We start from the raw sequence: 111,239 nt of genomic DNA on the forward strand, positions 1-111,239 counted from the left end.
GAGCAACGTGAACCGATCCTGGAGTGGCAGCAATTTGCTTCGACACAGGAACGACCGTCTTGACCAGTCCGTGCTGGTATCCCCATCCACCAGCTCCATAGTTTTCCCATGGAAGTCCCCAAGAGTTAATCTTCACTGGTGCTACCACTTTAGCCAGATTTTGATATCCCCATCCGGCTCCGTAGGTTTCCAATGGTAGACCCCACGATTGGGCTTTATTCGCTACCCCATAATATCCATTCCAGCCATTGTACAGAGACGCTGCTGGCCAAGCAGATGACCACGATTTTGCGTAAGGGTAGGTGGCGATCTGTGGAGTCACTTGCCAAGTTGATGGCCAGGATTTAGCGTATGGATAAGCAGCAAGGCTATGATCGTTCCAACCATTCCAAGAATTCCATCCAGCTGAGTGTGATGGCCAAGAACTGGGTACGTAAGATCCTTGTGTGGTGGCAGCTAGGATAGCGACGATGATTGCGATGAAGCCCTAATTGATAATAAAAAAATGTACTAAACGAAATGTTTTCAATCAATCATTACCTTCATCCTTAGGTTGAATCTAGTGATCAATAGTACGATCGATTGGAGGAGTCCAAATGAACTATGATTGCTAGTGGGAAAATCGAACATATTTATACAATTCGCATTGGATATGTGAACTAGCTACTGTTTGGCCAACGATCGCATTTCCTGATCGATTTTTGGTAGTGAGTTAGACACAAACGAACCTCCGCTCTCCATAGCTCGAATGTAGACAATCATCAATTCATGAATTTTTCATAACAATTTCCTGCGCAAAGCACAAGCAAGAGGATTAGTTTTTCATATTGACAGACGAGACGATGAAACATTTGACACCAATTACATGTGCTATGGTGGCTAAAATATTTTCCGGAAATCAAAACGAGTATAAAGCTAACGGTTTGCAGAAGCTACCGTTATAGTTCTTCTTCAAGCCTTGAAACATCACTAGCAAACGCTTCTAACAATAGAAATGAAGGTACAAGTAGTTATTAAATTGAATTAATGTCGAAAAGTCAAAAAGTCTACATTACAATTTCATAGGTTGTCATCGCTTCCCTGATCGTAACCCTGGCCTTAGCTGCCCAAGGATCCTACATCCCAAATGCATGGCCATCGCAATCTGTTGGATGGAACTCCTGGAATGGATGGAACAACCACGGCAGTGTGGCTACCTATCCATATGCTAAATCATGGCCCGCTGTTTTACAAGCGGCTCCTCTAGCAAATGGATTGAACGGATATTACGATGATGCCGCTCACTCGTGGGGTCTTCCATGGGGATCATATGGAAATGGAGCTTACAGCTGGGGACATCAACAGGAGCTCGTGAAATCCGTTCTTCCGACGAAAGTAAATCCCTGGGGACTGCCATGGGGAACCTACGGATCAGGTGCATATGGATGGGGACATCAGAATCTCGTTAAGACCGTTGATCCTGTGACGAAGCAAATTGCCGTTGTTCCTGAACCATCGTTTGTGGCTCCGCTAGCTGTACAGAAGACGCTTGTATACTAAATCGAACGCAAATTCACTGAATAAAATATCTTCAAACTTAAAGTTCGTCTAATTCTTCTGTTGAACCAATGTTCTGCGAATGGTGCAAATTATTCCATGCAGTCGAAATTTTTTAATAATTTTATTCAAACCCTCTGGATTATTAAATCAAACGGGAACGGAGCCTCACATTTTGAAATCAAAGCTTGTATGATGAACTAGGGTGGCTCTAAGGGGTAGATATCAATGAAAATGGTCATCTTAACTTTTCGCATAAAGTCTCATATAAAATACATATTACATCGGGAAAGTATTCTATGCATTTTTTTTTGTTCAATCGGACATCATTAAAGAGGTGCATCGTTCGAATAATGATTTTGTAATATTCGAAATAATCCAATATTGAAAATCGTAGAAAAAAATTCGACGGAATATGTCCAAAATAACATGAAACATCAACTTCTAGTGTCAAAACAAAAATTTAATACCATTTTAGAAAAAAAAATCAGGGATCCAAATGCATGAATCGCCGTGATCATATGTACAACCAAAAGAGTATGATTTGAAAAAGAAAAAGAAAAGGAAGTGGTAAATACAGTGACACAATCTCATTTTCGTATACCGCTGTGCGGAATGCTTATCTGCATTTTACAAGTAAAAAATTTGTTTCATTTTATTTATGTAGAAACAGTTTACTAGACAGCATAAGGAAGATTCAATAACTATCTTTGTACTACAAATGCTCATTTTTTCACAAAAAATCATAATTCTAAAGATAGTCAAGTATACATATTCGTACAGTACACATAGTTTTTCAAAAATCAATTGAAATTTCTATAATAAATGTTCAATGTGGTACCTTTTGTTTGTAATTACAGTTTTCAATCGTATTGGAATGCTAACCACTAGTTTTTGTGTGCATTCAACTTAAATTTTATCCTTTTCTTCTAAATAGTAGTTTCTAACATCATTCTCATTATAATCCGGATAGTTTTGCAATTTTTATCCAAATAATCCCATTTATTTTTCTAATCAGTTAATAAACGGAATCTGCAGTGGAGAATCCATAACATTTAAACAATTATAAATTCCCTCTAAACGTTTTTTGCACGCCTTGTGCTTTAGGTTATTCTCCTGATCGAATTTCCAATGTCCACCATTTTTTAGTAAAAGTATCGTTTTATGGAAGCTTTGCTTTAAAATTTATTTTAAGATATTCATATTAAAATGCACATTCTGATCCATCATTCCATCAATGAAGACCAAATTTCTAGCACTTCTAGTGGACATATAATACCTCATACAATAATTCCACTGTCCTGCGCTTATCTGCTGTTATAAGACTATTACGTCCAGGTCTGAGGTCGATTTTCTCCACCCAAACAACAGCCATTTGAGTCAAAGATGTTGAATTTAGACTCGTAGACAAAGTTTAACATCTTTCCAATATTCCAATAAAGTTGTTTAGTGTATAAAAATCAACTCTTTGTTCTTCTCATTGATGAACAGCTTCTTGCTCAGAACAAGTCATTGTAATTGTTCGTTCTCCGTCCATTACGAGCCATACCAGAGCAGACTTCTACTTAAATGCTATGATTCAATTTATTCACCATGTATATAACATTAATTACTCAATTTTCCCAAATTTTTCTTATTAAAGATCGTTTATTCCTCATCGTAAAATATTTACAGTTCAAGTTTTCCGCTATATCTGTTCTGCATTTCGCCAAATCAAAGTTTTTAACAACATGTTAAATAGTTGGACGCAACCTTTGAACAATTTCAAAGATTTTATGAAGTGATTTAGCTTCATTTTGGTGAGTAATAATTAGTTTCCGTCCTATAATGGCAGTTAGTTTACTTTTTTTAACCATTACGTTAATTTGAGGGAATTTCTTAAACTAGTGTTGAGGAAACTGTGCCAATGAACACTTTTCTGTAGTCATAAAATCTATTTTTCAAAATAAAACAAAAAAACATAAAGAAATGACAGGTCTTAAATTACAAATTAAATGACTTTTCAAAAGTGTACGAATTTGAGATTGTGTCACTGTATATGCGGTTCGTAGTAACACTGCCTTAACTCGGCTTCTGCCAGTAGAAGACAAAAGATTGGTCCGTAAGATTTTAAGACTATTTCTAATGACTAATGACTAATGCCAATTTATTACTAAGTTCGAGTACTAAAGTGCGAATATGCTATTTGTTAATTGAACTGAATAATATATTTTTTGCGATTTATAAAGAAGTTCTTACGCCTGATTTTTTAATATAATAATTCAATCATCAATTATCAAAAATGTTGGAAATGTGTTGGTATATTCTTTACGTTGTTTGCCCGTCGATTTAGCAAGAACACAATTCCCGACTATTTCGCTTTTTAGGGTCATTTAGAATTTCCGGGACTTACATACCGTAGCCTTAGTAGGTTGGCGGAATGCCGTGTCAATCGTTTATGGTTATTAAGGACATTATACAAGAAAGCCAGGTTACCCAATTTCGTCCCTTGTTCCCAAAAACGTGAATAAAATGTCTGAAACAAACACGGATTTACGTTACGAAAACAGGACCATGAACATAGATCATGTTTTATAAATATGTTCAATTTCGCCTCAATAACACCTACATAGCGCTTTTACTAGTGGAGATATTTCTTTTTGTTTTGTAAACTACAGTGACGGTTTCCACCATGTCATTACCAAATCGATTTTCTGTACGTGAAATAGTTTACAACTTTAGAACGAACATTATTCATGAAACCATAGATTGACATCTTTCAACGTCCAACTGTACAACGTGAACTGATTCGTGATTTTTGAATATGATCTGGTTTTCATGGTTGTGAATTGGTTTACATATTTTCTTCTGAGATATTTCACGAAACTCGGAATATTATGCATGAATCCTTTCAATCATCCTGAACTAGTTAATAATTCCTAATACATTAGTAACGATTCAATATCCGTGCTCTCGAAGTAGCTCACGAAATCATAAAACACTATTCATGTATACGTGAACTGATTCATTATTTCTAGTATATTTGTCACAACTAACCACTTATGCTCGTCAAATAGTTAAAAAAATCATAAAATATTGTTCATGGATTTGTGAACTGGTCCATGATTCCTAGGAAGAAGGAGTGCTTGTAATATTTAGAAGCAATTCCGAGTCATTTTCAATTTTATGCAACTCAGCACATGGACGAGAAAAATTAGGGTTTCTTCATGAAATATACAGATATATAGCTGTTAGCGTCTAGCATTGTGTGCAAGCAGCAGATATAGAAAAAAACTATGTTCAATGTAATGTCCGGATAGAAAACGAAAATTGCGCTGAGCACTCAACATACATTTCAGAATCACAAATCGTGCTCGTGATATAATTCACATAATAAGATACCGCGAACCAGTCACCATTTTATATTGTCACGTTACTTGGAGTAAAAAGTTTGATAGAAATCAAACATGAAGTTGAGTAGCAATACTCCACGTGTCAAATTCGAAAATCGTGACTGTGGTGAACACAAACCGAGGTATTGTGCTGTAACAATTCGCCTTGTTCGGTTTGCCCAGCTATTGAGACCCCTCCTACGGGCGGGTACCATTTGTTTCTGAGTTCTGGCTCCAGAATGGTCCAACTGGACTCAGGTACCTTGATTACCAGTCTGAAAACATTCGCTAGAAATCAACAACAGTATACAAAGAAGGCCTCAGACCGGTATAATTAATTAGCTCTAACGCTTTTTATCATCACGGGCAAAGATCTACTCAAACAAAAGGTCCCCAATCGTGGCCGATTTAGGAAAGGTGGAGTCGAAGGAAAAAGGAGTCAACTCTGCTCGCTAAAAACGGAAACGACCGAAAATCGTGAAACTACCTATACCAGAAAATACCAAAAAATAGTTTACTGCAAAAAAAACGGTTTAATCACTTCAACTCATAATTCGCTTACAAAAAATATTTATTTCACATTTCGGGTCTCGAACCCAGGCCTTTCAACTTGCTAGCTAATTTCCTCGCAGCGCGCTAACCAACATGGTCACTGCCTATTCTGTCTCTCTCCCTTCCCAAAGCATATCAAAAATCTAACTACCTAACGTGGTGTTCATCCGAAAATGAGTGGCTCAACTTACGGTGCGTGCATATACAGTCGGCGTGTTGGCGTGTAATACAGCGATTTCATCGCCGACCTAGGATTTTCACGAGGTGGGAAAAATGAAACCGCCGAACAAAAAACTTGATAATCGGGTTTCGAACCCGGGCTTTTTGAGCTTGTCACGAAAACGCTGTCACTTAGCTCACTGAACCGGCATTTGCAGGTTTAAACAAAATTGATCATGCGCATGTCAAAAAAAAGGAAATGAGTACTCACACTACCATGGTTTTACGTGGGTCGCTCGAAGATCCAGTCCGCTGGAGATGCCGATCCGGTTGCCACACACGATTTACCCGGTCGTTTGCTGGCAGAGTCTGACCTGATGGAGGTCACTGCATTACATGTTTCCCACGTGGGTTGATCGATAGTCGGTGCCCAGCCACTGGACGTATGCTGGCAACGACGCTGCTCCCTAGCTAGCGTGAATTTGACGGTCGTCGCTCTTCCGGATGGTTCACCGGGAACTTTGTAGCTAGATGGCGGGGTCAGAAGCGGTTGATGACGGATGATGATCGGTGTGACGGGATGCTGCAGCTTCAAACCTGCACGAAAAACACGCATCCAACGACAAGTTGGAATTAGGGCACGCACTGCACTGGCCACCATTTGCACCTTACCTTAATTCGGGAATACCGACTCTAAACCACTGCTTCGATATGCGGGAAGCCATTTAACTTGTACGAGTTAGAACTGGGAAGGGAAAACTAATTACTGGCAAAACTGATATAGAGAATCTCACGATTTTTATCTTTTACCTATAAAACCACACCGAGGCGCGAGAAAAAAACTAAACCACTCCTGCCTCTTCCACGATCCAGAACAAAGTGAAAAATCAGATCTTTGGAGTCCTCAGTTTAAAGCATGAGTCATATCTTCGTGACCGGAACTACGCAATCGTTCACGAAATTACGCAAGTTTCCCCGAAGCCTTTTTTTGTATACGGCTTCAATTTCTTTTGAATATCCCCAGACCTCGATCCTCTACCACCAAATCCCGGGTGCTGCCGAATGGCTTTCAAAACCCAGAGACAAATAGTTTCCCCTCCACTATAGCTTATTCTGCGGTTAAAGGTCGCAGAAAGGGTTATCTCAAAAGCGGGGCGACGCCTGCGTCGCGACCACCCGCCAAAAGTAACTCGGCTCCAACCACGGTTGGATCCGGTGGGTGCTCAACCACTCATCTGACAGTTCATTCGAAGGAACTCCAACCAACCACTCACTCTCATTCACATTTCGGGAGAAATTACAGAAGCTTTTACCCATGCTGAGCGGACCAGTTATTCGAGGGGCCGCTCGATTTTATTTACATTCAGGTTCAAGTTACCTTTTTTAAGCATGTGTTAGAATTGAACGCTTGGTAGTGTGCGTAGGCAAATTTGTGTTCAGCTTTGCCACCGGATTATCCATTTAAACCTTTTCAAAACTCTAAAAGAAGAATATCAGTCGATTTATTAGATCATCACGATTCAATTCATGCAAAATACCTGCTGGAAAAACCATCGGCTTAGCTGGATGGTGCTTTTGAAAAAGTGGCTGTGGTTTTTTCATTGCGCAGTTGTGTTGCGTACCCCAGCTCGGTGTGGTAGTGTGATAAAAAATCACAGACACTTTTTCAAAAGCACCATCCAGCTAAGCCGATGGTTTTTCCAGCAGGTATTTTGCATGAATTGAATCGTGATGATCTAATAAATCGACTGATATTCTTCTTTTAGAGTTTTGAAAAGGTTTAAATGGATAATCTGGTGGCAAAGCTGAACACAATTTTTCTTACGCATACTACCAAGCCTTGAGGTAACTTGAGCCTTCATATCGTAGTACTACAGTGCCAGAAAAATCCGTTGGTAAACTCATGAATAAAATATCGTGGTAACGTGACGAGAAATTCCGAAATCATGAATATTGTTTAAATGTCGGTTCTTCCAGTTGAAATACTTGCAAACCAGTGTATTATGAATAATAATCATAACAAAAACTGAGTATGGCAGGGAAATGATCAGAGTAACACAACTAAATATTGGAATTTTTTTCTTTTTTTTTGTTAGGGGAAACTTTGCCACTGCGACCACTATTCAGGTTATCTTTTGTGGCAGTGTTTGCTCTACATGTTACAAATTGCCCGAATCCAATGTAGTTGGAAGCGATTTGTTTGTTCGTCCACATGTGTCGTCCCAACCGGGTAGTACACTATTAATGTAGCTGAGGATCCGTTTGGGACAGGTATGCCATATCTCGTGAGGCGTCATAAGATGTCTTCCGAAGTATGGCTCCCTTCGAAGAAATAGTACTGCACACTGGCAGAGAATATGTTCCGAGCTCTCGGGCTCGTAGTTACAGAATTGACAATTGTCATTTCCCTTTTCTTTTTCAGATAATACTTAGCAGGACAATGTCCCGCAAATAAACCTGTGATTATACGTAAATCTTTTCGTTTTGAATCCTTTAGTTTTTTGGTTCTCGTTGTATCTGCATGTATGAATTTCTTGGCTTGTCGAGCGCCTACTACGTTACGCCAGTCGTTTAGTAGTTGATCTCTTGCCCAAGTCGAAAGTTCTAGTTTGATGACAAACATGTTTGAAAAACCACGCCTGACTAATTCGTCGACCACATCGTTACCACCGATTCTTTGGTTCGCCATCAAAAGTTCCCAGAAAATCATTACTTTATTCCGAGTTGCCAGTTGTTGTAAAGATGTGATGTACTCCCAAACCAGCTTTGACTCACATTTGGACAACCTTAATGTCAACAGTGCTGCTGGGCCGTCCGAAAACATTGCGATTTTTGCATGTCTGTAGTTTCGTTACCTACCTATGAACCTCATATGAGATATTTAAGTTCGGTTTAGCCTACATTTTATCTTGAGCTGTGGTCAAGACTGGGTTTAGTTAGAGTTGAATATTGGATTGTAATGCTACGTTTATCGTTGGCGCGGACTAGTTTTTTGGAATAAAAAGTTTCATAAATATGAGGTTCATTATCCATAATTTCACGACCTTGGTCACAATTTTATTAAATGGTTCAGTTCACGAAATCGTGGTTTTTTTATTAATAAATTTATGCAAAAATATTCCCCAACCAAAGTCAGAGCAAAAAGTTTAACGATATTTAATTAGCTAGAGATTACTAAGTAGGGAAGTTTTGAATATTTTAGAGCCATATTACTCAAGTGAGAGCAAGGATGTGAAATTCTCAGATCGGAAAACTAGTAGCGGCAGGGTCATTAGAAACAGAATCAAAATCTTACGTACTAATCTTTTGTCTTCTGCTGGCAGGAGCCGAGTTAAGGCAGTGTTACTACGAACCGCATATATTTACCACTTCTTCTTATTTTTCAAATCTTACTCTTTTGGTTGTACATATTATCTCAACGATTCATACATTTTGATCCTTGATTTTTTTTTTTTCTAAAATGGTATTAAATTTTTCTTTTGACACTAGAAGTTGATGTTCCATGTTATTTTAGACATATTCCGTCGAATTTTTTCTACGATTTTCAATATTGGATTATTTCGAATATTACAAAATCATTATTCGAACGATGCACCCCTTTGATGATGTCCGATTGAACAAAAAAATGCATAGAATACTTTCCCGATGTAATATGTATTTATATGAGACTTTATGCGAAAAGTTAAGATGACCATTTTCATTGATATCTACCCCATAGAGCCACCCTAGTTCATCATACAAGCTTTGATTTCAAAATGTAAGGCTCCGTTCCAGTTCGAGATTGTTTCAGACAATGAGAATTTGATTTAATAATCCAGAGGGTTTGAATAAAATTCTTAAAAAACTTCGACTGCATGGAATAATTTGCACCATTCGCAGAACATTGGTTCAACAGAAGAATTAGACGAACTTTGAGTTTGAAGATATTTTATTCGGTGAATTTGCGTTCGATTTAGTATACAAGCGTCTTCTGTATAGCTAGCGGAGCCACAAACGATGGTTCCGGGATAACGGCAATTTGCTTCGTCACAGGAACAACGGTCTTAACGAGATTTTGATTTCCCCATCCATATGCGCCTGCTCCGTAGGTACCCCATGGCAGTCCCCAGGCATTTACTTTCGTCGGAAGAACGGATTTCACGAGCTCCTGTTGATCTCCCCAGCCGTAAGCTCCATTTCCATATGATCCCCATGGAAGACCCCACGAGCTGGCGGCATCATCGTAATATCCGTTCCATCCTTTTGCCAGAGGAGCCGCTTGTAAAACAGCGGGCCAGGTTTTAGCATATGGATAGGTAGCCACACTACCGTGATTATTCCATCCGTTCCAGGAGTTCCATCCAGCAGATTGCGAAGGCCATGCATTTGGGATGTAGGATCCTTGGGCAACTAAGGCCAGGGTTACGATCAGGGAAGCGATGACAACCTATGAAATTGTAATATTTAATTTTTGAACTAATTTAATTTTATTTCTACTTGTACCTTCATTTCAATTGTTAGAAGCGTTTGCTAGTTGAAGTCTCAATGTTTGAAAAAGAACTATAACGGTAGCTTCTGCAAAGCGTTAGTTTTATACTCGTGTTGATTGCCGAAAATTATTTTTAGGCACCTTAGCAAATGTAATTGTTGTCAAATGTTTCACCGTGTCATCTATCAATATGAAAACCGAATCCTCTTGCTTCTGTTTTGCACAGGAAATTGTTATGAAAAATTCATGAATTGATGATTTTCAACCTTCGAGACACGGAGAGCGGCGGTGTTCAATTGTGTCTAACTCACTACCAAAAATCAACCAGGAAATGCGATCGTTGGCCAAACAGTAGCTAGTTCACATATCTAACTCGAATTGTATAAATATGTTCAATTTTCCCACTAATAATCACAGTTCATTTGGACTCCTTCTATCGATCGTACCATTGATCACTAGCATCGATTCAACCCAAGGATGAAGGTATTTATTGATTGAATACTTTAACACTCAATTAGAGCAGTACAATCTTTTCTAATCAATTAGGGCTTTATCGCAATCATCGTCGCTATCCTGGCTGCCGCCACACAAGGATCTTACGTACCCAGTTCTTGGCCATCACACTCAGCTGGGTGGAATTCCTGGAATGGCTGGAATGATCATACCCTTGCTGCTTATCCATACGCAAAATCCTGGCCATCAACGTGGCAAGTGACTCCACAGATTGCCGCCTACCCTTACGCCAAATCGTGGTCATCTGCTTGGCCCGCTGCTTCTCTGTACAATGGCTGGAATGGATATTATGGCGTAGCGAATAAAGCCCACTCGTGGGGTCTACCTTTGGAAACCTACGGAGCCGGATGGGGATATCAGAATCTGGCTAAAGTGGTAGCACCAGTGAAGATTAACTCTTGGGGACTTCCATGGGAAAACTACGGAGCAGGTGCTAATGGATGGGGATACCAGCAAGGACTGGTTAAGACGGTTGTTCCAGTGTCGAAACAGATTGCTGCCACTCCAGGATCGGTTTACGTTGCACCAGTGCCAGTGGGTGTGGAGAAGGTTGTTTTGCACTAATGTTTTCAGGCTTGGATTTCATCAACTCTGCTAAAGCTAACGTTCTGGTTATGTAAATAAAAAAGTTTAGCAATATAATATATTTTGAAATTATACGCAATTATAATACAAGAATTTCAATTTTAAAAACAAAAGTGTTAAATTTCTCAAATATTCGTAACTTTAAAAAATGGACTATTCTATATTTCTCTTTAGTAGAGAAAAATCAGGTTAAAACTATTTCTTCATTAAGAAGAAAATTGTTAAGAGTACAAACCGTATTTGAATGAGGAATTTGCGTTTCAACTTCGTTTCATCAGAATCCGACACTAACTTAGTGACAGGATTAAACTAGAGCCGGGTTGACGTTAGCTCCAAAAATGAAAGCACTATTTGTATTTCGGAATACACTTCTAGTTCTGCGTGAAGCTCATGAAAGCAAGAAAAAGAGTTTTGATTAAGCTGATGAGAATCGATGAAACCAAAACTTGGCTTAGTTTATGGAAAAATTTGGGTAAAAATTATTTTTTCTCCACTAAGGAGAAAATTCTTTCAAACCGCTTTTGCGCGTGAAGTGTTGTGCCCTAAATTTGAATTAGTTATTGGAGAGGCGTTTCAAGTTCCTTTCATCAGAATCCGACACTAACTTAGTGACAGGACTAAGCTAGCTCAGAAGCACAAATTATGTTTTAGTTTTTTGGAGCTAGTGCCAATCCGGTGTTAGTCCTGTTAATAAGTTAGTGTCGGATTCTGATGAGACAAAGTCGAAACGCAAGTTCTATAACGAATTCAAAAATGCGTTATAAAGAAAGTTAGAACGATGCTGAAGGTAATCTAATTTTGGAGGAAAATTTATATGGTATACCTAGGTAGCAGAACAGTACTGCAGTTTCTTTACGGAATTTTGATTATCCCATGTGAACTAGTGCTATGAACCTACTAGCACTATGAACCCCTTCCGTATAAAGCACTAACGACATTTCTGATTGTCAGAAAACTGTAACTTATGCCTAATTCTCTGATCCCCAATGTTGATTTGTCTCCGTCATCTTGGTGTTATTTTAGAAACAATTAAATAATCATTTCCAAACTGAACATAACCGACCATGGAATCCAAATCTTCAAAGACCAATTACCGTACAATCTGAATAAAAACAAATTTTTTTTTATAAAGAAACATAGAAATCAATTTTATTTCCGTCGCGTTCCAGAACAAAACAGTGTCCAAGATGATCATAAATAGATGCGATAGTGTGCTTTTAGAACGATAGTGATAGACAGTACAGAGAATGGCGGATAGATAGATAAGAGTGACCCAAACTGACCAAGGTACCCTCACTCAGTTGAATCGGTTTTGGTGGATGGATCGTGGATGGATGGCTTTTCCTTGCGGGTCCAGTGACTAGCTGAGGTCCGTCGTTGTGATGTGCTGCTTAGATTAAATCGTACCGGGAGCTGGAGCCAAATTGAGCTGCTGCTGGGACACGGCATGTCCTGGCAAGGGGGCAACATGGACGGCACCACGGTTAGCAGTCACAGAGGTAGCTCCTGGGACCACACCGGCGTGGTGGGCAACCGAGGCGACTGGGCCATGAACTGGACCGGCCCAGTGGGCATGTGGCAAAACTGGGGCAGCATACACGGCAGCTGGCAGGGCTGGATAGGCAGCGTGAACAGCAGCATGCGACAGAGCTCCGTAAGGATGGGCCAGAACGTTCGATTGTACCACAGTTGGGGCACCCCAGTGACCGTACGGCCAGCCTCCGTACGGCAGGGCTCCAGTTTGTGAGACGACGGCCAGGGCCAAGATGACTGCAGCTACCATGCACTGAAAGAAATCAAAAAAAATTAAAATAATTTACAAAAAGCCTAATTAAACCGAGTCTTTACCTTCATGATTGGTCTGTTGGCTAGTTTGGTTTTTCTTTTTGGCAGCTAGTGGCGATAGAACACCTGAATTAATTATGAACAGAAAACTTACCCGGGACTGGTTTATATAGCAAAACTTCACCGAGAGCGTTAGATTAGTTTGGATTGAAATAGGGTTTCACCTTCCGTGCCTTCTCCTGCCTTCCTTTATTTTTTGCAGCAGTGACTTCTGTAGTGGTGATCCGTGATCGTATGCGACTATGGTGAACATATGGCTAGAATGCAACAGCCTGACTGCACTATTATGCACCTACTAGCTAGCATGCAGTGAGAGCTCAGTCTTAAGCAAACTGCCATACGGGACTCCAGCGTAGTGCCCGTATAGAAAATCGATCAGTGAACTTGAAATACTTTTCTCGGTAGTGCGCTCTCGTTAGGGTTGTCCACGTTCGCTTTTTGTGCTATAGGACAAATAAACGCCCCTTCTCTACATCAGATCAAGAACAAACTCGATCACGTATGGGTGTTTGAGTGCGGTAAAAGTGAAACTCCCTTTTCCTCGTTGCTGCGAATGCATTTTCTGTCACAGCTGGCGCGGGGGCAATAGCAAAAAAAACCGAGAGTGAGAGTTCACCCGTAATGGTGTTCCTGAATGTGTGAGGTCAATTAATTGTAGTTCAGGAATGGTGAACATACTTCTAGCGGAGGAAGGTATGTACTGTACGTGATTATTATTAGATAAGTTTTTCCATCTATCCTATATACTTACTGTTAGATGCCTTTCGAAGACCGATCCGTTGTGGGAACGATATGTGTTGGGTAGAACACAGAACTCGACCGCTTGTTCAGGGATAGGTATAAATAGCAACTATTTTAATCGAATAATCATCAAATTTAGATCTAGCGTTCAAGTGAACAGTTCCAACTCCACCTTTCAAAGACCAACCATGAAGGTAGCAGTTCAAAACCTTCCATATTGAACGAAGAACTTAACTCAGTCTCTGGTTCTGTTTTCTAGTGCATCATCGCTGCAGTCATCTTGGCCATGGCCGTTGTATCGGAAGCCGGAGTGATCCCGTGGGGATGGCCACATGCAGCCGGGCTTCCAGCTGCCATTCCCGTTGCTGCTTGGCCAGCCGCCGGATGGCCACATGCTGGTGCATGGCCAGCTGCTGCTCACTGGGCAGGTGCTGCTCCATGGGCAGCTGCTGCTCCGTGGGCTGGTGCTGCTCACTGGCCAGCACTGGCTGCTCCCCATGCCCCAGTAGCTTCGGTTGCCCACCATGCTGGAGTCGTTCCGGGAGCTACCTCCGTCACTGCCAACCGTGGATCTGTCCACGTTGCCCCACTGCCAGGACATGCTGTGTCGCAGCAGCAGCTCAATTTGGCCCCAGCCCCGGGAACCATCTAGGTTGATCTAGTCAAGTGCGAGCAGATTACAATTGGCCACCGAACTGAGCGATGCGATGAGATTCTCCGAGGACGACTTGTGCAATCAGCGGAACTCTAGGAAAAACAAGTGATATACTCATTAGTTGATAAGGAAGAGTGAACGTGAAGTTTATACGAGATTTGTATTTACACCGAGCAAGGTTGGAATAAAAATGGAACTCATTTTTATGACAATTTAAACCTGTTTAGTTTTCATGATATGGGTCGGCGAAATAATTCTCACCAAATACTACGAAAAACGGAAGAGTACTCTAAAAACAGATCAAAATTAACAAATTCACAATTTGGAAAAATGTTTTTTAAATTTCGCGATTTTAATTCACGTTAATCGTAATAAGGGACGATCCATAAATGACGTAGTATTTTTAGAGTGATTTTTATCACCCCCTGCCCCATCGAAGCATTTCGTCACAAACCTCTAAATGCCCTCCCTGGAAATTGCGTAGCTTGACGGTAATTCTCCCTCCCCCTTGTCGCCGTAAAATAAAAAAAAATAAAAAGCGATGTTAGTTATTCCCCTTTAAAAAAGCTACGTACCATGACATGACCCCCTACCCCCCCCCCCCCCCCCGTCGTCACACATCATCACATAATACAATACTCCCCCCTCCACCATATAATTCTACGTCATTTATGGATGATCCGTAATAATCATGTTTTTAAAGCTACCAAATTAGGGCTCGTAATAGTGTAGTTGATAAATCGACTGCCTTGTACGCAGTTCACCAGGGTTCTTTTTTAATTTTAGAAAAAATCTCTTAAGAAAAATGTCTAACTCTATGTGCGGGGTTGTAATTCGAACTCAGATGAGCTGCGCACAAGGCAATCGATTTACCAACTACGCTATGCCCGCCTTCCTCACCAGGGTTCAATTCCCAACCCCGCGCATAGGGTTGTAATTTTTTCCTAATAGATTTTTCCAACCTGAAAAAAGAGATGAAAATCCGCTATAATCGAAATATAAAAAAACTGCCAAATTGTCAGAATCACATGGATTCAAATAGACAGTTTTTAGAGCGATAACGTTGGTTGCGTTACTCCCGACGTAGCCTTTTCCGAGCTACTTTCGTTGTCCACTGCTTTTATGTATTGACAGCTTTAGTGGATGTTCCGAATATCACAAAAAAAATTTACTCAGACTCCAAGATTTGTGTCTATTTTCACGATTACGTGCATGTTTTGAATTTTTTTTTCCATACGTTTATTTGACACGGCATTTGCAAAAGCTTTTTACGCCAGTTTCTTTTTTTACATAGCACGTTACAAAAATCCTTAAGACTAATTTTAACTATACTAGTAATTTGTCTAAAACTAACACTGAAATCACTTTATTGTTTGCTTTTTTCGTTACATTGTTATATTTCATAATGATCTAGTATTTTCGGGTGTATTTATTTACTTTTTTTCTGTTATTGTCTAAATTTAAAAACTGAATATTCTAGGGTACTTTAATTAGTGAATGATTAGCCTTGGATGAGAGTATGAGGAGATGAATTTAATTAAATTTTGACAGACGCTGTTATTAGAAAATGATAAATAAGTTCCATGCATAGAGGATCGCGATACGCCAGGATGTCTCTAACAGGAACATGGATTGGTCTTCCTCGGACTTGTAAAGAATCTACTAATTGTGATCTGGCTTCACGATATTCAGTGCAGGACCAAACAACATGCTCAATGTCATGGTAACCCTCTCCACAAGCACAATGATGAAGTCCCGACTCACATCCAATCCTTTGAACCATGCCTTCGTTGATACTTTAGGGATAATTGAGTGTAGCCATCGTCCCATATCTCCATTGTCCCAAGATGTTTGCCAACTAGCAAGTGTCCTCTGTCGAGAAGCGCTATAAAATTCATTGTAAGCGATGGGTCTTTCATATATTTCACCATCTAGTGCACCAATCTTGGCTAAATTATCAGCTTTCTCATTGCCCGCAATAGAGCAATGGGCGGGGAGCCACACTAGGGTAAATTTATAACATTTTCTTGTTAGGTTACTCAGAGATTCTCGTATCTTCCCCAAAAAGAATGGGTCTTGATTATCAATCCTCTTTGAGCGTAGAGCTGCAATTGTGCTGAGACTATCAGTGAGGATAAAGTAATGGATCGGGGGTAAAGTATTAATTATTTGCAAACTATAGTGAACTACTGCTAGTTCCGCTATATAAACAGAGGCGGGTTCTGCAAGTTTGAGAGAAATTGAAAAATTATTGTTGAACATACCGAAACCAGTGGCCTCACTGATTCGTGACCCATCAGTGTAAAACATTTTAAGGCAGTCTATGTGTTGATATTTACTTGTGAATATTTTAGGGATCTCCCGCGAGCGTAGATGATCCGGAATTTCACGAATCTCTGCTTGCATGGACGTGTCGAAGAATAAAGTGGATTCAGGAGTATCTAGTATATTGACGTATGTGGGAACATACCTAGCAGGCGTTATTTCTTGTGACATGTGATTGAAATACACTGTCATGAATCTGGTTTGGGGTTGAAGCTCAACAAGTCTTTCAAAATTTTCAATTACCAGTGGGTTCATAACCTCACATCGAATAAGTAAACGAGAGGAGAGATCCCAGAATCGGTCTTTTAAAGGAAGAACTCCCGCTAGTACTTTAAGACCCATCGTATGGGTCGACTGCATGCAACCTAGGGCCAGAGTTAAAAATATTCAAATTCATTGAATGAAAATTGATCATATTCAGGCGCATTCATTTTCAATATTCAGTGACGCAGCTGAAAACGTCAAACGAACAAACCACCCATTCATCCACGCATATTTTCATTCGTCTCCGATTATTACACGAAGCGACCGTTCAGCAACGAATCAAACGCTTCAAAGTAGGCCCTGGCACAATGTAAGCGATGATGATTGTTGTTTCATATGCTTTATTGGCATTTGAAAACATTTTCCTAGTTAATTAGTGTAATGAATATATTGTACGATATTCAACTGAATGAATAAGATGGATAGTTGAATGAATATTTTTTCTATTCACCGCGAGTCGCAACAGGTTCATTTTCAGCCGTCAAAAAAAAACTTCGATTATTTTTAACTCTGCCTAGGGCAATTCGTAAACAACGATACTGTATCCGTTCCAGTTTAATAATGTGAGTGTTCGCAGCTGAACGGAAACAGATGCACCCTTAATCCATTACTGAAAGTATTGTTGTTTGATACAATCTTATCATGTCACTTGGATGAGAACCCCACCATGATCCAGTTATTGTTCGCAGAAAATTTATCCTTTGTTGGCATTTCGTTATTAGATACCTAATGTGGCCTCCCCATGTGCCTTTAGAATCGAACCAAATTCCAAGGTATTTAAAAGTCAGGACTTGGGCTATCGTTCTACCAACCAACTGAAGCTGAAGCTGAGCTGGATCACGCTTCCTTGAGAAAACGACCAACTCTGTTTTCTCCGTAGAGAAATCGATGCCCAGCTTTAAAGCCCAAATTGATAAATTATCCAAGCTATCTTGCAATGGTTGTTGTAAATTTATAGCTTTTGGTCCTGTGGCAGAAACCACCCCATCATCTGCTAGTTGTCTTAGAGTGCATGGACTGACAATACAATTATCAATGTCATTCACGTAAAAATTATAGAGAAGGGGGCTTAGACAAGAGCCTTGTGGGAGGCCCATGTAACTTATTCTGAGTGTCGCGAAATCGCCATATGAAAAATGCATGTGCTTTTCTGACAATAAATTGTATAAATAATTATTTAATATCGGTGAAAGACCACATTGATGTAGCTTCTCCGAGAGAACATCAATGGAGACTGAGTCGAATGCTCCTTTTATGTCTAAGAACACAGACGCCATTTGTTCTTTTTTTGCGTAAGCGAGTTGGATTTCTGACGAAAATAGCGCCAGGCAATCATTCGTTCCCTTTCCTCTCCGAAAACCAAACTGGGTATCTGATAGCAAGCCGTTCGCCTCAACCCAATTGTCGAGACGTCGTAGGATAATTTTTTCCAACAATTTCCTGATGCAGGATAGCATTGCAATCGGTCGATACGAGTTATGATCGGAGGCTGGTTTTCCCGGTTTTGGAATGGCGATAACTCTCACTTGTCTCCAGTCACGCGGGACAATATTCTGCTCAAGAAACTTGTTGAATAAATTTAACAAGCGTCTTTTTGCTAGGTCAGGCAGATTCTTCACCAAGTTGAATTTAATTCTGTCTAGTCCCGGAGCATTATTGTTGCATGAGAGGAGTGCAATTGAAAATTCCATCATTGTCAAAGGCGAATCTATGAAATCGTTACTTGTGGGAGCATCGTGAATGATTTTCTGCGCAGGAGCAGAATCTGGACAAATTTTCTTGGCAAAATTAAATATCCAACGATTCGAAAAATCTTCGCTTTCATTAGTCACGTTTCGATTCCTCATTCTTCTGGCTGTGTTCCAAAGAGTACTCATTGATGTTTCTCTTGACAAGCCATCAACGAAGCGTCTCCAATAACTAGACTTTTTGGCACGACGTATACTGTCAAATTTGTTTTGCAAAATGAAATAATTTTCAAAGTTCTCACGTATACCCCCTTTCTGTTTCATAATTTCTTTGTAGGCAACTTGTTTAGCTTCATATGCATCAGAGCACTCTTTGTCCCACCAAGGATTAGGGGGCCGTCTATTTATTGTCATTCCAGGATTGCATTTCGTTTGGGCTTGTTCTGCTGCTTCAATAATTAAACCCGCTAGGAATTCATATTCTTCGGTAGGGGGTAGCTCTTCTGTCGAAGCAAGAGAAGTGGAAATTAATGTTTCGTATGTTTTCCAATCAATGTTTCGTGTTAAGTCATAAGGAACATTGACTGAATTCGTAAGGCCTAATTCACTGTTAATTGAAACAACGATTGGCAAATGATCGCTACCGTGAGGATCAGGTACAACCTTCCACGTGCAATCTAACCGAAGCGATGTCGAGCACAGAGATAGATCTAATGCACTTGGACGTGCAGGAGGTCTGGGGATGCTTGTTGTTTCGCCAGTATTTAAAACTGTCATATTAAATTCGTCACAAACATTGTATATCAAAGAGGATCGATTATCATTGTAGAGGGAACCCCACAATACTCCGTGCGAGTTGAAGTCTCCCAGTACCAGACGCGGAGCAGCCATGGATTACACTACCTCAAAAATTTGACGTTGTCCAATTTGAACTTTGGGAGGTATATATATATATATATATATATATATATATATATATATATATATATATATATATATATATATATATATATATATATATATATATATATATATATATATATATATATATATATATATATATATATATATATATATATATATATATATATATATATATATATATATATATATATATATATATATATATATATATATATATATAGAAGCGATAGACATGTCTTTGCCTTTAATATTCGTTTGGACTGCTACAGCCTCAATGCCAGCAATCATGGGAATGGTAATTCTATAGAAAGAATAGCACTTTTTAAGTCCTAGAAGCACTCCTCCATACGGGGTGTCTCGGTCTAGGCGAATAATGTTGAAATCATTTAAGTTGAAATTAATGTTTGAGGTAAGCCATGTTTCACATAGAGCAAAAGCATCGCATTTTAAATTATGCAGTAAAATTTTTAAGGAATCAATTTTTGGTATGATACTTCTGCAATTCCACTGTAAAACAGTGATGGAGTCTTTCACCTTAGGAGTTGAATTAACCATTGAAGGATATAATTGCTGCAAGGATGGGCCATTGAGCAATCAGTTGCTCTAAAAATGTTCTAATTGTTGGGAGGAAAGCTGAAAGTATACTCTTTAGTGGTTCAGAAATATTGAATGCTTTAAAAATCCAATCAACAATTTCAGAAAATTTCAATAATCCTACCCCCGGCTGATGCTCAGAGGAAGTCGAAATTTTATTACTTCCAGTAATGGTGTTCTGTTTGGATTGTACGTTCCCAAAACCGGGCGGAATTAATTTCGGTTTTGAATCTGAATTTTTCGGTTTTGGGCGCAGTTTATCTATTGGTGGAGAAATTTTAAGGCCCTTTCTTGGCAGCTTGGGAAAAGAAGACTGTTTTCTTTTTCTGGATTTTCCGGGTAAAACAAATGATGTACCTTCGCACGCCCCGTCGGAGTCAGACTGTTCCGAAAATAGAGATGTGTAAGTGTTTTCTAAGAAGATGGGTTTAGGGGTAGCATTTTTTAACATTTCTGCATAGGAGCGCTTAGACCTCTCCTTCAAGGATCGTTTAATTTTATCCTCGCGCAATTTATAAATGGGGCATGCAGGAAGCTCATGCGAGTTTTCTCTGCACATTAAACATTTTTCTGAATTTTCATTGCATGTAGCCTCTTGATGAGAACCCCCACATTTGCCACACCGTGCCTTATTGGAACAGTAAGTGGCTGTGTGGCCAAGCTGTTTACAATTAAGGCAATTCATTACACGAGGGATAAAAAGGCGAACAGGGAGACGAATCTTATCGATAATGACATAGTTGGGCAGCGCAGACCCAGCGAAAGTCACTCGAAACGAGTCAGACAGTCGATAAACTTTTTTATCTCCTTCGTGTGATACTGAATGCAATTGCTTGCATTCAAGTATCTTTACGTCTTTAAGTATGGTGTCTTTGAAACGACCAACCCCATGCTTAATTATGTCATCAACAGTCAAACTCGATTCTGTGATGACCCCATCAATTTCAATTTCCTTTGAAGGAATATACACTCTATACTCACGCGTAAAAAGCTCGCAAGAAGCAAATGCATTGGCTTGTTTGAGACTACCAACGACAATGCGTATTTTATCTTTATTAACTTTGACGATCTCTTTTACATCCGAGAATCGCGAAGTCAAATCTTTCGAAATTTGAATGATATTTAGCGCCTTTACTTTACGCCTAATAAATACAATCCATGGTCCTGTTGACGACTCTGGGTAAATTTTAATTCTAATCGGGTTTACATTTTCAGCAGGGTTAGGGGGAGGGTCTGTTACTCTTTCTCCCATCTCGTCATCCATTTTACCTAGCAAGAAAAACTATCACAAAAAGGAATGAAAAATATACCTATTATACCGGTAGAACACACCTCATCCGTTACGTTGTAAACTCGGTGCCCGTTGTTTGACAATGTGACACTTGCTGTCCTTCTTCGTAGCGTTGCTTCTTCAGTAGAGAAATAGGCCTACCTGCAACACTTCAAAACTCTCTCCGGTTAAGCTGCTCGTCGGTATCACCACCACAAGCGCGTTCTCTCCGTTTCCACCACCGCGATAGACAAATGTGGCTACCTATGGCTTGCTGCGAAAATCCCACTGTCGATGCGGCACTTTTCGGTGCCACTTGTTTTCCTCCTCCACTTCTGCGGTAGACAAATAGAGCAAATGGGTCTACCTGTGACGCTTCCCCTCACGTCGATTAGAATTTCCCGACGACACCAATACAATATATTTTTTCTGTGTGTACAGGCACGATCACTGTCGATTTCTGCCACCGCGGTAGGCAAATTCGTCTACCCGCGGTTTGCTGTCAAAACACCACTTGTCGAGGATGCGGTTGACCACGCCTCCGACGTATCAACTGTCGACTCACACTTAACAAACTGGTCTCTCTCTCCCACAAAAACGCATACAGCGTCTCGCACTCCGTCACTCTCTCCAGAACAAAACCTTCTACCTGGAGGCACAACCGTCTCGGCCGGTTGCAAAAACTGTTATGAATGTTTTGAATTTGACGTTCAGTCATCAAGACGTGTATTACTAAGGTCGAAATAATGAGCAGGTGGAATCGTGTTTGAAAACAGGTAAGAAATAGATAAGAAAACATTGAGCGAGAGGATGATAGGTGACTCTAACCGGATGGTAAAGAGGAGTATACCATTTCTAGGAAAAATGTGTCTGAAACATAATGGAAAATGCAATTTTGGAAGCGCAATTTCCCGCTATGCGTGGTGTGTGGCGAAGAATTTGTCAAACAAAAAACAAAAATTATTTATTGGAGTTCACCAAGAATGGAAAACTTTCTGGTTGAATAGGAGGGACACTTGCCTCCTCCGGAGCCGCCAGTGCAAATTAGGTGCACACAGTGAAATTGGTCATCCGCACTAGTTTTCAAGCGCAGTGACAGTTCTTATACAATCGGTGTACGATAGCATAGGGTAACACGTAAATGCCGCAGTTGTCAAGGATGCTGGGTTCGAATCCAACCATAATAGAGCTGAAAAGAGATGGGCTAAATTCTTACACTGAGAGAAGATCGCGATTTGTCATAACATTTCGAATCGGGACGCTAGGTGCTAGGTTAGTTGTGACCTGGCGGAACTATACTCGATGCACGCCCAAACAATGTGTTCGATATCGTGATAGACAACGCCACAAGCGTAGAGACCACTGGCAACGAGCCCAATACGTCGGAGGTGTGCGTCCAACGTGTCCTGGTTTGACATGAGACGGGCATCACTCGAATGAAGTCGCGACCCGTATCTATTTCTTTCTACCAAGGTTTCGTTGTTACTTTTGGGACTATCGAATGTAGCCACCTTTCTAGTGCTGCACGAAGTTTACTAAATTTCAAGAATTTTCTGATGAGTAATAATGAAAATTTGCCGAAGCAAATTGATCTTTCATAAATGTCACCTTCTAAAGCACCCTCCTCAGCCAAAGCATACGCCCACTCGTTGCCCGGAATCGGGCAATGAGAAGGGATCCAAACCAAGGCAATCTGGAAAGATTTGTCAAATAAAGCACTCAGTTACTCCCGTATTTTCCTATGTTGCATCGAGCGAGTAGCAGTGATGGAACTGAGGCTATTCAAAAAGATGAAGTAATGGTCTGTGATTAATTTGTCAATGACTCCAAGAGTATAGTTAATAGCAGCTAGTTCTGCAGCAAAATCTGGGGCAGGGTAAATTAGACTGCAGAAATCGGTGAACTTTTGATTGAAGATACCGAAGTCAGTGAACTCTTTGAGGTTTGATCCGTCAGTGTAAAACATCTTACAGCAGTCAGGAAAAAGCAGTGTGGATGATAGTTATTATAGTTTGGTGCACTGTTGCCACGTGGCGCTAGTATATATGTATAATCAGGTATAATTAAATTTTTCAATCAAATGATCCTAACTACCTAGAAAGTTCGTTTCTTCAGATTAGTTTATAACAAAACAAATGCTGTGTTGATAGTTATCTGTTTAATTCGAAACTCTCTCACCAAGTACTTTAGTGTACAAAAAAAATCATAAACTTTTGAGATTGTGTTTCAAATAACACTCTTATGGGGGCCATGCAAATAACCTCGAGCAGCAGGAAAAAATTGGTCAAAATTGACGTGGCCAGTACAATGATCCAATTCAAATCCCATCGAAATTATTTTGGAGGCATTGGCTTGTGAAGTATAATAAGCATTTAATTCGCAGTCTTTACAAGAATGACCGATTTAAAAAGCTCATCCATCGTATATCAGGTGTGCTAGGCAGTGATCAATGCTGATGTAGTATATTGTGAGGAAGCTAAAATCTGAATGAGCTACATACAAATCAAGTTTTTGCCAATTCAGAATTAACCATTTACATTCCACTTGGGAAATAAAAACGATATCTCACTTTTTCATAACATTTTCAAGTTACTCCAACCTATTCACGTGAAATTAATTAATGCAAATGATTTTCGGGTTTGATTCACTGCATTTGGGAACAAAATTCTTGCCTTCGATAGTTTTCAAACACACAAGCCTCATGTAGGTCCATACCCTTCGAGTCGAACCAGACCCCGAGATATATGAAATTACAAAGCTGAGCAATAGTTTGATCTATTAATAGAAGCTTTAGTAGGAATTGTCAAGACATTCATCAGTGTCGTTTACGTACAAATTGTATAAAAGAGGGCTTAGTCATTGACCCTGGGGAAAAACCCATGTAGCTTAATCGTGATATCGATAAGTCACCATGCGAAAAATGCATGTGCTTTTCCGACAACAAGTTTAGCAAAAAGTTGTTTAGAGTTGCTGAAAGACCATGCGGGTGCAGCTTTTCAGAAAGAATGTTGCTAGAAGCTGAATCAAAAGACCCCTTAATATCTAAAAGCACTGATGCCAACTGCTCTTTGCTGGCATATTCGATTTGAATCTCGGTTGAGAGCAACGCAAGTCAATCGTTCATCCCTTTTCCATTGCGGAAGCCAATTTGTTTATCTGACAGTAAGCTATTTGTTTTGAACCAATTGTCGATACGGAACAGCTTCTCGAACTGCTTCCGGATACAGGAGAGCATCGCAATCGGTCGATACGAGTTGTGATCGAAGGCTCGTTTTCCTGTTTTTGGATGACGATGAAATTTGTCTCCAATCGTGTGGGACAATGTTATCCTCAAGAAACTTATTAAATAAACTCAACAAGCAGGGTCAGGGAGGTTCTTCAGCAAGTTGAATTTGATTCTGTCAGGCCTTTATTTTTGCTTGATAAGAGTGCAAGTGAGAACTCCACCATCGAAAACGGACATGGTAGGTTTTCTGTGCCGGGGAATAATCTGAACAAAGATTCTTGGCGAAGTCGAATAACGAGCGGTTTGAATATTCCACGCTATCGTTAGCGCTGCTTCGGTTTCGCATACGCCTGGATGTGCCCCAAAGAGTGCTCATCGATGTTAATCCGTCAACGAACCGGCGCCAATAACTACGTTTCGTGGCTTTCATCGGACTCTTCATCCGCGTTTCTAATGTCGCGGTAGATAGCTGGTAACCCATCGTCCCGGATTGGGAGAGCGTTTTTGGATGTTCGTGTCGGGTGCTGATTTAGTCTGACCTTGAATCGCGGTGTCGAGAGTCAAGCCAGCCAAAAACCTGCACTTTTCTCCTGGAAGAAACTCTTGACTGGAATAAGTATTTGGAATAATTATTAATTGAATATATTTCTTTTGTACAGTTTAAGAATAACCAATCAACATCGAATGTTACATATTGAACAAAACCTTCTGTTGCAGCAGAGCACAATCTGTGCATATACCTTTGCATTTGCATTAGCTGTGGTAAATTGTGGTTACAAAATCGAATGTGAATAAAGATCGGGCAGTCCAGTCCAACCTCCGTTGCTGACGGTTGGTTGTTCGCTCTTAGGTACATTGTTTTAATTTCTGTATAACAGTCCATTTCAGGGCCCGCTTTTTCGTGTGTCGTTCTGTTTGCGCTGATTGATGATTGAAAGGTAGAAACTGGTCCTACTGCTACGATCGATCACCTTCTTTCTTATCAGGTCATTTCATTTCGAGAAAGAAGACAGAAAACTGCGACCAGAAATTGAACTGATGTCTGGAACAGGAGAGAGTCCTGGGGCAGGAGACAGAGCTTGTCGAACCAATTCTGTTCCTTAAATAGTCGATGATGACGTCATTCATAGACCCGTAGCATACTAGGTACATGAATCTGTTATGCCAAACTTAGGAAGCATAACCTTCTGCGTGGTATTTTGAGAATGGTAATCATTATTAAAAAATTTATTGCCATAATATCAAAAATCTATGATTTTATTCATTTGAAGTATTTCTGAGCGATAAGTGCAAAAATTTCGAATATTCATCTTAAAATGGCTGAACTGCGTTTAAAACCTAACCACTTTTCGTTGAAGTTGCAAAGTATACCCTCACATCCAAGACAACCGAACCGAACTGTGGAACAGAACAAAACCAAAAATTACAAGGGGTTTAGCGTTTCTACTACACTGTTGTGATGAAACAAGTCCAAACCAACTTTGGTTTCAAACTGTGAAGCCACGTTCCAATTTGTTTCCCATGACTTCACAACCCCAAACTTCGGGCAGTTTCCATACTCAGCACATCCGTAATAAAAATACTTAAAATAGACTACCCAAACATAAAAATAACACCCAAGCCAATCAATACAACAGCCAAGTTACTAAACAACATCAAAGATCCAGTGGACCCGCTGCTACAGTCCAACATCATTTACAGTCTAACATGTGAGGACTGTAGAATGAAATATTTCTTGAGCGTTTTTTCAAAACGTCATATCTGCAATGAGTTACTCTCTTTGTTTACTTTCTCTTCTGTTAATAATTCGGTCATTTTAACATTTATCCCTCAACTCTTTGCATAATATGCTAGTTAAAACCACCGTCTTTCGATCTGTACTGTAAAATAAGTGAAAAGTGTTATAGTGACGCCGTAAAAATCGAAAGAGAAAGTAAACAAAGAGAGTAACTCATTGCAGATATGACGCTTTGAAAAAACGCTCAAGATTTGGGCATGACACGTAACCAGCTCAAAACCAGACTATATGGTCACAAAACCAACATAAACCAATACCAAAAATTAAAAGCAGATGGAGTGAACAACAACGATGAACAGATGATCAGTCTCCGAGAGAAAACTGCTCTCATCGAGCACGTGGTACAACACAATCATACGTTCGATCTCAGCAAAGTAGAAATCATTGACAGAACCTATCGGTCGATGGCGCTCCCAATATTGGAAATGTGCCATATCACGAACACAGCTAACACCGTAAATCATCGCATCGATGTGGATGGACTCAACGCAACATACGCAGGAATTTTGCACTCACTCAAAACAACCTACACTCACCGCAATAATACAACCACATCAGATACAAGTGATGGCACACTTTTGGGTCATGATGGATAGATACCATCGGGTTACCATCTTTAAACCAGACGTTGCAAAACCGGTTGATGATAACATCGAGCTCCGTGACCAAAAGTGCTAACGAATGTTTATCGCGAAAAATCCTCACAATATCCAGTACATTGAACCACGCAAAACCACCGAACCTCTCACCGTTGGTAATAAACGACTCCGACAAAAACGACAAGACTAGAGTGAGTTAAACGTTTATGTGTATATTAATGTTAAAAGTCCATGTTTTTGCATCCCATTGTAACTTTCACCTCTCTATGTCTAAAATACAGTTTTCCCTTGAAAAAGGCCACCAAAAACGGCCGAAACGTCGGGCAATCTAAAATCAAATCGTTTGCCTAGAGTATTAAGACTGAGAAAGCCGTTAAATACCTGTCAATATTCCGTAACCAGTCGACAAACACCCAATCATATGTAATCGACATTTCCACCATTATATTAATTATAACCAGCAATGGAATCGTAGTTTGGATAAATGAAAAAGGCACGATTGCATCACTAGGTGGATCACAACGATTTTTTTTATTTGGTTTCAGGGGACCTTTAGCCTTGGCCCTTGAGCAGTTGATATCAAGTCATGCATAGCACCCCCTACTTTTCGTAAAACGCCACAACGAGCTCAGTAGGATCCACTTTATGGAAGATTAATTTAAAATGAAGTATACGATTCGTTGTATTAAGAACACATTCGGATACATAACATAAAAAATCAAAGACGTTCTTCGTCTTTTGTTTGAATTGTTTATTACTATAAGCCAATCAACTGTTTATAAGTTCCAAATCACATCATATTAGTGCAAAACAACCTTCTCTCCACCAACTGACACTGGCGCAACGAAAACCGATCCTGGAGTGGCAGCAATTTGCTTCGATACTGGAACGACCGTCTTGACCAGTCCGTGCTGGTATCCCCAATCATTAGCACCTGCTCCGTAGTTTTCCCATGGAAGTCCCCAAGAGTTAATCTTGACTGGTGCTACCACTTTAGCCAGATTTTGATATCCCCATCCGGCTCCGTAGCTTTCCAACGGTAGACCCCACGAGTGGGCTTTATTCGCTTCGCTATAATATCCATTCCAGCCATTGTACAGAGATGCAGCTGGCCAAGCAGATGACCACGATTTGGCGTAGGGGTAGGCGGCAATCTGTGGAGTCACTTGCCACGTTGATGGCCAGGATTTTGCGTATGGATAAGCAGCAAGGCTATGATCATTCCATCCATTCCAGGAATTCCATCCAGCTGAATGTGATGGCCAAGAACTGGGTACATAAGATCCTTGTGTGGCGGCAGCCAGGGTAGCAACGATGATTGCGATGAAGCCCTAATTGATAAGAAAAAAATTAATTGCGCTAATCGAGTTTAAAACTGTTCAACCAAGCATTACCTTCATCCTTGGGTTGAAACGATGCTAGTGATCAATAGTACGATCGATTGAAGGAGTCCAAATGAACTATGATCGCTAGTGGGAAAATCGAACATATTTATACAGTTTGAGTTAGCTATGTCAACTAGTTACTGTTTGGCCTACGATCGCATTTCCGGATCGATTTTTGGTTGTGAGTAAGACACAATTGAACACCACCGCTCCCCATGTCTAGAAGGTAGACAATCATCAATTCATGAATTTTTTATAACAATTTCCTGTGCAAAGCAGAAGCAAGAGGATTCGGTTTTCATATTGATAGATGAGACAACGAAAACATTTGATAACAATTACATGTGCAATGTTGTCTAAAAATATTTTCCGGAAATCAACACGAGTATAAAACTAACGGTTTGCAGAAGCTACCGTCATAATTCAGCTTCAAGCATTGAAACATCAACTAGTTAACGCTTCTAACAATTGAAATGAAGGTAAAAACAAAAAAACAGCATTAAATTAGTCAAATATAATATATCCTATTTTATAGGTTTTCGTCACATTTCTAATCGTGACCCTTGCCTTAACTGCCCAAGGATCCTACATCCCAAATACATGGCCATCGCAATCTGTTGGATGGAACTCCTGGAACGGATGGAATAACCACGGCAGTGTGGCTGCCTATCCTTATACCAAATCCTGGTCTACTGTTTTACAAGCGGCTCCTCTGGTGAAAGGATGGAACGGATATTACGATGATGCCGTCAACTCGTGGGGTCTTCCGTGGGGATCGTACGGAAGCGGAGCTTACGGTTGGGGACATCAACAGGAGCTCGTGAAAACTGTTCTTCCGACTAAAGTGAATGCCTGGGGACTGCCATGGGAAACATACGGAGCAGGCGCATATGGATGGGGACACCAAAATCTCGTTAAGACCGTTGTTCCTGTGACGAAGCAGATTGCCGTTGGCCCGGAACCATCATATGTGGCTCCGTTGGCTGTACAGAAGACTGTTGTTTACTAAATTAAACTCAAATTCGGTTAATAAAAAAAAATTAACCTCGAGCTTCATGTCATTATTGTGTTGAACTTATCGATTGATACATATTCTGTGGATGGTCTGAATTATTCCATTTTTTACCTGGTTTCTTTTTAAGAGAGAACTTAGATAATTTCAACAAAAAAAAAAATTAAAATTGAGGTACACAACACAACTTGTGCAACTGGCCCAAGTTCAAGCTGGAAACTCCGGTTTGCTGATGAGAATAGTATATTTGAGCGCATGGTTCTACAAAAATCAATTGAGTTATTAAAGGGGTTATATCGACTTACGACCCAAACAATAGGGTTTATTAGCGAGTTTTTATTTTGTATTTATTGTATATTTTTTGATACTATTTTGCATACATTTAAGTAGATGTTTTAAGGTATTTTTAGTAATTTTCATATTGAAAAAGCTTGCAAAATGGCAGTAATGTAATTGTTGCCACGGATCACCTCATTTTGGACCTCATGCGCGACCACGATAAATTAAGTACGACATATGTGCAATTGAAAAACCTACAAATTTTCTTTAGTAAATGGCTGGATGCAGGATTTGACAGAATTAAGTTTTGTGAAATGGTTTCTGAAATGGTTGATTTTGAATGATTATAACTAAAAGTTGTTTTTTTGGCTTTAAAAATAGATATATAAAGTAACCAAAAATTTCTTCCTTCACAAAGAAGTCATTATAATCAGAAAAACTAGGATAAAGGTTTCAAATATATCGGTTTAGATGCTGCCAAGGAAATGAAGTCACCGCAAAGCTGTTTTCGGAAAAAACAACAATTTTAAGACAATTACGTTTAAAATTTAAAAAAATGTAATGTTAAAATAAATTATAGTCGACCTACATAGCGACGCTATTCTGATTACCTCGTGTAGCGTCAAGAATGTCAATTTGGTGTTTTCGACACGTCATTCTTCTCTCTTGCTTTAGTAACCTCTTGCACGTCTTTTGGGGAAAACCTACCGCGCGAAAACTAAACAGTCACATTGATCACTATTTAGTGTTATTTAGTAGTATAATTTTAGTTCTAAGAAATTCTTTTGAAATTTTGAAGAAACATTCTTGGTGGAAGGTACATTAAGAAGACCCAAAAACTCAAATTTAACGGTAAATAAAACGAATAATGATTTTATGTTCTTTTATACTTAGATGTAATGAGAATGTGTGCCTACAGATAGTTCAAATTTCCTTTCAAAATCTGCGCTCATTGGAATTTTTGAAAAAAGCCAACCCAGTACTCCAGTGGATTCAGGCATTAAAAACACAAATCGGTGACTACAACGTCGATCTCAACGTTGTGAGCGGGTATGTAGGCGGGGTAGTCCTTCATGTAAGGCTTGTCGTTAGTAACGTCATTTGCTTGCTTTTGACAGAATATCAGATTTCTCTGCTTATCTGGGCGGACATTTGAGGTAGTTGTCACCGCTGAATATTTCGATATCCTTAGAGTACTTCGCGGATTATTTTTGAAAAATATGTCCTGAAGCAGGTATAGAACCTGCGATCTCCGTCTCTAGTTGGGTGCGTTAACCACTCCGCTATCCGGGAGTTGTGATGATGTCATCACACATTCCCAACAGTATCGTGATCACTGCCACAGTCCCAATACCTACCAATGGATCCATCGATCCCCAATGTCTCGTATAAGCAAATAGTCACCGCTCCTCTCTGGCAGATCTCACTCGTTATCTATTTTAAGCTCTAGTGAATCGCATTCAGGTTTGAGATATTATTATCACTGTTTGCGTGCCATTTATTGTGCGTGGCAAACCGTTTCATATGGATGAAACAATTTTAAGGTCGTCCTTAAAAAAGTCAAAATTCTAAAGATTTTTTTCTAACTGTGCTAGAATTCACCTGCACCTACTGCAATGCTCTAGAACAATCAATTCTAAGCAACTTGGTAGAAGATGCCAACTTTGTATCTCGAACCGTTTTTCTTATATGGTGAGTTCCATAACACAACTTAGGGTGTCTCTCAAAAAAGTAGTTTTCTCCTTATAGTTATGGGATAGTGTGATTTTTCTCACAAATGTGGTATTCTGTATAATTTAAGAGCACGATTAGGTGCGACTTCTGCCGATGAAAGAATATTTTTCTTGTTTGGTTCAAAAGTTAGAAATATCTCAAAAGGGAACCAACGAAAATGGATAATTTTGATTTCATTTAAAAAGTTGCACTTTTATCTACAATATATTTAAAAGTTGGAGAACGTTAATTAATTAAAAAATGTAAATATAGAAGCGTATTAGTGGTTGTGTTGTAATCATGGTAATTTTTAGTACTAGTGTACAATAGTTATGTCTATCTGTGTATGTGTTCGTCTGAGTATTTGTGACAGTTGGGCCAGGGAAGTAGTCTGTTTTGTTTTACTTCTAATAGTTTGCATTTCCACTACGCAAGTGTACCAACAATGATATAGATCAACTAACACGTTTTTACTTAATTTCTTTTCTTTATTTGACATGTTATTTGTCCTTTTATTACTACACTTTAAATTAGATTCACACTAGCACAATCAATTGCATATTCTCTCATATACACTCACAATCTCTCCCATTCCAAACGAACAAACGCTCGTAGTCTTAGCGATTACACAAAAAACAAAACACGCCGATAATTAAGTGAACGTTAAAGCACTTATTAATTTACAAACGTTAAGGATGAAAAGTCACCACTTGTGGCTGAACACCCAATATACTAAATTTGAAATGTAATGCAAACAAAATAATGTAATCAAATAAAAAATAATATATAAAAAAAAATTACACACGTGGTCTCAACCATTAACCCACTGCTTGCGCGATAATGAATCGGTCACGTCCAGAAGTATCCACCCTTCATCCTAGCAGCCTAAATTCATACTTTCAGTTGGACCAATCAAAAAATGACGCTCGTATTCACTAGACAACACGTTCCATGGCGACAAGACTGGACTGGACTAATGAGAAGGGAGATTCACTCTCTTCTAGTATCTCATCCAAACACTAAAATTAGGTATCAGATTCGCGGTCCGAGCGCGATAATTCAAGAGAAGAGCACGCGAATGGCCGAACGGTTAAAGAAAATAATTTATCCACGCAAAGTAACATCCCGATGATAACATGAACATCTCAGCACTTATAAATTATAAAAATCGACTTATTTTTTATTCGCTTAATTGTTAGTATTGAATCTCTAGAGTAGTGTCCCGAAATGTTGGTGGCCATGCCGAACTTCTTTTGTTTTAAAGAGCTGAACGTTCCTCTCGTGTATTTGCTGTAACACGCGCAGATTTCAATCTATAGACAGCTTTAGTAGCATTTTTCTCGAAACTGTGTTTTTCAAATTGGCGAACATGATAACTCAAGAACTAATTCACGAATTGACTGCAAGTCCAAGCTTTACAAATCTTATTGAATTTCCTGTGTCAGGAAATTTTTTCAAGAGTTATCGTAAAGAGAGCGGCGCTCCTCGACGAAATGGTTGGACGTCTACTCTTGGAACGCGCGTATGTGTGGCTCTGCGTGAAGGAAAATATTTTTTTTCGTGCACAATGAATGTATAAATAAATTTTAACTTAAAAGATTCATTGTTGCCTTGCCTTCAAAATGACAAAACAAAATAACTTTCGGTTTGAGCACTTTACACCAGACGCTACCCTTGATGAAAACAATATATTAGTTTTGAAAAATATAGCAGAGAGCATGGTGTTGAACTTGAATTTGGAAATTTGTTTTTGGTAAATAACCTTCAATGAATTATGTTTAAAATAGGAGAGTGTATAGCAAATTTTTAATTCGATGGAGCTAAAAGTATACACATTTATGTGTAAAGAATTCTATATTTTGGCGATATTCCTTTTTGAATAAATTTATCATAGTTGGCTATAGAAAATTTAACTTTTAAACGAAGATAGCGCAAAAGTGTCTTCTAGAAAATTGTAGCGGAGAACATTTTCATAAATTTTGCTGGAAAAATCTCTATCACTTATAGTTATCGATTTATAGGACTTTTTTCATAGTGAACTCCTCAAATTTTTAAACCCAACATTTTTGTTTATGATTTCTCGTAATTACAAGTCTCAGAAACATATTTATTGCAACAAAATACACAGCTTTGCTGAAAAGACTAAATCGCTGAGGGTAGTTTGAAAAGAGTTGTGTTTATTTTTCCATGTTTTTAAATCAATATAACTTTAGAGTAGAATGGGGTCCAATAGGTATGGGGGTAGAATAGGTGTAGGGCATTATCTTTGCTATGTTGTTGCAGAGGTCACTCGTGTTCTGTGAATTAGCTACATGGTAGAGAACATCGTTAACGGCTGTCATTTCGGCCGTAACCGTGGATCAGCTGTATTTGTTATGTTATGCATTGTCTCTCGTCCTCAGTACAGTACGTTAAATCAATGTTGAAAAATGTCAAGTGAGTTTTTTTAAGTAAAAATTATTGCTGAACACGTAGTTTGTGTTGGTTTTAGATATTTTTGGATTTGAAAAAAATCAGGCATAAAAATTGTTTCATTGGGGGCACGATAGTCGCAATTTCATTGCTCCTCAGCAGTGAAATTTCGACAGATATTTTGCGTGAGTTAACAATATAATAATTTAAGGTGTGGATAATCGATAAAAATATGAAGGAAATGGAATCCAAAAGAACTCCGAAGCGCAAACGTGGGCAACCCACAGCTAAGCAATCACGTGAGCCGTAATGCACAACTTCCATTCCACATTCCGGCGACGACGAGGCCACCGAAGAAGTCATTCACAAGTACAAAAACAAACGTAGTTGCTGAAAAACACGGCTTTCAACATTTTCTTCCGCGGTTTCATGATTTTTCACATAATTTGCCACTTCCTCATTTTCTTTCCTGAATGACGTCAATGGATTATTTGTGTCATTATTTTTAAATAATTTGCAGGATTCATACTCCTCAAATAAAAGTTGAACAGCTGATTTTCTAGGCGTACACATTGTTTTATTTATTTGTATAACCTTTCCAACGAGTGCTTATTTGTCAAAGTTAGTGTAAAAATACCATCGCACGAGCTCGCAAAACACTGACCTACTTGACCTCACTCTAATATAATGGGTAACAACTATTTTTATATCATAAATTATGATGAAAGTGCTGTATTTTTTCTTTTAAACGGTGATAAATCCGTAAGCATCCTGCTCAGAAGTTGTACACTGTTGAAATCTTTGTGTCTGGCACTCCCGAAGTTAGGTGAACGTGGTGGTATTCAAGGATGTTTTCGCTTGATTTTCTGTGTGTATTAGTTAGCGCGTCTGCCGGAAGGTTAACCCGAGATTGAATGATTTTCTAACATATAACGTACAATTCCATCTCAGTCCGGTTTATTTTAAGAATGTTAGCTTCAGAATAAGGAGAAGATGTATGAAATTGCTGCATTCACTGTAGTATGAAATTTTTGAAGATTTTCAACCGGGTAATGCAACAATTGTATGAAAAATGTGTATCTTTAACTTCTTCTTCCATATTATGAAACAAAAATTTTCGCGCTAAACCGGTCCAAGATGAAATTGTACATCACCATGTTCATCACCAACGGCCAAGTTCTCCTGATTTGCGTTGGCTGCTCCGGCAGCAGTCCTTAACAACTAGCTAGGGATATGAGCTTTGCTCTTTTGTTGGAACCTCCCTAGCGACGGTGGTGATAAATCACCGGATCGTCTACTCGCCGTAAACGATCCCAAAAGTAACCGCAGTGATCTTCCCAGGGGGAACCTTTGTCCGCCCTGCTTCGTTCTCCTTGGCGATTAGCTGTAGAGGAGAGTTTGGCTCGTTTGACTTATCCTCTACAGCCAGAACGGCCGATGTCACAGTTCCTTGTCGTTTAGCCAGGGAAGCGAATACACTCCTTAACAGTTAGCTTACCCCTGTTGGCGAACTGATACCGAAATTTTCACTGCTGGCTCGGTACCTTTCGACGGTCTTAGCTTGCCATCACACGTGCGCACTGAAACGCTTTTCTAGTGGGGGAAAACAGTCCCGAAAAAACTTGTAATCGGACGTCTGTCTATTGCCGTGGTTCGTCACTAACTATGTTAGCATACAAACGCTTGAACTCTTCGCGATCATCCACGCAACCTTCACCCACGATCTCGAAAACATGATAACATCCCGGTGATCACGTGAACGTCTCAGCACTTATAAATTTTCAAACATGGTCTCAAGCGTGAACCTACATACTCCCGCGCTCGCGCGACCATGAATCGTTCGTTTCCATCCAAGTCTCCATCCTCGGTACTAGCAGTGCAGCTTCATGCCTTCAATTGCACCAACAAATAAGAAAACTGTCAAATCCACAGGACAACACATGACACGGGAACTCTAGTGATATGGGGTAACTCATTCCCTATCACAATATGAACCGTACACCGAAAACTAAATATCAGAATGACGGTCCGCGTGACCATCCTAGAACACACGCGAATATGTGAACGGTTACGAAATTGAATTTGTGTACGCGAAGTCATATGTACGCTAGCACACGCAACGTTATTCGCTTAATTATTAGTATTGAATAGTCTCCTGATATTGAATGATTTTCTAACAACTGATGTTCAATTTCATCTCGGTCCGGTTTATCGCATGAATTTTAATTTCAGGATATGAAAAAAAATAAGCATAAAATTGTTGTTTTCTCTGCAGTATGAATGCAAAATTTATATGAGAAATATGAATCTTTTACTTCTTCTTCCATATACTGAAACTAAAATTCATGCGATAAACCGGACGGAAATGAATGTGTACATCAACTGTTATAAAATCATTCAATATCGGTGTTTACACTCGGAAGGCGCACTAATGTACTGAGTGCACGTCACTCTAAAAATTAAGCGAAATCGCCTTTGAATACCAGCGCCTACTTGTTTAATGTGCCATTCACACAACTCCTGGAGTGCCAGACAGAAATATGGTCGGTGTTAAGTCAGACCGGACTAAGTGACAAAATATTGATTTCGAGAAACACGGGTTTAAAGTTTGAATCGCAGCATTCTCTACGTTATAATTTGAAATTATTTTTTGCCATAATTCTTATTTATGGTTACATATTTCAAATCTGGCAAAAGTTGTATGTAGCTGAAGAAATTCTTTAACCAGTGTTGCCATTAACTCATTTTTTGATGTTTTGCGACTTAGTCCGGTCTGACTTAACACCGACCATATGTATCTCGTGCAGCTTCGGAAGAATATTGGCGGCTTAGTCAATGAAAATGTGCTGTACGGGGCTGGTGTATTTACGGTATTCATATTGCGCATTATATAAATATACAAAATTAATAATAAGAGCCATCAAGCAGTTAATACTGTTGGCGTCTGTAATCACATCAGAGCATATTGCGTTATTACGGATGATTTTTCTGAAATCATTTATCATGCCCTGACCTGCCCAAACGCCGCCGTTCGATACGTTATATAGATTCAGTGACGAAATCAGCATAAATCACCTCCTGTCTTATAGTAACACAACAGATGTAAGTTGTCTAGTAAGAAAAAGTAAACGAACTTTCCACTGTCTCTCGGAACTGCACCTCAAGTGAATGAATTACCAGACAACCTGGCGGAGTCTCTCCACAATCCTGCGTCTGGGTTCTGTCTCATTGACAAACCTTGCGCCGGCCGCCAGGTTCCGTTTCGATTGAAACCTACGCGCTTATATTTTGTAATTTTCCTGCAACAAACAAGAGCCGCCGCCGCCGCCAGTCAGATTCAGCCCTTATCTCGAACCTGAACTGGAACATTCCACCACGCGATTGCACAATTGTTGGTACCTAGGTTGTGGGTTGGTTGTTATATCCGCATCTGGTTTTTCTGCTGGTCTGGTCTTGACTTTGTATTGTTCGATGAATATTGCCCATAGATTGGATGGAACTAATGGATGGATATAATCAGATTACGAACGAAGGTAAACGAGCGGAGGAGATTAGAATGCTTCGGGGTGGATCGGCATTCTATTGAAAGTGAAAAGTGCTGCTGGATTATCTTGGTTGTTTGTTTAAAGTGGGTCGTAACTTTGAACACGTAATTTTTTCTATTTCTTTAATTTATATGATAATATCTCTGATAAGGTTAAGTGCTACTATGTCATATTTGTAGCATAGTTGATGCCGTTTTTCATTTCACAGGAGTTACTTTGTTGAGTGATTTGCAAAGCAGGTGAGGATAAGTTTAGTGTTTTTAGATCCAGCAATAGTTACAGGAAAGTCGTTACAGATTGGTCGGTTTTATTGGCGATAAATCATTGAACACATTCGATTAAATTAAAAATCAAAAATTAGCAGTGGATATGAAATACTAATGCTAGACTATTGAAGCCATCCTCTTTAATATGGATTATAAACTAAATCCCCGATCTTTTCTATCAATGAATAAGCGAGATCGTAAGAAGTAAAATACATGGTCTTGTAAACTATAGTTCGTACTTATTTACATAAAGCCACCAACTATCAGTCAGCTGCAACCAAACGGTGTTACACCGGTTTTTGATCGAACGCGCAGCCTGATCCAATTATCAGCTAATATTTACTATCAGTGCACCAGAGCCAGCAGCGTGGAATGCGTTGATATATTATTTTCGTTCTGATTTAGCTTGGGGCAAATACTGGGCTGGTGCTGAATTCTTATTTGAAAATAAAACACGCTTACGCGGCGAGAGTGAGAAATTACGTAGTGTTAATATCTTAATCAGCGAGGGTGCTAAAAACTTGCACTAGGAAAAGAAATGGGTCAGGTTCTGATTCTGGTCTGGAGTTGTGCAGTTCCTGGAGTTGACTATAAAAGCTAGTTCTAGGCGTCAATTGGTGTCACAGTTAGTTGGTACGTTCTCTTGCTAGGAAGCCAAAAATCTTAGTTGTAAATAAAAAAAAACCAAAATGAAAGTGAGTGTTCAGGACCATCCAGCGTTTGTGCTAAAGAATCAGTGTCTAACTATTGAATTTACTCCCAGATCGCAGCCCTGTTTGTTGTGCTTGCTCTGACGTTGGCAGCAGAAGCAAACCCGGTGTGGCCATGGGCGCCCGCACCCTGGTCTGCGCCTTGGCCTGCACCTTGGCATGCGGCGTGGCCTGTGGGATGGCCAGTTGGAGTTCCTGCTCCCGCTCCAGTAGTGGCCGTTGATGCTTCGGCTGAACCTGCCCCAGTTGCCACATCCGTCACCGCCACACGAGGAGCCGTCCACGTTGCACCGCTGCCCGGCCATGCCATCAACCAGCAGCAGTTGAACCTAGCCCTGGCTCCTGGAACTGCCTAGAACTGTCGATCTCTCACTCTCCGGTACTCTGATGAAATGAAAACAAGCTCCCCTCTATCGATGTAATTTCTTTCTACACTATCAGTGCGCAAGAGTTTTCGAATAAATCTTTATTCCTCTACATAAATAATAATTGAACTAATTAGAAACAAGTGAAGAAGCTCCATTCATCGTGGGTTCATCGCCAAATATTTTCTCATCATACTGGGAGCTACGTATCGATTAGTGCTATAGCCGCGTCCGTCCACGAACACATTCGGGGTCATGTGAGAATCTGGTCGCACCGGAATGTAATTGATCAGTGAGTTCGGAGTCGCTATGTAGTTCATATAGCGAGGTTCGGGATTATACAGATCCCAAGACAACGGACTCTGATAATAATTGTTTGCCTGGTTTGGATACCAATCTGTCAGTGGGTAGTGGAGTTGATCACTGAAAACATCCGAGTAATACAGATCGAAGATATTTGGTGTGTGGTAAAATCCTTCGACTGTTACAACTACTGCGAAGGCGGCCATCAAAATTATCACCTAAAAATTAAAATTGCTAATAGGTAACTGATAACAATAAGTAGAAATTTGATCATACTCTCATCTTCACAAAGAACTAAAACTTTTTTTGACTAGCCAAATAATAGCCAACTTAACACCAACGCAACCTGAAGAACTGTGCAACCCCGTGACGGTCAGTAAACACTTTTTATGTGGACGATCATAACGGAAAGTGAAAATCCGGATATCAAGCTTAGGAAATACGTCTCGCAGTCACTAGATCTTCTCGGTGCTGAGTAGGCTTTAAAGCAATAGTAGGCTTCGATGGAAGACAGTTATTTTATGATACATGCTACGTACCACTGATCGTGCTACGAACGAGTGTCACGGAGCGGTGAACATGGGCCAGGGCCACTGCGGAAGCAATCGGATATTTTGGGTTGATTTTGGCTGTGCTCTTTAAACTTTTTGTAATCGAGTTTGTTGGTAGTCTTAAAAGTGGAGTAGGGTAAAGTGATAAACGGTACAAGTACAACAGCCTGGGGGCTATTCAATAAATCTTATTTATTGAACACATGTAAGATAGATGTCTTTTAATTCCACTTTGTATATTATAATAAAATGCACTTTAACTTCACTATCAAAACAGATACTAGTATTTCGGATAAGACTAATAGTCTTCTTCAGTGTTCGTATCGTCGAAATACTAGTGTCTGTTTTGATAGCGAAGTGCAAGTGCATTTTATTATAAAAGACGTTACGATCAAAAATTGATCAAACAAAAATTTGTACAAATCGGTTAAACATTTCATTAAAAAATCAGATCATGTTTCATTTGCAAGAACACTTTATACATAACAAAGAAAAAATACTGACTCAAACTTCCTTTGAGGCGAAGGCGACTTGCCGGGACTTTCGTTATACTCCTTCCGTCAAGTTTTGCACAGCCTACTTGGTCATCAGTTTGCCTTAGACTGCATCTCGCTGACAACTGCCTTGCGCTTCTTCATGACGTTCCGTTTGACGATTGCCTAATGTTTTTTTCTATTGGGCGGAGTTATGGCTTGTTGGGATGGTTCATGTTTTTGGGCACCACCTAGATGTAATTCGCGGCACGCCACTCCATAGCTCTTTTTTCGTTATGGAAAAATGCTGCCAAATCTAGTCTAATTTAGTTATAGATGTGCACTTAAGGGGGCATCTGGTGCAAAGTGCTCAAACCAAAGGTTATTTTGAATGCAAGATAATAATTTATTTATACATTCATTATGTACTAAAAAATCAGTCACGCAGAGCCACACATACGAGCGTTCCAAGAGTAGAATGAATCTCGTCTCGTGTGTGTACAGCCTTTGCGAAGAAAAATAGTTTGAACCTAAATGTTTCTCCACTAAGTAGAAACATACCATAGCGCAGTGATTCTCAACATGGGGTCCACGGACCCCTAGGGTGCCGTGAAGTCGTTACTAGGGGTACCGAAGAAAAACATTTTTTCTGAGTGGATATTGAAAATTAAATTCTTGTTTCTTAACAGACTGAAAATAATATATTGTTAGTATGCAAAATTGATATTTAACCATGGAGGTCTGCAGCAACCCAAGGTGATTTCCAAGGGGTCCGTGGTGCGAAAAAGGTTGAGAACCGCTGGCATAGTGCAATTATATTGCTTAAGGAAAGGCAACCCACGTTTTTCCAGGCCATTTTGTACATACCTTTCCTGGTTGATGGTCCCAGTTGCAATGTAACTGTTGCTTTTCGAGCCACAGGAGCAGATGGCCTGCCACACGAGATATTTATTTGCGTTACAGTGGCACTTGCTGGTTCAAAACCTTAACCTCCATAATGTGGTTGATGGTCTCATGCGGTGAATGAAAAATCCAGTATTATCCACGACGTCTTGGTTCCAAGCATACCTCCTGCAATTCGTCGTTGGCATTATCCTGTTCTGAGTGATTATCATGTTAACTTGCGCTAGGTGAAACGCGCTACTCCATGCCGGTTGGCACTTACCACAAAGTATTCTTACATTCTTACAGTCGGCTCACCTGCGATACGTGGTGTTGTTCACAATATATACGCGAACGGAGGTCTTAGTGGAATGTACAAAGTATTTCAAAGGTTTTCTTCCATTTATTTCCACTATGTTTTGGTGGTGTTGTGGTGTGGTGTTGTTGACTATTGTTCGTCCCCCTTCATTCCGTGACAATGTGAATGTCTTCAGCCCCTTCCTCAATTTTCTCTCAAGATCTTCCAGGGGTTCCATGTGATGACGCCAAAACTGTAGGTTAACAAAAATGTTGATTGCTTTGAACTTTTCCCCGCATTCAGGGAAAACTTCAAGACACAGTTCCCTCGGCTCAAGAACATATCTTAGGGATCTAGCTTGATATCGATGTGGCAAATACGGGGTAACTTCCCGAGTGCGAGATACTTAAATGATTGGCCACGAACCATGTCCCGAATCATCTCGCTTTCGTTGATCTGGTAGCCACCAGTCTCGACCAATCTACTTTGAAGGATCTGCTTTCCTTAGGGGAGGAGAATTGTGGTACCACGGGTGATGAAATTCGGCAGTAAACGCGGTTGGCGTAGTGCCCTGTTGAAACAAAGAGCCATCGTGTGATTTACAACGGTCAGCTTCTTTCACCAAAAATTTTGGACACTGTCTGATCCAGGTGTCGACATGTCGTTAATTTTAATGTAGAACACATTTAAACTTGCAATATAGGGGTCCCGTATCAAAATATTATTTTGAACTATTATTTTTATTTATTTATCATCTGACCTGGTTGGTCTTAATGAATGTGGGGATGGGGAAAAGCCAATTTGAGTGAAACATTAACTCTTCCCAAATTGGCATAAAAACCCCATATCTTTTCAATACAGAACTTAACAATAACAATAATAGCTTAACAATAAATATAAAAGAAAAAATGCAACAAAACAGGCTAATACAAAAAGTAAAGAAAAAGTAAAAAAAATATATATAAAAGAAAAACAGCAAATAAAACTACAGATTAAAAAGTCGTCGGTAAATAACTGTCAAGTCAGAGACTCCTTATCAGCCGGTTCTTGAAAGTGGTGGATGACACGTTGAAATCTAAATCCGCAAACACCTCGTTGAATATGGCAGACATGAAACGAATCGGATCATGACCACCATATAGGGAGTTCCTATGTTCCAACAGCAAAAAGCTTCGTTGACGGAGCACACGTTCTGGTGCATAGATGTGGAGTTGACCTAATAATTCCGGCGTATCTAACTCACCTAGAAGAGTCTTAGCGACGAAAACAGCTTGAGCTACTCTCCTTCTCGTTTCAAGCGTGTGTAGACCTAATAATCTACAGCGGTCTTCGTACGGCGGAAGATTAATAGGGTCCTGCCACGAAAGGCGTCTTGTCTTAATGCATAACGAACGAATTTTCTTTGAATTGAATTCTTGCTATCCATGTTGCTTGATACGGACACCATATTATTGAGTTAGATTCCAATATCGACCGTACCAATGCGCAGTACAGTGAGCGAAGACAAAGAGGGTCGTTAAATTCATTCGAAATTTGAAACATGAATCCCATCTGGCGGTTTGCCTTGTTAATGATATCGTCGAAGTGAGGTCGGAAAGTGAGTGCAGAATCCAAAGTGACTCCAAGGTCACACTTGTCGTACACGCTCAAGATGTTGATCTCCAATACAGTAGTCGTACGAAATTGGCTTGTGCTTGCGATGATACGATATTACACTGCATTTGTGAATACTAATTGTAAGCGAGTTTAAGGAGCACCAGTCATTGAAAGTGTCCAAGAACTGTTGTAAAGCTAAGCAATCTTTGATGCACCTGACGATCATGTATAATTTAACGTCATCAGCGTAGAATATACGAGAACCCTGAGGTAATACCGTGGTTAGATCATTGATAAAGAGTGTGAATAAGAGTGGGCCCAAGTTACTTCCTTGGGGAACACCCGAGTTGTTCGTAAAAGGGGCAGAGAACACACATCCAATTTTTACTACAATTGTTCGATCTCTCAGATATGATTCGAGCCAACGGATCAGATCAAGAGACATTCCTAATAACTTCAGTCGTTCCAAAAGTATTGCGTGACCAACTCTGCCAAATGCTAATTTCAAGTCGGTGTATACAGTGTCAACCTGAGCACCAGCGTCCATATTACATAAGCAGAATGACACGAATTGAGCGAGATTCGTGGAAGTTGATCTTTTTGGGATGAATCCGTGTTGATCAGGGGAAATGTAGCTTTGGCAGGACGCAGAGAGCACATCGTTCATTATGATCTCAAAAACTTTGAAGCAGGCACACAACGATGTAATTCCTCTGTAATTTTCAACATTTCGCCGATCTCCTTTTTTGAATACAGGATTCATAATTGATCTTTTCCAGCTGGAAAGATAACGACACTGCCTGAAGAAGCTGTTGAATAGAGTTGTCAGCGGTAAAATTAGTACATTCGCGCATTTCTTGAGAACACATGAAGGTATACCGTCAAGACCAGGAGTGACTGAATATTTTAGCTTGTTGATTGCTGCAATAACCTGCCATTCTGTAACAGTGAAACTTCTCAAAGGACATATATTTAATAGAGTGTATCTACAAGCGTGCGCAATTTGATCTGCAGATAAAATTGTTTCATTGAATGCGCTTTTAAAGTGAGTAGCGAATAGGTCACACTTCTCCGAAGCCAGATTGGCAGTCTGCTCCTTCAAAAACATATCAGTAGGTAAACCGTTCTCCTTTCGCTTGGAGTTCACAAATTTCCAAAACTGTCGGGGATTACTGCGCAGGTTTGCTTGTGTTCGAATGGAGTAGCGTTTGTACAAGAGAAGGTTATAAGATCGATAATTATTACCCGCTTGCGCAAAAGATATTTGGCGAAACGACAGCGTGTACGGCAATACAATCGAAGTGCCTTAGATCTGAGCCGTTTAAGATATCGTAGATGTGCATTACCCCACGGTGGCTTACGAGCTGGCCTACGCAAAGGAACATAATCAGCCATGAGAGCATTAATCACGGCAGTGAAATATTCATTGGCGGAGTCAATATCTTCTGTACCCTCAAGTGAATGCCAATCTGTATGAAGGAGTGATGATGCAAGTCCCAAGAAATCAGCTCGGTGAAAGTCAAAACCAAGATCGTTCGGGATATCCTCAAAAATAACAGGTTTCGGCAGACTGATAACTTCTACTGGTGGATGATTTGCATCAATCACAGAGATGGATTCGGCAGGTTCGCGGATCTGACAGTCGGCAAGTGCAGTCTCATTCAATAAGACAAAGTCCAGGATACGACCATAAAGGTTTTCCACGCTATTAATTTGTGTGAGACAGTTGAAGCTGATTCCATCTAATAGCGCAGCGCAAGCGGTAGAAATGTAAGATCGAAGTACGTTGACTACTGGTGCGACATTGTCATGTGTGTCCCAAATGAGGCCAGACTGATTGTAGTCTCCAAACAATAATGCGCAGTCATTACTTCCAAGGCAAGAAAAAACAGCATCAATTGATCGCACATGGTTGTTTGCACTGACCAGATCACTTTTACGATCTGGTAGTAAGTAAATTACACCTACGCTGACAAAACGATCATGTAATTTCAGTTTAACGAACAGCTGTTCAAGCGAAAGATCAACAGGTGTTGGATCAACAAAACTATTCAATGCAGTAGATAGGCTATGAGTACGCCCCCTCCGCGTGATTTACGGCTGTTCACAAAACTGCGATCGTTTCTATAGACAGCATATGAATCACCAAAAAGCTGACGAGAATGAATTCTATCATCTAACCAAGTCTAGGTGAGAACAATTACATCGTAATGGGAGGAAGAGATTGCTATGAAAACTTCGTCGATTTTTGTGCGTAGGCCTCGGACGTTCTAGTGATAAATCGTCAATTTACCATTCAAGTCTGCGTCGAGAGTCAATTCCTCAAATTCCCCCACATCACTCCAAAGATGATCACCTAACGGTGTAAGGCTGCAGGCTTGAAGACCAAGCAAATCTGATGAAGCGACAAAGCTTTGATGATCGGATGACGTCACGCACGCCTGGAAGTTATCACTACTTAAAAGGCGAGCAGTACCAGTCGAAGCTTCAGCAGGGCATATACTGCTGCAAATGTTACCTGACGGAGTAACGCTGCACACTAACGGAATAACGCTGCATGCTTGAAGACCAAACGGATTCGATGAAGCGACGAAGTTGTATATTATATATTAAAATATCGGCTGTGGCAGCCGCGTAAGATTTTGAACATTAATAACTTTCATTATACTTAACCGAATGATTTGATGTATGGGCCATTTTGTCGAAAATATGTTCAGCAAAGTTGTATTAAAATTTGGAGTACGTATAATGCATTAATAACGAAAAAATTGTGTCTTGAAAAATCTTTCCAAATCTACTCGGGAATGGCGAAAATTTTCAGCGCATCACGGTCAGAGCCGTCAATACGGTACACCAACCGAACACTTCAATGACGAAAAGTTTTAAATATAGGTCCGTTACTGATTTGTTGCTATCGTAATTGGCTGCTTGGTGCGAACAGAGGGCTGTGCAATACCGAGAAGGAAATATTTGTGAGCTGTACATGGGTGGTGGCTGTATCAGTTTGGGTCCTTACGTGTTACTTGCAGAGGCTATCATTTTCATTTCCGATAGGTGAAAGATAGCATACACATATGAAAAAAAACCGATTTTAAATCTTTTGACCGATGCTCATTTGTGTTTTGTTCCCGCTTATTGAATGCACCGAGCAAATCTTGAACTGATTTTGTTCGAAGCACCTCTTTCTCGGTGGGAGTGAACTGATTCCATTCGATGGCCGAATTGTGATGTCAGTCGGTTTCAGCAAGTCTTGTCAGATTCCAAAGACTGTATGTTAACACCAGGAGAATAGGTAATTATTAGGATTCATTTTTGTGGATTAATTTGTGCAGCTCCGTGCCAAGAATCAGGACCAATTTGAACAACAATTTCCCACCCGGAGAATATTTTCATTGGCCAACTAAGTAGCCCTTATTAGCGCTATCAAACCACTCAAAAGAATTAAATTTGAAAATCTTTTCCTCCGCCGACTATTATTTTTATTTTCTAAGGGTGGGAAAATGCATACATACATAAAAAAAACGATTATAAAACATCCGACCGAAGCTCTTTCCTGATTGGTTTCCGCTAATTTCATGTACCGAACCGCTAATCTGCAGGATGGAATGGTTGGTTTCTAGTAGTTAACCTTGTTGGATAGACTACATTTCAACATCGGGAGAAGAGGTGATTATTAAGATTCAGCTGGCTCAGTGAACTTACTGTAACAAATAGTTTGTGCTAGTAACGAGGGCCAATTGGAACAAAAACCTCCCACCCAAAGAACCTTTCCTTTGGAAAACTAATTAGGCCTTAACAGCGCTATCTAACAGTAAACCAAAAATTCAATTTGAACATCATTTCCTTCACCAACTATTATTTTCATTTCCGACGGATCTGGAAAACCCTATTTTTAATCATCTTACTGAAGCCATTCCTTATTGATTACCGCTAATTGCATGTACCGATCCGCAAATCTTGAATAGTTTTTGATAGAAGCTCCTCTTCTTTCTCGATGCAAGTGAACTGATTCCATTCGATGGCCTGTCCATTTGGCTTCGAACGCAAACTGAACCAAATCCACTGTTTGTAAGGGGTACGCGAAGGATGCGAGAGTTAATCTTCTTTCCCTTCGATGGCCTGCCCATTTAGCTTCAAACGCAAACTGAACCGTGTACAAAACCGGGGGTCGTATGCGAGTGCGGCGTCATTCGTGTGTTACACCCGTACTGGAAACATGCGTCTGGTAGCGGTATAGGAGGAAAGGTGAGGGAAAAGCAAAAATCCCGCTTGGTTCGTGGTGGTCTCCAGTTTCCTGTTCATCGTTTGCAGAGAAAGGGTCACTAAGCCGAGCGTGTCGGTGCTGGAGCACTCGTCTATCTGGCAGCAGAGAATATCTTGTCATCGTATTGGAGCTGGCCGAAAATGCTGCCCATATTATTCTGCAACATTTTAAATAGAATATTTTTTGGTTTGACTAAAGCAGAGTACCCGAGCAAAAAAAAATGTTTTTTCAATCTTTTTTTGAGGGTTAATGTCTTCGACAAAGTTACAAAATACTATGTTTTGAATAACTTCTTCTAAGATACCACAGACATCAGATCTCATTTTTGCGGCAAAATTGTTGTTTTTTGTGAATATTACCAAAAAATCAGTTTTTCGGCTTTTCCATGCTAAAAACCTCAATTGATTAATTTAATATGTTGTACAAACTTGCAGGTATCACTAAAATAAAACTTTTTGTTGAAGGAACTAATAACGTAAAATCAATATTTTGGCTTTTAAAACTATTTTGCATATTGCTATTTTTTCATCGAAGATTTCTGTTTTTTGTGCATACAAAAAATTATTTAATACTACATTGAAACGGGATATAATTGGACGCATTATTTGGGTGACCGTTATGACGGCTTAAAACATAAAATGTGTTTATATTATTTTTAATTCCTATACATTATTGGCTATTACCAAAATCTTATATTTTACACGCACCTACAAGCATGTAGGACATATTGAGTTGATCAATTACAGTTACAACATGAAAAAGTTAAGAAAAATACAAATTTTGAAATTAATCTGCCAAAGAACAAAGATTTCGGCAGGGATGGGCGGAGCGTAGTTGGTAAATCTATTGTCTTGTACGCAGCGCACCTGGGTTCGAGTCCCGACCCCGCACATAGGGTTAGAAACTTTTCATAAGAGATTTTTCTTACCCGAAGAGGCGAATGACTTTAAAGATAAAACCTCTTTAATCGGAATAAAAAAACCGTTTTAATCCACCTAGTGATGCATTTGTGCCTTTCTCATTTGTCCAAACTACGATTCCATGGCTGGTTATGTTTGATATAGATGTTAGATGTTATTTATTATAGAGGGTTAACCTAAGGGTCATTCTCCTCCGTAGCCATGTTTAAAATAATGGTGGAAATGTCTATTAAATATTCAGTGCGATTTACATACCCGTACTATGAATCGACAGCTACGAACTTGAGTCGCTGTATGTCGACGCGGAAACACTTGAACCAGCGGCGGATCCAGGAGGAGGGTTCGGGGATTTGGACCCCGCTAAAATTTTTCAACTTGTTAAGAAATTTTAAATTAGTTTCGCAACTCAAAATCATTTCAAACCAAATTTTGCACTGGTTTTTCAGACCAACTAGGAAAATTTATTATAGAGGAATTAGAAAATTTTATTCGCGTAGAGGGGTACTTGATGAGGGAAGGACGGTTTAGGGAAGGATGGTGAGTGATGTGGGGTGGAAGGGCCTCACCGTATCCCACTAACTACGACCCTGTTAAAATACAGAAAGCCTATGTAAGTCAAAAAAATTAAGTTGACGATGTGCAGAGTGATTGCATAACCTTTCTATAGGAGAAAGGCAATAATGTTAATTTGCTGTGTGTCCGTACTCTTAAACACTTAACTCCGTATCCGGAACTTGGAATTTAATGAAATTCAATAGCAGCCGTTGGGAACCTTTCATTTGAGACTAAGTTTGAAAAAATCAGTTAAGGCATTCCTGCGTAACCGATGTGCTTATTTTTTGTCACATACATACATACATACACAGACACTCACATACGCACAGACATTTGCTGAATTGGACGAACTGAGTCGAATGGTATATAACAGATGGCCCTCCGGGCCGGGATTAAGTATTTTCAACAAAAACGTTCGAAATTGAATATAATACAACTTTGCTGAAGTCCTCAACCATCTAAAAAATAGATATGATTGAATTATATTGTGAATATCTTTCCAGACACCTAGATTCTATAATGTGTAAGGCCTACAATAGGTATTGTTCTGCTTTTATGAATTTGTAGAACTAACCTTATTGGTCAAACTAAAGTAGAAATCTCGGACTAAAAAAATCAAATTTTGTTGAATTGTTTGAGGTCTTCAGCAAAGTTGTCAAATATTGCATTTAGAACAATTTTGTTGAAAATACCATATACCATATATGGTAGATTTATTTTTTGAGCCGAAATCTTTGTTCTTTGGCAGTTTAACCTCAAAATTTATATTTTTTTCACTTTTCCATATTGTAACCGTAATTGATCAAGTCAATATGTTCTACATGCTGGTAGGTACGTATAAAATGTAAGATTGTATTAATAGCTAATAATGTATATAAATTAAAAATAATATAAATGTATCCAACTGTATCCTGTTTCCATGTAATATTAAATTTATTCTAGGTATAATAGAGTGTCGGGATAAACGAAGTTTGTCTGCACAAAAGCGCGCAAAAAACTAAAATCTTTGATGAAAATAGAGCAAATTCATACGAAAAATAGTTTTAGAAGCCAAAATATTGATTTTTAGTTCCTACAACAAAAAGTTGTATTTTAGTGATACCTCTAAGTTTGTAGAACATATTAAATTAACCAATTAAGGTTTTTATCAAGGAAAAGTCGAAAAACTGATTTTTGGTCATATTTACAAAAAACAACAATTTTGCCTCAAAAATGAGGTCTGATGTCTGTGGTATTTTATAAGAAGTTATTCAAAAAATAATATTCTACAACTTTGTCAAAGACTTCGACCCTCTAAAAAAATGCCTTGATTTTTTTTGCTCGGGTACTCTACTTTAGTCCAACCAAAAAATATTCTGTTTAAAATATTGCAGAGTAATATTGTGAACACATTCTAAGAAGAAATGCTGGCTCTAAAATGACATCTAAGGCCTCAAATAGGTTATGTCTCACCTTTTGCCTTTCTCAATAGAAAGGTATTGCAATTGCTCTGAAAACCGACTTTTTAACGGAGGCCCGGAGGGCCGAGTGACATATACCATTCGATTCAGTTCGTCGAGTTCGGCAAATGTCTGTGTGTGTGTATGTATGTGTGTATGTATGTATGTGTGTGTGTATGTGTGTGTGTATGTGACCAAAAATGTCACTCATTTTTCTCAGAGATGGCTGAACCGATTTTGACAAACTTAGTCTCAAATGAAAGGTGCAACGTTCCCATAGGCTGCTATTGAATTTCTAATGGATCCGACTTCCGGTTCCGGATTTACAGGGTGATAAGTACGAACACGCAGAAAATGTCGATTTTAATAAATTCTGCAATGAATGTATAAAGGTGAAAATTTTTCCAAAATACGACCACAACTGCTTCGATTTGTAGTATTAGGTCACTAACATCCATTCAAAGTCTATTTGGCCACATTGGCCACCATCCTCGGTTCCGGAAGCCCCGGCGGAAGTATCTAAATTCAGAATAACAGTCACATCGGTTTCTCGGAGATGGCTAGACCGATTCGACTAAACTTGGCCTCAAATGAAAGGTATTGCGTCCCTGTAAATGGCTATTTAATTTCATCCCGATACGACTTCCGGTTCCGGAGTTACAGGTTGTGGCGTGCGATCACATAGCAAATTGTGATTCAAACCGATACTCCGATGAAAGCAAAAGAGGTAAAAATTTCGCTAAAATGTCTCTCAAACAACTTAAATTTGCTGTTCTAGGTCACCGACGGCCAACCAAACTTTCGTTGACTACATTGACCACCATAAACGGTTCCGGAAGTGCCCGGGAAAAGCGGCCATCTTTCAAAATTTACGAACTCACATCAGTTTCCCGGAAATGGTTGGGCCGATTTTCACAAGCTTAGTCCCAAATGATAGCTATAATATCCCCATAGATGTCTATAAAATTTCGTACGGATCGCTTATATGGTTCCGGAAATATAGACTAAACCGTCCGGTCACATATGAAATTCCCATATAAGCCGGAACTCAAATTTTTTTTTTTCAAAGGGGGGACCTCATGAAATTTCAGAAATCGAATTCGTATTTTTGATGGCAAACATCTTTAAAATGCATGAAACGTCGAGATTTTATGTTATCTCGAAAACATTTTTTTTTTTTATAAAAATCGACTTTTTGGGACTTTGCCGATTTTGCACCTTTTTTTAGTTCAATATTACCGTGGCTGTTTTTTCTTTTTCAAAATTTTAGAACTCGAATAATGATTTATTTTCCTGTATATAGTTGTCATGTGATGTATAATAATAAAATGTAATATATGCATTTAAAAGCTTTTAATGAATATAAACAACGCACACATTCTCGTGATTCATGATTGAGAAAGGCACAATTGCACCGCTAGGTGGATTAAAATAGGTTTTTTGGATTGATCCCACTGTGTGGCGTCTACTAGTCGCAGACTTCTTCACAGGAGCAGCGTCCCTTGCTGTGTCTTGTCCATGGCTGCCAGTGGCGAATCCAGAGGGAGGGTCTTGGGGGTCCGGACCCCCTCCGATACTATTCTATTTGTTGACAATTTTTAAATGAGTTTAAATTTTATATTAGTTTCAAACTCAAAATCATTCCAAAAAAATTTGGCCAGCAAAACTGATATTAATTAAATACGATTATTACGTATTACGAATTGTACAATTTTCATGTTAAAATCGAAAATTCGGACCCCTCCCGAAATTTTTTTTGGATCCGCCCCTGATGGCTGCTCTCTCAGTAGCGGTAGCTCGTGGGACTAGTCCCTCCTGTAAGCCCGCTGTTCCAGCTCCGGTCTTTGATGGTTCGCAATGTGGCCCACACTAATTGGGATGCGGGCGATCGCTTCTATGATCGATCTATGCTTTGCCAGTCAAGAATTATCGAATACATGTTTCCTTAACCATTGCTCCTTTCTCGCAGGTTGAAACTTGTCATCATCCTTCACCTCTAATTACTATTTCGGAGTATATTCACGCCTTTTTCGAAATTACTAATCTAGATCCCAAACTGAACTTTAAGAATCATATTGAATACGCCCGCATCCGCACCGCGACGAATCCTACTAGCAAATGTATAATCGAATCGCGCTCAACGATAGAATGCAGTAGGAAAATGACGTGCGCGGAAGCTCTACCCAAATAACCATAAGCATTAAGCCATTGCACTATATTGGCTATACATTTGTACTGATGTTGCATTGAAACTCCATTACAGCATTAACAACGCAATAAAGCTCTTTATTAGCATCAATAATGCATAACTGCACAGCCGACATATAGCATTATAGCTTGCTCTATATGCGTATATAAAGCTGATATAACGCGTACATGCTTCAAGGATTTTTAAAGCATGTAAGCTTTACAAGTGCATTTAATGCCATTATAGAGCATATAAAAAGCTGATATAATGCTATTGTAATGCTGTGGATTTGTTTGTTACGCAACTCTTCTTGATGATTATATTCGGCATATTTCATTTCAATCGAACATATGCAATATAGTCCAGGAAGCAAACGCAGCGCACTTACCGTGAAGGACGAGGCAAGGTACCTCAGTTCGAGACTTACTAAAGGTAATTTTCGTAAACATTCATATCATGTGAGAACGAAAACCCATTAAGGATATTCATTACAATGCATTAGAACAGAGTCAATTACTGTTTTAAACAGAATATTTTATTTTAAAATTTTTCCTTTTTGCTCATCATACCGAAAGGAAACATAAGAAATGGTTTTAAAACCATGGCGGACAATGCCAACCAACTGAAGCTTTTTAATAGCATTAGTAGTGCCAATATAAGGCTTTCAAATTTGACATTTGTACGCTTTTGCTATATAATAGCATTAGTACTGCAGAAACGAGCTGTCAATCTCCGCACAGTAATAGCACTATATTTCGCCTTTTCTGGCATAATATCAGCATTAAATAAGTATTTAGGGCTTCACGGCTTTTTAGGACAGCTTTATATGTGGATCTAAAGCAGATATTAGACTACGTTATAATGCTTATTGGTTACTTGGGTACACTCAGAAGTTGACGAAATCGCTATATTTCGTCATGGATGACGAGACACATGAGAAAGCATATTTCCGGCATCTTATACTCGTCATATATGAGGACGTTAGAAAACAGAGGAAGTCTAAGTTTGTAAAAAAATATATGATTTGGCAGGCAATTTGCTCGTTTGGAAACTGGTGCACTGCAGACGAACCACTGCGACCAGTATTGTAGAGCTATTGTTGTGCACCCGGTTCGTGACAACCAGAATGGCCAATGTACAGATGCCCTCGGAATGCCAACAAAAGTGCCGATTTGCACTTCTGAGGTTGCACGGCGCCCTTACTCCCTGGCCGGTGAAGAAAAATCAAGTTTTAGACAATATAGTAAAATTTTTTGTATAGAACAAATTTTATTTTGCCATTATTGTAAATTTCTAAAAGTACACATATAAATGTAGCGAATGAAGTAATCTTAACCATATCGAAGCAATAAATATATAAGAATCGAAAACAATTTTATATATGGACTTAGATGCGTTTCTTGAGTGGCAGTGTATTCATTCATAAATAGGTTTTGTGATATATATTAATAGAATCACAGTAGGATAGCCTGAGCGTGAATGAATCACGTGGAATCAAGGAACGTAAATAATAAACCTTCGTTGCGCTTTCCATCGATTCGCGTAAATTTGTTGCTAAGAAAGTTTGTAAGAATTTAAACATCACTGATAGATAGCCCGATTGCTGCAGCTTTCAACCGACAGTGAAATACGTCACTAACCCGCAACCGTGACTGTTGTGTACAGAAACTTAGAAGATGAGTTTGGAGTTCCGCTCGATCTGATTTAGATTTTTTTTTAAAGAATCGATCGTAATCCCAATCGTGGTAGGAGATTGAAAAGTTAGCTCTCAAGGTTGGTTTCCGACATTGAAAGGCTTCGTGTGGGAAAGTGTCTAAGAAGGAAGGAACATTTATTAGGGTTACTCTGTTTGATGAAGTTTTTTTGGCACTGCCTTGCAGGCTGCTAAAATGATTTTATACCTTTCATTGGCACGGGGTCCTTAAATCCCGGGGCCCCTAGTACAAGCCCAATGTACCCATGCGTAATGACGGTCACGGCTCGTGATGCAATTTGATTCCGTACGCCCTTTACATACATTCTAGGCAATGGCAGGATATAGGCAAAAATGGCATTTTCAATAAAAAGTAACAACTTTGCAAAGTATCCGTGAAATCGTTCCAAGCATTTGTTTGGCAACTTTATATGGAGTCACGTTATAGCATCTCTGGATTTTAACTCCCATTATATGATTTAAAATACACGAAATCTTTTAGTTGAAAATATCATAGCTGAACTGAATAATTTCTCAACAGGTAACGTCAATGAAAAGTACAACTAATGTGGATTGTAATCAAGTTGTTTAACGCTTGCACTGATTCTAGCTGGTTTATGGGTGTAACCGGCATGCCGTAAATAACCGGTCGATCCTAATGATCGTTTGCAGTTGCGTCTCGAAACAGCTGTTTTCTGTTTGTAAAACTCGATTCCTATTCATAGCGGGAGTTTGCATATCAATGACCAGTGGATTGCGTATTTCAGTTGAATTTAGATAAGTTAGTGTAGTGCTTTGAAGAAACAAAATAAAGATTCATTCATCTGTGGAACAACTTCTCGGGAAATCAGTTAGACTGCTGCTAGACAAGCCTCTACACGACAGACATGGATGTTTCGCGGAGTATAAATAGTTCTATAATCGCATCATCAACTACTGTATGCCTATTTAAGCCGATCCCTTTTCTATAGATGTATCAATTAGATAATTAATGCATCAAGTCGTCACTCAGTTGATGAATTGATCTCACAGGTTATGCGATAATATATGCATATATTCCGTTCATTACTCAACCTAACCACGATAATATAATCTGGATCAGTTGCAGTCGCCCATCACGGAACGGGTCCCTAGCAAGGGGTGTCTGATGAAATTTTTCTCGGACTTGAGCGATGGATCGCTCGGATTAGAGGTCTGGATTATAATGTATTCTATTCTGACCAGACCTTTAACGTCTTCTCGAGCGGTTCTCCATTCCGAGATGGAAATCCTCTCCAGACTGATGAAGCAGATCGACACTATAAAAGTGGACAGATGAGTTCTGGTTAGAATCATAGTTAGTTGTGCTTCCGCGTTTGAAGTTAGCCCTGTCGACACGTACAAAACTGCCAAAGATGAAGGTTCGTTCTAGGTTGTGTGAAATTTTCGCTCTAAAAAAAATCCATCGTTACAGTGTTTTGCTGCCATTGTGATTGTTGCCATTTCGCTGGTTGCCGACGGAGCAGTAATTCCTTGGATCTGGCCAGGTGGTCCTATTGCTATTCCTGCCCCAGCAGGCTTAGCAATTCCCGGAGCAACTGTTGTCCAGTCGAATCCACCGGCAGCAGTCCTACTGCCGGCGCCGGGCGCAATTGCGCTCGATACCTCAGGAGCTCCTGTTGTGCTCCTGGCACCTGCTCCAGCACCGCCTGCCGTAGTTGCTGTTCCAGCACCGGTTCCAGCCGCTGCTACTTCTGTTTCCGCTACTCGCGGTTCTGTTCACGTAGCCCCTCTGCCGGGACATTCGGTATCGCAGCAACAGCTGAATTTGGCTCCCGCTCCTGGATCGGAATGACATCGTTCTGAATACTCGAATACTTTAACGGTTACTGGCTATGAGCACTGAGTCCCATTAACGGGCTTAAATTTTGTTATTAATGATCGGAGATTTCCTCCTGATTGTATTGTACAATTACAACCTATAAAATAAATTGCAATTTTTCAACCTAAAGGTTGACCACCAAAAAACGTTTTAAAACATCTAATGAGTTCATGTCAAGCTGTGGTACAGTGATTAATTGTGCGGGTCGTTTTTCGTTTGAAAATAGCAGTTTATTGGATTTTTAATCGATATTCCTAATTGGAATACGACAGGTAATCTCGCAAGGAATTGAAGGTTTTAAAAGGAAAACTACACTGAGTATGGTCCATCTCAATAATAACGGCAACGTGCTTAGCAGGACACCGCAATTTTGAAGTCACAGTGTGTTCACAAGAAGTGTTTCCAATTTTGGACTAGCTTCAGCCTAGTGTAGTATTCTAGTGCCATGATTTTGTAGAAGTGAAGGCGGAACGCAAACTCCTGGACAATCTCCGGTTGCAAGCCTATGTTGTGTGAAAAGCATCATTGACGTTTTATTTGGAATAACCGATAGTTCCGCAATAACAACACCATTGCTCAACAACACCTTTGACTTGCAGCATCAAATCGAAAAGCAAAAATGTTAATGCAAATATTGAAGAACATATATGATAATCATCAGCGAAACTATAATTGTGAAATCCAAACCTATCAAGTTTCCTCAATAATCCATCGGCGACTGGGTTCCATAAAAATGGTGGCAGCACACCAGCTTGGGAACATCCGCAGACACTCTACTTGTCATAACCAGTACCATCTCTACGCAGTGGCACACTGGAGCTTGACAGGGAGCCCCTGAATTTTGGGGGCGCACTAAGGATGGATAAAAATCCATACTAACGCTTGTGTTCGAAAAAAGGTACACTCGAATATTTATAACTCTTCAGTGTGTTGCTAAAAGTGGTAAAAAATTTAATCGAAAGTCGCCTGAAGTTTATACTGACATTGTTTCCTCAGATGCCTCAGATCGATGAATTGGTAGCAGAGCAGTTCGGAATCGCACATTAATTCGTATCACATAATGGTCAACAAATCTGTGTCTGGCAAGCGTTATGTGAATGTGGAAAAATGATTCTTGTTTTTCATCACATTTGCAATAATCAACGGACAAATCTACAAAAGTAAACCCCTCTAAATTCTGCTCTTTTAATATGTCTTCTTAAACTGGTATGGGACCACTAGTGATGTTTCCCGATCAGAACCTAATAACAAAGACTTATCCAGTTTATATCTCATGATATTTATTACTCACTGTCTTAACTTTATGATATCCGAATTAGCAAACTTATATTAAAATTACTTCTTTTGGTGATTTGATTGGATTATTTATATAATATTAATGTACGCTTATAACGATGATGTTAGGGTAAGTTATATAATGTTTCATAATTATTATTGAACGCTAACGGTAAACTTTATATTACACAAATGATTGTCTATTTGCTAATAGACTGAATTTGCTCTCTTTTTATGCGTCGTAATTCAACTTCTTAAACCGATATAATAAATTTAAAACCAAAAGTATGTATGGAGAACTAGGAGTGTTCAACAGGGAAGATATCAATGAAAATGGTCATCTTAAATTTTCGCATAGTCTTACATAAAATGCTTATTACATCGAAAAAGGAATCTGCAATTTTTTAGCTCAATCGGACATCATTAAGGGAGTGCCTTATGATTTCAAAAAAATTTCCCAACGAACTGTGTTTGGGAGCAGAGTAAATAAAAAGATGGCAGGGATTTAGGGTTCCAACTAAATTATAGTGAAATATTTGAAAACAAAAAATGGAACGGAACTTCACAGTTTAAAACCAATGTTTCGTGTAATTAAAAAAAACATCTTTCAGGTAAAAATGAGCATTTTTGACCGAATTTTCTCAACAAAGCTAAAAGATGTTATTTAAAAAAAATTAAAGTGATTAAAGCAACAAATGAAAGTGAAAAAAATAACAAGCAAGGTTGTTGGAAAGCTTGAATCTCCTATTTTATGAAATGATTTTTGTTTGGATGAAAGCACAGAAATATTCAAGACGCTCATCACTTTTGTTGGAAACGAGCGTGCGGGCGTACAAGATTGCACACCTCAAAAAATATAAAAAAATTACCTAAATTAGTTATTGGAGGCCTTTCGAGATCTTCTCATCAGAATCCAACACTAACTTAGTTAACGGAATAAGCTAGCGCCGGATTGACGCTAGCTCCAAAAAATGAAAACGCGATTTGTGTTTCTGAGGAAACCTCTAGTCCTGCGTGATGTCTCGTAAGAAAAGCAGTTCTGATTTAAGCCGATGAGAATTAATGAACCGAAATTTGGTTTGGCTTAGCGGGTCAATGCAATGCTATATTTCTCCTTGGTGGAGGAGAATTGGTTTCAAACTAACAATTAGGACTTTTAAATGATAAATTCTTTCACATCTATCCACCTAAAAGGGCGATTTTCTTAGTTAGGTCCGAGTAGCCCCGGGTTCCTCTATAAATATTCGTACTCGTGCGAAAATCTTCAAAATGTCTGTGTTATGAAAAATTTACAATTAATGTTCAAACCCTGCTCTCCCCTGCAGATGAAGGGATCTTTTCGAAACGTTGCACTATGGGCAGCCATGTGACCAAAAATCGTTTTCAGAAGTACTGAAGTACTTACTTAAATTCAGTTGAATACTTTGAAACAATTACCTGTCCCATTTTGCCAATTTTGCACCTTTTTGCCTTTCTCATATATGGTACACCGGGGCAAGAGGAAATGCGGGGTAAGTTGGAACGAAAGCCTTAACCGTCACCAGAGAAGAGTATTCGCCGAGTTAATTTTTTCCAGCAAAAAGATCCCTTAAACGCACATTTTGAATACCACAAGCGTAAGTTTGAAACATCTCAACGACTTTCGCACTTTTGCTTATTTTTCGTCGTTCGCGAAATCAGAAACCTTTTTTTCCAATTCAGGTCAATTGATCCAAACAATCATTTAGGCTATATCCAGTGTAATGATTATGAAATATCTGATAAGATCATTTTATTTTAGCACCGATTTTCGTCCATTGGTGCACCAGGAAGCCGACCACACAATTATTCTACATTTTTATGACAAGTTATTTAATTTATGTTTGTCATTTGATGGGCTGTTACCGTTTGGGTAATTTGCCTTATTTAATCAGTCCGTATGCAAAGAGAGCAGAGAAGAAGAGTACTCCATACTACTGTTCGTTGTAGCCTGGTGTGATCGACTCGGTGCTATAAATCGGAGTTACTATTTGTTGGAATGTACCTTAGCATGTGCAAGATCTAGTTTAACTAAATTAGAATAAATGTTTAAATAAAGAATATAATAATTAGGTAAGACTTAAAAGAATAGTTATAAATGCATAGCTGATCAAGATAAACACTCAACTACGATAAGCAGGATTAACGGTCATTTTGAAAATTATAGAACACAATTTATAAACACACATTATATCTACTATACAAAACACCTACACTAATTGATAGATCTACCGGAAAAAGGGGGAAAATGGAAAAAGGATACAGAAATATGAAAAAGGATAGGAAATTGATAGGGAGAGGTTGCGTTTGAGACTAGAACAAGTTCAATAAGTTCAATATTAATTCTTCAAAAGGGCTAATGAGATTTTTGTGAACAAACTTCTTTCGCTCATTACTCCGCTGATTCAACATATTTACCCTTGGTAGAATCAATTTCAAATGTTTTCTGTGTTGAAATTATAACAAAATAAGAGAAATCAGCAAAACAATAGTTTGTTTACAAATCTTATTAGCCCTATTCAAAAGTTGATATGGAGTTGTTTGAAAATTAAATTTGAAGTGCCTTGTTTATTTGGTTGGTGTCCCGGAGCCGACCTTGAGAGTATAGTCTCTCAAGCTCGAATTAGCCTTGATAAAAGAGGCGTTTGATGCCCATCCCAGACGGTCCCCGTGGCTTGACCAGGGACTAGGGGTTTAGTCGAGGTCCTTCCGACTGCGAATTGCCTATTTGAATTCACCGAAACCAGCTTCAACACCTTCCTCACTCATTCATTTCCAAGCTGACTGAAGTTTGATGCAGAATCCAATGCCTTCAGTGCAGAAAAAAATTGAATTCATTCAGCAACCAAAGTATTCATTTGTTACATATTGACAAGTTAGAGGTAGAAGGTGACATGCTGTACATTTTCGTGCATAGGTGAACTATGCCTGGTGTACTTTTGTTCGATAATCATACTCAGAGCCAGCAAAGAAACAAAATTCAGTTTGCAACTATAGTGATTTTCAACCGAAAATAACTGAATGAATGCGCTGCACCGAACGATTGATCGACAAGGCTAGTAACCGAAGCATACGCTTCAGCACGGCGAACGTGAATTTAAATTCGTTCCGCTTTCAGGCTCACATGAGGATGTCAATATTTCAGAGTTCTGCTGAGCAGGGTCCAGGTTATGTATGCTATATCATCAATTAAATAAATAGGCTCATTTTTTTAAACTTGGATAAAATTAATGAAAACAAGAAAAATATGCGTTTCTTTCCTCATGGCACCACTATTTGAACAATTTCTGCATGCATTATTAGAACTTCATTCAACCGTACCTTCTTAACGTTTTATGCAGTTTTTAACTAACGAAAAGAACATTGAATACAAAATTACTTCAATTTCTCACTAAATTACTTAGGATATTAAATCCCTAACGATTTATGCGCTATTCTGTGCGTACCCTTCGCCGAAACCTCTGAAACAATCCCTGACAATTAAGTGAACACCAAACAGGTGTATCATGCAGAATTTGGTCTAAAACCAAACCTCCAATTCGTGAACGTAGCTTTTTTAAAGGGGAATAACTAACATCGTTTTTTAATAAAAAAAATTACGGGCACAGGGGGGGGGGGTTAGAGTTACCGTCAAACTACGTAATTACCAGGAGGGTATTTAGAGGTTTGTGACGAAATGCTACGATAGGGGAAAAAACTCAAAAATGCTACGTCATTTATGGATGGTCCCTAAATACTTATTCTGGTAGTTTGAACCAATCCTTTGTCATGGTGTAGTGTTTTGTGTAGAACTCATAAACCCATATCTCCAGAACGAGAATTCCGAACGAAACAATTCGCAGGTAATAAGGATGGGTGGAAAGAGACTGCATTGTAATCGACTGAATGTACGGCTTTTGTGCCATCAACGATAGCAAAATTGCCAACATAGCCTGGATACTTGACACTCTTTTCTAGATATGGCCTTATCTAATACTATTTCCAGTTATGCGTTAAAATACTGGACCTGACATTTCTATTGTGTTCTATAATTTTTCAGGTATCTGTGACCAAAAAGATATCTTTTAATTCCAAAACAAATTCCTGATTTATAGATTTCTTGATTACTAATTTAGGCCCATCAATAAAGTAGAAACACCAGATAATCATAAAAATGTCGTCAAGAAAAGAAGAACGAAAACATTCTCTTTGCAATGGGAGTTTCACAAACATTTCAGAAGATTCTGAAACTATGGTTTTGGAATTCGTAAAATTCGTTTTATTGGTTTACTTTATTTAAATAACTTTCTTTAAATTTTATTCTTTATACTCATTTTTACAGCTCAGTCATTTCATGGATTATATTCGTTTTGTTTATTTTTGCATTTAGAATATTTGACTAGTTTTAAACATATGATCATTTCATATTAATATTTTTGCCTTTCTCATATAAAGAAAGGCTGTGCAATCACTGTAAAAATTGACTTTTTAACCGAGGCCCGGAGGGCCGAGTGTCATACACCATTCGATTCAGTTCGTCAAGATCGGAAAATGTCTGTGTGTGTATGTGTGTGTATGTAAGTGTGTGTATCTGTGTGTGTCATTTAAACTCACACAATTTTCTCAGAGATGGCTGAACCGATTTTCGCAAACTTAGTTTCATCTGAAAGGTATAACGCTCCCATAAGCTGCTATTGAATTTTTAGTTGATCCGACTTCCGGTTCCGGAGTTACGGGTTGAATAGTGCGGTCACACAGCAAATTCCCATATAAACTGGTACCACCATAATGTTCAAATGATGTAAAACATATTAAAATAGATGTAACATTACTCTAGTTTGCGGGTCTGGATCACTAATGATCAATCAAAGCAGCTTTGACCACACTGGCCACCTATGACGGTTCATGATGCCCCCCGGGGAGCCCGCCAAGTTCCCAAGCTAATATCGCACCCATTCCCCAACGAATTCTCTACCGATTTTTACAAACTTGATTTCAAATGAAAGATACAGGAATTTCCCATATAAATCGGTACAATCGTAATACCTCAGAGGCTAAAAACTATTGAAATGGTCACCAAATTACTTCTAATCGCAGATCTAGATCACTGATTGCCAATCAAACATTCTTTGAATATATTATCAACTATCAACGATTCCGGAAGTCCGGAATTCCGGGCATATTCCTCAATTAAAGTCTCATCGGTTCTTCGGTGATGACTGAACCGATTTTCTCAAACCAAGTCTCAAATGGAAGGTAAAATATGCAGTTGAGCATTGCGTCGCCGCTCCTCGCTCCCGCCTTGCCCTTACACCTTCCCCCTTCATCACTCCCCCCCCCCCCTTGGATCACCCTCACGCCCGCATTTCCTTCATCCACCCCGTATACCAAAATAAGATGAAGGATTTCTGATGCATCCTCCACTCCCACTCTACTAACCCCCATTCCCACCACTTTCAAACCCATTCCACTAACATTTCAAAATATAATCACATGAAGATAACATTGAACTCATGCTGATTAAGCTAATTAAATATTATTCTTTTGCTTTTCTCATATAGAAAGCTTATGCAATTGCTTCAAAAACCGACTTTCTAACCGAAGCCCAGAGGGCCGAGTCTCATATAACATTCGACTCAGTTCGCCGAGATCGCAAAATATCTGTGTGTATGTATGTATGTATGTATGTATGTATGTATGTATGTATGTATGTATGTATGTATGTATGTATGTATGTATGTATGTATGTATGTATGTATGTATGTATGTATGTATGTATGTATGTATGTATGTATGTATGTATGTATGTATGTATGTATGTATGTATGTATGTATGTATGTATGTATGTATGTATGTATGTATGTATGTATGTATGTATGTATGTATGTATGTATGTATGTATGTATGTATGTATGTATGTATGTATGTATGTATGTATGTATGTATGTATGTATGTATGTATGTATGTATGTATGTATGTATGTATGTATGTATGTATGTATGTATGTATGTATGTATGTATGTATGTATGTGTGTATGTGCGGATTTGTTAACAAAATGTCCACATCGGTTTCTCGGAGATGGCTGAACCGATTTTTACAAACTAAGATTCAAATGAAAGGTATAATATTCCCATAGATTGCTATTGAATTTCATTTTCAACCGACATCTTGTTTCGGATTACGATTTGAAGAGTACAAAATTTGTTGATTTGTCCACATCGGTTTCTCGGAATTTTCTGAACCGATTTTGACAAACTTGATTTTAAATGAAAGGTCCATCAGCTGCATTTGAATTTTGTGTGGATCCGAGTTCTGGTTTCTGAATTACAGGGTGATACGTACGATCACGCAGTAAATCCCGATTCTAACGAATTCTGCGATGAATGTAAAAAGGTGAAATTTTTTCCAAAATGTAAACACAACGGTTGAATTTGTAGATCTAGGTCACCAACAGTCATGCAAAGTCTCTTTGGCCACACTGGCCACCATCGACGGATCCGGAAGCATCCAAATTCAGAATAACGGTTATATTGGTTTCTCGAAAATGGCTAGATCGATTTGATCAACTTAGTCTCAAATGAAAGGTGTTGCGTCCCCGGAAACTGATATTAAATTCTCCATCCGACTTCCGGCTCCGGAGTTACGGGTTGTGGAGTGCGATCACGTAGAAAACTCCGATTCAAACCGATACCGCGATGAATGCAAAAAGGTGCTCTTATATATACTTACCAAGTGTAATAAGAATGAAAGACATTTCCATAATGTTATATTGTACCAACCAGCTATTAAATCATAGTTTGGAGAAATGAGAAAGGCACAATTGCACCTCTAGGTGGTTTAAAACAGGTTTTTTCCTTTAGCGTTGTTTTACTCATTTTGTTTATTTGACCTAATTTTATCTATTGTATTCATTTCATTCTTTGTATGCGTTACGATCAGTTTATTATTTCATGCATCTTATTCGAATCATTCATTTAACTTATTTTATTCACTTTTTTCGTGTTACGCAATTTTATAATATTTTCCGGTTCATACTTTTATTCTTTTTAATAATCTGACTAATTTTGTTCAGTCATTCACTTTATTCATTTCATCTAGAACATTAATTAGACACAATATAATTTCTTCTATTAATTTTATTACTTTTTAATATCGCGGATGTTCTTATTTTAATAATTTAACTGCTTAAAAACAAACAAAATGAAAAAAAAAATGATAAAATGTATAGACAGAAAACATTTTATTGTGATAAAAATTCTTCGTTTTATTTATTTTTTTCATTCCATTCATTTTATTGATCTTATTAACCTTCTGTTTATCCTGTTATTTATGAACAACAACTTTTTCAAATAGCTGTAACATTGGGGTTAGACAAGATTTCTTCACAAAAAAGTAAAACTAATAATTGTGACTATCACCGTTTATTTTAACGCTAATAGTTACCAGAAATAACCGTAAAACTGAAGTTATCGCAATTGCTCTGATTGGATTCCACTGGAGCAGTGCTGCCAGAGACATTTTCAGTTATCGGTTGAAAAATTATATTCTTCAAATTTTTTTTTCTTCAAATATTTTTTGAAGCTGAAAAATTTTATCAATTTGGACTGCTTTCGGCTACCTTTTCTGCCTAATCGAACTATTGAAAATTTTGCAGAAGATGTTTATTAAGGATTGGTATGTAATAATTCAGCAGCTTCTAACACTGCTAGAGACGCTTCTATCTTGATCAAAACAGGTTCTTCGTGTTTCTCTACTCTAACACTGTTAAGAAAAACGGTTTTGGGACCCTATATGTGGTAGAAAATATTAGGTCTGAAAGAATTAATTTTATCCATATTATTCATATTATTTATCTTATTATTCCAATTTTTTATGGTTTTATTCACATTATTTATTTTATTTATTTATTTTAATCATTTTATTAAATGATTAGTTTCTCCCAGTTCACATATTTTATTCAGTTTCTTTATTTTATCAAATCGGTTTAGTCAGTTCTCTTTGTTATTGTATGACAGTTTGTTTTCTTGAAACAATTTAATTTACTCTCTTAATTTCACAACTTTTTTAATATCGTGTAATTTTCATTTGAGCTAATTTTATTTTATGAATTTGTTTTATGTTAATCAATCTATCCATTTTAAGAATAACTTTTTTTATTTTTTTGCCTCATAGTTATTTTAAATTTTTATTTGTTTTATTATTTTTCTTTAATTTATTCAGTTTATTCGAAGCGTTATTCGTACAGGACTCGAAACTGTGCTTATCTCACATCTAGTTGCTTGTAAACTTAGCGTGTGATCGGCAAACTAATGATTAATACAACAGTGATATGTGTAAGAAATGCCTCATCTCATCACTAATAGGTGGATTAAATCGGTTTTTATCAGTAATAACCGAAATGAGCAAATATTTTACGCTAGCAGATTGGAAATCGTTTATTTCATGATTTCATTAGAGAGGCTCAAATTTCAACTTTGAAAAATCCGTTTTAACTTGCCCCGGTGTACTTAAAGAAAGGCTATGCAATCACTCTAAACCGAGGCCTGGAGGGCCGAGTGTCATATACCATTCGAAACAGTTCGTCGAGATCGGAAAATGTCTGTGTGTGTATGAGCGTGTGTGTGCATGTGTGTGTGTCATTTAAACTCAAAATTTTTCTCGGATATGGCTGAGCCGATTTTCATAAACTTAGTTTCAAATGAAATGTATAACGCTCACATAAGCTGCTATTATATTTTTAGTTTATCCAACTTCAGGTTCCGGAGTTACGAGTTGAATAGTGTGGTCACACAGTAAATTCCCATAGAAATTGGTACCACCATGATGTCCAAAGGGACCATCCATAAATGACGTAGCATTATATGGGGGAGGGGGGAGTTTTGTATTTTGTGATGATGTGTGACGACAGGGGGGGTAGGGGGTCATGTCATGCTACGTAGCTTTTCTAAAGGGGAATAGGGGTTGACCTGATGTCACGACAATCTTACCCGTTTCATCTCACATCGTTTTTGATTTTTTTAAAAAATTTTATGGGGGCAACGAGGGGGGTGAGGGTTACCGTCAAGCTACGTAAATATCAGGGGGGTATATAGGATTTTGCGACGAAATGCTACGATGGGGGAGGGGGGTGTTAAAAATGACTCAAAAAATGCTACGTCATTTATGGATCATCCCTAATGCATATTAAAATGCGTCCAACATTACTTGAATTTGCTGGTGTAGATCACTAATGATCATTCAAAGTATCTTTGACCACATTGGCCACCTATGACGGTTCTTGATGCCCCCGAGTAACTCGCCAAGTTCCTAAACTAATATCACAGCTATTTCCCAGCAAATTCTTGATCGATTTTCACAAACTTGATCTCAAATGAATGATACAGTAATCACACTGACTCCTGATGAATTCCATTCGGTTCTGACCTTTGGTTCCGAGGTTACAGGCTGGTTAGTTTGAAATTTCACAAATAAACCGTTACAATCGTAATACCTCAACGACTAAAGCTCTATTGAAACGGTCATTAAATAACATCGGTTCTAGACTACTGATTGCCAATCAAACATTATTTAAATATATTTCCCTCTATCGACAATTCCGGAAGTCCCGGTTTCTAGGCATATTCCCCAGTTAAAGTCACATAGATTCTTTGGTGATGATTGAACCTAGTTACTCAAACCAAGTCTCAAATGGAAGATATAATATGCAGTTGGGTGTTGCACCTCCCACCCCCCTTACACATATCCCTCCTCCCTTCATCACCCTACCCCCTCTCCCTTTTCGAACAACCTCCCACCTGCACTTCCTTCATCAACGCAGCATACCGAAATAAGATAAAGAATTTCTGACATGTTCTCGATTCTCACTCTACTAGCATAACATTGAACTCATGCTGATTAAGCTAATTAAATACTATAGTTTTTAAAATTCGGGATTAGTAGCATACGTGCTAAGTATTATAAGAATTTAATAGACATTTTCACAATGATATTGAACATAACCAGCTAATGAATCATAGTTTGGATAAATGAGAAAGGCACAATCGCACCATTAGGTGGATTAAAACAAGTTTTTTCATGACGTTTCCAAAATATTAATTTTCGAATAAATGAATTAAAATATCGTTTATTCCGTATTTGAATCCTTGATTTATTACTATACAAGTTTGATGTTCTTCTTTCTTTTTATCTTTGCAGGCCTTCTCTTCCCTGTCTCCGATATGTGCCTCCCCTAATACTAATACAACAAAATACAGTTTGGAATGTGATTTTAAATGTTAAAAGCGATACCTATTCCGGTAGAATTCCATGTTTAAAAGACTGTTTAAAAGACAAGGGATTTGGTTTCATTTGGATTATCAAAAGTACTTCAAAATTGCAAATAAATTTTGATTCAGTGATTTTACCGGATGTACCCCATTAGGAATAAATACATTTGGCATAATGGACGTTAGGCATGAATCGTCATGTTGAAGTATCGCATCAAGGAAATCACTTTTTGTCAGTCTCGAATGGTGAGTATGTAAATGTTTGAACATTTTGAACGCTGTGGAATTACTCCGAAAACTGATCAAACTCGATCAACATTTTAATCTGATTTACACTCTTAGAAAAAAATGAAAACTACATTTGACGTAAACAACGTAGCGACATATTTTTCTGTCTGATCGTAGGCTTTTATATGTTCTGATATGTAGAATTAAAGATTGTGACTCTTTTGTTGTAAAACTCAGACTGAATGACCTAGAAAAAGTCGAACAACTCGTATTTTTACATGCAATTAAATGTAAATTTATGTGAATTGGGACGCTCCTTTTATGTGCATCTGGCAAAACGTAAAGTTACAAGATTTTTTTTGCTGTGTATGTATTTGAAGAAATCTTAGCTCAAATAAAATAAGTCGGAAAAAATAGAGAAAAAACTGTACACTTGCAAGGAAAAAATATCTCTCATAGTGTTTCATATCATGATTAGTCACAAAAATACGTTATTTGTTGAAAAAATGACACACTTTGTAATAAATTCGATATTTCCAGCTGATCGGACTCTTTAGAGTCCGAGAGCGACAACCGGATATCCCGAATTTTAAGTTGGTCGAACAACTCGAACCAAGAGCTATCCTTGATGGATGGAGGGTGACAATAATTGAACCAATTTATCGTGGTGCGATACGATCGTGCGATAATTAATATCATGCGCGTGACGATACGCGAGTCCATCAAAATGGACATTTTCCGCATGACATATCCCACGCATGGTTTAATTCGTATGTTAGGAACGGTTGACTCAGCATGGAAGGCCGTTCTCGTTAATTAGCAAAATTGTCGGAAGTAATTGGATTGGAAACAAGGTAAAGATCCCAATGCAGAATGATATAAATACTAAAGTTGTCATACAGGGATGGTACAGTTTACTGCTAGCTCTTCAAAGTGTCAAGTTAGAATCTTCTCCGAAACTAACAACCTCCGAAAATGAAGGTTAAATTTTAACGTTATCAGCACAACCATTCACTATACTACCTTTTACCTCTTTTAACAGACTATCGTCGCTTTGATGTTCGCCACATTGACCATCGCCGCTCAGGGTTCATACGTCCAATCGGTGTGGCCTTCCAACTCACTCGGCTGGAATTCCTGGAACGGATTGAACAACGGCTGGAGCGGTTGGAACAGCTGGGATGATCACAGCTCGGTTGCCTGGCCGCTCGCATCCGGACGTACGTGGCCATCGGCAGCATGGCCAGCTGCTTCTCTCTACAACCAGGGCTGGAATGGATGGTACGCACCGAAAACAACCGTCGTCCAGGCCAACATTGCCAAGGTCAACCCGTGGGGACTGCCGTGGGCTTCCTACGGACATGGTTACAATAATTATCTGGGAGAAGTCCCAACTGCCATTGCTGCCAATCCGGGAGCGGTTCACGTGGCTCCACTCGTTGGACATGCCGTCAACCAGAAGCTGATTGTTGCCTAACCGTAGTACAGATTCTTTTTTTTTTGCGATTGTGATATAGGATTGGAAATAAAATTGTTTAAATGTAGGTCCGTTTCATGTATACGTTCAAACAGGTTCGGTGAAATACACCCACTACTACTTGGAGATTTCTCGGTTTCCAGTTCGCTGATTTTAGTCCGGGCAGCTCGGCAAAATGGTTTCTGCATTCAACGGACCCAGGGATGATGGCGCAATATAAGGAAATTGTTCTGCAGCTTTGTCGATCGAATCCAAACAAACACGTGAGCGATTTACGCGGTTGATCTAAATTCTCTATATCAAGGTGGTAGGTGCAGGGAAATGTAGCCTAAGGAACACATTGGCATGTTTTGTGCAACAATTCGGTCGGACAAGTTGGTGTCGATCTATTCGAGCGGGTCTCGAAACCGAGAATTTGATGTGTGGATATCTGTTGGCGAATAAAGGTAAAGGTTTGAACTAACCCCACATGATCGGTGTTCGTTTCCAATGCCCAGTAATTGCAATAGCTTGTTCTCCAGTTCGTCAGTGGAGTGCAAACAGTTTCAGAAGCCTAGACTGCCATAAGATCAAACCCGTAACGTGTTCAATTCTCGATTCAACCAAATCAGCAGGATGCTTAATAACTTCAATTTACACCAATTTACAAATTTGTCGTTCTCCTCTATCCCGTGAGTCGCTTTATGAGGAAACATTTGTTAAAGATTCAACGACGATAATTTCAATCCATTTTCTCCGGTGATGCTGTTTATTAAAATAATTAATCTTCGCCGCAAGATCACCCAGCTTGAGTGCAATGGTGTTAATTTAAGAGTCTGCGAGACACGCGTCGCTACCTCCCATAAGCGCAGCATGCTATGGTTGGGCACATTTCCGCGGGCCGAGTACGGTTGCCGCTGTGCGCTTGTTGATCTTGTCTTGGGAGACCTGATTGGCAGCAGAGCGCGAAGCACGCGGAAAGCTGAACTCGTGAGATGCATGGTACAGATACCTATGAACTAAACTCCCTGCATGGTGAGCATTAGTTAACTGGGGTGAAGTTAAGCGCGACTGATCGTATACTTGCACGGCTGCCACAGGTAGACTGGCACTCTGTATGTGAGTTGGCTAGGTGGTGTTTATATGTACATACATTCAGTTCGAGCCCCTAGCTGTATCATCAAGATCAATGTCACATACCGGTGATTATTGAGGGAAATTATTTAAAAGTTGTAACGGGTTAATCATAATAGTAGTCATTTCAATATTTCTAATCCGCGCTCATTTTTAATTTCTATAATCAATCATTTCTAACTGGAATTTGTTTCTTCGATCGATTTAATAAACAGTCTATATTGAATAGTTTGCTCGAAATTTGAAGTCGATTCTACTTTACAGAGAAAATTTCTGCTTTTTTTTCAAGCCGATAATAGTCCAATCTACGGTAAGCTGTATTTTGAAAATGTAGAACGAATGCTTGATTGTCGAAAGGAGGAAAAAATGGTTAAAGTGGACAGGGCCGGCGGAAAGAGTGGGTAGTATGGGTAGTACTACCCACTCGAAAATAACCGAGTGGGTAATTACCCACTCGAAATTTGGAATTATTTCAAAAAATTTAGATGTGCAACGCATGTATCTAGCACTACACACATTTGAAAACATCGATGTACCACAATTCCATTTGCATAAACGAACGTGATTTAATGTGAATGTAATGTAAGCGTGTGCATTGCGAAAAGGGAAAAATCCTTAGTAATAGACCCCCCCCCCCCTCGCCGCCCCTGAAAGTGGATCTTCGTATAGTATGAAGGATCACAAGCAAGTAGTTGAAGAATTCAAGAGGAATGCCAATAGTTTAGTGCGAGACGTGGCGCAAAAACTGCATTTAACAGTTATGTGCCCAACAAAAAAAAACACCTTTAACAGGCCAACGTGGGTACCCGGGTACCCACAATTTGAAATGCTCATAACTATGGCTTCCTTTAACCGATTTGGACACTTTTAGATGTTTTGGATTCAGAAACTCGTCCACTTTTTGATTTTGTAAAGTTGAACCGTATGAATGGATCTGGTTCTTGGTAATCCGGATTTTCCGGGGTAATGTTCCAGTACTAGGGTATGATTTGTAAATTTTAATAATGTCCTAGCAATATTAGTATCAAAACTCTTCAAATTGTCTCGGAAGTCTGTTATTTATTGTTACGGGACCCTATGGCAATTTAAAAAATGGAATTGGAATGAAATGGCCACTCACGGCCCCACGGGAACCTGCTCCGGAATGTCCGTTCCGGGGTCAAATCACCAAATGGTTCCAAAACCACGAGATACAGCCTACTGATACAATTCCAAGAATTTTGATACCCATATTGCCAGTATTCCATTGAAGTTCACAAATAGTATCCCAGTACTGGAACCTGCTTCCGGAAATCCGGATTCCCGGAAACCGAATGAAGTAACCCGATTCATTTTTACCACGTCCAAAAGCGGATGAGTTCCTGAATCCAAAACACCCAAAAACATCAAAATCGGTTGGAAATTACCTTAGTTATTGGTATTTCAGTTTTGTGGGTACCCGGGTACCCACGTCGGCCTGTTACGTAGTAAAAAAATTCAGGAGCCCCTCCTAACTCCCTCCCTTACTATATCAACAATATTATTAACCCAAAAGCTTGACTTAGTGAAGTTCTAAGATGTCGCAAAGTTTCGATTTCCAGCTATGGATAAAACATGGGAATTTTATTAATTGAAACCTAAAAAGGTACCCGGGTACCGCGTCGGATACACAACGGTTAAGCAAAACTTATGTGCAAGACTACACACTAGACCTCTCCACATTTTGGAAAAGTTTTGAAATATACATGGGTCAGCTCAAATTTTTGTTCTAGGTGTGAATTTAGGAACTTTCGCCAAAAATGGCTCAATTTGGACATGATTTTGAGGTGTCTCCAATCAAAAATCGTGTTTTTGCGATGTTTCCATAGAAAGATCACTTACACTCTGATTTGATATGTCCTACATACCCACATATCATCAAAGTTTGTTGCTTACACATATCTTAACATGTTTTAACAGGTGAAAATAGCTCTAATCGCAATAGAAAATTTGTTAACTGGATTTTCATCTAGAAAAGTATATCAAAACCAAGGAAAATTAGTAGTAAAGTTGATGGAAAAGAGCATAAGTAAAATTCTTTTTATGCAGTTAGGTAGAACACAATAAATATCCCTCTAAATAATATTGTAAAAAACTAATACGGACATGAAAAGTTAAGCTTACTGTGAATAATAAAATACATTTTTGAAATAAAATCGCTATACTTGTTCTGCTTGTTTGCATTGTATGACGTCATGCTCGTTTGGATCCGGATTTTTTTTGTTTGGCTCGATAAGAGTACCTTCGCTGGTCTATTACTATGAGTGTCTATATTCCAATTACCAAGCTAAGTAAAATATTCTTTTGAGTTATCAAAGAATCCCCTTCATTATAGTGTACATAAACGCTCAGTATAGAATTGCATTTAATTGGAGTTGAAGTAGTTTTAGACTTTTTTATCTCTTTCCTTCCCTTAGTGCAACGTTTCGAAGGAATATCCGTTCATCTTCAGGGGAAAGCAGGGTTTCAATACAAATTAGTTTAAGTTTTTTCATTGTGCAAATTTTCTTAGGACTACAAATATTTTATTTGTCAAGTAGGATGTAATATTAAATTTGTTTCCGTGAGTGGCTTTTCTATACACTAAACTGATCTCTTTATATATCATCCAACATCTTCCTCACGGCTGAACGCAACGCTTAATCCAAGGGAAAAAAATACTGCAAAGTAAGCATTTGTATTATTTTACCTTTGAAGTGATCTTACACATTACTATTATAGAAATAGCTCAATCGTTATTGAGTAAATTCACCGAATTCCTAGAATTACATATATGTGTTTTTATAAATCGATGTTGAAAGTCGGTTTATTTTACCCTTAAAGCGCTAGTAATATACTTTATACGTCTAAATTTTCAACTGTTGGAATATGGTGGGTGAGAAAAAAAGAAAAAATGTTTAATATCTCCGGCGTTCGTGGACGGATTTAGACGATCCATAGCTTGTTGGAAAGGTATTTTTAAAAGATTTCTATGCATAGGCACTTTGTGCCTATGAATGCCTCTGAATAAATGGCTTTATTCAAAAGTTATTTGCTTAAAACATGTCTGTTTTGATAAAATCACACTTATTTCAGAAAGTAAACATATCCAAAATCAAAAATAATGGTGACCGTAGGCCGTTTGTCTGAAACTATTTTCGTTAAGATCAGTTCAGCCTTTGCAGAGATAAATACATGACATTATTGTACATACATACAGCCAGTGTCGATTGATATATTAGACACGGCCCTATGGGCCTCGGATAGGGTTTACAAAGTTTGAGCGAATCCTATGCATCTCTTGTGTTAGAAACATAAAAATGATTCAATTGTTGCTGCTAGCAGCAGACGGCGATGCTGTTGTAGAGAGTAAAGACCCCGGTGGATGAATCAGAATAAAAATAATAAAAATGATTCATTAAAATATTTAAAATTTCAACTTTCAATCACCATAATAGTCCATACTGTGCAGAAAAGTATTCTGAATAAGGATGTATTTCAATTTTCTGTTTTAGGTGAAAAATTTGGGCTTAATCGTTCACGAAGTTTGAATCCGTGACAAGCTGCTGCGCGAGATTTTTTATAAATCCACCATTTTTATTTGTTTTGACATTCAAAATTTTTTTGTTGTGTAAATATATGTTCATGTGCTGTGTAAAAATACGCAAAACATCATGTTTATCTTATTTTCATGTTAAAAAATCTTAAAAACCCAATGTTTTAAGAGTCGCTATTGAGGAGACCCCTTATTATATTTCAGATAGAACAATCCGATTTGTAATTTTTTCATCAGTATAGCGGAGCACCTCAATATTTTTCCGCTTTTTATTTTTCCTGACTAAGAGTGCACCAAATCTATTTTAACGACTTGCAATTAGCAATGGATCGTAAAATTTGTAAGGTTTATTTAGAGCTATTGTAATCAAGGGAGAGAAAGGCTACCACGAAGATTTTTTCAACAATGTTAACTATTACCGTTGAAACTACATTTTTGAGAATTTGTGGATGCTCAGGATGACATTGGTGCTTCTACTGAATTTTTTTTATTCTATGTATTTTCACTAATAACATAAAAAATGGAAAGGGCACAACAACTCTATTCATATATTTGGTAAACTTTGCATTGTTGTAAAATTATTAAATCAATATAGGAATTATCAAATTACCGATTATTTTGGCATGATTTGCTCATTTTGGAAGAAAACAAAAAAACAGCTAGGAATAATAATGGAAGCATTGGAAGAAAGTTCGGTAGAATTTGGGTTAAAGGTACATAGAAATTCAGGATAAGTAAACTCGATCGGCCAGCAATAACCAGACAGAGATGTAGGACCACTGCATAAAGGGCATTGATTCCTATGCCCTTGACCTATGGCCTGACAGAGTTTTGCAAAACATACAAACCATCGTGGAATCAGAAAACTCATGCATAAAACGGTTATAGAATCAACCATTCAGTGTGATTCTAAAGCAATGGCGCAATCAAAAAGGAGTAATATTTCAACTAGCAAAGCACGAGAAACTTATTCTCAAAGATATTTGTAGAAGATTGATAGAAGAGCAGCTACAGCAATTTTCAACATCAGGAAAGAGTTAGGAGGAAAAACAAATAATCGGAGAGTGCGAGTTAAATTACTATGGACATAGATTAGTTATAGAATTTGCGTTTTGATTTCGTCTCATCTCATTCCAAAACTAACTTAGTGACATGATTAAGCTAGCGCCGGATTGTACCGTGCTTCGCAACGCAACGCAACGCAACTAAGCTAGCGCCGGATTGACGCTAGCTCCAAAAACCAAATTTATAATTAGTTGATCAGTGTTCCGGTTCCAGAGTTACGCCATTAGGCACAAAATCGTTAGGCATACGGACGTTTGGCATATATGTTAGGCATAAATTATCATGTATCACTTAGAGGGACTTATTTTTCGGCTGTGATGGCTTCGGGTGGTACGAGCCTGCATGTTTGATTTTTTGGATGATGTAGAATTAAACTCAACAAATAAATCACATTAGTTTTAGGCGATTATTCCCGTAAATGAACAAATTTCACCTTTCGAAAGACATCACGTGGTTCCTGTAAACCACATCTAATATTCTGTAGACCCTATCTGACTTACATATCACCCTTAAGTGATGCGACGATGAATCGTGAAACGCAGTTTAGGTGAATTTTCTGTTTGAACAATCAGAAGTGAACATGAAGAAGTTATATGAATCCCAATCTAGCATATTTTTCAACGAAAGTTTTACATTCTATTCAATTCTACGATGTGTATTTCAGACCTTCTACTAGTGTGGACTTGGAGGAGTACAAAACATCAGCGGCAGCATCAATATTGTAAATTTTAATGTAAAAAGTTCCATATATGTTAATTTGTTTCCAAAACGAACGATAAATTTAGCATAATAATAAATTGATAAAATGAGAATAATCCGTTTTGTATTTAGAATGGAAAATATTCTAAAATAATTCAATTGAGACGGTTTTAATAAACCCAAAATCTGTGTGGGGTATCATGTGATTGTTACGTTTTGGCTCACATATTTGTCACATTCTGCTCCATATAATTTTTACGTGAATTTATGTTAGTAGGTTGTTAAAATACGTAACTTCTATCTGGAGATTTTACGAGGCCATCCGGTATTATTTACGTGAGTGGATGAAATCTATAAATGTTTTGACGTAGAAACAATCTTCCTTCATTTTTTGAATGTACTCTAGAAGCTGATTAAACTCGATTAACATTTTGTTCTGTTGTATATACTTGAGGAAATCTTTGCTCAAATAAAACAAGCAAACCGAATTCTTATCATGCGGAAACTCAGCTTGCGTTAATTTCCTGACATACAACCGATAAAATGTAGATGACTACAATAGACTCGACACTCGTTTAAAATATATCTTATTTGTACTAAGGTATAAATAACGCACATTAACGTACAATAGTTCTTACACACATGCATGGTGCAATTGTTCAAAAAGAAAATATATACCTTGAAGAACAGTTCATGAAAGAAAGAATGAGGCATTTTATTATTCTTTCAATAAATATACGAATATTGTTACTTCTATATTGATTATCTTCCATATTATTCAGTTAAAAAATTATATTGTTGAGACCATCAAAGATAGAACTACAGAAACTGTCTGATACAAGGCAGACCTTTTTATATACTGTGACAAGTTACCGAAATAGATAAGGTCACAAACGAAACATTCGTAGACGGGGGTGGGCGTAGCGTATTGGTAAATCGATTGCCTTGTACGAAGCGCACCTGGGTTCAAATCCCGACCCCGCACATAGGGTTAGAAATTTTTCATAAGAGATTTTTCTAACCCGAAGAGGCGAATGACCTTAAGGTTAAAACCTCTATAATCGAAATAAAAAAAAACATTCGTAGACTAATAATGCTGATGTTGTCCGCAACACTACAAGTTTCCATAGGTTCTAAAACTTTTTTTTCATTATTTTGCTTTATTTTTCATTATTTGGATACAATTGTATTGTGAAAACATCTAATAGGCTTGAAAAGTTCTTGAACCAAAACTGTTCTGACACATCCTCGACTTTCACTCTACTAGTCCCCACCCCTAGCATTTTTAAAATATGCTGATTAAGCTAATCAAAGATTATACTTTTTTTTTAAAGTGTGTTAGCACTTTCGTGGTAGTTGTGGGACATGTGCTAAGTATTATTATATTGCAATAAACATTTTCACAATTATATTGAACATAACTAGCTAATGAATCATAGTTTGGATAAATGAGAAATGCTCAATCGCACCACTAGGTGTCCTTAGTTCGCTACTTGATTCGATATTATTTTCCCCAATCTATCGAGACTGAGTGTATCTGTTGAATACTCTCTTTACATTCAAAACACAGTTCCAAAATGTTTCGAATAAAGTAACAAAGAAAATGGAAGTGTACACCAGTTTTAAAGCTCGAAACAAAACTGTTCGTAATAATAAATCATAACTCTCTGCTGGGGATGTGATTGTTTCCATTTCAATTGCACATTTAGACTCCTATATAAAGTACTACGCACCTGAATAAGCTATAAGCAATTTGATTCATATGAAATACTAATACTAGCAAACCTGTGGTACCAATAAAAACCAATCAGTGCTTTCTCTTAGTCAAATGACTTGTATGTTAACTCCCAAAAATCGCTATAATTTAGCTTTGCAACTGTTTGAATACAAAACTGCTACTGACTCAATCTTCTCGCCCACCAAAATCTCCAACTAACCTCCGTCTTTCAGCAGGCATAAACGAAACTGAGTCCGCCCGTGCTTTCGAAATACCTACAGAAGCATGTTGTCCAATGCCTTACTGATACAAAACGAATCACGTAAACCAGAAAAATGAGACGTGTGTGCCAGTAGGCTTATTATCATGCGTATCTACAAACTGCATAAATCATTTTTGCAAGACAATTTCCCCCGTATCGTCGACGTTTCGCACACACAAACATCAAAATAAATTTATTTGTCTCAACGCAAACTCACAAGTGGCACACACATTGCACGCTGCTGTACTGAACTAAATTCAAAACCAATCCTACCCCACATTGCAAATCATCGTGTGTACACGACTGGAGCCTGTCGTATTAATGTACTCGACACTCGTTCGTGTATACGAAGTTTCAAATGGCACCGCAGGGTAGAGATTGCACGATATGCTTTGCACAGTAAAGTAACGGGTGCAAGGTGTACAATAGGGCATCGTTATTTTTTTTTGGATTCTCAAGGGCTCCCTCTCATATTGTGACAAATGTGAAAGTAAGATCAGATGCCAAGTTTCACATCATTTGGACAATTCTAGACCGCCGCCCACCTCGATTGAAATTTTTGAATTTGGTACTATGGGAAAATATGGAGGAAAATATATTAAATGCTATAACTTTTGAAGTAGTAGTATTTGAATGGAGGTATTTTTGTTTTCCGAAAAATACGGGAAAATGGGGTGCTAGGTCATTTCGTCCCCAAAATCCACCATTTTTGTTAATTTTTCTGCTCTAGAATTGTCAAAATGATGTAAAATTTGGTATCTGAGCTTACTTCGACATTTATCACCTTATGAGAGGGGGACTTTGCGGAATCCAATTTTTTTTCCAAAATAATGCTGAATTCAAAAAAAAAATTGCACGCTAAAGGCTTAAACTCTTTCGTATGTTGAAGGAATTATAAATACCTAATTTTTTTGTTCGTTAAAATATTTTCGTTCATTTCAGAGATATTAACGCGCAAAGTCGATTTTTTCAGTTTGAGTCTCGAATTACTAGAGAGCGGCTTGATAGATTTTCATGATATTGATATCAAATTAATAGTAATTTCAAGCTCTTCAATTATATATTAAAATATTTTTAGGCTAAGAACAATAAAAAAGATTTCAGATAAAGGTAGATGATTTTTTTAAACATTTTTAGATTCAAGAGCTCAACATTTATATTGAAGAGCTTAAAATTATTTATAATTTGACATCAATATCATTAAAATCGATCAAGCCGCTCTCTTGCAATCTGAGACGCCAACTCACAAAAAAAATCGACGTTACTCGTTAATATCTCCCAAATGAATGAATATAATAAGCCACCCTCTGAATATCTTGACCAAGCATAAGTTTTCGTTAAAAAAATCAAATTAGTATTCTGTATTCCTAGTTTTAAGATAGCTATAATTTTTACTCTTTATTGAAACTCTTGTCCTACATCTTGTAAATAGAATTGTATCCCTAGTTTTAAGATATCTGTGAAATTTTTCATAAATATTTGTTCCCCCTTTTGTGTACAAAACTATATTGTTAGTTTTAAGATAACTGTAAAATATTCCGTAAAATACTATTACTCCCCTCTTGTATATCAAACTGAATCCCTTGTTTTAAAAATATTTCAACATTGTAACCTCCTAGTTTTAAGATATTCAAAATGTAAAAACAAAAGAATTTGGCACCGCCAAGCTATCGCATTTGTGCCTATCAAATAAACGAAATGAATAAAAAAATGAATGAATATTCAATCAAAAAAAAGATATTTACAATATAGTGGTGACAGTATACTACCCTGAAGATATCCGCAGACACTCAATTTCCCAATCTCTACTAGTCTTAACGATGTGCACAGATGTCGGTTGTTAAGCATTGCATGTATCTAGTAGGTGTTACATAAAGACACTTCATAATCTCATGTTACTTCAAAAATGGATTCAAAAGGCCCGTTGTCGGATCCTTCAAACTCCTCAGCTTTATTACTTTTGCGAAATAGTTGTTTTAATGTTATAGGTAGCATCGTTTAATAGGGGGGTTGTAGTATACTTCTTACGCTGATATGCATGCTGCATTGGTAAAGCATGTACTTGCACAAGCAAATGTCCTGAATGTAGTGGTTGTTTGTTTGTTTCATGTTTCACTGATTTGCGAAGGAAGGAGATCAGGCTGATCCAGATCATCACTAGACTAGGTATGCCGTGATGATTTACCTACAACCCCGCAACAACTAAAAACTTTTTCATTACCAAATTATTGACACTAAACATTTTTGATCAAATTAAATTGCTAATTAGTTTTCCATGAACCATTAGACAAATAATTTTGATGAAGATCAAAGTACTGTTTCACGATAATTAGTTTTCGTAGATCGAAATATTTTTGTATTTTCATTTTCTACTAATATTTAAATATCATGGCAAAAAGAATTATCAATGCTTAAGTTCAAGTTCATAAGATATTTTTTTACAAGTTTTTCATTAAAGTGTTTCTAATTTGAAATGCTTGGTTCTCGATGTTAAATGTCAAGGTCATCTAAAATTGTGGTCTTTGATTAATGCAGGTAAGGCTTATAACAGTAACATATATTATTTCATTTCATTGGTGTACTGTATACATCCCTCGATAGCTTACTGCCACAAACAATAAAGTCTTCTTTGGCACACGAGTGCCAGTGCAATCGGTCAAGCCTGACTGCCCCCGGGGTAACGTATTATTTATGGAACCACGCAGCAACGGAAATTTAATTTACAACATCAACTGCGATTAGGTGCAAACCGAAACTGAAATTTGACCTTGACCGTCAGTCAAAGCGAAATCTAAAATTATCAGGACGATATAAACTTCAACATTCGCAATTTTAGAGGACGATGACAAATAATTAATTTAATAGTGTATAAAAGTTGTTGCTGATCGGAAGCAGCTGATCATAGTTTGTTGGATACTCCGGCTGCTCGGTTTGGCAATCGTCCCCACACAATGTTAAAGGTACATTTTTGTAACGATTTGATTTTGTTCAAATTTTTCAGCTAAATTTTTCAATTGACAGATTCTAACACTCACAGCTCTAGCGGCTATGATTGCTGCTCAAACCGTTGTTCCCGTGCAACCTCAGGGACAATTCATTCCACCAGGTTACTTCGAATACCCTTCTCCAGTCCAGGCCCCATTGACGCCGATCAACGCCGCTGTGGACGGATATTACGGTTATAATCCATACCTCATACCCGGTGGATCTGGCATTCCTCAACAAACCCCATTCGCAAATGTACCATTCAATCTGCCGTATGGTCCAGGAGTTCCCGCACAAAACTCATTCATCAATCCGGCTTACAACAATGTTGTGCCTCCGGGATTTCCAGCATTCTTGCCTCCGCAGTTTCCTTATCCTGGTTTTCAACAAGTTCCCCCATTTGTTACCATGCAACAGTTCTCGCAGTCACCACCTCCTCTAGCCGGTTCTCCGCCAGTCCAACAGCAGATTGTCCAGCATGGTCGTCCTTTTTCGGATGCAGCAGCCGTTTCGTTCACTAGTTTTCAGGGACGACCGAGCAACTCGTCGGGTCCAATAGGACAAGGAGTCAACAGTGGAGTACCGCGACCGGTAGTGCCAACGCAAACGCCGTATGTGAATAGCATCAACGGCAATACTCAGACAGGAGGCTATGGATCTGCGTACGGACAGTTTGTGCCTGCTGTTGGTAACACTTTGAATCCAGCAGCCGCAGCAGGGGCAGCTTCACGGCCGAGCAGTAGTCGGTGATCAGGCTGGAAGGAGTTGTTTATGTGGAATTAGTAGAAGAAATAAAGATATGTTTTAATTTATTTAACAAGTATATGATTTTTCCTTTATTAGCGAACATATTGAGCACATAAAGGGAATGTCCTATCAGGTGAAGTAAACATTTTCATTAATTATTCGATCTATATAAATATTTAAGCTACTTTTCTAAGAAACAGCTTAATAAGTATATGAAATGGTAGAATCTTCAGCTCTTTGTACATAGCTTAAACAATGAAAAAAATCCGTGAAACTCAAATATCTAACAAATTTTATCTAAAAATTAAAATCTGTGGTGGTAATACTTTCTTTTCGTGTTTCCAATACTTTAGAACAGGGACTCCAAAACTTTCGGCTGTGTGGTGTTAGATTTTTTTCTTTGAACAAATATTTTATCACAATTAAGATAGAGTTAATTACATTTTAAAATAGAATATACAACAGGAAACTTTATTAGCTACATATATACACTAGTAGAATGACAGATCATTTTACTTTCAACCGGCATACCTCACATACCACCTGGAATGGTACGATTAATCGAACATCGTAAAAACACCGTTCTCGCTTTTGAAACTGCAGACCGTGTCTCGCTGGGCCTTCCCGTTTTATTTATTCCAATTGCCTTCGACTGGCCTCTTAGCAGCGATTGTTGAATTATTAAATTCTGAATTCCAATAAATACAAAACTCGATCCGTTTTGTACCGCACCTCCACCAAACGCGAAGTTATTATTGTTTAAATACCTCCCAACCCCGCTTTATTCACATGTCAGTAGGGGTACGACATGAGAGTGGCGTGTTGAGCCCATTTTTATTATATTCCTATTGTCACTATATCCATTTGAAGCTGTTGACACTGTGTTAAAGCAGCGTCTGTCATATTTGTTCAACGCATTGTCTCAGCCCCTTTTTTGTGATAATACTGTTTGTTAGTAATGAAGCAAAAAGATTTCTTACAATGTATGCATATTCGTATTCATAACTCTTGACTTTTTGTAAATCTCAGAACTGGTCGCTGTGGTTCTGTCATAAAACTAATGGTTCTTAATTTTGCCGATAATGGATCTATTTGTAATTTGATGAAAATTGTTTAAAGATGAACAGATATATGCATTGGAAAATTATGAAATTTGCTATGGCTAATCAAATGTCCTAGAACCCCAACTTTTAGTATTCTTACTAAGACCGCAAAAGTTAACTTTGATTTCTGAGATTTTTCCATATTAGAAAAACGTTATGAAAAAATAGTGACTTTTGGGGACAAACTATCCGAAAACCCACAAAATCTCGTATTTTTTCAAGAAACGGAAATATTGCAATTCAAGTGCTGAAATTATTTCCTATAAAAACTTTTTTTTACAAATGTACTTTTCCTAGTGTTACTACAAAAGTTATAGTAATTACTGCATTTCTCTCTCTCTCATGTCGAAGTGGGCAATGCCGTAATGATTATGATCAAGTAAATAACCAGGGGGTTTCCAACAACATTGATTACCATCGAAAAAAGTATACTTTATAGTTATATAGATTATTTTTTCGAAAATCCTATAAATATTTAATAAAATACCTCGATTACACTGTATTAAGTCGAATCAAATCTAATTGCTGTTGAAATTACTTCAGATTATTCAATTATTTTAAGCAAAAACTGCTCAAGTTTAGCAAGTTTAGTGCTATTTTATTAGATAAACCATTCACATATTCCAGTTCTGCTGGATTTTTCACATTACAAGACGATTCAGAATAATAGGAAGCTGATGAAAAGTTGGATTTGAATGTTTCGTGCTCCACTCGTCAGTATTTGACATCAATTTGCTGCGAGACTAAAGCAACTGGGTGGTACCGAGTGATGTCTCGGTTAGCATAAGCATAGCTTATAAAAAGATCGTAATAAATCAAAATGATCGTATTGTTAAAACGAAATTCAAAATATAAAGTTAACGTTAGAAAAACTTTTTTACTGATAAGTTCTCCATGATGCAATTACATTCAAAATGTTTATTTTTGCTTTGGGATTTTCGTTGTTTTTTAAATATTTTTTTCAATTTAAATTTTTGTCATGATTTTTTGTTTTTTTAGCATTGAAAATGCTTTACTCTACTATATGGGACTGGGGCTACGTGTAAAACTAAAATCTGATTTCGAACTGCGTCACGAAAATATGGCATAATTTTAAACGACTGTAACGCTGTTAATTGTTGATGGATTTGCGTCATTTTAATGCTAATAGATTTAGAGAAGTCCAACTTAAAAATTGGTTGCAACTATAAATTGGTATTTCAGCTGTACACTATGGAAACATTCGTATTAATGTAAAAACGTTGAGAAAATGTAAGAAAACAGACAAAGTTTTCGCTTACGTTTTGTTAATTATTGATGGATTTTCATGATTCGAACACCAATCGATTCAGAAAATTACTAGTAAAAAATTGCTTTCAAATTTATCTGTGTATTTTATTAGCACACTATTGAAAAATCCTTAAATATGCAATCAATAGGCAACACATGCACAACTTTCACAAATTTGCTCAAGATCATCCCTAACACGGACCTCATTTCGACACTCATAAGTGTCCTACACATTTCATCGCTTGATAAAACCAACCAATCCCATAAAATTAGTAAATCGCCATTCCAATCCATATTGAAACGACCGAAACAACCATAACAAAAATTACTCATAAGATGAAAAGAATGATTTCTGTATAATTTAAATGTAAAATTAAATTAAAATTAAAATTAAAAATAACAAAAGATAAATAAAAATCATTTGAAGAATGAAGAGAACATCGCTTGATATAAAAGTAATGTTTTTGACCGAATTCCTTCATTGCCATGCCTGCTCTGCTGGGAGAACCAGTTGGATTATCGCTATTGTTGCTTGCAGGATAGAGAATAAAGGGCGAACACGAAATTATTGCGACACCGAAAATGTCATGCCAATTTTCTTATAATGTTTAAAATCAAACCGAAATTTTAGGGTAGTTTTATACATATATTTACTTCAAAAATCAAAAGAAAAGTTAATCGATGGAGCCTTGAGTGTAAAATTGAACGCATTGTCGCTTGATGCCCTCCATCAAAGTCCTTAGGGACCATTCATAAATTACGTAACGCTTTTAGGGGGGGAGGGGGTACAACAAGTTGTGACATGTTGTGACATAGGGGGGAGGGGGAGTTAGCTAGATCGTTACGTAACATGTTTTCACCGAAGAAAAAAATTTTTTTCTTGGAATTTGTTACGTAATGGGGGAGGGGGGTATGGAGAAATTTGTGACAATTTGTTACATGGGGGGAGGGGGGAGTCAATTTTGGGCAATTTTTGCGTTACGTAATTTATGAATGGTCCCTTACAGTGTCATCCGGTACCAGTTTCTCAGTTTTTTTTCCATTTTCTTAACATGTCCTTCTCGTCTTTGACTGTCTTCTTGCACTTCCGAAGTTCCCGCTTCATCATTGCCCAGTACTGCTCCACCGGGCGCAGCTCCGGACAGTTTGGCGGATTCATGTTCTTTGGAACAAAATGGACAGAATTGGCCTCATACCACTCCAGGACACTTTTAGAATAGTGGCATGATGCCAAATCTGGCCAAAATAGCGGAGCTTCGTCGTCCTGCTGCAAGAACGGCAAAAGGCGCTTCTCGAGGCGCTCAGATTTGTAGATCTCGTCATTTACTGTGCTCTTTGTCACTAAAGGCTCACTCCTCAGTCCGCAAGAGCAGATTGCCTGCCAAATGAGATGTTTGGAGGCGAACTTCGACATTTTCTTCTTCTTAAATTTGTCGCCCACATAGAATTTGCTCTTGCCGGTGAAAAACTCCAACCCCGGAATTTGCTTAAAATCGGCTTTTATATACGTTTCGTCGTCCATCACACAGCAGCCAGTTTGGGAAGTTCTGTACCTTGTATGTATGTAGTCCAGCTCTCTTCTTTGCATTCTGGACGTAGCTCTGCGACATGCCGATCTTTTCAGCCAAATCACGGCTTGAGACGTTGGGATTTGCTTCAATCATCCGCTTCACCTTTCCCTCCGTCTTCTTGTTCTCCGGTCCTGGTTTTCTTCCAGCTCCTTTGCCGTGGTCCAACATCAACCGCTCCTGGAACCGCTTCAACACTCTGGAGACGGTTGAATGGTGAATGTTCAACATTTTTCCCAACTGCCGGTGCCACACGTCAGGAAATTCCAGGTGTTTGGAAAGAATTTGTTTTCTCGACTCGCGTTGGTTCACCTCCATTTTCGTTGAATCGAAAAACACGACTTCGAGTTTGACAGCATGTAAACAATACACATCAATGAGAAAGTGTGCAAAATTTGGTTGATTTTTACCCAATGGTAAAAAAGTTATGTCCTGTTGAATGTATCGCAATAATTTCGTGTTCGCCCTTTATGTAATGGAAAAAGAATTCAATTAGAAAATTCCTTTTGTTAACTTGTGTTAAGTTTGTGCTTGTTAATTCTGTTCCTTTACCAGTGCATCACAATATAAGCAAATATTTCTCAAAATAATCTACCAACCCGATGGTTTTTGCAAAAGCTTTAAGGAAATCAGTGAATGTGGCAACCATGCCACTAAGCGAAAGCCACACCAGAAAGAATGACGAAAACATTTTTATTTGTCACACAAAAGGATGGTCTCCCAACTGCACCAAAAAGTTAATAAAAGAGATCGCCTTGTGTTACATAGTGCTCATTTGACATGAGCTGCGAAAGAGGAATGTTCGTCTGTGTGTATACAGCAGAAACGAGTCGCCGAAAAGGTTCGAATTGTTTTAAAGGATTCTCGTCCCGTATCCCAAAACATAGTTGTTAGCAAACCGTCCTTATTAGGATGAATATATAACGGAAAAAATTGATTTGCGCCTTTAAGGGTTAATAATGCTGCTTTTTAAATGTAACTGTGGTCGTGTCTTGTACACAACCCTTTTATTTTTTTTTTGTGAAAAATGACTTTTTAGTGCAAATTTTTTTAGTGTGGAAGTGTTCATTTCCTGTTACTCAGATAGTTTTGCTGTATAAAATACGGTTATCGTAATTTTTTTGTTGAAAATGCTACATGTAAGAACTTCTAGTCTCTTTAAAGAATTGCTTTTGAGTCAAAATGATGAATCGATGATGGTCGGTAACGATTGTAAAGATTTTCGGACGGATCTTCATGGAAATCCTCAGAAGCATCTCGACAGTTTCTTGGCTTTTTTTAGTTTTGATGATCTCTTATGTATTTTGGACATAATTTAGATTTTCGTTCAGAAATTTGGGAAATTATAAGTGCTTTTATAATTCCAGAATGTTATTTTATGCGCTAAGATATTGCACAAGCTAGGCCAAAATGCGAGCTACTCTAACAGTGCAGAATTGCTTAACTAACAAGGACTTTTTGAGCCATACTAAAGCATTTAAAACTGAGAACCATTTTAAAATGATGTTATCGATGTTTAGTATTATATAGACTGAAATATTAAACCAAATATACACACAAATTTCATTAATCATGGACAAAACCTGTTCTACCCACGTTATCCGCCGGCCCTGGGTGAAGAAAGCAATGTCATTACGCAACGTATACTTCATTAATACAACCGTTTTCGTTAATAGCTATTTCAAGTCACCGTAGAAATATAACTACAAAAACCGTTTTTTCCACCTAGCAGTGAGACATTTCTTACACTGTTGGATCATTCATTGGTTTGCAGAATTCATGGCACCCAACTACAGGTAGGATGAAAACAGCTTCGAGTCCTCCAAGAAGAAAACACTGAATAAACTGAACAGATGATACAAAATAAATAAACAAATTATAATATATGTAAGCGATATAGCTTCCGATTTTTGGTCATATATCTCCCCATAGTGCAACGTTTCGATATCTCGTCATCTTCAGGGGAAAGCACGGTTTGAACGCAAATTAGTTATAGTTTTCTCATTATACAAATATTTTGTAAATTTTCTTAAGACTGCAAATATTTTCTTTGACAAGTAGTATGCATTATTATATTTGTTTCCGCAAGTGGCAAAAACTTGTTGTAGGGAAAGAACAGACAAAAAATTGCTATGTCTTTCCAAACTTTGGACATTAACAAATATTTTGATACAACTTAGAAATGGATAGAGCAATATTAATATAGATGTGAGTCGTAACAGTCTCCACGTACCCGTGAGTAACAGGAGGTGATGAATAGAACCGTGGCATTATTTTTAAAAAGTATGTGATATTTTAATTCCTTGCATCTTTATTTTAAATAATGTAAATGCTATTTTTTGTACCATGACCAGTATAACCTAAATTTTTCAAAAGAAGTTAAATGTTCACTAAAGTTTTGAGATTTAAAAATGCAGCGACGATTCCACGAGTATAATATAAATATGCATTATATGAGAAATTTATTATTTCACTACTATGCATCTTAATGATCTATATGTTTATAAATCTATCTCACGGCTGAACGCAACGATTTCCATTTTGTGGTGAACTTACACGCTGTTTTGTCCTTGAAGTGCAGTTGTATATTAAGAAAAAAACTAATCCATTGTTGAGTAAATTCAAAACATATTTTCGGAATTGAATTCCTTGAATCCCTTTGATGTTTTTTCATACCCCAATATTCAAAATAGGTTTATTTTTGACCCCAAAATACCCTCTTGATGCAACGGTCTTATTTTTAGTTATTGAAAATCGATAAATGAGGAATAACAATATTAAATGGTCAATATCTCCGCCGTTCGTGAATCGGTTTGACAGGTCATAGCTTGTTGTTGATTCTTTTATGGTCCTTAGTAATTGTGTGAATTTTGGTATTAATCGGCTGTGTCTACGGAACCTCCTAAAATTTCAAAGTTTATATGGATTTTAACCCTTTCAAGCCCGACTTTTTTCTAGTGCATGTAGGGTTTCAAAATTATTTTTCCTTGAAAACGGTGGGGTCAAGAGACACGAAAAGCCTATTTTCATAAAGATAGGTGCTTCCATGGCAGTGCTAGAAGCTGGTCAATTTTTACCTTCTAATGCTGAATACAATTCTCCTAGAATAATTATAATAGTCCAATTACGTGGAAAACGTAGTCAACGACAGTCTAATTTGATAAGTTTTATCAGTTTTCAATAATATTGCACCATAACGAAGATATATAAAAAAAATCATTTTCCATCGTCAACGTAAACTGTCCCTGGCAGCACTGCTCCATCGGAATCCAATCAGACTAATTGCAATAACTTCAGTTCTAGAGCTGATCCTTGTAACTGTTAAAACTCAAATTAAAGGCAATAATCACATTACTGAGCCTTACTTGTTTTTGTGAGCAAATCTCGACTCAATCAAAAGTTATAGCTGTTTAAAAACGTTGTTGTCCACAAACAACATGGGCATGAATGGGTTAATTAATATTGAACATAAATTCTCAAAAAATCACCTCATCAACCAATTAATGAGAACTTGTTTTTGGAAGCTTCTGTATAAAACAAATCATTTCTTTTGATATATTCAAGTGTAAACAATACTTGCCACCCGTCGCCCTTGTATGGCAGATACAGCTATTCGAACAGTGCTGCCATGATTAATAATCAAAAACCACTTGCTTTGAAGTTGTGCTGCTTCTTTAGATAATAACATTTCCTATCGATTTTTTTCAAACATGTAATGTTCCATGAATATGTTTACTAGGAGAATACTTTTAGAAATATATAGTGTTCTCATTAATTCGTTGATGAGGCGAATTTATTTTCAATGTTAACCGGCTTACCATACTAATTTCTATATAAACTTTGATATTTTTGGAGGTTCCGTAGACACAACCGATTGGTATCAAAATTTGCACAATCACTAAGGACACACCCATACAGACATCATCCCAATTTGTCGAACAGTCGATTGGTATATGAGACTCTTCAAAATTTGAACGAATCCTAAGCATTTCTTTAGTAAGAAATGTAAAAACGTGTTTGCAAAGAGGAAATCATTATTTGCTTAGTCTGAATAGAAAACGATAGGTCATAGCACTTTGCATGAAATTATTTAACCTAACATTTAGACAGTTCAGAGAGCTTGTTTATAGCTTCCAACAATTGATTGAAAATTATGTATTTTTTATGTCAATAAATAATTTAGTGATTAAAAATGTTTAGTGATTAATGTAATTACCAATAATTTGATTTAAAAATTATCGAAATCGGTCTACTATTACTGGTAATATTGAATATAAGGTGTAGATACATTCTTTAAATGCGAAAAATGATAATGTCCGGGAAAACCTTGAATATATTTTATTTTTTGTTCCAGAGAAGTTTGGAATACTATCAACATAATTAGCCTCCAATCCGTTTACGTAGGAACCAAAAACCACATGTCTTTGTTGTGTCGATATACTGCCCATAAAAGCATAAGAGTCCCATATGGATTTTTGTCGAAAATGAGTTATCTGTTGAATTGTATTCTGTATCACTACTGAATCACAATGCACATATAGGATTACCAGATTTGTTTAGAAAATGTCGAAAAAATACCAAACATGCTTGTCCCATCGCATAAGGCTCAATGAAAATGTAAATCTTGAACGGCGTTTTTCTCGGCTTGCTGTTTTTCATTATGGGACTCTTATGCTTTTATGGGCAGTATACAATCTTATGACTTTTTGCCTTTTGTCGTGACTAACGACTTACCTTTCAATATAGGGGCCCCTTTTCAAAATTTCGGAAGAAAAATGATGTAAGATTTTGAACGCTTATATCTTTTGTTGTACTGAATGGATTAAATCAATTTCTTCAGCATTTTGTCGAAAATATTTGTACCAATGTTGTATTAAGTTTTGGAATATGTAGGACATTCATTATCAACGGAAAAATAGTGTTTTAAAAAGTCTTTCGAAAACGACTCGGAAAAGTGAAAATTTTCAACCCATCCCGCACAGAGCCGTTAATATGGTGCAGCAACCGAACAATAAAATAATGAAAATTTTATATATAGGTCCACTACATGTTTGTTTCTATGATTATTCGTATTGGGTTGCTTGACGAGAGCAGTTGGTAGGGGAAAGCCGGCATATTAGTTTTGGTTATGCTATTAGAAGCTCAAGCACGCCACGAGAATGAGTGAGAAAGCGATAGTAGTGCATATTAGCGAAAGCGTTACGTACATTTTGAACCTTAATAACTTTTCTTCAATTAAACGGATTGCCAATCTTGTTTCATAAATCGGAAGGAAAACGTTCAACGCTTGCTACCGATACGTTGTTTGCTATATAAAAGTTGTTTAAATAGTTCAAAAACTACTTTAAATGAGAATCAACATTAATGATTAAACCTGTAAATAGGGGTGTCGCAACTTTTATCAAATCCAGACGTGTGTAAGACGCAGTGCATAACAGACGTGCGTGGTCGTGAGAAGCTGCATCGGACGACCAATCAAATCGGCTACCACCGGAGAGAAGAAACACGTTGGTGGAGGTGGTGGCGGTGAGAAGGCCAAAAAGCCAAAGGCTAAGAAACGCAGTCACTGAAAAGGCGGTAGTAACTGCCACTAAAAATGCCACCAAAACATCGAAGGCTGCAGCGAACAAGCCAAAGAAGGCCGCCAAACCTGCCAAGAAAGCTGCTCGAACAAGATAAGTAAAATCACGCGTCTCTAATGTTGCTAACAGTCCTTTTAAGGACTAACAAAATACTTGTAAAGAATTAGTGGTGCTTATTTTCCGTTAGCGTTGTTAATTGTAGATGGATTTGTGTCATAGTTGTATGCAAACCGTCCTTACGAATTTTATTAGGAAGTTCTTTTTATTAATTTGTATAATTAAAAATAATTATATAAGAAAATATTTTTCAAATTAATCTACAAACCTGAAGGTTTTTGCAAATCCTTCCAAGAAAATCAGTGAATGTGGTAACTCTGCCACTAAGCGAAAACTACACCAAAACGAATGATGAAAATATTTTCATTTATCGCACAAAAGGATGGCCTTCCATCTGCATTGAAAAGTCAATAAATAGGAACGCCTTGATGCAAAGCGTGCTCATTCGGTGTGAGCTGCGAAAGGGGAAAGATCATATGTGTGTACGCAGTAAAAACAATCGTCGGCAAGGTTTGAATTGTTTCAAAAGATTCTCGTCTTGTATCAACATAGTTATCTACAAACCGTCCTTATTAGGACGAATGCAAAATGGAAAAAGAATTTAATTAGAAAGTTTCTTTTGTTAACTAGTATTAAGTTTGCGCTTGTTAATTCTTTTACTTTTACCAGTGAATCATAAGAAAATGTTTTTTTAATTTACAAACCCGAACGTTTTTGCAAATCCTTTCAAGAAAATCGGTGAATGTCGCAACTCTGCCACTAAGCGAAAGCTACACCAAAACGAATGATGAAAAGATGGGTTGGTAGTGTATATGACATAACAGGGGTGTCGTGACCACATTTCGAAGTTATTTCAAATCTTGCAAAGCATAAATTGACATAATTTCAATGATTGTTCCTTTATGAATGAAATGACAAATTTTCAGGTTAACGCGGTAATAACTTTGCAATTTATAGAACAATTTTATATTTTTAGTTATCATATAATAACTGTCATCTCTTCCAAACAACTTAACCCTCTGCTGCCAACCCCGTGGTTTTTCAGGGTTAAGGAGAATCATTGTAAAATGTTCAATACACGATTTTATGTTGTTACCTCCACTAAAACACTTCAGAACACTCCCACCTGTCATACATGTACATTGTTTGCTTGTTGAAATCATTATATGAAATTATTGACCTGTATTCAATGCGGAGAACTCGGTAATAAAATTGTTTTGCTGAATATACTAACGAACGGGATCCCCAGGAAAATTTCGCTGAGAGCGGTGAATCGAACCTAATGCGTAAAATTTAGCCATTTGAAAGAGATACAAGCAGAATTTTAAGAATATGATAATCGTGGTTATGTCGCGGACATTACCCGCCCCTAGTTTTTCGCTAAGCGTGTTCATTTCTGTACGCTAGGAAAAAGATTCCGATGGTCGTTTTGAGAGATTTTTACATTGATATTTCAAAGTAAGAAAATATGAAATTTGTTCATTTCATGAATGAATGTCTCAACGAGCTTAGAATGCTGCGCATCCTCTATCAACGCAGACGCCAACAACAAAGGTTCTTTTTAGAACCACCATAATTATTATAAAGAATAACTTGAAACATTCCCACATATTTCAGTGAGTATCATTCGATTTGAATTACAAATCAAACGAGTAGTCACGACACTCCGGTTATGTCCTAGACATTACCCACCCATCTTTTTCCTATAAAGAAAGGCTATGGAATCACTGAAAAAATCGACTTTCCAACCGAGGCCCGGAGGGCCGAGTGTCATACACTATTCGATTCAGTTCGTCGAGATCGGCAAATGTCTGTATGTGTATGTGTGTGTCATTTAAACTCACACAATTTTCTCAGAGATGTCTGAGCCGATTTTCACAAACTTAGTTTCATCTGAAAGGTATAACGCTGATATTGAATTTTTAGTTGATCCGACCTCCGGTTCCGGAGTTACGGGTTGAAGAGTGCGGTCACACAGCAAATTCCCATATAAACTGGTTCAACCATGATGTCCAAATGACGTAAAACATTTTAAAATGGGATTCAACATTACTCTAGTTTGCGGGTCTGGATCACTAATGATAAATCAAAGCAGCTTTGACCACATTGGTCATTCATGATGCCTCCGGGGAACTCACCAAGTTCCTAAGCAAATATCACACCTATTACCCAGCGAATTCTCTACCGATTTTTACAAACTTGATTTTAAACGAAAGATACAGTAATGCCATTGAATGCTGCTGAATTTCATTCGGTCCTGACTCTTGGTTACGGAGTTACAGGTTGGTTAGTAAGGTTACACTGGAATTTCCCATATAAATCGGTACAATCGTAACACCGCATAGGCTAAAAACTATTGAAATGGTCACAAAATTACTTTGATTCGCGCGTCTAGATCACTGGTTGCCAATCAAACATTCTTTGGATATATTGTCCACTATCGACGATTCCGGAAGTCCAGAATTTCGGGCATATTCCACAATTTAAGTCATATCGGTTCTTCGGTGATGACTGAACCGGTGTTCTCAAATGAAAGGCAACATTTGCGATTGAGTATTGTTTCGCAACTAAGCACCTCCCTCCCCACGCCCTCCTCACCCTTGCCCTCACACTTCGCTCCTCCATCACTTCTCTCCCTTTGGACCACCCTCACATCCGCATTTCCTTCATCCACCCCATATACCGAAATAAGATGAAGGATTTCTGACATATCCTCCACTGGCACTCTACTAAACCACCACCCGTTCCGCTTCCAAACCCATTCCACCAATATAATCACATGAAGATAACATTGAACTCATGGTGATAAAGTTAATTAAATATTAGGGGAGCCCGGGGCTAGTTGCTGGTTGGGGTAAGTTGGCAGAATCCCTTTGTCTTTGTTTCTATTAGACAGACAGCGCTGCCTCTCATTATGTACCTCAAGTTATGTGAAACCCATTGCCCAATGTAATTTAAATTTTTGTTAAAAAGCATTTTGTTTTGTAAAAGTTGTGGACGATATTGTGTTTTCGAGCATACCATGTAATTTTTTTAAATTTTAAACACTTTGTGTTATTTAGGGTGATTTTAAATCTATTTCCCAATTGTTTTTATTTTTTGATAGTGCGTAAAAATAGCTTTAAGTATCCGTATAGTTATTAAATCTATCCATGAATTAAAGTTATTTTTTAAATAGTTTTTTGTAAAATATGCTGTTGAAGTAAGTTGGCGGTGACGCACGCGGGGCAAGTTGGCGCTACTATTTACAGTGTAAATATAGCCATCAAATATTTTTATTTTTGGAATTCACTCCAAAGGAAAACTTTGTGTATCTCGTCAATGCAGGGGATATTTACTTCGGCCAATCGCCTGAAGAATTTCGAAAATATGCTTTTGAATATGGAATACGCGTCAAAGTAAAATGCAGGGGTATTGAGACTGAAATATATTGGCAATTGTCGGTTAATATACAATTTTATTGAAAAGACATTCAGCACGAACCTTTGCTTTAATTGAATCTCCATTTTCTGGCGCATTCATGCTTACCGCCAACTTACCCCGGGGCCGGGATAAATTGGCGGGATTTCCGCGTCACACATTTTTGTCTATAAAAACGAAGACACTGCACAGTGTTTTATAACATCGTTTTCGTGCTCAAAATTAATAGCGTCTAAACCGTTAACTTTAGAAGTATAGTTTGTTTGGAGAAGTTGTTGTTTTTATGATTACGCATCCACAGGAGCATACCGTTCAGTGATTAATTCACCTATAAGTGATATATAAAATTTATTTTCTGAACTAATTGAGATAGAGACTTTGTGTCTTCGACAAAGTTGTGGCAAATATTACTAAAAAAGAAATTGCTGAAGACACCATATATCTAACTTCAATAGTTTACGAGTTATGGAACATATTATATGAAAGACCTCTTAAAATTAGTTTTTTCATGATAACTTTTTTAGGCATTCTCGTATCTTCTTGGAATCTTCCACAAAGTTGTTTGCGGTATCGAAACATATTTTTGCCGAACATAGTTACTTCCTATCTGTTGAATTCAAAAAGATATTCCAAATTTTAAGATATTTTTGGGGTAACTTCTACCTTAAATAATTCGTTAAGGAGCAAAAAGGAGCAAACAACATCATAACATACTGAAAGTACTAGCTTTTTACTTTCATATAATGGCCCGATTGTTAGTCGACGCGATTCTCCCCGAGTGTTATGTTCAATACAATATGCCATCGCAGTGGTATAAAATGAAATATTCAAGCGCACAGCGACAAACGGCTTCATGCTTTATGCAACATGCAATGCCTTTCAAAAATCAAATTATAGTTTTGGATGTATTTAATAATGTAGATATTTTCATTATACATGCAGAATGCGTTGCAGAAGACAAAGAGTTAAGTAGCCGGGAAACTCTAAGCTTGTTCATTGACCCTACTCCACGCTTTTCTAAACGTTCTTACTTCAAATCCTTGCTCTTCCTTGAATACTATGGCTCTTAATATTTGAAAAATACTTCACCTTCCACTCCCGTACTAATTAAATGTCGTTAAAATATATAAAAATATATAAATTAGATAAATAAATTTATTTTTATTAATCGTTTTCTTCCGTCATCTTCAAAGCTTTCTTCTTCCGCTAGAAGAGCATGGCGTATTCTAAAACGTTTTATATTTTTTTAGCCATCTCCGAGCCTCAGTCACGACAGAATCCACATTGTGAACAGGTGACATTAACAAACCTTCTGGTGGGATTTCCATAATTTTTTCAAGCTTACCAGTATCCACTAATTGTTTAAATTTCACGTGACACACTTCTCGAACGCACGATATGCTACTATTCGTACTTTGATCTTGATTGTGGTCAAAGTTCTCTTTTCCTTTTTTTTGGACATCGACAAATATGTTTTATGTTTTATGACATCGATGAATATGTTTTATGCAATTTACCATGAAAAAATGAAGCTGCTTATCGCATTGCGCTTGAAATTTTCATTTTAAACCACTGTGATGGGATATTGTTTTGAACATAACAATCGAGGCGAATCGCGTCGACTAACAATCGGGCGACTATATAAAAGTAAAAAGCTAGTACTTTCAGTATGTTATGGTGTTGTTTGCTCCTTTTTGCTCGTTAACGAGTTATTTAAGGTGGAAGCTACCCCAAAAATATCTTAAAATTTGGAATATCTTTTTTAATTCCACAGATACGAACTAACTCTGTTCGAAAAAAATGTGTGTTTCAATACCGCAAACAACTTTGTGGAAGATTCCAAGAAGATACGAGAATGCCTAAAAAAGTTATCATGAGAAAACTAATTTGGAGGTGTCTTTCATATAATATGTTCCATAACTCGTAAACTATTGAAGCTAGGTATATGGTGTCTTCAGCAATTTCTTTTATAGTAACATTTGCCACAACTTTGTTGAAGACACAAAGTCTCTATCTCAATTAGTTCGGAAAATAAATTTCGTATATCACTTATAGGTGAATTAATCACTGAACGGTATACTCCTGTGGATGCGTAATTATAAGAACAACAACTTCTCCAAACAAACTATACTTCTAAAGTTAACGGTTTAGACGCACGAAAACGACATTTTGAAACACAGTGCAATGCAACAAACACTGTGATAAAATTCAGGGATGTTGGCTACAGCCGCATGTCCTATTTTGCAAGATCTATCTACTTCAAAGCGGTAAAAAATGGAAACTGAAAACACCGCAAACTAGCCCCGGTCTTCCTTATACTTTTTTGTTTAAAGTAAGTCTGCGTCTATTTTCGTGGTAGTCGTGTGATGCGAGCTAAGTGAAATAAGTATGTAAAAGACATTTCCACAATTCTATTGAACAAAACCAGCTAATGAATCATAGTTAGGGACCCCCCCCCCCACGCCAAAAGTCTACGCAGACTTTTAATTTTTTTTTATTCGCAGGAAATGTGAATTTAGCAAGCAGCACATTATAATGTTCAATTAAAAATTAGCGTTCAGATTTATTTCAAGCTTTTTAAATATTAAAGAAAGGTTTTTACCATTGGTTTTTTGTCTATGATTGATCAAATCAATTAATACCGATTCAAGGTGCTTTCCAACGTTTGTGTAGCGGAATACTTCTTTTCAAGATTAGTCACTCAAATACATGTAAAAAGATATATTGCTAAACTAGCTTAAATTTTGGCCGAAGTGCGACCTACACCAACAATGTAGAATTGCTAAACACTTTTTGAGCCTTACTGGTGCATTCAAAATTGTTAAATTATAAGAAACAATTACAAATTAATACTGTCGATGTGTACTATCATCTAGACTAAAATAATAAACCAAACATGCACCCAAATTTCACTTTTTTTTTACAAAACAGGTACAGCAAATCATCTGCCAAGTCGCCATTTTCAGGAGAAATTGCTGACTGACCAGTATTTTTTGACGTTTGGAGAGAACGAATTGCGGAGAATTCGGTAAAGGAATTGTTTTACTGAATTGATTACCGAACGGTTTGCTGTTCAAAACCCCAGCAAAACTTTACTGTACCCAGTGATAAAAATTAAGTGCGTTGCTTTTGCTAGAGGCCGTATATACTACTGCGCACTCCACAAGTATCACGGGAGGAGGATATTTTTGTTAGTAGAGTATAGAAGTAGGATATACTTCGTCTTTACCGACGCCAGAGAGGTGATTCCACTACCTGCACTAGATATCGATCCACCAATTTCATGGATCGGGGACCAACGGCTTTACTTCCCTTCCGAAGGAAAACGTGATCACAGATTTTTTTACCTCAGAAAAATCTCAACGACCTCGGCTGGAATTGAACCTAGGCCAACTGGAATGAGTGGCGGTCACGCTTACCACTCAACCACCGGCGCCGTCAGGAAAGAGATAGAAATTAAGTGTCTTCCACAAAGTTGTAGAACAGGAATTTTGCAATAATTCTTCCGAACATCTTGATATTCTATATTTTATATTCTCTTCTATGAAAAGTTAGTGTTGGCGCCATCTTGGATTGGATGCATGTGGATGATAATCCTCACAGTAGCAACCACTCGCCCATCGTAACTTTTATTGCTAACGGTTCAAGATCATATCCTCACATCGAACATTGATGGGAAGAACTACGCGACCACGATATCTGAAAAAGTCGAACCCATACAAGAATTTCCTCCGGAGGAAGTCTATGTATTTTGTTTGACGTGATTCTCGATGCCGCGAGTCAAGCTCAGACTAATCCAATATCCGACACGAACCGCGAACGGTCTTGCACCCCGTGGTGGGACAAAGAGCATTCAGATCTGTACCTTCCAAAACGAAAAAAAAAATCGACAGCTAGAGAAACACGCTACATTAAATAAGACAATGGAGAGCATAATAAAAACCAAAAACGCAGTAATTGGCGCCAGCTCATTTACGGGTTTACAAGAAAAAACATCGATGAGCACTCTTTGTGGCAACTATTTCAATTGCCCAAATTATATTGAATATAACGCAGATTGTTTTAGAAAATCTTCGTTATTGGTGTCAAATACACAGTGGAAAGGATAATCAATCGTTAGGATTGAATATGCATAAATGTTCATTATAGTAAAAATTTACCCACCATGGTAATTGTGGTTTGCTTATATGAAAAACAAATAATTACTCCAACAGGTGGTTTGAATTAGAGTCATTCATCATGTCTCGTCATAATATTTGCTATCATTGAAAATGACTGCTCTCTTCAGCACACAGCAAACAAAGATTTCCGTAATACAACGATCGCTATCTGAACACAAGATATATCATAACTGGACGCTGCCACACTCTTAGGGCTCCTGCAAAAGCGAATCAATTTAAATTGCTCTAGTGACACATTAGATTTATCGAGCGCCAAGAAATATGACCGTAAATTGCTATTCCGCAACTACGAAGGGCTGGCGCCAGTGAGGACTGTTGTCCGCGTACCTTAGCTTAAAAGCATTGAAGCACACGAAAGGCGTGTTTCGTGGTCCGAAACAAAGAAAGGCACAAGTGGAAGGAAGGTGTTGACCTTGATTTAGTTATTACCTTCCTTCCTAGAGACCCCACCAGCTTAGAAACAACGATCGCACGAAAGAATGCTGATAGGCGAGTAAACTAAGCTAAACAAAAAAAAGTTAGGAGTCGCTGTAACCAAAAGCTTTCCTAGGGCGAGATCAGCAAAGTGGTAAAAAAGGCGAATTAAGCGTAAGACGTGTGTGCAATGATCATAAACATTAAGAGAGCACACGAGTCGACGAGGGTTTCAATCCGTTCGAGCATATATATGTAGTATGTTGGTTCTTAGTTGGTTCCGCGTTCGTTCGAAGGCGCACGCGATCAGTCCAAATTCTTCGCGTACAGGGCGGGAAAACTGGTTTTGCTGTTCTTGCTCCAACGGAATCCGTTAGATCGATAGACTAACATTGTTGTTTATGATATTTTACGAGTTAATGTATGAACTGCTTTAGTTGTTTTATTTTCGCACTAAAACTTCGTCCGCTGATGTTAGACCGTAGCAACTTGATGCGATTTCTAATTTCGAATAAAAATAAAAATTATTTACTACTGGTGGTGTAGTTGAGGTGAATCAGAAAAACTTATATTAAACCTGGTCGATTGATAGTCTGTTGGGATTTTTATAGCACTATCAAAGACAGTAGCTTGTTTTTAATGATGTGCACTTTTTCGCACATTTTAATTTTTTACTCGGCTATATCCGGAATACGTGGTACATGCGCAATAGTTAACGTAAAAATTATTACGTTAAATCCAGTTTATGCACTTGCTACTTACTGAACTAATATCACAGTTAGATATCCAGTTTATTTCACACTCACTTCAAGAATTTATATTATTTTTCAAACATTTTACTCAGTGCCAACAATCGTGTTTCAATATACTCACATACAACATTTTGTGGCTCCCTACCTTCCAACCACAAAATTGACATTTTGGTGGAATGTTTTTGCTGCATCGCTGCACTTATGAAAAAGCCTTTTTTAATTACATTCAGTAGCGAGATAAATTATCGCACAATTCCCCAGCAGGTGGCGGAAAATTGCCAATGCATCAGCTCGCGTTGCAAGTCGGCAAGGCCTTCAAAGCACGGTTCAGTACCTTTTCGTGGGTCAAAAGTGAAATGTTATTCTGCTCTCGCTTCAAAAGATGAGAGGCTTATGTTTCAAAAGATAACATTTCGATCACACTAGTATAGTATAAAAGTTGGCGTCAGAGACCATCTTCAATTATAGTTCGAGTAGTCTTTCATCGGTTAGGAGATTAGTGCGACAGAGGCTCCATCATTTGAAGATAGTTTGTAAAACATTCTAGTAGAATGAAGGTAAAATTGTGCAGTTTTATTCTGATGTGAATTACTTCAGTAAACTTTAACGAAATATTCGTAGGTGTTCTTTTCGGTCCTCGCTCTTGTAGCTGTTGTAGCTGGAGATGCAGTAATTCAAAAACCATCGCCTCATCTGGAGCCTCCCGGCGATATTCAACAAGACTTCAATTCTCCATGGACCGAGCAGAACACCTGGGAGCCTGTCGCAGAATCTCAGCAGCCGATCGACGTCCCCCAGGCGGCCAGTTATGTACAGTATCAAGATCACAATAACATCGACAACCATATCGATCATGTCCCTCCGCCAGCGACCGTGCAGGTGAACCACCCTAATTGCGCTACCTCATTCTCCACCGTCAACCATTTCACTCAGTGGCCAAACAATGGTGTCGGTGCTGTTGCTGCCGTCGCTCCTGCCGTTAGCACGGCTTACCACACTGAACATTCGGCTCCCGCGATTGACTATAGCAATAATGTAGTGCAATCGAATCAATGGAACAACTACTACCCCCAAGAACAGACCTCGTATGGATCTGGTCACTCCAAGGTGCTGCTACCAGTTGCCAAGTACATTGCCATTACTCCCGGATCGGTCCATATTGCTCCTCTACCGGGACACACTGTGTCGCAGAAGTTTTTGAACCTGGCTCCCGCAGGCAGTTGGTAGGTTGGTTATACTAGATAATGCCCACAGTGCCGACAATGTTGACTAGTTGTAATAAAGAAGACTGCTAATGTGATAAACATGTGTTATTGTTTCGAATTTTTGCTTCAATTCGTATTTCTATTTTATTATTTGAACGTGTTAATTTTCACAGTGTCTCCGATGAAATTTTAATACGATCATGAGTATCACCAATCAAGAATATTTTACTACCAGAAACAAAAATCTAGGTCACTACCAAGGTCACCCATTGCTGTCAACAAATTCAACATATCAATCCGCCATGAAAGCCGTCGCATACATCATAGTAACCACAGGTACCGTAGGATAAATGATTGGTGCAATTAAATGCGTCCAATAACTGTCAGTGGGTGGAAAGCTGTTGAAAGAAAAATTATAGCCATCTCCGAGAAGATTAATATCAATTTGCGTTGCAAATCAGTGCTCGGTGGGTTGTGAGGATTTGCATTCACTTCGATTGGAGTAGCAGATTTGATAGGGGTCTCGCGGTATTCATTGACTTGCTGAAAATGAGGGTAATATGATTTGATGGGTGTTATTTTATTCCAACGGCACTGTACATCTATGATTTTTTTGTTTTTTCAGGACATGGTACCCGGGAAGAAGTTCCTGGAGTGGTGGGAAAGACCGAGTGTCCTATACGCGTGAGTACCAAGTGCAAATTATATTTCATTGCATTATAGAGTGGACGTTGCTGATTTTGACACTCGAACATATATTAGCAACTGTCTTAACGTAATTATTTCGGCGGATGCGAAAAGATGATTTGCATCGATGGAGACCGAATTTTTATTTAACGAAAGGAAGCCTAATACTACAGAAATACTGAATATTTGGGTGTAGCGCATGGAATGTTTGGTAAAATTAGGTTGTATGATTGTGATTTTAAAATGTATAGATGCTTAGTACCAGAAACATCAATCTGAAGCTCTAATTATCTACTGGTAATCGCCAAGCTAGGCGAGATGCTGAGCTGATGGGACTGGTATTGACATTAGGATGAGTCGGAGTGAAAACCGAATGGATTGGCTGCTTCGATTTGCTGCGTTAGTTCCAACTCTAGTTTTGTTTCTCTACGTCACTCGTACTAATTTAGCTTTTTTTAAGACCAGATTCGTTATATCAAATTGTATAATAGCTGCAAACAACTGTTGTTTATCTCTAGAGGTATTTTCCGTCCAAAAATAATATATTGCTTGGTTTCTTAAAGTGTATCGTTTTGTTAAGACCGTTTTATAGGTCCGTCATATTGGATTTAAACATTGTGCCGAACATACATTTTTGGCATCTAGAAACTTTTTCGTTATGAATTCATTAAGTTTTACTATAAATCGTCATAAAAGTTTGTCATTTAGAACTCATCCTTTTGGTTTTAAAAATGGTAACTCACCATATTAGCCGTTTCAGAAAAAAAAAACTTATGTTTCATTGTTTCAGATAATAAATAGTCATAAAAGCCCGTTAGCTTCGATTTGGATTTGCCAAGTCGAACGTTTGTGTAGCAATAGATACAAATGTTAGACTCCAAAACACCAAAAATCTTCCCATAACAAAAATATTCAATTTGCATCGCTTTTTTGCTTACCGTATTAAGTCCAAGCCCTCTATTTTGAATTTGAAAATATGTTCACCATTAATCATTTGATACGAATGATCGTCAACACACGGTCGACATGTTGAATTTGTTTCTACTATCTTGGTTTTAGTATGACGGCAAACATCAATTGTTGAACTGTAAACTTCCCAGAATCAAACATTGCTATATTGCCCCATCGACTCTGAAGAACTGATTTCATTCATTTCGCTTGTCTATTCGGCAGCACTGCACATCATTTTACTGCTTCTTCTTTCAACCGAAGCATCGTGTACAGAAAAAAAAACCAGGTTCGGTTTTCTAAAGTCGAACCGAAGCCGCTGTTGAAAATACAACATCAGGAGTTGAAACTCGGGCACACATGTAAACATGTTTACCGTATGTACGAAATCAAACCGCACACGGTGTGCACCATTCGTTTATACCTGTTGGGATTTTGAGAACCGTACCGGTGCATGGGCGCAATGGTTGCTTTTCTTACCCACCTCTGAAAATATGTATGATTTGCATCACGGAGCAGAAAAATTATTAAAAATAGGGGATTCTGGGGAAAAAATGACCCAGTATCCGACTTTCCTATTTTTTTCGAGAAACAAAAATACCTTCATTCAAAAACTAAGGTTATTTCTTTTCTTTAAAAAGAGGTATGAATTATAATTTTAATATCAGTCTGCTTCCTCATCTCGTACAGATCAGAAGCCAAAAAGCGACCTGCTTGCGAACAGCACACAAACAAAAAATACTACCCGCGCCGCGCCGCTCTAACGTGTACGTGTAGCATATAGACACAGGAAAGTTCCGTTGCAGCTAACTGCGAGTGAAATGAGTGAACAACAAAATAAATTTCGCCCATTACGGGAGAACACAATCGCGATTGATTTTTCGCAAACCCGTCTTAGACCTTCAGTGCGCGAGGTGGAACAATTGGTCAAGGTGAAAATGGAACTTGATCTTACAGAGATATCACACGTCCAGCTTCACCACACCAGGAATGTAGTACTAATAACGTTCAACTCCTTAGCCGAGGCAGAAAGGTTCGTAGCAAAGAACAACATGCAACATGACGTCGAATATGAAAACGTCAAAACCAAGATCCCCGTGTATATGGACCTTGATCTAACGGAAATTCGCCTCCATGATCTGGCACCTCGTACTAGCACGGATTATATTAAAAGATTCATGTCGAAGTATGGAGAAGTGGAATCCGTCTCTAACGACACTTGGAGAAACTTTTTCCCTGGCATTCTCAACGGTGTTCGGGTTGTGCGAATGCGGCTGTACCAACCTATACCATCTTACTTGACTTTCGAGGGCAGATCATCTCAAGGTGTTAACTACATACAAAGAACCCTATGCACATACCCTGGGCAGGTGCCCACGTGTCAGTTCTGTAATCAGACTGCACACTACGGTAAGCCATGCGCCAAAACAACTAAAGAAAACTCATCTTCAACCACCACTACCAAACAGCCTTCAACATTTGCTGATACACAACAAACAGCCGGCCAACAAATGAATGCCGGACCAACAATATTCCACGGCATCCCAAAGCCAATACTCACCGTACGCAGGGATGAAATAAACAAGAAAGAAGACGGCTATATCAAAGTCACTCGAAAACACAAAAAGCACCAAAAATCTAACAGCGACAACCATTCTAGTGATGACGATATGGACACAAACACAAGCGAGGGGGAAGGCAGACAGACTGATCAGCAAGCAGCAGAAGGTACACCCGACCATCGCTCACCACCGAGAAAGAAAGTCAACACAAGAAACGGAAAGCAGTGCACCCAGGATAGTCGACAAAAATAATGTTCGATGGTTTATATATATTTTGATATCTATTTTTAATGAAATTTTGAATTTGTAATTTTTGAAATGTACATTATTTTCAAAAAGGCGAATGACCCTCGAGGTTAAAGCCGTAATAAATAAACAAACAAACAAAACAATTTTAATATATTTTTCCTCCATATTTTCCCGTAGTACGAATTTGAAAAATTTCAAGCGAAGTGTGCGGGGGTCTAGAATTGTCCAAATGATGTGAAATTTGGCATCTAAGCTTACTTCAAACTTTTTAAACAATATGAGAGGAGGCACCTTAGAGAATAAAAAAAAATTGAAATGCCCTATTGTGCATGGAACATATTCTATGTAAATAAAGCATCTATTATTAACTTTTATTCATATCTTCGGTTTTGTTTGGTCTAGAAACAATCGGTGAGATGTATTTTCAAGGAAATTGGTCATGGGATCTTGATAAAATAGCAATTTCTGATTACAGTTTTGTCAAATATCCACTATTTCCAGTTTAAAAGTAAAACTGCATTTTTCTCGCAATACAAGTATTTTTATAATGAAAATTATTAAGCCATTGTATTCCTAAGACATTTTTACACGTGAAAACATCTGAAATTTTAATATAACTTGAGCGAATCCCAATATATAGGATTTGCAGCAAAAACATACACACGTCTCGTAACGTTTCACGCTGTATTTCAGTAACCAAGCAGAATTTCAAAATTCTGGAAACGACACTTTGTAGAGATTTTTGAAACGATGTGGCATATCTAACTCAGTACACCCCAAAATGGCGTTAACGGCGAAAAATTTAATTTTGATGTATCTTCGTAGTCTTGAAATATTGTTAAATACTGATAAAACCTATTTCGACTGATATCGACTACTTTTTCCAAGTAATTGGACTATTGTAAAACCCGTTTTAATCCACCTAGTGGTGCAATTGTGCCTTTCTCATTTATCCAAACTACGATTCCATGGCTGGTTATGTTTAATATAATGGTGGAAATGTCTATTAGATATTCAGTGCGATTTACACATACGTTTGGACCCCGCCAAAATTTTTCAACTTGTTAGGAAATTTTAAATTAGTCTCAACTCAAAATCATTTCAAACCAAAATTTTCACTGGTTTTTCAGATCCACTATGAAAATTTATTCAAGAGGAATAAGAAAATTTTATTCGGTTTAGGGAAGGGTGGTGAGTGATGTGGGGGGGGGGGAGGAGCCCCTTACCGTATCCCCCTAACTACGACCCTGTTAAAATACAGAAAACCTATGCAAATCAAAAAAAAATTAGGTTGACGATGTTCAGAGTGATTGCATAACCTTTCTATAGGAGAAAGGCAAAAATGTGTATTTGCTGTGTGTCCGCACTCTTAAACCCGTAACTCCGGAACCGGAACTCAAAATTTAATGAAATTTAATAGCAGCCTATAGGAACGTTGTACCTTTCATTTGATACTAAGTTTAATGAAATCGGTTCAGCCATCTCCGAGTAACCGATGTGCATATTTTTGGTCACATACATACATACATACACACACATACAGACATTTGCCGAATTCGACGAACTGAGTCGAATGGTAATTAACAGGCGGCCCTTCGGGCCGGGATTATGTTACCGATGTTTAGAGTGATCGCATAACCTTTCTATAGGAGAAAGGCAAAATATCTAGGAGCATAGTACTAAGCATCGAAAGATAAAAATTGAGCAGTTCCTAGGACTGAAAGAAAAGCACCTATCTTGATCAAAACAAGTTGTCCATGCTTCTTTACCCCAACAGAGGTTTTTACAAAATCGCTATTATTAATTTTACATTAACATGTCAACCGATTTTTTTAGCGAAATTAGATTTTTTGGTTTAAAGTGCTACGAAAAATCGAGGAAAAATAAATCAATCCCAGGGAAGTAATGTGAAGACGAAGTGCAAAATTTCAGTACGATCGGTTTAGTTTATTTTGATTTATGATGTACGTCTCAAAACTAGTTTCCAACGATGCACCTCCGAATATTCCCAGCAACTCATTTAATTTTGTATATTGCAAAGAAATTTTGAGAAAATATTGTTTGATTGTGGCATTATTATATGGAAATTGAATGAATATACTAACATTCTTTGTATCACCATTATTTTATTTTTTAGTATTTTTTACCGAATCAACTTTAACACCCTGCCCCTCCTAAATGTGTTTAAGGTACCTTCGATAGGAAAAGTTACCATTTTTTATCGTTAATTTCTTGAAAATCTCAATAGTTGACATAATTTTCTTTGACGTGATACCATACATTATGATTACGTTTATCCGATATCCAACTTTTCCAAGATAAGATAAGTTGCAAAATTCTTCGTCTCCACAAAGAAACACTTTTTCCGACAAAACTTAGCTTATTATCCCTGTTCTCACCGAAAATATAAACTCCTTTACCAAGAAAACCGTCAACCAAACAGGATGTACTTTTTTTTCATATTAGTTATGGAATTTGAGTTTCGCCTTTGTCTCATCAGAATCCGATAATCACTTAGTGACAGGAACTGGACTAAGCTAACGCCGGTTTGACGCTAGCTCCAAAAAAAAAAACGGATTTGTATTCCTAGTCAAGGGTTTGCTCAGGAACACAAATTGTGTCACTGTGTTTTTGAGCTAGCGTCAATCCGGTAATTTCAGTTGAATGAAATTGGATATGATTAGAGAAATCTTCTAAATATCACAAGCGTGCAAGATAAATCGTGAATCATGTGCTAGGGATCATAAACCAGTTCACGAATGCATGAATAATATTTCGTGAATTTGCGAACTACATCGCGATTACAAATCGTCGCTGTTGTGCTATCTTATGACAAACGCTATTTTGGGGTAAACTGAGTTAGATGTGCCATGTTACTTAATTTTAAGATCTCTACAATGTGGCGTTTTCAGAATTATTAAATTTTACTGGGTTACTGAGATATAGCGAAACACGATTATGACAAGCGCCAATTCCTCGAGTGATCGAATTGTGCTATCTTGTGACAATGAAAAAAGAGACAACAATCCTAGTTTGTTGGCTTGCTATAATTCTTCTGTGCACATTTGTGACAAGTTATACATTTTTTATCATCAATATATACTTATGACACGAATGCGAGCGACTTTGGATTACATTTTAAGCAAAAACTGTCAATGTAGTCAACCAATCTTCGCATAAATTGAGAGCTTACTACAGAAAAGGTAGAAGCATTGATCGCCTTATCCGAAAAGCTTCTAACATTTATAAATTTCAAGATATTCTATATCAAACTTTATAAATCATTTTTCTAGAAAAGTGCTAAATGGCGTTTGTCATAAGATAGCATAACAGCGACGAAATGGTCATTCGTGCTATTATAATGGATATCATGAACTACTTCACGCATACATGAATATTTTATGATTTTGTGAACTATTTCACGGGCACGCATGGTCAATCGTGACTGGAGTCTGTGTATTAATTGAGTCTCATACAGAGGAATGCGCAACACTGCATAAAATGATCACTACTTTTTTTGTTTCTGGCAACCTCTGTTATTGCCTTGAGTGACTTCAACCGAATTACACAATTAATTCACGCGAAATGAATTGAATAGTTATTGTTTCGTGGCTTACCGCACTTTATTTATAATACTCTTTCATGTACATCGTTACAAAAGTCGATTGCAATATTTTGCTATGATATTATTTCTATCAACACTAATACTTTTCTTCCATGTTCTCCGAAAGAAGAATGTGGGTTTACTTTGCACGATAGGTAGCCACTGTCATATTTGATGCGTAGATTTGGCTCCACAGTCGGCGTATCTTTAAACATAAACAACGCCTTTGGTCATGACTATTGTACTAGGAATCATGAACCAGTTCACGAATACATGAAAAAATGATACGAATTTTGTGAACGAGTTACGATTGAAGTGAAGTTTTATAGCATGCTATAAGTGCAATCTAAGTTTTATGAGTGGCTATAAAACTACCTTAACCGTTGTGTGTCCGACGCGGTACCCGGGTACCTTTTTAAGTTTCAATTGATTAAATTCCTCTGTTTTATCAATAGCTGGAAATTGAAACTTTGTGACATCTTAGAACTTCACTAAGTCAAGCTTTTGGGTTAATAATATTGTTGATATAGCAAGGGTGGGAGTGAGGAGGGGCTCCTGAATTTTTTTTACTACGTAACAGGCCGACGTGGCTACGCGGGTACCCACAAAACTAAAATGCCCGTAACTAAATTAATATCCAACCGATTTCGATACTTTTGGCCGTTTTGGATTCAGGAACTCATCCACTTTTGGACTTGGTAAAAATGAATCGGGTTACTTCATTCGGTTTCCGGGAATCCGGGTTTCCGGAAGCAAGTTCCAGTGCTGGGGTATTATTTGCGAACTTCCTCGGAATACTAGCAATATGGGTATCAAAATTCTTGGAGTTGCATCAGTAGGCTGTATCTCGTGGTTTTGGAACCATTTGGTGATTTAATCCCGGAACGGACATTCCGGAGCAGGTTCCCGTGTGGCCGTGAGTGGCCATTCCATTCCAATTCCATTTTTCAAATTGCCATAGGGTGCCGCAACAATAAAAAACAGACTTCCGAGACAATTTGAAGAGTTTTGATACTACTGATATTGCTAGGACATTATTAAAATTTACAAATCATATCCTAGTACTGGAACATTACTCCGGAAAATCCGGATTAGCAAAAACCAGATCCATTATTCCGCTTCTATTGTACAAAATCAAAAAGTGGACGAGTTCCTGAATCCAAAATATCTAAAAGTGTCCAAATCGGTTAAAGGAAGCCATAGTAATGAGCATTTCAATTTGTGGGTACCCGGGTACCCACGTTGGCCTGTTAAAGGTGTTTTTTTGTTGGACACATAACTGTTAAAACATCAATTGATACTAGGGTACCGGTATAATATTCATTCAAATAGTATCACATATCCAATTTTTTTTATTTCGGTTATAGAGGTTTTAACCTTAAGGTCATTCGCCTCTATGGGTTAGAAAAATCTCTTATGAAAAATTTCTAATCCTATGTGCGGGGTCGGGACTTGAGCCCAGGTGCGCTGCGTACAAGGCAATCGATTTACCAATTACGCTACGCCCACCCCCACATCCAATTGAATAGACGATAATCTACAGCAGTGGTTTTCAACCGGGGGTGAATTCACCCCCAGGGGTAAATTAGACTATTATAGGGGGTGAATTATGCGGTTTAAATTTAAACTTGTTATCCTAACATTGCCATCGGAATTTTCTCTTTAATTATTATTTCAGTGTGTCAAGAATTGAAATGCTTACCGAGAAGCCTCAGGAACAGGTTTCCAATTGGAGAGTTATGGTTTCATCCAATTGAAAAACTTTTTTTTTTCTGGGGGTAATGATGGTAAACAATTTTCAGAAAGGGTACATCATAAGGATTCGGAAAGAGTACATGGAACGAAAAAGGTTGAAAACCACTGATATACAGTATTATCATAATAATTGACTATTTCTTAGTTGATTTTGCCATAAGAGACTGAACGATGAAAGTGTGACCCCAAAAATTAAAATTTTTTTATTTTTCTATTCATACATTGATTTATCGTGATTACTTTGTTCGTAGGTCTTTTGGAACTTTATATGATGCATATTTTTGCTGAAGTAAGAAAGTTGTTATCCCGTCTATTTGAAAAGTTATGGACGATTTTGTTTGGGAAACAATCCTTCTTTAAAAATTATTTTTTGTTTAAGGAAATAACACTCGCATTTTTTACTAAAAGCCAACAAAATTCCTATCTTTCAAAAGCAATTGAAAGATTGAAAATTCATCTGCGATCTTCAAAGATAGCTTTGAAACGACCTTTTTTTTGAAAGTCGCTCTTAACTGTCCAACAAAAGAAATAGTAAAATGGTAACTTCGATAAAAGTGCGCTTAGAAAAGTTATTAAAATCTTCAGAAAAGTTATTAAAAAAATCACGAGAAATTAATACATGAAAAGATAATAAAAGAAATCTGATTTTTAAAGAGCCACCCTACATATATGTTGAAAACCATATAGTTTATCCAGCAAAATTGCTGAATTGAATAGTTTTACAACGTACTGTTCTACGTAGCTTAATTTTACATGTGTAAAAAGTGGATACTTTGAACACGCTAACCACAAGAACCATCCTAAATTTACTAATATGAAAAAGTCACCAAAAAAGTACTAACCAAGTTTAATAACGGTTTGAGCACAAACAGTTTTGTTTTCTTAAATACCGCTTTAGGTCCAAGGATGTATAGAATTCAGCACTAAAATTCTTGCACATAATATACGCGCACATAAATTTCTTTGACAGGTGTATCGATTAACCAGGGCTGTCTTAAGAGAACTGGGCAGTACTGAACGAAAGGGCCCCTACAGTTGAACAGACGAAAACAGATTGAGTTACAAGGATTCCAGAATAGGACATTTTGTTAAGGCAATTTAGATAAGAAAACAATTGAAGGCAAAAAAATATGCGTTGCGTTTATTTTATTAGCATGAATACGACATATGAATATGAATAGTTGACAGCATACTGAAAGAATTAACAATAGCAATTTGACCTTCTTAGTTACATTGCGTTGTTGGCGAATGAAGAGTTTCTTGGCCAAGAAGAAGGGATAATAGAGTGGGCGAGATTTACCCCAAATTCAGTTGTTAAGTTTGGTAAAAGTTCTTTCTATAAAAATTAACCTGATCAGAAAATTTAGCCAAGCAAGCTTAAAAACTACTCAGGGCAGTGAAAGCCACGGTTTCGAGAGTACCGGATATTACCCGCTAGAAATACATTTCATATCACCGAAAAACATACAAACAGTAATTCGAATTTAGCCCGGATATTTTGGTCTAGCAAGCAATCTACAGTTGCGACAATCCGGTATTATGAACCATGGCAGGAAATTTACCACCAAGAGTTTCTTCATAAACATCGACTACCTGAAGATTGTGGTTCTTCGTTATTTTGGCCTTATTTCACGACGTGTCGTTATGCAACATTAATGCTAGAGTTTTGTAGAA

At 37.9% G+C, this 111,239-nt stretch overlaps 8 protein-coding genes across 8 annotated transcripts; 6 read left to right on the forward strand and 2 right to left on the reverse strand.

Moving 5' to 3' along the window:
- The first annotated feature begins 10,528 nt into the window (after positions 1-10,528).
- On the forward strand, positions 10,529-11,228 carry LOC131686188 (uncharacterized). The gene is made up of 2 exons (XM_058970417.1): positions 10,529-10,569; positions 10,633-11,228. The coding sequence occupies exons 1-2, from the start codon at positions 10,564-10,566 to the stop codon at positions 11,161-11,163; spliced, it is 537 nt and encodes a 178-aa protein (XP_058826400.1). The 5' UTR covers positions 10,529-10,563; the 3' UTR covers positions 11,164-11,228.
- A 1,079-nt stretch (positions 11,229-12,307) lies between these two features.
- On the reverse strand, positions 12,308-13,181 carry LOC131682011 (adult cuticle protein 1-like). Its single transcript, XM_058963140.1, has 2 exons — positions 13,033-13,181; positions 12,308-12,970 (listed from the first exon to the last, which is right to left on the reverse strand). The coding sequence occupies exons 1-2, from the start codon at positions 13,036-13,038 to the stop codon at positions 12,581-12,583; spliced, it is 396 nt and encodes a 131-aa protein (XP_058819123.1). The 5' UTR covers positions 13,039-13,181; the 3' UTR covers positions 12,308-12,580.
- Positions 13,182-13,817: 636 nt separating this feature from the next.
- Positions 13,818-14,643, forward strand: LOC131682010 (adult cuticle protein 1-like). The gene is made up of 2 exons (XM_058963139.1): positions 13,818-13,964; positions 14,030-14,643. Exons 1-2 carry the CDS (start codon positions 13,959-13,961, stop codon positions 14,420-14,422), a joined length of 399 nt encoding a protein of 132 aa, XP_058819122.1. The 5' UTR covers positions 13,818-13,958; the 3' UTR covers positions 14,423-14,643.
- Positions 14,644-27,913: 13,270 nt separating this feature from the next.
- LOC131678492 (uncharacterized) lies at positions 27,914-28,348 on the reverse strand (the record flags this gene model as incomplete). Its single annotated transcript, XM_058958673.1, has 1 exon — positions 27,914-28,348. A coding segment is annotated over one exon (435 nt), but the record flags the coding sequence as incomplete, so codon positions are not given.
- A 10,004-nt stretch (positions 28,349-38,352) lies between these two features.
- On the forward strand, positions 38,353-39,565 carry LOC131683190 (adult cuticle protein 1-like). The gene is made up of 2 exons (XM_058965026.1): positions 38,353-38,420; positions 38,489-39,565. The coding sequence occupies exons 1-2, from the start codon at positions 38,415-38,417 to the stop codon at positions 38,789-38,791; spliced, it is 309 nt and encodes a 102-aa protein (XP_058821009.1). The 5' UTR covers positions 38,353-38,414; the 3' UTR covers positions 38,792-39,565.
- Positions 39,566-55,251: 15,686 nt separating this feature from the next.
- LOC131681251 (adult cuticle protein 1-like) lies at positions 55,252-56,049 on the forward strand. Its single transcript, XM_058961961.1, has 2 exons — positions 55,252-55,362; positions 55,416-56,049. The coding sequence occupies exons 1-2, from the start codon at positions 55,357-55,359 to the stop codon at positions 55,794-55,796; spliced, it is 387 nt and encodes a 128-aa protein (XP_058817944.1). The 5' UTR covers positions 55,252-55,356; the 3' UTR covers positions 55,797-56,049.
- Positions 56,050-68,512: 12,463 nt separating this feature from the next.
- On the forward strand, positions 68,513-69,104 carry LOC131685088 (uncharacterized). The gene is made up of 2 exons (XM_058968525.1): positions 68,513-68,572; positions 68,634-69,104. The coding sequence occupies exons 1-2, from the start codon at positions 68,567-68,569 to the stop codon at positions 69,066-69,068; spliced, it is 441 nt and encodes a 146-aa protein (XP_058824508.1). The 5' UTR covers positions 68,513-68,566; the 3' UTR covers positions 69,069-69,104.
- An 11,421-nt stretch (positions 69,105-80,525) lies between these two features.
- On the forward strand, positions 80,526-81,212 carry LOC131678498 (proline-rich protein HaeIII subfamily 1-like). Its single transcript, XM_058958689.1, has one exon. The coding sequence runs from the start codon at positions 80,526-80,528 to the stop codon at positions 81,210-81,212; it is 687 nt and encodes a 228-aa protein (XP_058814672.1).
- The last annotated feature ends 30,027 nt before the right edge of the window (positions 81,213-111,239 follow it).

This window comes from Topomyia yanbarensis, chromosome 2 (genome assembly GCF_030247195.1).
Source record: "Topomyia yanbarensis strain Yona2022 chromosome 2, ASM3024719v1, whole genome shotgun sequence".
Classification (NCBI taxonomy): Eukaryota; Metazoa; Arthropoda; class Insecta; order Diptera; family Culicidae; genus Topomyia; species Topomyia yanbarensis.

Excerpts from the sequence above, each read along its gene's own strand:
- LOC131678498 (XM_058958689.1), top strand. The coding sequence starts at position 80,526 with ATGATTGCTGCTCAAACCGTTGTTCCCGTGCAACCTCAGGGACAATTC.